Genomic DNA, 126,471 nt, shown 5'->3' on the forward strand with positions numbered 1-126,471 from the left:
ACAGTCTCCAGTTCTGTCAGTTAGCTGCGGGGGAGCTGCAGGGAAAGATAAGGACATCTATCTGTGTAGCCCCTAATGGCAGGCTGGGGCACGTGAAGGCTCCCTCCAACCATGATGATATCTGTACCTAGTAGGCCTGGATTTACTCCTACTATAACACCTGTCCCCAGCTGACCTTTGAACCTTTCCTGACCCCTACCTTTTATTCAGATCAATTTGTATTATGTTGAAAAAGTATGAAACAGCCTCACTTTTAGCCCATACTGATGTAAATCCCATCCATTTTTCTCACACCAGTTATTTCAAAAAACACAACTTATTTTTGCTCCCAGCTTAAGTCATAATGAAGATGTGTTTACCTGCATTGCACCATGTCCAGTCCTCTGTTGTCATTGTCAGCGTCATTTAAACAATTATATAAATGCTTGCATTTTCTTTAAGTTCTAAAATGTATTTCTATCTATGGAAATTCTAGACACATTTAAGGGAAACTACCTATTTTACACATGAAGTTAAGTTCAATTATCCTGAGGAATTTACACAGCCAGTGACAAGATGGCTTTGGTAATGTCATTTGTGTTATCTCATCTTGAACTTCAGACTTGTCTTCCTGATAAATTGGAGGTGCATAGTTTGATAGAAGTGACAGAGGGGAACGTGGGCCCCGGTGTCTTTTCGTGTTATTGCCTATCAGCCCATCTTTTAATTTTGCCGTTTCTATCATTTCATACAGGTAATCCAAAGTTTGTTTGGACATTTGAATTCCTTAATTATATTGATGTAAAATAATAAATTGTCAAAGTACCCCTTTTCATAGTAAGCTTATCTACTAAGAGAAGCCAGCAGCTCCTCTCAACCTTATAAAACTGCCTAGTCCAATAAAAATTACTTATTCTAATACTTTTACAGATGAGGAAATGAAATGACACTTGGCTATCATCATGCATGTTAGATTTGTTTGTTTTTTCTGAATACGGTTACCTTGGAGGTGGCACTTACAACTACAGCAGATGAATACATACTGTATATAGATATGTATTCAGACTGGAATGAACCTCATGTACAGTGAGACTTATCAAAGGCAGCTGTTCATTTCTGAGATACTGATCCTCTGACAAGGGAACAGAGTAAAATTGACAATAATAGTTTTAAATTAGCTGATCAGGCTTCATTATGTTTGGCTGAACGTGATGAAGCCTGGACCAGACTGCACAGTAATGTGTGTTAACAGATTTAAGGACCCTTTACTTTTATCTCTCTAAATCTCCTTATTTGGGTTTATACAAAAGCAAATGTAGAATCAGACATTGCAGGGGGTGGCAGAGGGAGGGGCAAGCCCACACCACTTAACCTTAAAGTACCTTGTTTTTAAATCTCTGAACATATGTAGTCTGGACCTCAGATCTGTGTCAGTTTGTTTCAGCGTGTTTAACTGAGTAGCCCCTTTGTAATGTTATTAGCGCTGCATTACCATGTGGACTGTTGCAGTAAATAAAGGCGCCCTGCCAAGTTTGGGTGCCACGCTATATGCTACGTGGACGCACACAGCCTGAACTGAGGTTAAAAGACTTAAGCAAAGCTTTAGAAGATGGATAGGCTTAGAGACAAACAGGACAAATGCTTAAACTGGAACACATTTTAATTACAGTATAGGTTTCACTGTGTATCTGTCACTACAATGTCAGGAAAGCCCTCTCTGAACTAATGGAGGTGGTGTGTGTGTGTGTGTGTGTGTTTGGGCATGTGCTGGCATGTTTGACTGTTGTTTGCTTCTTAAAAGGAAGGTCCTCTCAGGTCAACCAGCGTTCTTTGCTGAACTGACTTCCCTTCTTTCTGTTACTTGTATTACAGGTAAATAGAATAACTAGCCCACAACACAACAATGGGATTATGAGATATTGACGGGTTTATGAAGTAGAATTAAAACTTGTAAACATCATTCTTGTTTAATCCAAGACAAAAACAGCAAAAACCCAACTCATAAAGGACAGAAAACTACAAACATCAGCTCCAAACCCATAAATGACCTTGTCTGAAAGAAGAGAAGGAAAAATGCAAATAGCAGTGGGAAATGACAGAGTGGAACAACAGGACATTTAACGGAGAAACGAGTGGATGGAGGGGGGTTGGTTGGTGGTTAAGGGTAAGAAAGGCCTTGCTTATTATCTCAGTCATCGAGCGGAATAATAGGACAACAGAAAGCCTGAGTGTGCTCAAATCTACCAGTTTGCCATTTGGGCTTGACGTAGTTAAAAAGGGTTTTGGCTAATCGACTAAGCTCGCCTTGTCCCCACCCCAGTGACCCAGAACAGCCATCTTCCTCTCCCCGCAGACCCCTACAGAGCAAACACTGCAGGGACATTAAACACTCGTACACATTTTTAACTATTATCCTAAATGGCAAGGACTGTTCTTTTCTCCTTCCATAAGGTTTGAGCCATTGAATAAACTCAAATGATAATCCATCAATTTATTTCTACTTAGCTTGGTGAATAATGGTGCAATATCAGTCCTGGAAGGAGCGTTGGGGAGTACAGCTAAGTTCATGAAAAATTGACATCATTTGTTTCAGTCAGGATCCGGATTTTCTTTTTAGATCCAAAATACTGGACGGCCTACCAGCTACTGCGGCACCCTGCTTGTCCATTTTACCCCCCTACTGAACACTCACAGGGCTGTGTGGCAGTAACATGGGCAACATGCCAGAGCCATTGTTGCTGTAAATACTCAAGGGCTATTGTCTCCCCAGAGGAATATCGTTGGAATTGTAGCTTTATCTTAACCACCTGTACCATGTGAACTAAGTTTGCTCCTTCCAACATTTCCTGTCCCTAAAGAGACCGCAAGCCTCTGTGGTGAAAGGAGGGTAAAATCCCCTTGTGTGGACTTCCTTTAATTATAATAACATTTACAGTTAATTACGTGCAAAGTATTTTAACAGTGCAGGTTGCCTGGCCCACTGTCATCAATTATTTAAGGACAAGCAGAGACAAATAGAACGGGATTCAGTACAATATTACAAAAAAGTATTATTAAACACTGTTGCTACAATTAATTGTTTAAACACAATAACTTTAACTTCCTGTTTGAAGAATATTATTATTTCTCATGCTTTTCAAGTCAAAGAAAATATAGTTAAGACTATTGCACGAAGTGTATGAAGTAATTTGTAATATGTTGTAATTGTATTTAAATGAAATATTTGTTTTGTTATTTTAACTACTTCACATTTGCACATGGACAACATGACAGACATTGCTTTGGCAGTTTCATGTTGTCCTAAAAATTAAAAGGAGGTGATTGTAAGCTAGCAAACAATGAAAATCTTGTCTTTGGCATTGTTAGAACAAGGGTAAACTTTTGATATGTTTGGAAGCGCTGCAGGGCATCTTTATAAATGCCCAATCAGAATATTTTATCCATCACTGACTGGTTAATCAGGTAGCTTTTTCCAAGTGGCCCTAACTTAAGAGCTTTACCAGGCAGTTAAGAAAACAATAGCCCACTTTTCTCAGATACTCTTCCAATTCCCTATTGGCTTTCTGGAGGAGGGAGAAACTTGGTGTGTTGACTTCCCGTGTGTGTGTGTGTGTCTATGAACGAGTGTGTGAGAGTGGGGTGATTGTTAATTTACATCCGTTCATTGCCATCCCTTGGTTTTAATTCCGCCATCAGAGCATTAAAGGCACCGCTGGCAGAGGCCCCATTGCTCTGTTACTGGGGGATGTTGGAATGAAACAGTGTTATTATATAAATACCATTGCACTTTTGACTCCAGGAAGCTACTTCCTGAGGTGTAACCCTTAGTCATTCAGGGAACTGATTTACAGTAACTGGCCAGGGGTGGACGTGCTTCTCTAACACTTTATTTCACCCCTCTGCGCTCCTTCCCTCCTCTCTCCTTCTCCTACCCACCCTTCACAGACACCCAGGTTTCTCATCCAATTTTAGGACTGGAAATCTCACTCTTTTGACATGTCCTGGGGTTGATTTTCACCTCGACCACCGGCACAGCTGTCCATCCATGTGACGTCCAGAGGCGAGATGTTCTGCTTTATTAAAAAGTGCGAATGTAAAAAAAAAAAAAAAAAAGAGAGAGAGAGAGAAAAAGTGAGACACGCAAACGCAAAAAAAAAAAAAGAGGTACAATGGCAGATACTGTTAACGTACATCTGTCCAATTTGTAGAGGCAGAGATGCAGCCTTACACTAGATGGGTCCGAAGTGTTTGTTTGAATTATAACTGGCCAGCATGCATGTTCTGTAGCATACAAATCCATAGAAGAAAGGGTGCTGTTGTGGATCCTATTCATCTGACAAACTTCTCAGGCAATTTGAGGTAAAAGACAATAACAATTTACATGACAGAGCGAGAGGGGGGAAAAAAAAAGATGCAAACTCCACGCCAATCAAACTTGCTTTTGTGTACACCACGGCAGATAAAAAAGAACCTGACTTTGGAATCAAAAGATTAAAACAAAAGCTCCCTTGTCGAATGTCTGTAATAGCACCAACTCTCCGGCTACTGATTATATAGAGAACAACTGCAATTACGTTTCTGGGCTCACAACAGAGAGGCGAAGAGGCAAAACCAGGCCCAGGAGAGATGATTAATATTCTTATTTTTATTCAGATGCAGCCAGTGCACTGACAGCCACATCGTCTCATTGGTTCCCCTCATCAGCCAAATGCAAAACATGGCCACCAGGAGAAAAAAAAAAGAAACTGGCTTTATTTTTCTTGCAGAGAATCTCAAAAAAAAAAAAAAAAAACAAACCCATAAGTGTCTAAAACCCTTTTCCTCCTTTTCGTTTAGTCTCATGTTCAATGAGAGAGCAACAGTGCTGTTTTAATTTAAATGTGAAAATCCCAGTTCTCCGAAGGAGAATGATGCCCCCCCCCAGTGAGTCTTTGGAGAAATCCTCAGCTCCCCTGCGCCTTCGTAACTCCTAATTTATTTCAAAAGTGCGTGTGATTAGAAAAACCCTCCTAAATTACTGTATCGCACAAAACGGTATAATTAAATTAATATTGGATGTAATAATTACTTTGTGGATTCTCATTTTTCATACACACAGCTGCTTTGTTGCCTGAACCATTAGCATTTGTCTGCTGCAATTAACAAAGACTCTAATGAGATTTCTGTGTGTGTATGTGTGTATGTGTGTGTGTGTGTGTGTGTGTGTATGTGAGAGAGAGAGAGTGTGAGTGTGACTTTATGGGGCCTTGTTTGACTGTGTGCAATGTGTGAGTGTGTGTGTGTGCGTGCAGATTTCACTACAGAGTGTGGGTCGGCAGACGCACACCTCACACGTACAAATATATAACAGCTCTGCATTTCATGACACGTTAAAAGGATTTTGTCACTGCGGGTTTTTTACGAGTATCTTAGGACAGAGTAATTTAGCTTCAATGAGAACATGAACTTTAAGGAAAAGGTGGAAAAGTTTCCACTTTTTAATGAGTAAAGGTTGAAGAATCTCTGTAGTGCCAGGAAAGGTACATTACTCTCAATCTCAACTGTAATGTATTCCCCTACTTGTGAAAAATAGCTACATTTGTCTAATGCATGTCATGGAACTGACTTAATTCTGAATGATGGCTCTGTCCACTGATTTCATTCACATTCTCACGCTTACCAAGGACATGAGTCATTTTCTTACAACATTAATAGATGGGTTTTTATATTCATGCTTGCTTTTTAACAGAGCTCAACAATGATGTTCAGCAATATCCACTTTCAAGTTCCACGTCCCCAACAAATACATTCCATTACATTAGTAATGTGGCTAAATATATTAGCGAGTGAGTGTCACTTGCTGTTGGCAGGTTTGGGATCTGCTCAGCCTCCTCCCGTGGTCCTTGAGATAACCCTCTCAATTTGAAACGACTACAGTGTGTGTGTCAGTTGTCTGTGTGTATTCTGACTGGCAGGTGAGCCTCTCTTTTCTTCAAACAGGACAACAGTCTCCTTCTCTCTCTCACTCTCTGTCAGTCTCTCTCACTTCTTCTGTCTACAGCAGACACACTTCTGTGCCAGTACTGTCACTGCGGATGAAAATGTCCCCTAGTTATCTGCCTGTGTAATTGCTGTCTTGTTTGGTTAGGAGATTAGAGGGCTGAAACTCTTTGTGTGGTCTTGCAGATTGAACAAACAGGCACCAGTAGGAACCCCTGTCCAAAAACCACAAGACAGACTTGTCTGTGTGACGATAGCGAGCCAGATGGACTGGCGCAGGTGATAACTGTGGAGTCTGGCGTGTTGATGGGCCATGTTAGGATCTGACGACGTAGCCTCATTTGAAAGCCATTTGGCTCTGTACTATTACATTTCCAGATACGAGGGCAAAAGTTTTCTCTTCAATCTTCTAATGAATACATACTCATTACGCCTAACAGTTTGGATTCTTTTCTGTTTTTACAGTAATACGGAACAAATTGTGTCGCAAATGTGCAAAAAAACAAACTCAAAAAGCAACTCTCTTGCATTTTCTCAGGTCCGCAGTCTCTTTAGTGTACGGTATACAACTGCTGCACCTCTCCCAAGTGCTGAAGTCTGGTTTGGTCTTTTGTGTGCTGTCACTAGTCAGAAGTGACAGGCTATATTTCAGCAGCCTGCACTTTTCCTCCCTGTCTCTGAGGGTGGTATCCCATCAACAGTGTAGCCTCAACCCCGACCCTGTACAATACTGCACTCAGGTCCTCACTATTAAGGCAAATTTCCATCCCAAGCCCGCCAATCTCCTTTGGCCTCCATGCTTTTATTTCCCCCTTCTTGCTCCTTTTTGCTTTTTCTTTTCGCTGTCCTCCCAGTCGTGAGAAGCGAGGGGGAACGCCGGGCTCCTCTTGTCATGGTGGTTCCAATCAGTGGGGCAAAGCTCAGGGATCATGTTTGATACTGTCAGATGGCCTGGAAAATTAAAAACCCAATTAAAGTGGCAGTCCAGAGGTCAGCTCTTCTGCATATCAAAAGCTCTCCTCTGGCTATTCTGCACAAATTATATCCATTAACAGCTCACTTTGCTTAGGCTGCAACAGCACAGCACTTAGGGAGTAATAAGTGCTTTCCCCTGTCTCGGTTCCATTTCAAATGTAAACCTCGCAGCCAGAGGAAATAGAAAGGTACAAATCATGACCAAATAATTTTTTGGCATTTCTTTCTTTGAGCAAGACACAAAGGTCTTTCTTGGGTTGTGTGTATTATTAATGCAGTGGTAGAAAGAGAAGTAAAACCCGGAGTTTATTTTTAGATATGTTGCCACCTAACTCTTTTTCCCCTCGTTCTCCTTTGTCCACAGATGACATGCTACTTTTCTGCTCGTATTTATCTTTGGCTTTTGAGAAATGGCCACTAACCGCACCTCCCATTTCTCCTTCACTTTCTCTCTCTCCCTCCCTTCTTCTTTTGTGTTCACTGTTTTACCCACGATTCATTAATTCCTGTACAGTGGAAGGGAAAGGACAGAGAGAAATGGCCAACCAAGCTTAATGGCATGCGTCTCGGGCCAGGCCATTAATATTCAGCTTAATGTTTCTGATAACAGGGCTGGGGGCCACGAAGAGCCGCTGGCCCAGACAGCCTTATTAAGCAGCTGGAGTGGAATGATGCTCGCTCACGTTGGGGATCAAATGCAAGAGTAAACACATACGCACACACACACACATCTATGCATATACACACCCACTCATGGTCAAGACAGTTGTCTTTGGGACTTCAGACAGCATCAGGATCTTCCCACTAAATCGCTCCCTCCGTCCACCCTCTCTTTATCTGTGTGTCAGTGGAAGCCTCAACGCTTTGGGTAGTTACAGTAGCTGTATTTATGTAAATGTATGAAAAAAGTGTCAGTGTGGTGCTTCATCATCATAGGTTGGTCAGCTTATTAAATGTGTAATGTCCCCACATACGAACATGCCTTTTCATTTCTGTTTTTTAGTTTCAGATTTTCCCTGTTCCCTCTTCCCCTTTCTCTGTTTCCAACAAGCCACAAGTTCTCTGCATTTGGTCTTTTAGCTCCATCTCATTTACATTTAATGACATGATAATACACATTAGCAGACTATTTCAAATAATTACAGCCTTTCAATCGCCTCTTACTCTCACCTCTCTCCCCCAAATGTTCTTCTGCATCCTACCAGCTCTGTTCTTTTTTCTTTTCTTTCTTAGAAACTTTCATATTTTAATGGCAATAATAGAAAAAGGTTTTCCTCAGAAACAATGTATAATAATATGTCACGGGGACAGGGAAAAGAAAAAAGATTGAGCAATTTTCCAAGCAGTGCAGGGCGTGTGTGTGTGTGTGTGTGTGTGTGTGTGTGTGTGTGTGTGTGTGTGTGTGTGTGTGTGTGTGTGTGTGTGTGTGTGGTGGTGGTGGTGGGGGGGGGGGTAGGACATTGAGTTCTTTTCTCTGGTAGGGGTGGTGTTTTTGTGTGTGTGTGTGTTTTTTCTTTTTTGCCTGTCATGCTGATCAAGTGTAACGTTGAAGCTAACGTTAGGTGCACACAGGAAGGTGACAGCTCTGCTGCTAGGACAGCCATGGCCCGATGCTGAATAAGAACTGCAGCAATACACCGTCAAGTTAAGAGAATCCATTGAGTAAGCAGTGAGAGAATATACTACATTATGTTCTCTCATACCTGCCTTGTTTAACAGCTGCTCTTAATTCTGTTGCAAAGTACCAAGAAAGTCCGACGTGGTGAACAAGTGACAAGAAAGCGGACAGAGATGAGGGCCGCATCCATAAAGGACGTTGACTGACAAATACAAAATAAATATTGTTGGAATGATAAAATCTACTCAAAATTGAAAAAATAACGGTGCTATACTATACCTATGGTTTTATTTTTACAGTTTTGACCTTCCATCATTTCCATCTGTTATAATACCATAAAATTTGTTCATAGCAATTACTGAGGGCTGGTGCCATAGCAACATTACTTCAAGAAAGTCAGCTGGGCCAGTGAAGAAGTGGTCAGATGATCACACAAGCTGTAAAAATGGTGATGGGGTTGGCAGTTAGTCTAAATTACTCCATTTAGAAGTAAAACTGTGAAAGATGATTATATTATTTTAGGATAAAGCCTAAAATGCATTGAAGAAGGATTTTTTTTTCTCATTATTTAATTGATGATCTTCTAAGTCTATTCGGTAATATTTATAAGGGCCTTATCAGTTTAAGGAAACATAATCAGGGAACAGTGTTGGCACTCGGTGATCCCTCTATAGTAATTTAAAATGCCCTTCACTTCCTTTGCACTCGTGTTACCGTGCAGCGATCATTGGACCTAATGACTCTGCAAAGCAGACGGATCATCCTGTTGTAGTCCTACAACTTGTTTCACGGATGACAACAGACATATCAGGCTGAGCCTAAACCCATTTGAATGTAGGCAAAGGTGTAAATGATGGCTTTGTTGCAAAGTTGTACCACTTTCTTTTGCTCCAGGGTTTGTGCTTCCCGCATCAGGAACTGCCATTGTTTTAATGTACCTGCTAGTCGCTGTAGATACATTGTAGGTAGTTTCAGGCGATTCAGATTATTTGCTTTTGCTTGGCATATTTTTCCATAATTTCTGATTTGTCTATCCCACTGACAAGTGTTTGGAACTGATGATCAGGTACTATCTGTTTTCAAGTCACGGTTGTTTGAAAGTGTGGCCGTTGTCAGGCTTCTTTGAGACGTTAGGTTTGTGGTGGTAAACGTTCAGCATGGACGGTGTATATGTGATATATGGCACTCTTGTATAAATTTGCCTTGTAGTATGGATTTTGATCGTACTTAGTCTGTCAGTCACAAAGTGTCACTTTGGTTGATTGAAATTCAACAAGAAAATGATTTAACAAACAACTATGTGGTAGTGATGGCAGAGGCTAAACGACCCGACTGGGCTGCAGACAGCATGATGCGCCACCGGAGCTGAAATATGGCGTTTGGAAATACTTTGGATTTTGGTCAGTAGACAAATCTGTTGAATCACGAGACATAGTTGTGTGCAAGTCTCTAACCTTCAGCCAACTGTTCCAATGTCTCTCCTTGAACGCAAAGTAGCCGTGCGTTTGTGCCTGTGAGAGAGACTGTATACAATTGTAATAATGTTATATTTAAGAAGTAAAAAATTCTCTTTGATGAAGCTTAATATGAATATTGCATGATCAGCATAAGACTAACAGATGCTGTTATCTGTCTGTTAGCACATCCTTGTTTAGGAGTATATATCCATGTGTGGGTCTCTTTGCTCATGTGTGAGTGCATGTGTCTTTGTGTTAATGCACACTTGGATTGGGATGAAGGGGCTTGTAAATGAAATCAATGTTTCTATAGTCTCTATTTTTCCCCATAATATTGTGTGAAAGAATTAGCCATGTGGAAGAGTAAGCAGAGCTCCCTCGTGGTGCCTGTATGAATCTATTGCTTGCATTTGCACTGTACTGGTCAAACAAATTAAATTACTGCACCAGTATGTAAGTAATTTTATGTAAATTATGGTGTTAATGTTCTGCGTCGTGCTGTTGATGATGGGCTGGTGTGCTCCTTCTCTGGTGGCTCTCGTCTACGGTTCCAGCAATCACAGGCTGGAAATGAACATGTACATTTGCCAAGAACAGTCGACAGTCTGCCCTAATTTTCTTTTCTTCCCCTCCCTTTCTCTCTCTCTCTCTCTCTGTCTGTCTCTTCTGTCTGTACATTAAAAAGGATTTAACATATCTAAGATGGCTTCAGGCTATAACAGTAGTGGGACTTTATAAGACGAGAGGGGAGGGTGGTTAAGATGCACAGGCCTATTGCTGTCAGAGCAGATATATCTACATTTGGGAGTTGTTTTGGCTTTGTAGCTGCTAAAAGTAATACATCATCCATTATATTGTTGATGGTACTGGACAATGAATATTGCATATGATACATTATAATGTAAAGCAATACATCTAAATTTCACTTATTTTTTAGACATTGTTTATTAGAATTTTCAGGTCAGGAATGCAGCAGTGACAAGACTCAGGTGAATAAGCACAAATCAACCTCCATCTCCTTTCTCCTTCACCAAAAGTCTTTGCTGGGTTCCTCCCTCCCTCCCTCCTTCACATCGCCTCCACTGGCTGCTACAATTTATACGGCCAGGGAGGAGTGCAGGATTTACACTGGATTTTTGTTTCAGCCATCTATGGAATTAAGAAGTGTATCCTTGCATTTCATTAAATCCTGCCTAATGAGATGACTGTCTCTCCCCAAAGAGCAGATGATGAAGTACCCTATGCCATGGTGCATAAATTAGTATGGTGAGGTTAAATGCTGGAACTGACTCATGTTTCACAAGAGGACCCTATCCAGCAGTTAAATCAACTCGTATAACTGCTGCCAACTGCCGACTGGATTCGCCTGCCTTCTTACCGCTTGCATCCGAACTAATGGATCATTTGCTGGATTGTAAGGGAATCAGTATGTGAAAAAAAAGAAAAGAAAAGAAACAGCGAATTGCCTGCTTTGCAAACCTGCACGCAGATTCTGAAGTAGCTTTGTGCACCTATATTCTATCATCTATGAGGAAACTTCATTATCATCATAGTCAAAGTAGTCAAGTTAGTCATGCACAAATGCCACATTATGCAAATACTTTGTTGCAAACAAAGTCTTACATTTAAAATGTAATTAAGTGATTATTAACAAGAATTAATGAATATCTAATAATGCTGAATGGACCATTTGACTGTATTATACTAAACTAAATTCTTACTTATTCATATTCTTGTTGCTTGATAATGATGTGATCTTTGCACAAAAAAAAAACTCCCCGTCTTGGATAAGTATTTTATCAGTTATTGAATTTTAATTGGGGAAGCATGGCGGCATAGTGGTTAGCACTGTTGCGCCACAATAAGAAGGTCTGGAGCCATTCTGCTTGGAGTTTACATGTTCTCCCCGTGCCTGCGTGAGCTTCCTCTGAGTACTCCAGTTTCCTCCCACTGTCCAAAGACATCATGCTTAGGTTAATCTAAATTGTCCGTAGGTCTGAGTGTGAGTGGTTGTTGGTCTCTGTCTGTCTCTGTGTGTTGGCCCTGTGATGGACTGGTGACCTGCCCAAGGTGTACCCCGTCCTCACGCAATGCCAGCTGGGATTGGCTCCAGCACCCCCTGCCACCCCGGAAGCCAATAAGTGTTAGAAGATGAATGAATGAATGAATGAATTTTAGTTTGAATGTGAAAAAAGGCAGGAGAGGAATTACCCTTCTAGTATCATGGAAATGCGATGCGATTTTACAATCCATTCACAAAATCCAGTGAGTTTCCATCAGACATTTGCAGTATTTAAAGTCTTAACTCAAAAGTTATATTTTAAATGTATCATATTTCCATTTGAAATGTTCAGAAACAGAAAATGGGAACACATCTGAACTGTAGGCCGATCACTTTCTTAAAGTGTTTTACTTGAACCAGGTTGAAACAGCTTTCAGAATCTGATGCATTTCTGTTGCTGATATTTTTCGTTTTTCATTTCCTCTGCTGTTTCTGAGGCAATGGGCTCAGAAAATGCACAATGAGTGGTGTTAATCAGTTTGATACATATTTCAGAAATAATTATATTACTGTAATGAGGCGTCCCGCATGGCAGATGAACTTTGAGGAAGGCATTTCCGACATATTAGTATAATTAGCAGGGATGATAAAACTAACCAAATTTCTTTTCACACACACACCCACACACGCATCCACACACACAGAGAGGGAGAAGCAAAGAAGGAAAAATTGAGGGCGAGAGACATCGAAATCATGGAGAACTCAAGAGTGAGCTTTCGCTCTGATTTGATCATCACTTCTAATTGGAAGGTAATTTTCATAAAGCCTTTCAAATAACTGACAGTTTCTTTCCTACATTCCTGTCTGCCTCCACGTCTCTTCCACAATATTTTCCCTTGTTTTAAAAGATGCCCTCGGCAGAAGTAGGGCTATTGGAGGGGATGCTTGGAGATTTCTGATATTTCAGGTATTTTAAGCTTTTGGGTCCACATGGGTGTAATGGTCTTATTCTCAAGCAGTTCTTGTCTCTCTAATTAGTGGTCCCCCCTCGAGCCGTAACAAGGGCACTGACGAGAGAGGCTTTCTCCCAATGATAATGTGAATGGATACCTGCAGGGGGAGATTTCTGCACTGTTCCTCATCCTGTCAGCCACTCTGGGTAACACTGGGGCTTAATGAACCTGAAAACAAGACACTGTGTGTGGTGAGGGAACTGTGTGTGTGTGTGTGTGTCTGTCTACATAAATCCAGATGGGTACTGTACAGTACCTAGAAATATATAACGCATCTGTGGTGAGAAACAGGTAGCCTGTGTTATCACGAAGTCAATTATTTGTCGGTGTGTTTTGGATTTCACAGAGTATGTCAGCTATAAATGTGAAACACGCATCGGCGCCTTGCCACATTCACAGATGCACAGTTTACCTTGTGTGAAGGTGCAAGAATCCGAGTCAAACAGCATGTGTCTTTCCTGCTGGAACACAAGAGCTGCTGAACACATAATGTGATATGTATGCCCTGGCTGGGAGATGGTTTGACTGATAAGTTGACACCACAGAGATGCATATCTAGGATGCATGCAATGCCACAAATGTCATGTGTGATCGATCGAATGGTGCACAGTCTGAGTGAGAGGTCATTGCTCTCCATGTACAGCCAGGAGGGGGGGGGGTGGGACAGAACGCCTGGTCAGCACATGGCCGCATTTTGGATCCCCACACCCCCCGAGCGGGTAATGAGCTGTTGTTGGTGAAGCACACATCACTCCATGTGACATTAGACTCAGTCAATGCTGCCACAGCTTACTCTGTGCTTTATCTTGGACACTGGGCCCTTCCAATGTGAAGCTGCAACTACCTTCTCAAGCTTGCTGACATTGAATGATGTGCTTGTTTATTGTAGGGGATGGGTGTCATGTCAGACATGCATTAAGTCCTTGCAAAGTGAGCTGTGCATTTTTTTTTTTTCCTCTGGTAATAGTTCTGTGGACCAAAGCAAGAAAGCACTTGCTTGAGGACAAAGCGATGGAAGAATGTCTGACAGACTAAACAATGTGAAAAAATTGGATGGAGTAAAGAATGAAGGAGAAATAAGGACAGGTTTTGCGTGAGGGATATGGAAAGACAAAGAGACAGAAAGAGGGGAAGACTGAGACAGAGACATGGAGGAAGAGAGCCACAGATGTGTCGGGGCCTCGGGCAATACAAGTCATTATGGTGTAAACTGCTCCAGTGGTGATGTTGTAGGGAGAGCAGAGAGGTCACCGGCTCGGGGTGTGTCAAGCAATACATGCACGCATACACATAAGCAGACACACACACGCCATACACAGAGGAAATTGAGAGAACATCTGGATATGTGCCACCTGCCTGGAGGAAGTCATCTAGTTTACACGCAGTACAGGAGGGGGTTTGTCCCTTCCTGGATGTGCAACCTTCATGCTAGCCTGCACCACTGGGAGAGGATGGAGGATGAGGTGGAGAGTGAAAAGCGTGCAAACCAAATGACACACTTTACATGGATTAAGTGCTAAAGTAAACACGGATATCGTGATTTAGAACAGGAAATGGAGAGAAATACACACCGTTGTCTCCTCAGCGAAGACCTATCGTGTCACCACAGTTGCTTACTTTACTCAGCTGCAAGGCTCTGGTCCAAAGTGAGGGATGGACACTTACTGACAAGGGTTATATCCATTGCAAACCAATTCAGAAGCATTAAATTGCTAGCAGAAAAAAAAATAGATTTTAAAATTTAACAGAGGAGATCAGAGTGTAATTTTGCTTTGAAGATTTTGACGTCTCCATGCCTTCTTTTGCCAAAAAGAAAGAAACCGAGAAAGAGACGGAGGAAAGGAAGAAAGACATGAGCCACAAAATTCAGCGCTAAGTATTGACCATCTGGCTCTAGCCCAAGCTAGCGTGCCACAAAACAATTGCTTTCATTAGGTTAATTTATCATGGTGGTAAGCTCAATTTACTTTTGCTTGTGCAAGCGTGGCTCATTAAGATTCAGCCTGCCGTTTCCTCGGGCCGTCTTGTGATCATTCACACAGGGTTCACGCATTTTGGACCAGATAGGAAGCACTCCGGGGTTATCTGCCAGACCTAAACTGTTTAAATAAAGGCAGCAAAAGAAGAGGTGGAGAGAGGGATTACGGTGGCAAATGAGAGAATGAGGAAGGGATGGAAGGTGGGGTCGAGGTGGGGGGGTGGGTTGTCAGCGGAGGAGTTATCTGAAGAAGAATGCCGTTGAAGAGAAGTGGGGAGAAAGAAAGGCTCGGCTCTCTTGGTTGACAGAATGGATGTCGCGGGGCCATGGTGGAAAAGGAATGGAGAAAGAGCGAGGGAAGGGAGGCACGTGACTAAATGTATTCTGATAACTGAACAGCAGATGTCTCGCATGGAGCTCCTTTGTTGCCTGAACAGCAGGACCCTGCACTTCAGTGGGCTCACTTCACACCGCATTCATTTGCCTGCCAGCTGCCAATTTAGGGGAGAGAGTGAAAAAGAAGGAGAAAGAGAGAGGGAGAGGGAGGGAAGCTCACACCAGTCCGTCCCTCCCCACCCTTAGCATTTCTTGCAGAGAGGCTGCCATTCCGTTCTCTCTTCCCCCGGTGGCCTGTACAATTAGTGATCTGCATAACCACCCACACCTCCATGCACTGCTCTCACAGAGCAGAGGGGGAGCTGCCTTTGTCTTTTGGCTGCTGCACAATGAGTCGCTTCGGACTTGGCTGGAAGCCAAGAACTGTGGCACAAAACTGCATGTTCTTGATGGATGACGAATACTTCAGGAGTCTTGTTTCCTCGCGCAGCTGATTTGGCGGGTCAGAGATGAACTGCTTCAGCAGCAATCAACAGCCCTTTTGTTAAAACACCCCCTAAAGTGTGGAAAGGGAGAAGTTTTTGCATTGTGAACTCTTATTATCCTCCCAGGTAACTTTAGATCAATTCGAAACACACTCTCATTAAGCCCACAAAGCCCACAGTTCATTAACGCTTGGGCGAAAACAAATTCTCAACCCTCTGCTAAGTGATGCGGGCCGAGGTGCGATGGTATCAAGGCTTCGGAGAAGCTGGCTGTGTGAGGCAGGACTCAGGTGACTTCATCCACAGCTTCACAGCTCACCTGATGCTTGTGACCTTGCTGAGAACCAAATCACATCTCACGTTGTGCTACACATCACCCGCCTCACCAGTGAGTGGGGAAGCGAGTGTGAAATCTCTATTTACTTAATATGTCACATACTTCTTATGTAATGTAAGCAGTAAGTTGAAGGAAAAGGGTTTTATTTTCTTTCATTGCCTCTTCCGTCCTCGCACAGCAGCAGCATAAACTTCTGCTCTGTTTGACTTTCACTGTGTTATTATCTTAATTGTAAAGTCCATTCAGTGATGTGGGTGCTGTGGGAGCTTTGTAAGGATTGCTAACCCCATTATTAAGGCTTGCGTGGTGCATCGCGTGTTAGATAATACATGTATTGATCGACGACCACCAGCACATCTAAATTGTGCTCACTTGTTACAGTACAATAGGCAGCAAGTGCAGATCCTTCTCACCACCCTCCCCAATGTCAATTCACAGGACGAGCTGTGGAACAAGCATTATCCCCACTTCCTGAGTTGGAGGGGGCGGGGGCTGGGTGATAAAAACTTTTTGATTAAAGAGAGGTAATGTTCTATTTCATTCTGATTTGGGAAGCAGGAGAAAGAGTGGAGGATTAATCTTAAGGCCGTCGTTTTACTGCCTATCCCCACTCCTGTCTCAGAGCTGAAGAAGCACGGGTGAATAATGGGGTGTCCATCAGCCGTGGGCTCAAGCCCAGATTGGGATTTTCTCTGGGGATAATACAAAGCAGGGCGACAATTGATGATTCATAATGTACAGTTTTAGCCGGGCGATAGTGCCAGCTATTGTGTCGGAGTTGGCATTAGTATTACAGTATCTCCCAATGAGGTGTTCCCGTCTGACAGCAATCTGAGGAAGTATTCTTCTGCTGAGGACGGTAGAATCACGAGTTTATAAATATGGATACAGAGAATCATATATTTTGTGATTCAGAAATGTGACAAATAGCACTTTTAAATCGTCTCAAGAAATCCTCATTCAGTCGTACATGCACAGTGTAATCTTTAAGAATCCTCTGAAAGGAAGGGAGGATCTAGCTATGGCAGGAAGCAGAGAGGAATAATGGCGCCTTGTTATGTTCACTTACACGACTCCCTCGTTTTGTACACAGCAGCTTTACACTGAACCAAGAGCAATTCTGCTAACAAAGTTGTCTGGCTCTCCAGTCATGTGAGCAGCACCTGTCGTGTCAGAGAGCGGAGGCTGAGGCGGCGCTAGGGATCCATGGAGGGGATGCTATCCATCAGTGGTTCAATTTGATATTTAATTTAGACTTTTATGAGCCTTAAAGGATGGGCCATGTCATTTCTATCTCCCAGGCTCTCTCTATAGGGATGGAGGATAAATTCCTTCCATCCATGCAGAAGCCTCACCGTGGCTCCCTCAGATTTATAACTGTATATGGTACTGGTGATGCTGGTGCACGATGACTGGCCCACATACGAGACATAACACACAGATGTCTGTCCGGGTCAAACCTGCTCTAACTAAGACAAAAGTCTGCAAAAGAATTTGTATGATTCATTGCAGATTTGAGAAGCTGCCATTAGAGTTGACCGTGGAAAATTATTACTTTGGCATTATATTAGTAAGAAAGATCTGTTGGGATGATGTCATATCTGGCGTCTTTAGAAGAACAATTTTCTCATTTAAAAGCAGCAGAACAAAATCAATTAATTTAGCATTAATCAGCAGAGTTGGTGATATTGTGCATACATGTTTTTTATTTCCTTGAGTTATGGATGGAGTAAAATAGGTGATATTCAGAGAGGGTAATTTTAAGGAGCAGCTACGAGTTTTATAAACTAATCCTCTCCTAATGGTCTGTTTTAAGATAATTTATAGCTTCATTCATTACCCCTTTTGTATTAGTAATTATTTCTAAAATACCAAAGAGCCATCTTTTCTTTCCTGGTTCTTCTCAGGCTCTGATTTATTGCCCTGGCTCTGGCCTGATGCTGTCTTCCCAAGGTGTGACATTTCAAAATATTTATAGCTCTGGCACATTAAAGGCCTTCCTTTGAAGGTGACCGACCGCTCTTCCACACCACTGTAATTAATGGAATCTCGGCCTGTTCGCCTTGTGTTATTTATCCACTGCATTCTGTAGAAACACTATGGAAAAACAGCAAGGTGTTGGCGTGGCCACCTCAGCTCATAAACAGACATTTTACACCCATGGGTTCCAAGATACATTAGAGTGGGCACGACAGGGAGACCACTCCACGTCAAAGCCCCAAAAGTTTAATATTTTATTGATTAGATCTAAACCTTCTGTCCAGAGTGGCAATTAAAATTCAATTAAACTGACTGAAAGCATCATATTAAATTTCATCTCTTTATGAGCTCCGAGATAATGCTGGAGGACAAGACTTAACTATAATCACACCCTTTTTAGATTATATTATCCTGTTCATTCACTATAAAAGTGCCACTTTTAGGTATACTTTCAATATTTCTTAACTATAACCTTCTAATGAACACATTTTATTGCCATTAAATCAACTATTATTGGGTATTGTAATAAAGGGAGGTAGCTGATTTTTTTTTTTTTTTCTGCACTCCACATTAGAGAAGAACGAGTTGCGTTTAATTTTTTTTACACAGGTAAATGAAATGTTAACCAGCAAGTTAAGTATAAAAGATAGCTTTTAGCATATTTATGAAAACCTCCATAATGTTCACTAACATTACAAGTAATAGTGATGAAATATTTTAGCACCGCAGTGTTGTGTAGCTAGTTTGGTGGCCTTAAACCTTTTGTTTTATTATCACGCCTAGCATTGTGAATATGCTTTATTTCAAGCCTGTCTCGAGGGTGATCCTCCGTTCACCATGTAGGTCACTGCACAGCGAGTGTAAAAATATGTTTATCTGTGTCGATAGATAGTTTAACTTCTGCAGCAGGAAAACAACATGAAGCGCATGATACAGTGCTTAAATAAGCTAAATGCCGATGCTAACATGCTAACACACCCACAGCGACAATGATAATGTGTATATTTACTATTCCCATTATTTTAGTCGAGTACGTTATTAATCTTACATTTGCTAGACACAAAGTTTGTCAGGAAAATCATTACTTTTGCAAGAACCAAAATATGGGGGGGGGGGGGGGGACTCTAAAGTCGTTATAAGTCGTATCTAAAAATCTAAATGGAAATCTAGGAAATCTAAATGTGAGTTTCAAGTGTGATCCCCTGAGAAAAATAAGTCCGTAAAAAAAAAAAACAACAACAAAAAAAAAAAAAACTCTGCATCAATAGATGTCAACATATTTCACAGGGTAAGTGAAAACTTTGACCTGTGGGTGGTGCTTTTTGAGACACCTTACACGTGTCTTTGGAAATCCATAGTCAAAATATTTTACTGAAAACTCAAAAATCTGAACCTCCTAGTGGGGCTGAAGTTGATACGGTCGATGTAATCCACTGGAAACACGAGTCTATATAAATTTCATAGAGATCCGTTGGACAACTATTGTGATATTTCAGTCTGGACAGGTGAGCTTTCATGTTTCAATTCTAACAACAACATTTAGACATAGGTTCCTTCCACCCACTGTGGGCTTATCAAAGGTTAAAGGTCAGGGTTAAGCCACAGCAAGGCCATTGATCCCACAACATCCACCGCAGTAAGCGGGCTATTTAGATGTACACAGAGAGCAGTGTAGGCGACGGAGAGAGGCTGTTATTACTGAGTGCCTCTCCGTTTCCTTATGACTGTTTGCTCTGTGTGATTATTCTCTCCAGCTCCCCGAGCATCCCGGCCGCTGCCTCTGTGATAAAGATATTAATTTACCTGATATGAAAATCTTGTTCGTGCTGATCCCAAATGACTCCAGATAGAAGAGGAAGAAAGTGGGGAGGTGAGAGATACTGAAAGAGGTGGCAGAGGAGGTGGAGGAGGTGGGGAGATGTGAGTGGATGAGGGATCAGATAGTGGCTGAAAAGAATGGCATGAAATATTCATACCATCTGAGCCAATGTGACACCCTTAAGTTTGCATGACACCAAAACAAATGTGGGTCCAGGATTTTTATTGATTTGTGGAGAAACAATTGCCAAGAATGGGTTAGGTCTCTGAAAGTGGAAAGCGTACTTTTCCCATTGGTGTGAATTTGCTTGTTAGTCATTGTGGGATATCAATGAATGGGTTGGGGCAGACATATGCTGTGCAGAAGCTTGTGTTGTAGGTGTGACAGTGTGTTGCCCTTTCTTGTGCAATGTGTCCTTTACCCCCTTAAGAAGTATGCCACCGTAAACCCCCTCCCTCTCCCACTGATGATGAGAGTGGTATCATTTTAATGGCGTCTGTATGAAGAGGCTTTGCAGGAGGGGTGGGAATCTTTTATTATCTCACGATTCGATTCGATTCCGGGCTACGATTCAATTCAAAACGACTTGATTCATAACGATTTTCTGCTTCAATCTATCGGTGTGCAAAGGATCCTCATGATCTACTCACATCTGATTTGCAAGACAGAATGACAAATAGAGACATTAAAGTGTCTTTTTCATATTTATTAAATTTTAAACATTTATCCATGCTTAGATGGAATTGTTGCATAAAAGCAATATCACATATTGCTTAAGTAACAAAAATAAAAGTGTCTTTATAAAAAAATAAAATAAAAATAATGCAGTCAAACACGGGTTCCTCATTTTGCAAACCTTGCACACTGTGAAGCTCTCGTCAAGCTCGGTCTTCCCGGGCATTCGGTAAATAGGGCCCTATAAAATCTGTGGTCACAAAAAAACTGAATTCATAATAAACACGGAACTGTCTGACATTTTATATCAACCTTTTTTTGTTTTTTTCCAGAGTGAAAAGGAACATATCTGTTGGGAAAATGCTCCGAGGGGGGTCACTAATAATGCATGCCCCCCTACCCATGAATGAATGAATAAATATGGTGGCTTGAGCGTAGTGGGCGCCGTTCGATTCCCGGTGGAGGCACCTGAACATGTCTAGGTTAATTGGTGAGTAATTGGAGTAATGGACTGACTTACAGCAAGGAACGGCAGCTCCTAGACCGGACCAAAGACCGAACGCCCCTCCAGAGATTGCCCCCCCCCCCAAAAAAAAAGACTAGAATGGACCCCTCCAGAGACTAGAGACTAGATGAGACTAGAGACCGGACCCCAATCTTTTTTCTTTTCTTTTCTTTTTTTTTCGGAATAAAAAGGAGCGTATCTGTCAGCAAAATTCTCAGAGGGGGTCACTAATAATGCACGCCCCCCACTAGTGAAGTGACCGTCTGAGTGCTAGGTGCTCACTGAGCTCAACACAAAGAGGTTGACTATCAAGTACTTCAATGGTGATGTCAGTAATCGGTGGAAAACCAAAGAGCACGGAGATGGAAGAAATGAAAGTTTACAGTGGATTTGATATTTCCACCAAAGTTGTGGGCTATATGTTTCATTGTTTTATTTGTTTGTTTGTTATCTTATTATTTGTTTTTGCTTAAATGTGTGGAAGCATTAATGTTTTCAGTTATTACTGAAAAACTTGTCTATATTTTGTTACTTAAAACAATGTGTCAGGGATAAATTTGTGTAAAACGCAAAAAACGGAAATCTCAATATATATATATGGTAAAAATGTTAACGGAAATTATTATAAAATAAAACAGATTTTATAGGGCTCTAGATAAAAACCAAAATGAGTCAAAAATCTTCGCCTTCAACGAAGGCCGGTTGAATCTCTCTTTCCTCCATTATTGTAGTTTCCTCCTTGTTTTGGTGCTTACTGCGCACGCGTATGTTCCAGAACCGGCTCCGTGATGATGTCAGGACGTCTCGCATACAAAATGGAGGCAGACAGCCTGTGGATTAGTTTTATTTATTTTATTTTTTTTTTTATTGTATCTGCGACATTTTAAATTGATTCTGAATCATAGGAAATGGGAATCGCGATTCTTATATGAATCGATTGTTTTGGCACGCCCCTACTTTGCACACAGTGTTGGCATCCACCCGCTAACTCTTCTACGGTGATGAAGCAGTGAGAGAGGGGGATAGATATTATAGGTGGGGGGGGGGCAAACTTAATGTGTCTTCTCAAATGCATCCTCATGGTTAAAAGAGTAAAATGAGATGCAGGGGTACGATAGTCACTCCCTCTCATCATGCAGCCAGCCCATCCTCTCTTCCTTTATTTTGTTTGAGTATATGGCTCACTCATCTCAGGTTTTATTGTCTCTATCTCGGGAAGCACTGCTTTTCCCTATAACATGGTCACCATCCGCGGCACATCAGGCAAGTTCTTGATTCTGTACTCAGTAATTTAAAGCCTTTATGGAATTGCAATTTCAGGGCTCAGTGCTTGTTTTTCTAAAATGTACTCAAGGAATTAGCTACTCCAGCCACAAATCAGTTGAATTTATGCACAGTTGTAATACACTTTATGGGCTCATGGTACATTGCTTCAAAAACAGCAGATGTGAAATTATGATAAATATAATGAGGGTTTTTTCCCTTTCTGCTCCCTCTCTCTCCTTCTCTCTCTCTCTCTCATCTGTGTGAGAGAAGGATGTGAAGCGTGTTTACTTACCCCATACAATACATTTAATGTCTTAGTAAGGGCCGCCAACAAAACCTGATTAATGTCCTCATCTCTTTTATTAAAGATAAGAGTGGCACTGCAGTCAGGAGATAGAGAATGTGCCATAAATCACAGGCAAAATGAGCAGTCAAATAATCACTCATCAGAAATGAAATCTACATACATTAACACTTGCAGACATTCTGCTGTGAATATAAACACAGGGCTATGGGCGATGAAGCCTGCACCATTTATCCACATATCTCGGTTAGGGGGAGGTAAAGGTGTCTGCAGAGGGTGAGCTCGCAGTTGGTGATGATATTTAAGTGGGTCCTGTCCTGCTAAGCTACAGTCCACCAGACTAACCATGTGTCCAGGGAAGCAGATGCACAATCATTAAGGGCAATGGATGAGTTGGACGGCGGAGGCAATTAAGCATCACCCTGAATAGGACATAATGTTGATCCATCCCTGTGATTAATCAAGGCATGCATTAGACAGTGATGGGCGACTCTGTGCCTTTGTGACAAAATGATTCTTCATCCCGTGTTTGGGGATTGGGATCCTGAGGTCCCTAATGCGCCTTAGAGGCACCCCAATGAAACCCTGTCATTTATTCTGCTTCTGTCCCTGACAGCTATCAACCTGTCTTCTGCCAGCCCAGGAACATTATCTGAAGTCCCAAGGCAGTTAGCGACAGGGACTAAGCTTATGAGTGGTGGTAGCAGGCAGCCAGATATGTAAAGCAATGATAATGCCACCTCTGTAGTCTCCTCTGTAGTATCCACATCGACCCAGGTACATGTGCATATATGTTCCCATACATATATGCACACAAGCTAGCAGTTTCAGATAGTAAACATGTGCAAGCAGTTCTGTATGCGCCCATGCATGGAGCTTTATATAAACATACTCTAATGCATTCACCACAAATACAGCCACGTGCTTTTTTTCATCCTGCACACATCACAGTCCTTCCTGTGACAGATGTCACATGTTGTGATTAAAAACTTGTGGAAAATTAAAAACAAATGCACAAAGCACTACGACTGTTCTTTATTTTGGTGTCAATCATATCTAAATAATCAAAATAAGCTTTTTTCTTCCCGTCCTTCTTTCACTCCTTTGCCAAGGCTGTGGCATCTGGCAGGAACAGGCTGATGAGGTGTCCTTACGGCAGAAATTTAAGAAATGGATTTTCCATGCTTGATAACAGTCACACAATTAGTAGGAGTGTCAAGCCACTTCATATAGAGTTGTGCAAAGTACTGCTGCTCCACTCAAAATATTGACAGCGACGCGTAGCAGTGTCAGTGGTCTCACTGTGATAATGACTTGCTTGCAAGCTGATACTGTAAGTGTGCCTCATAGACGCAATGCTAAAGCACATTTATGGCTGTTTATCTTTCGGTATTAGTCACTCATGATCTAAATATTAAAGATGTCCACAAGTCTTGATTTTCATCATTTCTAACCGATGCGTCAGCTCTAGGTATGTGTATAAAACCAGAAAAATATGGCTTTTACTTCCCTGCTCGTTATGCAGAACTACTGAAAAAACTGTCCCACACCATACTCCTCTGAGTATGACTTAGGAAATCTTACCACTCCACCATGTGTCTCCTGCTGGGCTGCCGTCAGTGTTGTCAGCTGGACAGTGGAGCTGAGCAGCCAACAGAAATTAGTCTTACTGACCGGCCTTGCACTGTCTGGCATCATGCTTCCCTCCGCTCCATCGTGTTTTGTTTATGTTACTTTGAGTGAAATATACGGTCTGACACGCTGTTGTTCCTGCATTGCTCTGTGAGACAGTAAAGAATAACAAGCAAAAGAAAACAAAAAAACACTAGTACTACTAAATGTTACTTCTTGTGTGTTTTTTCATAAATCTATTCATTTTAAGCCTCTCTTTTTCTTTACATTTTCAGTATTATGCTTAAAAAAATGGGTAGGGATATGATAATTCACTGCAGATTAAGATTCATGTTCCATCCATTTTTTAAATTATAAGATATCCAATTGTTCTGCTTGGAAGTGTTCTTCCTCTCTGTCCATATGACTACACATTCACCTGCATTGCTGGATCATGAGGATGTCATTACTTCCATCATTGAGCCCAGGCATCTTAGAGCCTGTTAACCTGAAACAGGTCTGGCTGTGCAGCTCTGTGCTGATGGTACAATATGCTCCTTGTTATTCTAGGATCATTGACGCTAAAGCCCTGGCAATCAAGTCAGTTTTGTTGAAGCTCATTGGCTCAGTAGGGTCTCATCTCATCTGCGAGCTTGGAATGAGAAAAGAAGTGTTCGGGTTAGTTGGGTCGTTAGGTAGAAATTCTTTGATAATGGTGCATGTTACATTAGGGCCTTACAAACCAAGGATAAGTGTTTCAGAGTCTGTGTAATGTAATTTACAGAATGGTTATGGTAGATAAGAAATTCTCCTGAGGTGTGAAGTATGGAGATGGATGTTTCCTTATTAATCCAGTCTCATCACATGCTGTATAGCCAAGACACGTTAGTTACAGTCCAAATGGATTTTTACATATCCTAGACACTGTCATTGCAGATTTTGTACGGCTAAAAGTATTTCTTTTAAGTACAGATCTAAAGCAGTTAGTCAGCTGCTATGTGAATGCTGCCAGTTCACTTATTTTAGCCTTTGTTTGGATTATTGTTTTCATTTCATGTAGCATTAATAGGATATTTGTAAATGGCCATTAGTTGTGAGAAATCTCTCAGCATTAACAGGAGCTCGATGAAATGTACACCCATGATGAAACGGAAACAGCTGAACAGCTGAGGCAAGAGACGACCAGCAGCCATCAGCGTACCCTCATATGAAAGAATGTCTGGGAGGGAGGGGGGCGCTCCTATTAGCAACTTTCTGAAACCCAAGTGGCTTTGTATATAATGCTATGGACATGGATACAATCAACATGTAACATTAAATACATTTGTATAATTTTATTAATTGAGAAATTGTCAATTCATGAAATGAGGACAGGAATATTTTGGCCAATCCCAAAAACAAACCAGCCATCTACACCCAGAGGAGAAAAAACGAGACAATTTTCACGTTATTACCAGTGTAAAATATTTACACCGATAAATATATATCATGTTACAAAGCATGTCTTTATATTTCCAAACCTCAGTTTAAAAAGTTGCATACTTAGTAAACACGTTGGATTTATATTTATATATAGGGAGGGAGACTCCAAGCATTTAAACCTTTTGCGACGAATGTCTTGAAAAGTTTCTTTTCCTTTCAGATTAATATGAACAACTTCCATCAACAGCTCTTACTTATTATTATTTCAGTTATTAATAAGTTATGCATTTACATAAAAGGAAATGCTGTTATAATTTAAATGATTTCCACATAAGCTTCAATCCTGAATTTCCGATTTCAGTAATCACTGAAGAACTTTATTTGGGACAAAGTCAAACATGTTGTTTTAAGTTTAGCTTTCATTTAGTTTAAATGTTTAGTTATAGCAGTAAAACTACAAGAACTTCCTTTAATGTGCCAAATGAGTTGAGAAAATGTTCAGCTCAGCCTCTGAGTTTTAATTCCTGAAATCTGAGAGATATCAGGAATGTAAAACAGCTAATGCAGCCGATATAAAAGGAGCTGTTTGTAGTTCCTCAGACCAAATACGTAGCACAGCAAAAGCTGATCAAATAATCTCTGTAATCTACAAAGCCATCATCTTCTCCTAGTAACCATCTTACATGTGAATTCTTCCAGTCTGAAATAGCTGACTGTTCAGTTAATTTTGTGTGTGCAGCATATACAGTTAAACTTTCATGTGAGATCATCATTTTAGGTAAAGTAAGGATAATAGTTTGGTGTGTAGTATGATCAGGGCTCAGAGCTGGACAGTCCCAAACCCTGAGCCCTCAGTGTATTCTGCAGCCAGCCTCCAGAAGGATCTCCAGTTTATCTCTCTCCCCGTGGGATGTCAGCCTCTCAGAGGGAGAGGGGGCCATCTTTGAGGAGGTGGCGTCACACAGCTGCCATAGCCCAGCAAAGCTCCTCGAGGAAAGACATGTTGTCAGTACGCATTAATCATTGGGCCCACCATCGGAAACAAATTCCCCTCATAAGCAATTTTACTCATTAGAGTTACGGCGCTGATTTGCTGATTGGAGTTACGCTGAGTCCACTACACTGTGAGAGGAAAGAAGGAAGGGGGGAGAAGAGAAAAGAGGGAGAGAGTCTGACACATTTACACTGATGTGAAAGTCGAGATGTTGATTAATGTGCATTGTTCCTGTCACATAAACTGAATAAATAAATATGAAACAAAAGCGGAGGGAAAAACTCATTTACAAACCAGGAAATGAAAGTTCCATTTAGTTAGGGAATAAGACTGGCATGACAGTGTGTAGACGTGACTGTAAACAAGACATCAGCGCAGTGTAAGTCAAGGCTGCGCGCGCCCACATCGTGCACAAAGCACCTGGTGCGGCTGTTTGGAGCATTCCTCGAGGTGACGCAGCTCAATTCTTGTGGCATAGACAAAACATTACGCGGAGAGCCCCGCTGCCCTGCCAGCTCCTCTGAAGTCCACCACTGTGATAAGTGGCCTTCCTGGTTAGCATGACACGCTGCAATCAGCTCTTGAAAGCCCTCAGGCTGTGACCGGTTTCCAAACAACCTCACAGCTTAAGCACTGTATAAAATAAATACTTTTCACAGAATTGAAACCCCATCTTAGCGTTCTGCTGCAAAATGATGCATGGTGATGGCGCTGTGTTCCACTACGGCACATCCCTGCTTAGGTCATATTTAGGACAGGCTGTTTATATTGATCTTCATAACCCATTCACAAACAACCTTGTTTACATAAATAAGCAATATGTTGTTTGCTGCCATGGAAACAGAGTTTACACAGGCCACAAAATCACCATTTAATGGAGTAAGATGTTTACATGACTGAGAATGCTGGCTAATAACAGCCTATCTCAGCTGTCACACTCAGGTTTCTCATAACTGGGATGTGTGTTTATTGGGAGTGGAAGATGGTGTTTACAAGCAACAACTCTTGAACGTAAAACTGCGTATGCCGAGTAATTTCTTCATATTAATACAAGTAGTGCTGATGTGATGAACCTCTTTTTCAAAAAGCCATTCATCATTGTTTTATAATACATTTTGGCTAATTTTCGCTTGAATTCGACACAGTCGCGTTTCTGCACACAACTAGCTGAGCGCAAACTTTGAAAGCTGGTGTCCACCGCAACATAGTGAGCCCATTGTTTTAACCGTGCCAACTTTTGCACTATGTTTTGGTTTGATCCCATCCATTACATCCTCCCAGCCGGGTCCCTGTGTGACCCCCTTACCAGTCATTAGATCATTACTCTGTTTTAGGGAGCAGCAAACATCCAAGACTGTCTGATGTTTTCCCGTGGAGTGCAGCCAACAGCCTCATGAGTTAATAAATGGTGACAAACATAAGCCAGCACTCGCGTTACACGGAGAAACAGAACAGCCAGTTCAACCATATATATGGTCACTTCAGGAAGGCGTCTACTCGTGCGTATACACTCCTTCATCCACCAGCTTCACTTCTTCACATCCACCATTTTTATAATGATCTTTGCCACTTGATTGTTCTCACTGTGTAAAGATACACGCTGTGCGCCAATTAGCCGTTATTTTGTCAGGTGAATGATGGCTGTCCGTATGCCCCACTGTCATTTTCTTCACGAGAAAACGCTTGCGTGCAGGATTTCCTCTGCTTGCTTCCCTCAGCTCCTTTTTTCTCCCTGGTTTTGCAGATTCTTCCATCCGCCCCGGCAGCTGGAGAGAAGTCGTTTTACAGTTCAATCAGGAATTCTAATAAACTGACCTGTGCTTTAATGACTAATTCATTGTCTCCTTTACTACCTTCCTGGGTATAAAGCGGATTAATGACTTGAGCAAGGTTAAAAACAGTACCACTGTGCTTTTCTTCATCCATTATCAATCATCCTTTAGATTCTTACGAGAGCAACGGAAATTGAAGGAAAATTAGTAATCCCTTTGATGGATGATACCATAGGTAGTAGTGTAGGCGTAAGACAGAAGTGTGGCTATAGCGTTAAATGGAAATGGCGAGATAAGTAGCATCACATGAGGAGCTTACATTTAAAGACATATACAGAGCAGCACCATGATACTGTATGACGGAAGAATTATTATAGACTAACAAAGTCAAGAAGTAGTATTTCTCATTACCGGCTCAAGGGTGGACTTACGAATACCTGTTATCAAAACAGCCCAGAGAGATAATCGCACATATTGCACTTCACAGTTCTCTACAGCGTGGTTAGAACAAAGGGCTTTTAAGAAAAGCTCCAAAGAAAAAAGGGGGAGACTCCACGGCATTTTAGAGAAAAGAGGCTTAGAATTCCACGTGAGTTGTTAAAACTTCTTTGACAGTTTCTTTACTTTTCCTCACACTGTACTTCTTTCTTGTTGTTCAGAAATCCCAAGGAAGAAGAGGAGTGGAGAAAAAAAACAAAAAACAAAAAACAAAAACAAAGGGGAGGCAAAGGGGAACCGAGAGGAAAAGGGAAGAGCAAGGATGAGGCTGCGTCTCTTTGTTTACCATTCTATATTCCCATCACACACACGCACGCCTGTGCTGCATCTCTGGGCTCTTCCCAGTCTTGGCCCAGTCATTTCTGACAATGTTAATGATTTAGTGGAGAGCCCTCCACATCGGATGATTTGTGACATGTAGGAAGGCTGGAAACGGGGGAGGACTAGGCAGGTTTCTGTGGAGAGTGTTTGGGATCCAGGGATGCCTTGAAGATAGTGATTCATTATATTTAAGACAAGTGTGACATCCTACTTCAAGGAGGCAACACACATATGTATGGAGGGGGAGATTTTTCGGGTGGCCAAAGTGGGGAGGGGTGGGTAAGTACAAAGGAATGCCTCAGTGTTTTTGGAGATGACATAGGAATAGGAGGCAGGCATATGGAGACGGCAGACTGGAAAATAATGGGTAATGGAGGAATTTGGCCTCAGGCTATATGCCTGCTTTGCCTACTTCTGTATAACTAGTATATTTATAATTCAAATACATACCTTTAATAATTAACAACCAGTGAATATTAAAGGAGAATGCTGGATATCTTTTCTACGCGTGGAGTCAGGTGAAAAATAGTATTAAATTTCAAATTTGACAACAGAATAGAACAAAGGACTGAAGAGAAAAAGTTGGCTGCCATTTTGGGCCCTTTTTTTTTTATTTTATTTTTTTTACTGTTTTACAAACAATAATCTTTATGTTTATCGGACTTACATTTCTATTTAAAGGCATTCAATCACCGCGCTTATTGTTTGGTTGTTTCTGTTAGTGAATCACACTTTAAGCCGGTGGAGGGCAACTCCCTGGAAACTCAGGTGCAAAGTTACACAAGCACCGCTTTTGTTGTGTTCAATTGTCGACTGAACTTTTGCTCCGCTGCAGTCGTTGGCATCACGACACCAGTCAATTTGCTAATCCCAAATGTTACCTCACATTGCGCGAACACACTTGGAAATTCACGTGACTGTGTGACAATGGCAAACTCACATTAGACACACACCCTGCTCTGCATGAAATTATGTAATTTGAAATGTGTTTAGGCCGCTGCAATTTGGAAGAGCTGTGATTCAAAATTCAAATTCAAATTCTGTGTATTTATGCAGAGCTGCTAGTGTGCCTTTTAAAATGACTGTACACAAGTGGCACGGATAAGCTCTCATAGACTGTGTCAACCGATGTTATGCAAACACCAGAGTTCAACAAGAACCGGTATATTTGCATGTTTCTGGATCTGAAATGCGTTCCGCTTTTGTGCAGGCTTCATTTCTATCGCTCCTCTTTGATGTTGCTCATACATATTGAGGATCCTGCTGAAGAAACCGACCACATTAACTAAAGCATGAGCTCAATTTGTGCATCCCCTTTAAGGAAGGAGGGGGAAGAAAAAAAAAAAAAAAACAGGACGCATTAGTTCGTCCCATTTATATTTCCAAGCTTAATTAGCAAGTAAGAGATTGGACAATTAGTTCATCCATGCTAATTGATTATAATATTACAACTTGGTGATGATAGGATGAACACAGACTCCTTGTTCCATGTTCCTCTAAGGGATTTTGATAATATATACAATGCTTCTGTGTAATGAGGATTTTAAAAGACCAAATCAGCTGGGGAAATTGTTAATTCAATTCCACTCGTATGAAACTGAGTTTTTCAGGGCATAAATGAATTCAATTGTAGGGATGGAGGAATTTTCCAGAACGGCAGTGTCCCTTTTTGATTTTGACTCATGTCAACACAAATGATGTAGATCACTGCCTCATTTCTGTCAATGGCACAATAGGATGTGAACTCTCAAAGACCCGATCATATCTAGGTCATTTTTTCCTTCCCTCTGCTTTTTGTTTCATTTCTGCAGCTTTCAGAAATGCAGGCCGCTTTTTGACTCTGGAAGAACTCAAATATTGCTTTATACCTTCAAACATGTTTTTTTGTTGTTTTTTTTTCTCCCACACCCTGAGAGGCAAAGCGTCTTTAAACATGACACCAAAACTGTCAATGTCCCGATTAGGTACAGAATTACAATTTCTTTCGTTACTCACCCTCTCCTTATCTAACTTTACAGGCATATAGGACCACCTCTGTCCCCTGCCGTCAAACTTCTGCAGTGTGAAGCTCAGGTATGAACCTCTAACCGCCGCTTGCTGGTGGCCCCACTCGAGCTCCATCACAGTGTGACAGCCTGTCATCAACCACAGGCCACAAAGCCGTGCAGAGGCAAAGAGCTGCAGGAATGTGTGCCGACGCAGTTCACCTGGAAAGTTCTGCAGCAAGTGCTCGAGTTCCACAAAAGGCAAGTAACATATTTGAATTTTAGTGGTCACACTTCCATTTGTAATATGAGAGAAACATTTTGTTTTCTGCTGGGATCAGTTGAACCTCTTTTTGCCTTTTAGCTTCCGATGTTATTCATGTATGTTCCTGCACATTTGAGAATTATTTCTCGGTATTTCTTGAAAGTCACCATTATTTAGCACATCCCCAGTTTCTCAGCCTTTCAACCATTTTCTGAAAAATGTCCTGGTTTCAAATGTTCTTCCTCGGGTGAAGCAAATAAAAAATAAGATTCATGTGTTAAATGCTGAAGTATTACACTTCTTTACTGTGCTTAATAATTAATAGCCCATCCCATCATGCTATGAATATTTACATGCAAAGTGTCCCTGGGAGCCCTCTGTATGCCAGAGGGAGGGAAGTCTGTGTGTTTATAGCATTAAACACTCAGACATCGTCACCAACCCTATTTCGCCTCCAACCATGAAAAACACTTACCAAAGCAATGCGAGCATTTTATTTGTTGTTGCACAATGTAACCTATTCAACTTCCATTTAGACATGGCAAGTCAAATTACAGGTACTCTTTCTGTGCCAAACTGAAATCCCAGGACACCGCTTGTCTAGTTTGAACATGGAGGGAGCAAAAATTAGGATTCTTTGGTGTTGTTTCCAGAGCAATGAGATTGCTCACTGAGATCACCTTCCACTTACTGTGTCAAAGGTCTTTGTTGTCAGGGCTGCTCAAACCAAAGCGTCATTATGCAGCAGAAGAAATTACTCCGAAGCCTATATTAGATTATGTTGTAAAAGAAGAATCGGGCGGTGCAGTGCTGGCAGAGGAAGGGGGGTGCGGGAGGGGGTGCACGTTTGAAAAGTTTTTACAACTTTCAGAACGAGGAAAATAAAACAAACTATGCAAATTCTGAAAGATTCCTGTGGCAATCGGAGCTGATTAGGCTGATGACTTTGGACTTTTGCTCTGCCAGACATTAATGTGCTTTTCAGCTTTAATCATGGCAACCAGATTCCTCCATTTGTGTTGGATCCATAGATCAAGAATAAAGGCTGGAACAGAGTATCAGAAACGTTGCGTGGCTCCACTCCGACTGCAGAGGCTTCAGAGCGTAGTCACGATCGTGAATTTCCAACCTTTGACCTGAGAGAGAGACTCAGCGGGACGCACATGAAAAAAGGTCCAGGGATATAGCAAAGTTCTCCTTGTTAAAGCTGCACTGCGACTACCACGAGCTAATAATGGACAAGTATGATATGTAATACAAATATATACGCTGTTGTTAGTGAACCTGGGCATGTTTGGCTCTGTCGCTCCTATTGGAGATATTTATCTGGGAATGGAAGGCTGAATGTTGTTGTTGCTTCTCTGCAGGTCCCCGTGCTCTCAGATCTCCTCTCTGTCTCCTGTGTGGATAAGTAGTGGTTGCAAAGGCAACGCCGGTCTTTGATACTTCACTCCTCATTTGAATCAGTGGTTGCTTTATTTGACAATGCCAAGTAATTACCTGGGTACCTGGCTTGATCATGTGAACTCCTGCAGAACCAGACTGGAGGGAGGGAAGAAGGGGGGATGGGTATAGACGGGCTTTGGGTACAGGAGGGGAGAAGGAAATGGGAGCACATAAATGGGGGAGAGGGGAAAAAAAAAAAGCAGCAACAAAACACCCAAACACAAACAAACCGTCTGCATTTGTTTACCTACATTGTTTTCTTGTTTTCTTGTAAGCATTTCAAACGACACACTTTGTTTTTGTTACAGAAGTGGTGTGTGTTTCATAAATGATCGCCGATGGATGGTTTTTTTGTTTTTTTGTTTTTTCCCCCCCCTTGGGTCAGTACCATATTGTGATGGGAGACAGCATGAGGTCAGACAGTGAGGGTTACTGCAGAAAAGCATCACTGAAAGTCCAACATAATTATAACTCAAAAAATAGTTTTTGTCTGTGGAGTTGAGTCATTCAAGCATGACGTGTGTGTGTGTGTGTGTGTGTGTGTGTGTGTGTGAGGGAGTAACTAAATGAAACCTTTAAACTTACATATGCTAAAGCAGAAATGCACATTTGAAAACCCAAATAAGAGAAGGACAAACTGAAATACAGTTAAAATGATTTAATTCCATTATAGTAAAGCATTGACGGGGAAACCATCAACAGTACAAAATGACAATGTATAAAAAGGAAATAACACACATAAACAAACAAATGCATTACAATATGCAAGCATACAAGACTGAGGCTAAACAGCAGGATTCAGAAAAAAAGAGCTGATACTGGACAGGGTTAAGCTGAAAGCTGAGTGTTTGAAATGGCTGGATATGGAACCTTGTCAATGATGTTTATTGAATAGGAGAGCAGTGTTTACTCTGTTGTGTGACTAGAATATCAAAATCCGTCACTTCATGTGAACGCAGCTGCATTCAGGCTGACTGACTGAGCTCTCCTTGGAGGAATCAAGCAGACAACCTCGGCACGGCCCTGAAGTTTCACTGCAACACTGCCAGCGTTTCTTCCAAAATAAAATCAAATAAAATGTCACACGGCCCCAGTTAAATATACATTTCTTTTTCTTTCAAACAAAGGATTTTTGCACTCAATTTCCTCCCACAAAAAAAATCTACTTTTAGAGTAGACTCAGCAGCTGGTTTTATGCTCTCCCTGCAAAGGACATGTAATTCATTAAGGCTATAAATAAGAGCCTGGATGAAGTCGCACCATTCAGGCTAAATATACTCCAACTTCCCACAAGGACGTTTTTCCTCCTCTTTTTTTCTCACGTTTAATTAATCGTATGAATAAAGCACTTTCCATTTTGTGCAGATAGTTTTTTTTTTCAGATACATTCAGTGCACGTTTGGAGAAGATTTTCTTTTTTCCCTTTTTAAAATAAAAATCAAATTATTGCTTTAACATTTTTTTTTGCCCATTGTATCCACTTCTTAATCATTTTGGTTGGGGGGGAGGGGGGCATGAAAACGTCCGCACTCAGTTTCCGCAATGGACAAACAACACTAGAGTGGAAAATCTATTCATTTCAAAGTGGAGAGGGGGAATTAAGACAATTTAATAAAGGCTTACAGCGCCGGGCTTGTCTGTGCGGCGCCTAAAGCCATATTTCCTCTGATCAGCGGAGGAGGGCGACTTTATTGGACATGTTTCTATTTCCAAATCCGCATAACAGGCAACGATGCATGTATTTCCTATAATGTAGATAAGGGAGAGAGGGTTTGATATGTAATAAAAAAAAAAAAGAAAAAAGAAAGGGTGGATCTGTGCTGCCTGTTTAAGCCCCTTAAGCCTGATAAATGATGAGCGACAGAGGCGCAGTGAGAGGGTCACCGCTATTAACTCCTCGGTTTCCCGGCCTCCACTTAAACTTCTCTCATTTACGTGAGCTAAGACGGCTGAATGCGGGCCTTACAGGCTTCGACCTGTCTCATCGAAACGAAGGGGGGGAGGGGGATAAAACAAATAATAATAAAGAAAAAAGGCAGAAATCACACTACGACCTGCACAGCAGCCCTTCGCGGCTGCAGGTACAGGCTGCTCCCGAAAAGCCACGTGTTTGGGGGTGGTGGGGGGGGAAACACGGGGATTACAGTGCGCGGCGTTCCCAACACATGCACACCGGGTATTCCGGGACAAACACCCGCTGCAAGCTCATTAAATCAGCATTTGGTGTATCCGAGCGAGGCGTTAACGACGGGCTCTAATCTCGGCGGTGACCTGTTCAAACTGTGTCACAGCCGAGCAGAGCCGAGAGTCTGCAGACAGGAGGATGAAGGGGGGGGGGGGGGGGGGGGGCAGACAGTTCATGGTAACAGTGGAAGAGTTTGAAAAGAAAAGATGTATTTTGTGCACGACAGAAAAACACGCTCAGATCTGAAATTCGTTTGGAGGTAAAATTTTATATCAAAGAACTATTATTTTTTTTCTTCCCCATTTCAAGTCGTTTGCACACATCTAAATAGCGTCCATTATTTTTTTGACACGCGGTTTGTCATGATAAATAAATCAATTTACCACATGTACTTAATTTTATTAATAATAAAAAAACCCCACCTTACGAAAATGCTTATACAAATCGTTCAGATCAAACCAATAATCGATAGAACACGTGCATCAGTGTGATTTATTTTGTAAAACAAATAAATAAAAATAAATAAAATCTGTTATTTTTCAATTGAAATGAATAAATCTCACTTTAAAAATTAATTAAAAAGAAAAGCCACTATTTCTAAAGGAAACTTGTTCGTGTAAATTAAAAACAAACGACGGCTAATAAAGGCCACATTTTTCTAGTTTGTGTGACAGATTTGTGACAGCACCAACTGTGAAGGGTGTAAACAGTTAAACCCAATTTATGGCCGACGCTTTGAACGGCACATGAATTTAGACAAAGAAAAAAATGCGCACATTTTAATCAAATTTTTTTTAAAACGCGATTTATTAATTTGTGTAAATTTCTTGGGGGTGTAAATGTGGTTCGGTGTCGTTCTCTGGGCCTTCTCTCAGCTCGGCCCGCCAGGTGTCGCTATAGGGCCGCATATTCTCTGCTGAGCCTCTGAAGGGAGAAAGCCACAGTTACATTTAGCGTTGGCCTCCTACCTCTCTCTGTCTCCCTCTCTCTCTCCCTCCTCCCTTTCCTAACCCTCTGACACTAGACTCTGAGAATCGGTGGAGGGGAAAATGAGGCTTTGGAGCTGAAGAATTTACAGTTAGTCGCGAAACTTTTACAAGTATTTGAGTTGCTCACTCCTCTTTCTGAAACCCTATAGTCACATTTCACTCCGGGGGTCAGGGAGAGTTCAGACAGGCAGGGCTTGACTTAACGCTTTCTGTGAAACAGCCAAATGATTGGAAACAAATCAGTAATAATACAAAAAAAAAAAAAAATCATCAAAAGATGTGTGGACATAAGAGGAGAATGGCCGCTGATTAATGGGATTTAATTAGTTGTCTCGTGTCCAGTTCGAAACAAGAAGATTAGGGACAATCTCTTGAGTTAAAAAGTCAAATCCTTACTATTAAAATAAGAACCAGCAGCTGCATTTCTTGTTTTTGAAGCTGGGTTAAAAAAGAGAAAAGATGGGAAGGAACAGACTGCAAGGTTTTTTACTTTCCGAGCCTGCACCAGCGGCCAGTCTATGATCCAGTCTTATCTCAGCGCTTCTATACATTAGCTTTACTAATTTACATAATCTGAAAGACTGAAGAGGGCCAAAGAAGAACAAAGTTACAAACAAGATTAGGGAGATTTTATTTGTTCCTGCGGTCGAGCGCCGATTGTTTCTCCAGGAGTGTTTAAGGTCACTAAGAGGATTTGAAGCTCGTTTCATATCAGTGATCTTTTTGAGGGAATTAAATCAACAATGCATTTCTCTCCATATTTAGCAACAGGCTTGTGTGTGTGTGTGTGTGTGTGTGTGTCACAGAGAGAGAGAGAGAGAGAGGGAGAGAGAGCAGTCGAGCCCTGCAGGGCAGCGGAGGGGTTGTAAGTCCTGCAAAGAGTAAACAGAGGGAGTGGAAGTTCAGAGCCGGTGCTCGGGCGCATGCAGGCGGTCCTGGGAGCACCTTTAGGATGTGACATGCAGTGGATCTTTTAGCCTGGTGATTGTCCCAGTAGTGTTTTCCTTGAAATGGATCCCCCCCCCCCCCACACACACACACACACTCCTTCCCTCCTCTCCCCTCCACACACACTCCACACCACACAACACCACGCCACCCCAAAATGAATCCAAACGCAGCTGGCCGTGTCCCACACGGACACCGAGAGCTTTAACCCTCAACTGACCTCAATTTGACACCAGAAGATGAAATGTTACCGCCTGTTAATGCCATCCACTGATTTCTTTCATACGCGCAAAGGTTGTGTGTGCACCTGGAAAAAAAAGGTGCTGCTTGTAAAGAAACATAAAGCTAGTTAAAAAAAAATAGAAGAAGAAGAAAAAAGAACTGCGTCTGCTCTGGGTGTCCTCCTGGAGTCATCTGGCTTGTAAACGCGCTCAGGTTATGAGCGGGGGAGTTTAAGTTGGCACAGGTCTTGTTTATGGGGAAAATTAATTTTAATTAACCATTGAGTGAATGATGATGAAAGTGAAATTAGAAACTTAAACACGGGATTTGTGTGACGCCGCATCAAAAGCTGTTCAGGAGCGGAATTAACCCATTTAACAAACCTAAATATGGTTAATTATGATGTCTCCGCGTTTATGGCTTCTATTAATTACTCAAATAAACAGTTCACAAAGGAAAAACGGCGGAGATTTCACGTCGTTTGCTGGAAGTTTTATAGAGAAGGATGTGTTTCTGTGGAGCCGTGCATTGGACACGCGTAATTAGCCCCTGCTATTCTCACACGCTCTTCGGGTGTTTACATCACTCTCCTCGGGGGCAAATCGCATATTTCCACAATAAATGCACAAGAATGAAGAAAAGAAAATCGCAAAAGAACTCTAAAAGTCTAAAAAAAAATTCACTCGAGCGGCTGTGGGTTTTTTCTTTTTACTGTATCGCTCTACCGGGAGATTAAACATGCATATGATTTTTTTTTTCCTCCCCCAAAACTTTCCCCTTTTCGCGAGGTCACAACAAAGCTGCAGATACAGTAAAAGCTTTATCCTACTTACCATGGCTGTCCAGAGGAAGAGGAGAAGGAGGAGGAGGATGACAAAAAAAAAAGTCAAGCTTTAGTGCACAAATCAGTGTGAGCGATAGTATTTAGCTTATAAAAATATCAGTCTTCAACAGCAGAGTCTGCCGGGCTTGGTTGTGTTTACAGAGTGCAAGTAAAAGAGACTTGGAGACGGTGGATGTCTTGGCTCTCTGCGCACCGCTCTGCAGCTCCTTCCCGGGGTATTGCACGTTGAAATGTCCACACAGCCGTTTGTCAAACCCTGCAGAGCTACTCTTCCCACCCCCCCTTTATGCCAACAAACATAACTGTTGTCACGGTTTCATTTATTAACTCTTTTTTTCCTTTCTTATATAAAAAAAAGACCCCCCCCCCCCCCCCCCCCCAAGCTATTTCTCTAATCGACTCTGAGCAACTCTGCTTGCTATTTTGTTTGTTGGAGGAGTTTATTGACCCTCCAACGGTAGCCACAGCCCATCTCCCTGAGCGTGTGTCTGCTTTAATCCTAACCTGTGAATAATTAATTTCCACCATCAAAAATGTCACGGAGCCATAAATGGAGCCTTTATGTGAGAACCTATCAATACAGCCATGATGCCACATTAGCACTGATAGAGCTAAATATTAAAGGGGATAGATGGCCTACTTCTGTTTGGTGTGTGAAAGTGCTCAGGCTCCAAAAAGAGCTGCACTGCAAATCAATGGCCGGAGCGTTGCTCCTCCTCTAAACTTCAATCTCCTCACATGATTGATGATCTACTGGAGCTTTGATAATTGACTACTCTGAGGTAAAGCACGGATTTCTATCAAGAGAGGGGATTGGACGAAAGAAACATACAAAATTACTTTTTCCACTCCCCATCCCCCCTTTTCTCTCTCTCCCTCTCTCTCTCTCTCTCCCTCTCTCTCTGTGTCCCTCTCTTGGAAAAGTTCATTCAGGAGTTACAGGGGTGCTGCATGTCGTTTAATTTGCTAAAAAAGACCAGAGCAATAATTAGCTGTAAGATTAGGAGGCATTAATGAGATATTAACCCACGTAGGCACACAGGCTTATAACCACAGGACAGATAACAAGTAAGCTTCATGCGCATGTATTAAACTCAGCATTCATGAGACGTCCTGGTAATTCTAACCTAAGATGCCTTGTTTCATCTTCTATCACCTAATAGAAAGGATGAAAAAATATCCAAATAGTCATTCGTGTTTATTTGTTTATTTGTTGTTGTTAATGCTCCATATTACCGTGCGTAAAAGTTTGGTTGCGCCATGCGTAAATTCTGCTTTAAAACCAACCTTAAAAAAAGTAATCATACTTCATGCAGTTTAGTTCACTCAGTGTTATGTTAATTTCACTCAGCAGTCCGCGCTGGTTTAAAAAAAAAAAAAAAAAAAAAAAAAACGTCCTCACTCAGCCTTCTCTTGCTTTTCTTTATAGGACTGTCCTCGGCGAAAAGGAATTGGGTGGGAGTTTGGAGCTGTGTTGGTTTGGCTTTTTACCCCCAGTGTGGAGTTGAAGCCGTCTCTGTGCCTCGCATTTACTCTGCATATCACAAGATTTGGTCTCTCCTCTCTCTTTTCTGGAGCTGCTGTAGGACTGGCTATGGCCACCACTACTTCCGGGATCCGTCATTTCATTCGCCCACCGCTCGGCGCTGCGAACTGACTCTGTTTCTATAAGCAAGCTAGCAGCCAACCTGCCAACACTCGCTGACACTCACTCATCTCAGTCTCGCCAGATAGACGAAATACCTACGGGGGGAAAGAAAGGAAAGATCCCAGTCGCAATCTCTTAATTTCTCCTGCTTTTTTTCCTCTTTTTTTTTCTTTTTTTTTCAGTGATAATAAAACAAGATAGCGATCTGGAGGCATTAAAGGAGACGCGGACTTTCGGGATGAAAACGGACTAAAAAGATTCGTCCTTCTCTTGAACATCATCACCAACCGTCATTCATTCATTACCTTGACAACCTCTGGCTTTGATTGACAGCTGGAGTGGCAAAAAGCCATGAGACACGACAGTTTAGTTACATGCAGGTTGTTGATGGGCCGATTGTAACCTTCACTTTGGCGCATTTTTTCTTTTTTTTCCGAGGAAAAGAGGGAAAACAAGAAAAATTGCAAAACTCCCCGATGCTACGATTTCAACTGAACCACACTGGCGAATAGGAGAATTCGCAAAGTTGGTTGAAAGAGGAATCCTGCCACTAAATCACTTTCAAACCGGGACTGGGATATTAAATATACGACAGATTCAGGAGTTTATTGGAGCGCAGCCTGATGGCGCAAAGGGTAGGTTTTAAATCTCCAACACTTACCTGTTCAAATCCACTGTAGGGAGGCCCTCGTATCGCTAACCTCTTGTCGGCTGCTGGCAAATTTTGCAAAGTATTCATATCAAAGCCGCGATATTTGACATTTTTGCAGCGCCCTTACTCTTCAAGCAAAAGTGACAGCCTCCGCTTTTACCGACAGCCTCCACGACAGTCGTGGAGCAGTTTTCGCAGGAGACTCCAAACTAATTCGCTCTCTTCACTCATCCAACTCTCTTTCGGGGAGCATCTAAGTTATAATGTTTTTGGTAATGACAAACCGTTTCACTCAGATTATAATATATGACACTTTTCATGTCCTGGCTGCAGCGCATTTTCACCGCTACAGCTTCTTAGTTTCTCATTTGCCTGTGTTGAAAATGAGTCGGCATGCGTTTACTTTTCACATTTGTTTTTGTTTTTTTGTATACCCCCCCCCAAAAAAAAAAAAAAAACAAATATCAAAAAACTAACGGGACAGTCCGCGCTGACTTTTCTTTTCGTTCTTTTTTCTTTTCTTTTCTTTCTTTATTTTTCCTTTTTTTCTATTTTTTTTTTTTTTTGCTCTGATTTTATCCCCAGTACGATGAGCTGGCCCATTACGGTGGGATGGACGGAGTCCCGGCGTCGATGTACGGGGACCCGCATGCTCCCCGGCCGCTTCCCCAGGTCCACCACCTGAACCACGGGCCGCCGCTGCACGCCAGCCAGCACTACGGAGCCCACGCTCCCCATCCAAACGTTATGCCCACCAGCATGGGCTCTGCTGTCAACGACGTTTTAAAGAGGGATAAAGATCAAATTTATGGGTAAGGTTTGCATGAACCAAATACGCTTGCATTCTCTAGTCCCCCTCTCTCTCTCTGAATACACATATTATTTCTTTTCAGAAGTTTCCAGCTTCTTCATAAGTCACTTTTGATGCAGTTTCTCTCCCACCACTAAATTTAAATGGTGTGTAGTGAAGGACTGACCGCAATTTTGTAGCTCTATTGTTGGTCGGGGGGAGTTTTGTTGGTGTGTAATTTTATACTCAGTGTAGAAGGCAGCGTCGAGCCGGCAGTAAGTAAGAGTATAAGCCCCGAGCTTGAAATACAAGCTATAAAATAATGTGGAAGCGCTCGGTGCACAGCCTGGGAGTCACAGACTGCAGGGAAGTGGAGCAAAAATCTTTTTCAACACCACAGCGCATGTTCCACCTTATTAAAGCTTTAGTATCCCACACCAAGAGTGTTTGTCTAAACTTAAATAGTCTCATTTAAAACTTCTCGGGAGGTTCAGGCAGAAACTTGTCCTCGTTTTTCTTCCTAACACACGAACGCGGTGTGTTTAGGAGTCGACTGTTGTGAGGTTGTTCTTTAATCGTGGAGGAAAGTGTATTTCTGGGTGAAAACTGATGACTGCAAAATGTTTTCACGTCTTGCAGACCAACACACTCACACAGAAAGCGCTCTAATCCGGTGTACCATAACAATCTGGGACGTGACACAGTAAATCCACTTCAAACCTTTACCGCGTAAAATCATACGTGAAACAGAGTTTACGTTCATTTTAAATCTCACGCCACCCGAAGACATTTATGTCAGCTTGGTGGAGTTAACTTGTAGAAATAGTGTTTTTTTCCCCATTTAGGATTATAATTAAGATTTTGAAAATGATTCTGGTGACAGTTTGTCTCACGTTGCTAGAAGACTTGAAATTAGGCTTTACTCATTTTTTTATTAACCTCTGCTCCTCTGTTATACTTTTAGGCCCATTAGGGAAGAAACATTGAAGTCCTCGGTGCCTGAAGTGCGTGCGTAGTGTCACTCACGCTAAAATCTTTTATTTATTTTTTATTCATTTGCGACTTTTCTTGCGCACTGTGTAATTTGTCAAAAATCCCAGTACCCTCAGTTGTGTGTGTCAGTCCTGTTTTTATTATTATTTTTTTTTTTTTTTTTTGTAGTGTGAAGTTTTGTTGACTTCTCTGCCGTTTTTGGCCTTGCACTGCAAGAAATGTCAGTCGATTAATATCACTCCGAGTCTGAAAAGCCTTTTCGTTTTCACAAACCGGGACATTTGAAATATTGCAGACGTTATTTAGCCTCGTTTCCAACTCTAAACAGCTTCTACACATATTTCTCCTCAATCAAGAGGCACTGTCCCAGTTGTTTTCCACCTCACTTTCAAGATGCGTTCACTTCCTGTGGGGAAAAGTGTGCAGAAACAACCCAGCAGCGGGAAATTAGTCCCGTAATCTCATTTTAGATCTGCTTTAGGAAAAGTGAGATTTTTCTAATTTATTTCCCCCCCCACAGCAGCACCGATGCGACTGATGTGCAGGTTGGCATAGACATTTTTTGCAGTGGGCTTTGTGGAGCCGGTGTGCTGCTTGTGCTCAGGCTGTGTTTCCCCTCTTGCAGTCACCCTTTATTCCCACTCCTCGCACTGGTTTTTGAGAAGTGCGAGTTGGCGACGTGTACTCCGAGGGAGCCCGGCGTAGCAGGCGGCGATGTCTGCTCCTCAGACTCCTTCAATGAGGACATTGCTGTCTTTGCCAAACAGGTCAATTTTGAACTATTAAAAAAAAAATAAAAAAAATAAATATATATATATATATAAATTAAAAATATAAAGCCGATAATATATTTTGAATGCTGTGGCTGCGTCATGTCACTCATTTTTTATGCCTGCTATTTATTTATTTTATTTATTTATGTATTTATTTGCATTAAAAGGTTTTTATTTTAATAAGATGAATTAATTATAATACTATTTGGTTCTCTGCAAGCATTTTTTTTTAAGTTGCATTATCAGGTAACATGTCAGTGTGAAAAATACATAAACGAACAACGCAAGTCTCCCACATTTCATGCCAAACTAACTTTGACATTTGGTGTGTTATTTTAGGTCCGGGCAGAAAAACCTTTATTTTCATCAAATCCAGAGTTGGACAATTTGGTAAGCGCACATTTTGACCCTCTCTGTGTCCGTGTAGTCGCTGCCTCGGTTGCGGTTGTAGGTGCAGGATATGTGTGTAGTCTTTGGGGTTGTGTACTCTGTGGAGTGTCCGAAGCATCACACAGCCCAAATGAAGGGAACATATGAGTCAAAGTTCCTCACAGATGTCAGATCAGTTTTGAAGTGAAGCTCTGTGACCACATTTGTCGCTGTCATTGTTCCGTCTTCCCACCTAAACTGACCCAGCTGTGACCAGCGTGTGTGAAGTAACTTGGTCTTTATTAGACTGTAAGATTTCTTTTTACTGTAAAAGAAAAAATAAAATAAATAAATCTCTGGCTACAATGCACTCCATAGTGTCATAGCCATAGTGGCAGATTATCATCATAATGTTAAAAAATATATTTATCCTGCGATATGAATTTGTATTCATTTTCTTTACTTCCAGATGATACAAGCCATACAAGTATTACGGTTTCACCTCTTGGAATTAGAAAAGGTAAATATCTTTATGTTCTTGTGGCAAACGCATGTCCAAAGACTTGAATTTTAATGTCACCGATATTATAAGTACCCAGCACAGGTCTGAGTTTATTGGCAGATGTACTTTAAAAAATACCAAATTTGCAGAAAGTTTCAGGGTGTTTTTTCAACCCCTTTTGCATAAAATATGCTATTTTATTTCTTTTTGCAGCTGCATTGAATATTGATAAAAGGTGCTGCAGCCTCTTTGCTCAGGTTGTTATTGATCCGCAGATTTAGTTTCGGCTGGTCATTATTTCTCTATAGCTCACGACGTGCTCTTTATTATTATTATAATTGTTATTATTATTGTAGTTATGTATATATATATATATCTTTTTTCTTTTTTGGTCGTTCAACTTGTTGCTCCAGTCTCCTGAGAATAATAAGCACTGCAACAATTTCACTATTGTTTCCTTGCTGCCGATAATGCACCCTTAATTGGAGTTATTCTTGGACCGACTGAAGCGTTTCCCCATCCTGAAAAAAAGGTGTTTTCTTCCTCTTTTTTTTCCTCCTCTAGGTGCATGAGCTCTGCGACAATTTTTGCCACCGGTACATCAGTTGTTTGAAAGGAAAAATGCCAATAGATCTAGTAATCGACGAACGGGATGGCAGCTCGAAATCAGATCACGAAGAACTCTCGGGATCATCGACCAACCTTGCAGATCACGTAAGTAACACGAGATCTATTTATATTCCTCATGTGTGGTGTGCCGTTTTTTTTTTTTTGTATTAATGTTGTTGTCTGCATGTTGGCGATGAGAGGTTGACGAATTTCCGAAGACAGTGCATGTGGATGGTCTTCTGTGGAAAAAAAAAATCTGATTACTTTTAATGCAAACTAAAAAAAAAAAGTATTTATTTATTTATTAGCCTGACGGGGGGGGGGGGGGGGGGGGGGGGGGGGGGACTTACCCTCTGCTCGGTGTGTGACACTGCTGTGCCATCAGTAAATAGAGCACGCTCTGTTCTGCAAGGCAAAAAAAAAATCTGCCCATCGATGTTCTCAGGTCAAAAGCTAGATGTGATACAATGCACTGAGTTATTGTTTTAGCCCTTTGATTAGGGCCAGTCATGTGTGCATAATGCGTCCCTACTTGTGCTCGGGATTGGAGTTGGTGTGCGCGCGTGTGTTTGTGTGGATTTGAGGGCGCGCGTGTGCAGATCGCTGCCGTGCATAATGGAGAGTTGCAAGCTGAAAAGAGACAGAGAGAGAGAGGAATAAAAAAAAAAACGTGAGGCAATTATCTGTTACGCAGGTTTAACGTTAAAGCAGGGTATCAGCGGTAAGCTTTAGCTTAAGGCCAATATTTAAAAAGAAAGGGGGCTTTATTATTTGGGGCTGTGGGAGCTGGATATGGCCTGCGCGTATAAAGCTGTGGATTTTGCTGCAGAGGTGGAGAAAGTGGTAGCCCCATTGAAATAGATCTCAGAGCTAAAGGCTTACCATCAATGTCAAGTTCACAAGGCATATGATGGTTCGTCCGGAGGGCCCTCCATTGCTGTTGATGTTAATGTGTTTAATTGTTTCGTATTGATTGCCGTGTGGTTTTTTTTTTTTTTTTTTTTTTTTTTTGCTCTGCAGTGGCTTTCTCCTCTGCTTCCCCCGTTTTATGGCTGGAGGCTCCATAATGCTGAATTCAATTATATGCACCTGAAGTACAGAAGCTTTAAATTTGAAGATCGATGCCTTGGTTTAAATCGCGGATTTTCGGTGTAATAAACACAGGCTTCACCTCGTTGCACGGATTGAGCTGACAGAGTGTTATTGGGTTGATATCTCTGAATTATTGCATGTGATGAAGTTAATATTTTGGGTAGAGGTGGAGAGACAGAGAGACAGAGAGAGAGAGAGCGAAGTGAGCGGCTGTTTGAACAAAGTGACTAGTTAATATCAGTGCAACACAAGGGCCAAGCCTATTAGGAATTAAAGCAGATTTAAGTGTTATGCAGAGTCACTGCGCTGCATCTGTCGGGTCTGGCTATAGGCCTAATAGCGGTGGATTCCCCCCTTTTGAAAGCCCGTCGCGTTCACAGGACCGAGCTGCGCGCTGCACAAGGTGAATTAAAACCTAATTAGACCTTAGATGCCGATGTTGGTTCTGAGGAGCGATCCGAACGGCAATATTGTGGTCCTCCAACACAAGTGCAGAAATGAGGCATGCTGCTGTTTATATTGCAGAGATTAGATAAACTAGCCTGTTTAGTTTCATGGCAGATGGTTGATACTCAAGCCATTTTCCAATGGTGCCTTCAGTGCTCAGACAGCAGCGTTGTCATCAGTCCACTTGTGAGAAATATTTTGATAATTAGAAAAATTAGATATGCCAATAAGGCAAATCAGGAGCAGCAATAAACAAAGAGGCATGACAAACCATTTCTCTGGGAGTCATTTGGACCGACCACCGCATTAGTTGTGTAAGTTTTCAGGCATTTATGTCACTTTTCTGACACAATTATTATTATTATTTTTTTTTTTATCATAACCTACACAACTGCTGACCTGGATTTGACTAAAGCAGACGAGAACCCCCCCCACCCCTTGTTTGCTTTTAGAGCTGAGTCTGAGCTGAGAAATGAGTTTAGTAGTGGAGGAGCACAGCATAATTATAGAAACATACACACTCCAGCTTATAGTTATTTCTTTCCTAATAAATAAGAACACTGTGCCTTATTTTTGTACAGTGCGTGTGAGCGGTGCTTTGACAGAAATATCTGCAGAAAGTGAAACTGTGGAGGTTAAAATATGTACAGAGCAGATATGATCTAAAACCCTTGTAGTCAATAGTTAACTCCTTCAGTGTAATTTCCGGGTCTAATTAAAAAGAACCCAGTTTTGCATGCCTACAATGTGTTTTGAATATTGGGAAGTAATGCGCAAAACTGTACCGCTGGTTGGAAAGCAATTTCTCTCCTACTCCTCTTGATTTATTTATTTTATTTATTCATTTGTATTTGGCTGTGTTTTATTATTCATTTCTGTCCTTGCCTCTCAATGTGGAGAGGAAGGCGGTTTAATAGTTAGATATGCTAATTTATTTAGTTAGGATCTCTCCCGTCCATTTTTCTTTGCTTTGATATGCATTTTTAATATATAGCCCTGGGCTACATCTCATTTGGTGAAAGTTGGTTTTTCTGGAGATGATGAGGCTCTTCACTGTGGAGGAGGCGGCCCATTGAGCTTGTTTTTATGTGTGTATGAGAGTGTGTGTCCTCTCTCTACCTCTGTCTCCCGTTTCCCCTCCTCTCCTCTCCTCATACCTGACAGCGGAGCATAATAAGCACAGCATTATTTACACTTGAATGCAGCATTGTCTTAGAGATGATTGGATTATGGTATAGTGAAAGCGGGATGAGGTCTTGCTGACACTGTTGATTTCCCGTCCTCGCTTTCGGTGACTGTCTCAACCATTTAGCCCACCCAAGGCTTCCTAACTCGTCGCCCTTCCTCAGATCAACCCCGTCCCATTTAAAAGAAAGAAAGAAAGAACGATGTTGTATTACACATGAAAGGTGATGGAGGTAGTGGTGGGTGGGTGGGGGGGGGCACAGTGGTGTAGATCTGTAAACGCTTGGTACAGTGTCTGTGTGTGTGTGTGTGTGTGTGTGTGGTGTTGTCAGTGGTTTGCGCTCTTGTCTTTTAATTAATGAATAAAATTTCTGTCTTTTCTTTGCTACATCCAATTAGGAAGGCAAATAGAATTAACAGAGTCTGAATATTATCTGTTCTAATGAATTAGCCTTTGTGTCTTCTCGTCGTACTGTGCCGCTTCTTCAGTCCAGTTTACATATTAACAGAAGGAGGCTTTTCATTTCCTCCATGCATATGCATTATATGCTTTTGAAACCGTCTTTGAATTTCTGCATGGTTCTGGATTTGTTATACATAATTTCTGTAGCGTTTGCTAGACTCTTTGCTGTGTTTAGGAGAGCGTTCCTCAGGGAGTGATAGTTGTTCCCATAGAGGTTATGGTGTCGCTTATCTTGACTGTGCACTGCTGGAAAGGGAAAAAGAGTCGAGGGAAAAAGACCTTTCTGTTTACGTTTGATCCTCTGGTACAGGATCTGGGCGCAGTAGGCCATTGGTTAGATATGGTGATGTCACAGGTTCAGCCAAGTAACGCAATAGTTCTTTTGTGCCCACGCATTGATTTACTGTTTGTATCAGTATACATGGGTGCTCAGCACTGTCCTGTTTCTGTATGTCATCGTGCATGGTGCAGCACGCAAACAGCCCCCTGCTGCTGCTGCTCTGTGCCTGTGGACAGCGAGCCCTCGGGCCGAGCCGGCCTGCTGAACCGTGGAATTTCTCTGTTCTGGAGGTGTTCTAATTCAACTAGCTTTGTTCCCCTCCTCGGGGACCAACTATGTTTGGATCTCTTCCCTACTTCCCATGAAAACAGCGCATCGTCGACTTGGACCGCTCTGTCTGATCCACACAATTGTTTTGTGATGGTGGGATGTCTGGCCTTACATTTCCTTTTTGATTAGTGTTCAGAGGCAGGCCCCCGTTGGCAGGCATATCGAATCATCGCTGCCGTGGCTGGAGAGAAGCTCACTTGTTGCGTCTCTCACACTCCCCCTCATTTAATGGCACGCATGCTGTAAAGGACTGCAATGAAAAATAGCCACTCAGCATTAATTTTAAGATCATGACATACATGCATGTTGACTTACAGTGAAATAGAACATATATAGTAAATTATAGTACAGAAATATATTTACATACTCATTTGAAAGGCCATATTTTATAGCTATTTGTCATAGGGAATACATGAAAGTAAAATCACATGTAATGACTTCTCCGTTTTATATTTATGCCATTTCATATTTTGGATGTGTCATTTTGATGTGTGCCAAACCAATGAATCACAATTGTAGTCATATTTTTTATTCATTTTTTAAAAATGTAATTGGTTCTTTCAAAGACATATTTTCCAGTGTGATGTGCCTTTCACGACTATTAAAAATAATAATAAAAAAAAAAAAACAACAAAATGTTTTTGTATTTTTGCCTTAGAGAAAGTTTTAAAGCATCAATGCAATCTCATGTCTGTTAAAACATTTTTAAGTAAATTATTAGCTAATAAATTAAGGACTTGTTATGTTCTGGATAATTGTGGGTGTTGTAAATACTCAGCTGTTCAATAAAGGTGCCCCAACACTTTCTGAAAACCAACTGTGTATAATTAGACTCTTAACCCAACAAAAACATGAGGAGTTTTTCTCTGTTTATGCCATGTGGCAAGATGTGTCTTGAAATGTCAACTGGCATTATGATTTATAGCCTTGTGTGTTTCTGTTGTGTCAGCGATTCTGTACAGGCTCAGCACACAAACCCCGTAGCTGCTCTTTGCAGTGGCAGTACAACGTACAACGCGCACACATGCACGTGCAGACACAAGGCTAGTCACTCCCAGCCTACCTTACATTGCTACTACATCTTCCCTTCCCTCCAGGTTCCAGGGGAATTTGAGGGAAATTCAATGATGCCGCTAAATCAATTTTATTTCAAATTCCTAGGGATGTAGGCAGAGTGCAGCGAGGAAAGTGAGATTGTGCCAGGCAGGTGTTTGTAAATGAGAAACAAGGGACGGGAGCAGAGGAGACAGCAGCCTTCTCCTGCTCTCCTGTGGCCTGGCTGCACTACAAGCCTTACTTCCCATATTGTCTCCTGCTTTTATATTAATTACAACTTGTATTATAAGCTGCCAGTTGCTAACCCCAGCAAACAGAAAAGGCTGCCCCTAGAGACCACGCTTCTTTTGTATCTTATTCTCTATCTAGTCCTATTGTGTTTGTTTGCGTCTGTGTGTGCGTTCCTGCCTGCGCATGTATGTGTGTTTGCTCGCTGCCGTTCTCCTCCTCCTCCTCCTGGTAACACTGCTCTTTAACACAATTAGTGAAGAGCATGGAGTGAACCATGTTTGACTCCTAATTATGCCCAGCTTCGGGGAATAGTCACATGGGCTAGAGACCCCCCCCCACATTTTGCTTCTTCCTCTATGCTTTTCGAGGACTTCCTGTGTAGGTTGAAGAAGGCTGTTTGGGTGACATGATTTTTTTTTTTTACAACTTGTTTGAACTTTATCAGACCCACGGGGGTTGTGACAAAATGGTTGTGTGTGTTTGTGTTGTGCAGCGTGGTGTCTGATGATACACACTCCGTACCTCAGAGAGGCCCGCTAAATTATTCATGTGGAGGAAAGGCTGTTGCTTTTGTCACCTCGTTGAGCACAGAAAGTTTACGCTGTGGTTTTGATATTTGTTGTCTTGTTTTTGCAGACAGGATTATGAATGAGAGATGACTTACAGGTATTACAGGGGACGTGTACGCTTCATTAAAATATCCACTCTCTATTCAGTGGTCCCACTAGCCACTGCATTATTATTCGGTCATATAAAGTGCTGCGGTCTGCTTTTTGCCCTATAAGAACCGACCTAACAAAGCTTTATCTATATCCCTGCATACAGGCCCATTAAACCCACAGGGTAGCAAATCACAGCAAAATATCATTCCCTTTAACACCATTAGCTGAGGTGTCTTTGAATTTAATTTAGTGCTAGCACCATTAAAAATGACACATTACCCTGCAATGATAGCTAAATTAAGTCCTATCGATTCAGCTGTTGCATTAAAACCATGCTGTGGCCATAGCTGGCAAGTGTTAGAGAGAGAGAGAGAGAGAGAGAACAAGAGAGCAAGAGCGTGTGAGAGCTGCAAGCTTAGTTTTTCAGGTCTGTCTCGCGTCTTGCCAGCAGTGGGTGTCTCATTGTGGGGAAGTAGAACCCCGTCATTTTCTTCTCTTGGAACAACAACAGCTTGTTCGGAGTGCGCAGAGCCCAGCTCAGGGAGTCTGGGATTTTTACCTCTCTTTCTCCCTTCCCTCCATGTTCCTTATGACAAAGACACAATTAGAGTGTGTGAGAGGTTTGATGGGCTTTTCCCACATTATTGATTTTACTCAGACGAGGCTGTGCTGAGAATAACAGAAAACGACTATAGCATCAGACCTTGTTCGTGTGAAGTGTGCCATATGTTGATCAGTGGCCTAGAGAGTGAACACATCACATTCACCTGTCCCTCTCAGAACGGGGACACTTTTACTTCCGCTCACTATGGAGGGCTTAAACCCTTGCATAGGGTACTGTTTGCCCTGTCTTCTTAGCCCTTTTCTGAGGAATTCTCCAAGCTCTTTATCTGATTGCCATTCGGTGAACAGCTGACGCTGAGAGGGCCTTGAGTGGAGCGGAGGGTCTGAAGGGTCTTGTGTGTTTCTGTCTGCTGTTTTCAGCTCCAAGCTGTTTAAGAAAACAGCCCTCCTTCCCCAAAAAACTTAGCAGATAAAAGGCCCTCGCTCACAGGCATAGCAGCAGCCTCGCCTCCACAGCAGAACAAGCAGCAGCACATCAGGACTGCACACCCAGGGGAGCTTCAGCAGCCGCTTGTCTTATAGCCTCTGTATCCTTGCAAACCTCCAATAGTCTCCAGGCCCTATCCTGTCTGTCCTCCTCCAGTACAACTCACTCTGACTGGAGCAACAAAGCAGGCAGGCAGGCTCCTCTCTGGCGGGAGCTGAGGGAAAAGAAGTTCATCAGGAACACTACTGAAGTTAGACAAAATGGTAAAAACTGTCTTTTTCTTGGAATATTCTGTGGTGTCTACATTTTCCCTCTGCTTTCCTATGTATATATGTGTGTTTATGTGTGTTTGAGGAAGGCAAAAAAAAAAAAACCCTAGCGGGAACCGAGAAGTGGGTTGAGGTTTGTGGGAAGCCTTGGTGCAGGCCTGTGTTTGTTTGGCTTGGGCCCTGCACAAGGGGCTGCCTCTCTCTCGGGCCCCGCACAACGTTGTGCACACGTTTGCCAACATTTTGTCATCGTGCTCAGGTGACATGTTAAATTGGGAAAGACTAGCTAGGGGGTTGTGTGCGATATGAAGCCCTATCAACCCCGTGTGGGAGGCTGTGTTGATTTGATTAAGCCTGCGCATTTGCGGGTGTGAGTGTGGCAAATGATCAGGCTGTCCTTCTATTGCCTGAATGGCAGAGGAAATTCCACCTCCAGGCTGCCTTCATGTGGCACTGATAAAGCCTTTCCTGTACAGTAGAAAATCCTGTTTCCCTGTGTGCGCCGACAGGGCAGTGGGAATGACCAGGAAGGAGTGGAGGATGAGAGAAAATGAACTGTTAGAAGGAGGGAACGAGAAAAGAAGGTTGTCCTTAAAGCCACGGATTTGTTTATGGACATTTCTTTGAAGTTAGCCACCTGAGATTTAACACTCTTTTCAGCATGCGTTTGTATATATAAAGTGAGTGTGTGTGCATACGTGTTTATACTTTTTGCTCTATTATGTCATTAGCATGGGTGCGTAAGCGTATGTCTGCAAGCCTCTGTGGGCATGTGTGTATGACAGTGTGGGCGTGTACACATTTTTGGCAGATTAGCAGGAGAATCACTGTCATATCTTATTTTCATTTCTGACAGTGGTAATGATTAATGGCGGCTGTGGTCTGTTTGGACTTTTTACCTCTATATTTCTCACTTGACACGGAAGTCTCAATTGGTATCATATAAACGAACTTCACTGGGCTCTGCCATATGTGTTTAGAAAATCACTCACAAGTGCTCCACTTGCAACGTTCAAAATCAAATGCCACATTAACAGTGCTGCGTTTTGCTCTCATGCATTAATGAAACACTTTGATTACAGTGTTTTGACTTATTGCCAGCTGCTTTAGTGCATTCGTTTCTTTCTGTTCATCTATTATTGTAGTCTCATCGTTGATTGTCTGCTAGCCGGGGAAAATAGGCACTGGGGTCTTTTCCTTGCCAGGAGAATGTAAGCAGGCCAAGGTCCCTCACAGTGCCTGCAGACTCTTACAGATGTCACTCTCACAGTTCCAACATACTCATATATTCTCTCACCCTCTCTTTTCTTCTCTCTTTGTCTCTCCCATGCTACTTTCCCCCCTTTTCCCCCTTTTCTGCTCTCTCTGCTCCTGGTTTGCGGTTTGGACGGGGAATGTGGATGGATGCACGGATGGATGGATGGATCCCACGCTCGCTTTCTCTCTTTTCAAACCTCAGAACCCAGCTTCCTGGAGAGACCACGATGACGCCACCTCCACACACTCAGCCGGCACACCGGGGCCCTCCAGCGGGGGACACGCTTCACAGAGCGGTGACAACAGCAGTGAACAAGGTGAGCCAGCACAGACTCGGATGCACGCACACACACACACACACACACACATACATACATATATGTATATGTATACATGGAATTAGTTGTGCACTCAAGCGCTAACACATAAACACACATAAGTAAAGACACAGATCTGAGCAGAACATATTATTTTGCAAACACTTCCCCTTAACCCTTTCACATGCAATATCCACAGTAAATAGATGGCATATCTCTCCACACACAAACAACTCAGACCTGCCTCTTCCACATTGGATTATTGAATTTTTTTATTTATTTATTTTTTTGACTGGCTTCCATGTAAACACATAGTCACACCTAAAAATTGACACTCTTATCCACTGTTACACTCATGAGCAAATACAAGCAACAGCTACTGTCATGCACCAGCCTGGCAAAGGGCTTTCCAAAACATTGCTATTTAGAGAGATGAACAAAAGCTGATGATTAATAGCATAATTCTGCCAGTTCTAGCTTGCATTTAAACCATATTAACTTTGCTCTTGCACAACAGACCCTAATTATGTCTCAGGGAGCCTTGTGTTATCTAGTACACGACCTGCCAAGCACCAATAATGCATTTCAAAACTAATGTATGTGAATTTGTCACAGATAGTGTGTGTAAGTCACAGCTATCTGCCTCCTGTTTTCGTCATGGTCTGTTTCAATATTGACATGTAAATTTATAAAAAGCATATGCAGTTGCATAAATTTTGAGGTGAGGCCAGACTTCAACACGTTGTGAGGTTAAAATTGTTTATTAAATGTACCTTCTGCATGAAATAAGAGAACAGATGATGAGCTCTTGGCCTTTCCTGTCTTATTTTGAATGCAGCAAGATCTCCTTTCACTGGCGGCAGTGAGTGTGTGCTTGTGTTTTCATTGGTCTCTCTATCTCTTTCTCTGTTTGTGTGTGCCCTCTGGCAGTGTCCAGGGTTTTGCATGAAATTTCATCACACCCACTTCACACACAAACACGCTCAAATGCTGTGTTACATGCTTACGCAGACCCTCTCTGAGTGAAGCCGCTCGCTGTTGGCCCGTTCAAGGCTATCGCTTTGCCAATAATTGATCAAACATATCGATGGGATGTGTGCTTGTGGTGGGGCTGTTTAAATCATCTTGTCCTCTTCAGACAAAAAGCAGCATTTGCAGCTTCTGAAACATTACTGACCACAGAATGAACGCCTCAGCAGACCTCTGTGGTTGGCTCTGTCAGGACTAGTTGGAGATGATGATGGTAGTGAGGCCTTGGTTATGCAACACAATGTGTCTGTCTAAGCATTATAAAGCATGGATAATAAAATTTGACGCTTAATTCACCCTGATAGGGATAGAGTAAATCGTGACAGATACAATAGTATCTCTTGCTCAAGGACACTTAAACAGTTTATACGATTTTGGGCTTACTTCCACGCTGCTGGTTTAAAGGACAGTATTAACGTAAAAAACTAAAAATAGGAACAATTGCTGTAAAGTAGGTGATGGATTCCCAGGTAGAAGTTATGATGTTAGATAAAAATGCTGTATGATTGCAGGTCAGACGACAAAGCTGAGGTAGAGTTATTTCACCCCTCTTTGCAATTGGAAGCAGCATGGGAGATGAAGACTGCAGAAACAACTGAGAGAGTGGTGGGGTGGGGGGGGGGAAGAAATGCACTGCCTATTGATTATCTTACACACATAAGTACAAGTGACCTGTAATCCACAGAGCACTTATCGACTCCTCTCCCCACCGTATCCAGTAACAGCAGATCAATACGGGCCAAAGACAGTTACGGTACAGCACCGTGCACTGGGCCAATATAGACTCAGGACCAGATCAGGGCCAGAACCTGGCCTACACTGAAGAGTGTTAAATGTTCGACACACCAGTTCAGAGCAAAGACAAAGTAAACAGCTCGGCATAGAATCGAGATTTAAAAGAAGAGCCACTGAAGCACAGAGGTGCTGCAGTGGGAAAGGTGAAAGAGTAGGCAGAGTGAGAAAAAAGGAGAAAGAGAGAGAGAGGGCTGCTGATTTAATGGTCTAATGAGGCCGTCCTCCAGCCAGTTGTTTTGTGTGAGGCATGCTCTGACCTTTCGCTCTGCTCGGGAGCCCTGCCGCCTCATTTTTCACATTCTTGCAATTACGTTAACGCTTGAAGCGCTCGCTGACTCCCCGACTCTGGCCCTTCCATTCTGACAGAGCCTTCCCTCCCCAACCTCTCCACCTTCCCCTCTCCTCCACTCCACTCCACTCCACTCCACGCATGAACTCGCCTCCTATCTCAATACATTTCCACATAAAATTTGTAGTCCACACTCTCAAGTCCACAGAGAAAATGTGAAATGTGTGCTTCACTTCAGTAATGGGGTCTTTAACAGCTTGGCCCCTGTTAAAAGGGGTGACGATGTGGATCAGTTGAGGACGGCAGAGTAGATGGGAGAGATTGAGAGCGAAGAGGAGAGATGTGGAGGGAGACGAATGCGTGAGACCAACAGTGCTTTTTGGCTTCAGCTGCCAAGAAAAACATCAACTTTCTTCCCCCGTTTTTCCATCTTGAAAGGTGTGTTGTATGTGTGCGCCTGTGGCTTGAAAAACATTTACCTCGAAAATTGATCCAGAAGCATCTTTGTGTTGAATTTGTGACTCCAGTCCATTTCTCCCAGAAACGGTGAAGCATTTCTGACAGTGGCCAAGCCAAACTGTCTTGGAGAGTAGAAAGTTTTAACTTGTTTCTTCCCTTTTCTTTGCCTTTGGCTGATGTTCGGGAATGTACAATAGAATAAAGTTCAATAACTCACACTTTATAAAAGTACTGTATGTGCAGTCGTAGAGCACTCTCTGTGGACAGAATTCACTTCCACAATCTCCAGCATTTATCTCAGCAGCGAGCATCGTTCTGAACTCATGCCAAAAAACAATTTAACAAGTGCGCAAATACATATTGCCCCTCTTGTGGAATAATTTATTGTCAAGCAGTAAACCAAGGTGAAGCATGCTCATAGCTGTCAGTAAAAATTGCCAGTTAAGATTTAGACACATGAATAAAGGTTTCGGTACCATACTCAGAGCTTCAACCTCTCCCCTCCTGCCGTACTTAACTGACATTTTTTTCCCCCTTTTTTTCCTAAGAATTTCCCTCCAAAAAAGAAAATATGAATTATCACCCTCAGGGCAAATTCTACACTCTCACCTACTGACTCTGAGAGACTCACTCCCTATGTTCTGGCTAGATAAACAAATATCAGCGGTTAAAGGGAGCTGGTTCAGAAGGTAGCACAGAAAAACTCCATTGGCCCTACTTGTGCACTATTTTGATTAACAGTCCTTTGGAGCTCCCCCAAGCTTATCTCGAAATATCAAAAACATCGGTTGCAGGGAGTTAAACTTGATTAATGTGCATGCCTTGAAATAGCAATAGTTTCCAAGCAGGTGTCCGTAATATGTTATACACCAAAAGTGCGATGGAGCAGCATGATGAAATCCTCTGCACATTTGCCCAAACACAGGAGAGGGAATTGCATGCAGTCATGAACAGTAAGCCCCACACAGTGATTCGGCACAGTGGGTAACAATTTGCCCTTACTTGCTGTGCGTGCATATGTGTGCATCAGAGTGTGTGTGTACATGCATGCCTACTTCAGCTCCAGTCCACACTTGTAATTATTAGCTATGCATGAAGACCAAATCCACATTGACATCTTGAGTGGCTGAGCAAAGGGGCTTTCTGTACAATTCCCTGATTCTACTGTAGATGGAAAGGGCTCAACAGAAGAGAGGAGAAAGCATTTTGTACATTTTCTCAGCAATTGAACAATCCCCACGCTTTGTGGATAGACAGGCTCCCCAGGGAGGCTGAGAGAGGGAAAGATGGCGCGAAAGGGAGGAAGAGTGGGGAGAGCTTTAGTGTTCGGCTCCAAGGGAGCATACTGTGCTTGATGGAGTTGTGGTGCATTTGTGTGTGTGTGTGTGTGTGTGTGTGTGTGTGGTGAGATCCCTTGGCCCTGGCTGGAGGCCCCACTCAGCGAGGTCTTAGTGGTTGAGCTCACGGCAGTGGGGTCATTCCTGGTGAGGACACAACACCCTGTCAGCCCAGAAATTCCCCAGGCATGACCAGGGCCTGTTGAATCTGCCATTTCCCACACCTTTGCTTTTTGTTTGCTGCTGCTACAACTTAGAGATCAAGAAGATCCAAAAAAAATGAAGAACTAGATAAAAGAACACATGACACCAAAACAGAGAAAACTGGATGTTTTCTGTGAAACGGATATGGAGGTCTTGTTCCCTTTCACTAAATTATACTCCAGCTCTGAAGTGATCAGCGAGGTGTCTCTGTGTATATAAAATATGCTGTGTGTGTGTGTGTGTGGGCATGTATGTGCTGGCTGGTTCCCTCTAAGTGCCTGTTAGAGTTTAATTTAGTGTAGTAATTAAAGCTGAACACTGGCCTATAAACAACAGATAAACAATAAAGCAGACCCAAGCCCTGCTGTTTCATGGCTCTCACTCCCAGCTGTTGGAGCACTGATAATTTTTACACAGTGCCCCCACCTCACCACAACACCCACGTTGGTGAAGCAACATGGGTGTGCATGTGTTGTGAATGTGGGCATGGGTATATTTTTGTATGTGACGGCAAAGGCTGAACAAAAAAGGCCAAAGAAACACATAAACACACAGGATATGTCCACTTCCTCCTCTCAAAAGAAAAACACAAAGAACCACAGTGAAGCAATCAGAAAGTGTAAGCGGTGCAGTCACTACATGTCAGCCCCATGTTAGTCAGGTGCCTGTTGTGAAAACAGCGCAGTATGTCTGTCTGATGGTTTGTTGGGAAGGGGTAGGGCCATTGTTGAAAGATGAGAAGAGTTGCTGTGGAGGAGGAGAAAACACGGTACGGAGGGGATACTTTCATGATCCCATTAGCATAAGAGAGGTTAAATTATTCATGTGGAGTGCTTAATCTATAGGGAAAAGTATAGTTAATGCACATAGTTTTAAAATGGATCTCTCCCTGCCTCTGCTCTAACACCAGATTCTTGCTGGATTCAGCATTCGCGGGCATTTACGGGAATGGCTGTCACTCTCTCTTGCATACACACACGCATAGACATAGTATGTGTGGGCATATGTGCACCCTTTCTTAAGCGCTGCTGCACTTCAGGCTGTTTCAAGGGGCTCTGCTCTCAAGCTCATCCCCACTCTCTGTAAGTCCCTTTCTCATCCTCACTCTCTTTCTCTCCCTCTCTTTCCATTTATTCCTCCATCTCTCTTTCTCCCACCCCCTTCCTCTCTTGCTGTCTCCCTCACACTCCTCTCCTCACTCACCCCTCCCTGTCTCGCTCTCAGTACCGCAGACTACCTGGCCCTCATCCAAAATGTGATTAAAGAGAATGATCAGCTCCCTCAGCTCCCTCCTTCCTTCCTCCCTTCCGCTCTCTCTCTTCCTTTTTTCTCTCTGTCTTTCTTCTGACCCTGTGTTACGTTCTTACGAGTCTGTTGATCATGAGAGAGAGAGAGAAAAAAAAAAACACACACATGAAAACAGTGAGAGAAAAGAACCTGTAAAAGGATGAAGACTGCCAGTAAAGTCAGCTCCACTTCCAGTAAGAGTTCTATACCCGCAACATCACCACCACTCTGCGCTTCCATCCACAGTGCAGTTCTTAGGACTTTCCCACTCTTCCTCTTATCTCCCCCCTCCTCTTTTTCTCCATCTATCCTTTGCCTCAGTACTGACTGGGGCCTGGTCCCTCTGGTCCATAATCATGAACAGGCCCCTGGCGCGACCCGGCCCAATCCAGCCTGGCCCAACTTGGCCAGGAACTGGGTCCTACACAGCAGGAAAAGCACATTAACTGGGTCAGCCTAATGTGCAAACTAATGTTTGGAGAACATAGGGAAAAAATTACCCAGATTATTCTGACAGCAGCTGAGGAGAATTCTGTTTTGCGCCATTAAGGGAAAGCTTGAGGGAAATAGTTTTTTTTTTTATTCTTTTTCCTTTTTCTCTCTTTCTGTCTTTCTCTGAGAAGTACATGAAAACCATCTTATCTGGATGTGAGCTGAGCATAATTAAAAAGCAGAAAAGTAAAATCGTTGCAAGGAAGTAATCATGATTGAACTCCAGTAAAAGGAGGGGAGTGACTTTCTCTCTCTTCTACCCAAAGGCATGGGCAAAAAACAAAGAAAGGGTGCAGTGCTGTTATATCAGCTCATTATACTGTGGGTTTACACACCCATGTTCCATTGCTGATTACTCAAGTGTATGTAGTGATGATGAGGAGTGCACAGAGGTCTGATGTAATATGGCTAAAAGGGATTTGAGCATGTGCCCCAGAGGGCATTTCCACCTCCATTAATGCTACTGCCGCTGTATTTTCACAAGGACAGCAGTCCCTCGGTTCTTTAAAGGGAGAGTGTTTTCCCAGGAAATTTTCTGTCTTGTTTCAGCAAGCTAGCCTGAAGGGGGTCAGCCCAGAAGTCACCCTTAAGAGGTGATAATCCAATTGCTCTAGTCCTCACCAGATTTGTTCTCCCCTTGTCTGGCAGTATGTTTGTGTGTGTGTGTTTACAGAGTGTAAGCATGCGTGTGTGAATGTAATAGACATAGAATGGGGAGGCAGAGGCAGCAAGATGCCACCGGTTTCTTCTGTGTCCAACCCCGGGCCCCACTCTAGATCAGAGAGAGGTTATGGAGGCCAAGTCTGTCAAAGGCACACCTGCAGGGGAACTCCAAAAGCCCTGACTGCCAGCTTACACAGGCCCGTTTAAGGTGTGCTTATTTGGAGTTTAACCCTGACTTCAAATGTCCTTTCCCTCTCTCCCCCTTTGTGTTTGACCAATGGGCCTTGTGCTCTTTTACTTTCCTTCCTTTCTTCTGTGTGCCTTGGCTCTTTAATCTCTTCCACCACCCCCACCCTCCCAATTCTCCTCCCCCTAATGTCCGAACCCCACATCACATTGACAGTCCCTCCCAAAAGACAGCGCGCGGTTGAGCAGAGTAGCTTAGCAAGGCCAGCCTTGGCGTGTTCACTTGCTGTGTGGTTTTCATTTGTGTAAACCACGGCTTACACACTGAGGCATATTTGGAACTGAGCAGAGCCGCTATACCCTACAGGTAGTGCTTTAACCATGCTGCCACCGTCCAAGAGAGTGGGAGGATGATAAAGGGAAGTGTGTTACAATCCGAGTTCTTCCTCACTGCTGCTGATTTTCACGCACACATCTCTCACGTTTATGCAAAGCTTTTGAGGGTATTATGCAAGATAAGCTCATTTTCTAGTCTGATTCCCACTCTAGTACATGCTTTAATGACTCTTAAAGCTAAGGGCTGCTTTTTTAGGCATAATAGCAGTCCCATGGTCTCTGTTTCCATGTAGCCAGAGTGCTTTTTCCACACCTGATCACTTTTGTTCACCCATTTTATGGCTATTGGGGAGCAGGCAGAGGTGAGCGATTTGACAGTGGTTAGTGCCATGAGCCCTAATGTTTATTGGTAGAGAGCGTCTAATAATTTTTGATTACCCCAGAGGAGGTATTAGCCATGTTAGTCAGCAAGGATAATTTCTTATTTACATGCCCCAAGCAGTGAACACTCTGAAGGAACACTGGGGCTAAATGCGCAACAAAACGAATCAAACATGCCAAACGAGATGCTCCATTCTGGCTGGCTGCAGGGCTGAAGCTGAGAAAACCTTCATTATGCATTTACCATAATTCATTTAGAGGGTTATCAATTTGTAGAATACAGAGGGGATGTTTGGAGGGGGAAGCTGGAGCACCATATCAAACGAAGGAAGAGAAAAAGGAACAAGGGAAAGCGAGATGAAAAGGAGTGAGATATTCAAGCATAGATCAGTGCCTGGATTTTGAAAATGTTGTTCCAATTACACACTTTTCCATGTTCTGAGGCAGAACTTGCATGTTAAATGCTCCAATCTCTTCTCTTTTACCCGTGTTACCCTCCGCCCCCTAAAAAAGCAGAAGCTGATTTCCCTTTAATGAAAGCCGTTTGGCTCAGGAATTCTCCTCTCAAAAAATTTTGTTGAGATTGAGGCTACACAGAGATGTTCTAGTTCAAATATTGTCTTTCTGTTCATTTAGGGTCGGTCTTTGTTTGGCGTCTGCCCTGCTTACTCAAGGGCTTCTTGTATCTGTCTCTCAGTGTGTATTTCAGGACAGTGAACCTACTACATGTTTTCATTTTTTTCTCCTGGCAACACAAACTGAGCAAAGAACAAGACCTTTAAAAGCATCTTTCCCTCCGCCATCAGGCAGGGATGACTAAGGCCCCATTAGAACAATTGGAGGAAACTTAGGGAGACGGGGAGTGTTTAAAAGAATGAAAGCAGCCAGAAAGCAGTACTATCTTGTGATAACCAGGGCTTTCTTTCATTATGTAAACACAAAAACCTCCACCTTGGAAAAATTGCACTCACTCTATAGCTTCATTGAATAGCAAAACAATGAAAACAGAGCGGTAGAAAAAAGTGAGACACAAAAAGAAAAAAACATTTAACATTTTCCAAAGTGAAGGGGGAAAAGCTGCATTGTTTCGTACAAATGCTTACTCCCAGGGATGCAGTCCTTAGACAACTGAGTGTCTGCAGGAGACATCTGTGAAGGCTGACCTTGTGACCCCGGAAAGAATGCTCTTAAGGTGGGGGGAAAACTGACTTACCACTGCATCATGGCCTACAGGACAGCCCAGCAGCAGCACAACAAACACAACCTCCACCAAAAACAACAGCACAACACACAAACAGTCGATGAAGGAAAAAAATGAGAGTGATGTGGGGGAAACAAAAACATGGAGAGAACTCAAAGGAGAGAAAAGAGGGATAAGTAAAAGCAAGAGGCGCCGAGAAAAAGAGGGAGAGATGGAAATTGGAGGTAGATAATAACTACAGAAAACACAGATGGACTTGGTGTGAATTGTGCCTCACAGGCCTGGCCATCTCTTACTCTCTTGGCCCCCCATGAGATCATTTTCATCCTTTATGAGTCAAAAGGAAGCCTGGTTGAAAATGAGAGGTTACACAAGCCAGAGCTCGAGCCCTCGGAGTGGGAGAGGAGAAGATCCCTGCTGCAAGGGCCCTGCTGCTATTCAAAGCACCTGCCATTGTGTGGGCGCCCATCCAGGCCTATTGTTGTGCAGAAATTAGTCGTGCTCCCTTTGGCTCCCTTCGGCTTCCTTCGGCTCCAGAGGCATGTGGCGGACCCCCTTGTTGTTTTGGGTTCAGATACATGGTTGGATAGATGCATGGCCCCGGCTACCATCACCACTGGCAGTGGCCCTTTGGCTTCTCTCCCACAGCACAGTATCATTCTTTTTTGTTTCTCATCCACTCTCTGTTGTTCACTTCTTAAGAATACTTTCAGTAACATTCCTATAGTTTCCTCTCCCTTTCTTTTGTACTCACAGTCTGCTCTCCGCTTTGGTGTATATGCTTATTGTTCTTTGGAGCACCCTCATTATACCCATGGTTATATTTTAAGGGCCTCTCTCTTTGATTTTGGTCTCACAGGGAGTTGGTGGTGGGCTGGTGGGAGCTGTAGGGCTGGCCCGGCTTTCAGGGCTCCCCAGCCAGCGTCTCGGAGAGTGGGCTTGGGGGTATAGTTGGGCTGGGCACTGCCGCAAAAGCACTGGTGCTACTGCTGTTGCAGGGGGTGGGTGTGAGGGGAAAATTGAAAAGTCAATACTGAAGGACGCACAAAAAAGAAAAAAGAAAAGAAAGAGGGTGAAACAAAAGGAGATGGAGAGCTTCAAAAAGCTGAGAGCTATAGAGCACTGCTAATTAATAGCATCAGAGGAAGAGCTTTTTTCTTCCTTCTGGAACTTTAATGCTGCATATTAACTTGCAAGGCGATTAGGAGCTCGCATTGTGAGTCAGGTCCATCACACTGCTAAACCAAGAACCAGCAACTACTATTATGAAGGAAGATTGCAAATATCTCATTTAGAGAATTAAAACTAAAGAAGTGGGAACAGCAGAAACGAATGTCCATTGTAATACAATGGACACTTTGAAATTGTGGAATCAACAATCACTCTGTCATTATACTATACCCATTTATCCATTTATGAGATAGAAAAAATATCAGGAATGTATTAGTCACCAATTCAATACCCTGCAGTTGTCCCATGTACAGTCTCAACTGTTTAATAAGGGTGGAAGCTGCAAGGCCGTGTCATTGCAAAGACTTTTTTTTTTTCAGCTGTCAATGTACATCATTGTCAACAGGCATGCCTGTATTCGCATGCCTATTGACAATGATGCAATGATGCAATTGTACCTTTATTCCAAAATAGATTGCTGCATGTTTTTATACCTACTTTTCATGCAGCTAATTAAAGTTAAGGTCCAGAAGTGTGATGAAATAAGAGTTTTGGTGAGTCAGATAGGCGCAGTGGCAGTCATTTGAACCAAGGCTTTGCAATTTGGATTTTTCTCAGCAGTAATAGGCTCCTCTCTCACTGTTCTTGCCATCGCAATTTCCACTGCCAACAGCTGTCAAGTACCTAAAATCAAAATTAGCACCATGGCATTGGGCCTTAATGAAATGACCTGCTGGATTTACCTTAAGGAGAAGGGCGGACAGTCAATACTACCCTCATCAAAACCCCCTCTCTGCACGCTGCAGTCCCATTAACGAAAGGAAATAGTCTCGAGTAAATGTATTAAGCACTACTTCCACCTTCTAATTATATTTTTTCCCCTTCTTCCTTCATAATTCATTCACTCTTTCATTAGTTTTTAATATTGGAAAAGGCTTTTAGCTGGCTCTTCTGTCTTCATGGCGTCACCTATTATTTGTCACTATATATTACAGGGATGTCAGAGGACCTCATGTTGTGCTTTGGGGATAAATGTACTGATGTAGCGTCCCATCATAGTTAAGACTGTAGAAATATATTCCTGGAGCATTTTCATTGCAGAAAGTAAACATTATTTCTATTGTATTATATAGATAATGTAGCATTAAGTATTATACCATAGAATTCAGAGTTGTGGGCTCCTCCTGCCTCTACTTCCTATAGAAAGGGGTGAATGTGTGCCAAGGCCCAGTGGAGGACACTGGGCCCTGGTTATTGACTTGTAAAGGAGCTAGTAGGTGAGGGGTCTTGACAAGACATGAGCGGCTGACTCTCTTGTAAAGCTGTATCTGATTTCTGTGCTAGTTGGCTCCCCAGAGAGACCTGCTCTTCACTGTGTTGATCAGACTTTTCACTCACGGCCGTATGGAAGAAAAATGCAGTGATAAAAAGAATGAAAGTGTAGTTTTGTGAAAGGAGATGCTCTCGTTCTGTATGCTCTGATTCCCTGTTAGGGTGAGAAGGAAGCAAATGGATCAGCAGTTAGCTGTATCCATGAGTGCATGTATCATCTGGGTGAACCAGAAAAACAAAACCTTTCCAAATGAATGCTTTTGCAAGTTGAGCAACATAAATGTCTCAATCAGGCCACGTAGATTTGTATAGGTGAGCTAGTTTAGAAATTATTGGAATGTGTATCAGCAAGAGGACAGACAAAGCAAGTATTAACTGAGCAAGATCCTCACTCCACGCAGATCTGATTAATTTATGAGGTAAACTGCACTCAGAGAGAGAGAGAGTGTGAGAGAGAGAGATGCAGGTGGAGGGAGGAAGTTTTCATTGACTCTCAAGAGCAGGCAGAGGCAAAGCCCTGGAGGGATCTCTCAGTTTGAACTTTATCAGGGGCTACGCTTAATCAATACATTATTGGAAAAAGAATTAATTACTAAAGCAGAATAAAACAGCTGCATTTTAAACCAAGGATTCATCAATTCTGTAATCTCTTGGTTACAGCTCAGGTGTCAGGAGGCTCATTTCAACTCTATGTAATGAGGAACAGTGGGAGTTTACTCTTCTGCCCTCCCCCTCCACTCCTTCTGATGCCGCCCTTGCTATCCTACATCTCCTCTTCAATATATTTTCTTTCCATTTTTCTTCATCCCATTTCCAAACCTTGTCAGGTCGTCGTCTACCTATAATGTTCAGCTGTTTTTACACTTCACACCATCTTTAACTGTACTCCACTCTCTGACTGCCCCCACCCCCATGCTGCTGCATTCTCTTCCCACCAAATTCCTGTCTTTGCGGGGATGGGACGAAGGGGTATTAAACTTGAAATCTCTGGTGCGAAAGCTGACTGGAACGGGACATTCCCACTGCTGCAGCCATCAGGCCGGACATTCCTCCGCTCAGTCTGGGACACCACTGGTGTTGCAAAAGTGGGGGGAGGTGCATAAGTGGTGGAATAAGTTGATGAAGGCCGTTAAAAAAAAAAAAGAGAAAACAAATCACCATGCTCAAATAGTAAAAACAAATTAAATCATATTATTTGTGTGTTTAAACCCAACGTAGTGTAGCAATCAAAGGGAAAGATTAGTTTGAAGGAAATCAGTGGTGTATGGTGAATATATTTAGATGCTGTGGGACGGATGGGTCACATAGAAAGTATCACTTGTGCCAAAATAACCTTGGCCGTGCATTTGCCTCGACCCCTGTGAGCCACCCTTCACAGCCCTTGACCCTAGTGCAAAGCCTGTAAACGGACCATCCTTGACTCTCCATAATGGGGGATTTCAAGGCAGGTTGAGAAGGGGTTATGGGTGATGAATTGGGTTTTTAGTGAGCTCATTAGGAAGCCAAACAGAGTTTAGACTGGCGGAGCGGGGCAACAGTGCAGTAATCAGTTCTGCTCGCTTTGTTCCCTGCCTCCAGGACATTTGTGTGAAGAAAAAAAAAAAGAGCGAGGAGAAAAAAAAAAACTTCATGGCATTTGTCTGATGAGAGGGCTGCTGAGCAGAGGCTACAATCTGATGGTTGACTTGTTGATTTATAAACCTTTTAATCCATTTACGCTTCCAACCCCCACCCGGCTCCATGTAGTAACCGCCATCTCTGTTTAGTTACTTTCTTTGATGTCACTGTCCATCAGGTGCGGCAAAGAGATTTGTAATATATCCAAGGTTTCCTCGTCTTGAGGTTGTTTGTTTGATTTGAATTTGTAATTGAGGGTAGAGAGTGGCTGCTGATCCTGTTATGGTACATTGCCTCAAACAGTTGAAGCTGTTCTGAATCATGAGACCATGCTGTGCTATACCTGGCAACCTGCACGCAGCTGCTCTTTCTGGTTGTGGAGGAAGAACATTTTGATAAACAACAGTTCCTAGTGGGGACCATAAAGTCATGTCTTCATTAGCAGATGGATCCAAATGATGAATCTGTGCATTCTCCAACTTTATTTTTCTGTGTCTTGTCTTTTTGTTTTCCTGACATGATGGCGGTTTAAAAAAAAAAAAAGTGTTGCAGCAGCTTGTTTTAATAATGACCATGCTGTTTTTAATTCAGAATAGCCTCTCACTTTTGGGAAATACCTACTCTTTAATATTTAATGGAGCATCAAGCCTTGGTATTTAGATGTGCTTCTCTGTGGGCACCCAGCCCTGCATTCTATTGTAACAGTGATAAATTATAGAAGGACCTCTGTCAATATATACAGTTTTTAATAGTAAAGAGTAGCTCAATTGTACAGTTGTGTCTGGTAGAGAAGAAAGAAGGAGAACATCTTGGAAGACAAAAGATTGGTTTATATTGTTACGTTGGCAGGTTTGTAAATTTGTTTATTAAGAAACAAGGGGATAAAGCAAGATTACCTGTGTACCTGCCCCGTTCGATTTGAAATCCAGGGGAAAAGCAGCAGCGGTTACTGCAGCAGTGCTGAAGTGCAGGCAGAGTAGGGCGGAGTTATCAGGGAGGCAGAGAGTGTGAAATGTCTAGTGGAGACCCAAAGCCCTTCATTAGCCACCGATCTCTGTCTGCTGAGTGAGGGGCAGTCATGGGCATCACAACTCCCTTTTAGTTCCCCCAAAAAGAGCGGGGTGTGGGGGGTGGAGGGTAGCTCCCCCATCCCCTGCAATTTAGCCCTTTGCCATTCATGCAAATTGGGTCCTGACATCTGCAAGAGCCTGCCTCCTTTCTTTTATACATCTTTATTCCATCTCTGTTCGTTGGATCTTTTTTTCCTCCTCAAATAAAGCCCCTTTTAGGCCGCTGAGTCTTGTCTCAGCTGATATACATTCTTTTATGCATACATCTGTATAAAAAGTAGCACTTTTCTGTGTGCTGTGTTCAAAACTGGAGGAAACTACTAGAAAAATCAAAATCCCAGAAGGCTTTGATAAATCACAGTGTTAACATCAAAGTCCCAGTTTGTGATATAATGTGGTAGATGTTGTTACAGGTGGCAGGCTAATCATACCTCTCTTCAATTCAGTTTGGCTTGATAATGCACTATAAATGATAATGTTATGAAAAGACCAATAGAATTCTAGGCAGTGACTCTGGAGGAAAAGCAGTAACCAGGCAGTCTGCCCCCCCTTCCTCCCTCCTCTTTCTGGATGAACTACTCTTCTTTGGCTCCAGGGGAGAAGCTGAAAGGGGAGGGTGGCTTTGCTCCAGCCCATATTTTAGGTTAAAAGGTAAAATAGCCTAACTGGCTGTTAGAAACAAGTTTTACCTCCAACCCTACACCCTCACCCCTCCTCTCTCTTTGTTTCTGCTCCCTCCACTTCAACCTCGCCCTCTATGGTAGGATGTGCACAGTGGGGTCAGCACCGTGCCTGTGAGAGGAGAGAGGCCTTGTATCAGTGGAGAGGCGATAGTTATCTCCAGCATTCCAGGGATGACAGAGAGATATCTGCCTGATGGCAGGGTTAGGGGGCTTAGAGAAGGGGTGGAGAAGGGAGAGAGGAGAAGAGGTATAAGAGTTGTTGAGCAACTTCCCCCCCACCACCACCACCCCCCCCCACACACACACCTCCCTCCTTCCTTCCCTCCCTGCCTTTCTTACTGCCTGACTGCCTCGCTTCCCCCCACACAGAAAAAACACATCTAATTAGAAGCTCTTATTCCACTTCATTTAAGGGAACACTTAATGATGTGTTTTTGGGGGGAGACAACTACACATTACTTCTCATGCAAAAGGAACCACTCAGTCGTAGCACCCAGGATGCAGATACAGCTGTGTTTGAGATGGAGGTTTTTTCCTCATTTCTCTGTGGTGCCATGGCTGGTGGAAGAGAAGGAAAAATGGTAGCCTTTCCTCCTTCACCTTTAGCCGGTGTCCTGGTGGTAAGAGGGGGTGGTTAAGAGAAGGCGGGTACTGACATCTGAGTTTGGCAGGGAGACTTGCTGAAGGAGAGAGTTTGTTGTAATTGCTCTGACAGGTTTTAGGACTGTTAATGACTCCGGCCTGAGCTCTACCAATTTGTCAGCATGCTTGCTGTTTACTAAGCTGTTGTTTTATGGTCGAGTGCAAGGGGCTGCTGCTTGTTTAAGCACAGATCAGGAAATAATCAGCGTAAAACACTGGCTGCAGTGGTGCACACTAAAGCAGTTCCGTTTAGGGCCCTCATCTACTGTATGGATCTGAATGAGCGCAGTAAACCATATGGTGTGTGGCCACACAAAGACACACAAATGCACTGATGGGTAACTGACTAGTGGAGATTGGACACTCAAGGGTGTGTTTTATCATTAAAGGGATTATGTTCTACTCGTTAACACTCATCTGTGTTGCATGTTATGTGAGTACGCAGCATATTGCTAGCATGCGGCTATAGCCAGAAGACCTGTAATCCCCCAGTCGGCACAGAGCAACAGAGGGCCGGCCATTCCACTAGTGTGAATAGAGCCTCAACGTATTTGTGTATGTGTGTATGTGAGAGAGATTGTGTGTGCGTCAAGAGCATGTGCTCCCAGGGCCAGCAAAGACCCCTTCGTAAATCCAGAGTAAATAAAAGGGGTAACCAGACGGACAAAAGAGGAGCCCCCACTGCTTCTCTCATTCGCTGCCATTTGGGGAACTGAATGTGCTAAACGCCGCTTATGTTGGCTGAAAAGTTGAGGAGAAAAAGAGGGAAAAGGGAGGCTCTAAATCCCCCTCTTCTTTTCTCTTCATTCTCTGCGGCCAAGCCTGCAGGGCTAGAGGTGGCGTAATAGGAGGGTGTGGGAGGGAGGGTTGGAGGTCCTGGTCACTATGGTGTGCAAAGGTATAGGAGGCCAGAGGAGCTCCTGCCTCTTAGCGTCTGTTCTCCGTCTACTACTCCTGAGTTGTCCTTGAGTTTCTCCCTTCTACTCGTTCAGCCAAGCATGGGTGAACAATTTCACTAGTTTGGGTTGACAGGGGGCGTGGGGGGTCTGTTGTAATTAGTCACTTTAACCACGGCTTCCATAAGCCACTGCCTCTACACTCTTGCTTCATTACCCTGAAACAAACGCCTGGGCCTCCCAGTGCAAAATCACTGCACAGCCTTTAGAATAATACACACACAAGATCTAAAGCTTGTCTTGAGGCTCTTCAGTAGGTGTATTAATAGTATAGGGACCAATAAGTCTGGAGTGTTATTTGATAACTAACCAAGACTGGGTTTGAATGTGTATTCCAGCTATTGACAAGTCATTATTCATTCATGCATGGGATATATCAGAATGATAGAGCAGCAGAGGGAGCGCATTCTCGGTGTACTGATAAAGCTACAGTATGTTTTACTCACGGTTATATCCATAATGCTTCCAGGGCTGACTAGACCTTAGTGGCTCCCTCAGGGGCAGGGTGCCTCCTAGACATGAAGCATGATCTCTCGAGTCATTATGACTCCCCTGAAGTTCCCTCACTCTCAGGAGAGACCGTAGGACACTTCGTGCTAAAGCAATATTTTTGCACAAGAGAACCCGAAGCGACCCTGAATGTGCCAACATTCGATAAGCAGAATTGTAGTGTGTTTACAGTCCTTTCCCAACCCGTTAATGAGCTCAGCCCTGAGACCAATTTACTCACAGGGAGATATATCTGAATGCATTTTTAATAACCACCCACTGGTGATGAGAGACGGAGAATGTATGTGAGTGTAATGTGCTCTTGGACTTGTGCTTGTTTGTTTGCTAGTGTGCTCATTCACTCCCTCACCCTCATTGCATCCGGTCATTGTCTTCCATCTTGTCTGATTACACCTTTGCAGTCTCTGTGCATATGCACAAACTTTCATTGCAAGCCCTTAAAGTCAAGATGTTGATAGAATAGATGGGTTGTTGGCGGGGGAAGGGGTGGGTGGGGGTGGGGGTGCAGAAGACAGAAAGAGTGGGAGAGAGGGAAGCTGTCTTTTTTCTGTCTCCAAGGGCGCTGCTTTTCCAAAAGTGCCTGGGGCTACACTCCAGCACCTCGGCTCCCTTAGGCCTTTCGGCTGCTTCCTAATAGCCAACCCCCATCTGTGTCACATGGCCAGATGATGGGACGCTTCCCCCTGCTCTCCCTTGCACTTTTTTTTCCTTTCCCCATTTTTTTTTTCAGACTGCACATCCACACAGGTTAGAATGGCAGAGTTGCCAGGGAACAGTCAGAAGCCATTAGTGTTTGGGACAATTTGCCCTGCAGCGTTCCTTCTCTCGCTCATAAGAAAGGAGTGGGGGTGGATGCAAAGCACCAGCTCTCCCTTAGATGTAATGAGGTTGTGCAAGTTGGGTCTTCTTTATTCTTTTTCTACTCCTTCTTTTCTTCCTCCTGCTTGTTTTTGTTCCCTTTCTTCTTTTCTTTGTTTCTGTCTCTCTTTTCACCCTCCGTCTGCACTTGATTTTCCTTCATTCTCTGTTTAGATTACACATATTTCTTCATGTATATCGTACAAAAGTACAAAAACTATTGATTCTGCCCTGAAAGTACATGCTTGAATGCTGCACGTCTGATCTGTGTACACATGACAGTATCTGTGTACATGTGAGAGAAAGACGGAGGGAGAGACGAGCTGAAAGCCTTGGAGTCTGGTTTCACCCTTGTGGGCTAGGGCAGGAGGCAGCGGGCATGCTGGGTAATGAAGTGACAGGTCAGTCTGTAAATACGCACGGGTCGCTCTGGCCCTGGCCAGGGGGGAGGCTATCGCATTGCAGTGAAAATGGAAACGTCAATAAAATTAATCTGCCAGCCTTTTGGCCACTGTGTGGTTCCATTGGATGAGCCTGACTGCTCACAGCAGGAGAGGGATTTGGAGAGTAGCTCGAAAATCAACACAAAACCTAGCGGCACAAAAACAAACAAGCAAACTGTGTCTCAACATTATTCAATGAAGCTCAAAAGCAGCGAAACAAGGGAAGGGCGGTTAAGATTCACAGCTCACTAGCTGTGTTGTTGCTGAAGTTTGGAAGCAAACTGGGGGAGTTCGACTTGACTTCCGTCTGGGTCGCATTTCTCAGGAAGCCCCTCGCAGTCAGGGAAGGCTAGGGCCAGACCAAAGTTTATTGTTTTAGGCTTTCCTGAACAAGGATTCGTACTTAGCCTGGGATTTACAACATTTGCCACTAATGAATGCCCATTCTACAATTACAACACCCCTAGTTGGTGTCCCCATTCCCATATGTCCTTCAGGAGGGCTGTTGCTTTAACTTCACACAGGGAGCGCAAAGTCGGCACTTCTCTGTTTTCCTCTTTCGTGTGGCTCTGCACTAATGATGTGGAAGGAAAACACTGTGCACAGACAGAAAAGAAAGACAGAGAGAGGAGAGAAAAGAGAGGGACAAACAAGGGGGGAGGAAAAAGAAGAAAGTGGGCAAAGCAGTTCGAAGTGAGGGCCCCTGCTATCCTCGTATTCTTCATTTATTTTGCATTTGATTACGCCACCAGTCGGATCCTTTTTCTTTCCCCCTTTTTAATGCTATTAGTTCAAATATTTATGCAAGATTAAGGCTTGTATAGGTAGTTGTGATTGATGCCTCCCCAAAAACAGGAGGACATGCAAGTCTGAATTTTGAGAACGTCAGAGTCCTTCTCTGCCTTAGTGGAGGAGTTTTTCAGATACATAATTTAGATGCCCTCAAGGAAGGCTTTCAAGGCATTTGTGCCCGGGGGCAAGAAAAAATAACTATGACTGTTAAAAGTAAATCATTTTTGCTAATGCACAATTAATGCCAGGGAAGAAGAAAAAGCCAAGGGACAAAGATGGAAACTTCAATTTAAAGGAGAAATCGTGCCTGGGTGTACGCATGTTTTCCTCTTGAAATCAAACACTGACGGACATTAATGCAGGCGAAGCTGCCGCTGGCCTGTCATGCTAATCTTGTGGCGGAATGGGGAGGGGTGGCTTCAAGGGAAGGGAGTCGGAGAAGAGGACTAAGAGAGTCAGTATTTTGGATGAGGGGGGCGGGGGGCACAGACAAGTCCATTATGTGCATTGAAGTGCAACAATGAACCAACCTCAAAATCACATCCTTACTTTAATACTCATATGGCTCAACTGCATGCCGTGAATTACCGTCTCCTTTGAGTTTTGTTTGTATGTCAGCGTGCGTCTATGCACGCAACATGAATTCATGTGAATTACTGTACATGTCTGCCGACCTCCTTCCTGTCCCCTCTGGCTCGCTTCAGGAGATGAAAAAAAATGCTCCACATTATGTCAAGCATGCAAATTTAATTCAATTAATGACATGAGTCCAAGTCTCCACTGTACTTGAAGCCTCCTTGTCCTTTTTTTTTTCCCCCTCTTTCCTCCTCCTCCTGATCCTCCTCCTACTGTAAAACTGGAATGAGGAACTTAGTGTTTCAGTGTCCAACCATAACATTAGCGTCATTAACCCCTCTTCCCCTCTCCTGTGCTCTTGGGTATAGAACAACTCTGCTAGGCCTCCGAGTAAACCCCTCACTCTCTGTACAGGCCTTCATCTAAGGCCATTTAAATCCCCCTACCTCCATCTTCACCACATAACACTGGCTTTGCTGCGGCAATGCTCTCGGCCTCAGTGCAGCGCTTTTGAATTCCTTCATAGGTATCCGTGGTATATGTCTGTTTATCCAGCTTTCATAAGCCTTAAACTCAGCTTGTACTTCTGTTTCAGCTTTGAGAATTTTTAGATCTGGATATTTTTTTTCCATGGTATTCTGTGTCAGTGATGTGGTCGGGGATGTTATTTAACCCTGGGTTTGGTTTCCGTCCAGGAGATGGCTTAGACAACAGCGTTGCATCGCCTGGCACAGGGGATGATGATGATCCAGACAAGGATAAGAAGAGGCAGAAAAAGCGTGGCATTTTCCCCAAGGTGGCCACGAACATCATGAGGGCGTGGCTGTTCCAGCATCTTACGGTAAGCACAGCTGTTTCTTCTTTGGAGATACGCATGTATATTAAAAAAATCACTGGTAGAAACACAAAGAAAGACTCAAAAAAGCATGACTAGGTTCACACACACACACACACACACACACAGCTGTCACATAGTTGTTACTGAGGGAGTGAGTGACGACAGCATTGTGATGCTCACCTGTCAGCCACCTGTCAGAGGGACACAGTGACCAGGTCAATCTAATCGGTTTGGACTGTTTACTCTGCTCAGCACAGTAAGTTGGAGTTGGCCCAACAGTCCCTGACATCTACTCCAATATGAGATGTGCTGTGTGCTTGGCTCACAGTTATTGTGGGGCAGATTAGGACAGATTAAGAATGGTAGTTACTGGAGAATGGCTGTGTGTATGAAATCTGAGGTTGTCGTGTGTAGATATGTAGACGCTCACCGAAACACAGCTGTAGGCCTGCAGCTTCAGTGCGGTGCAGGTTTGACATCACTAAATCTGGTTGACTTGTTCTAGTATAGACTGAATGCTTCTATATTGGTGAGAGGAAATCTTTAGTTTATTTATTTTTTTTTTTTTACTAAATAAATCAGTCAGAAAATAGCAGCTTAGATTAAATACTCAAACATACTAGGCTAAAGAAAAAAAAATTCTCTTAGCTCAGCTTGTATGAGCAAGTATGAGGCGACGGACCACATGTCCCCCCACCATCCCCTAATGTCAGGACATTATCAGTACATCAGGCTGTATTGATTTTGCCAGTCAGGTCGGATTTCAGGAGGAGGTGGCTACACCAGGACACATAAGCTGCGCTCTGAGCATGTGGGGACAATGTAGGGAGGGGGGGTGGTAAAAGTAGTGGTGACTTAGTTTAGACCTTCAGCCTTATAGATCCTCCACACAAGAAGGTCAGGTGCCCCTTTTGCACCCTGTTTCCCGCCCCACCCCACACCCAACTGACAGTGCCCACTCCCTGCCCAAAGCCCCTGTACCCTGATTATCTAACCAAAAGCCCAAGTAATGAGTGGCCAGCAAATACGACCTAATTGAAAGGGCTGTAAATCCATTACATATTGGTCAGGGATAATCAGGAGTGCTTTAATCACTTTTATCTATTCAGGAGCAGTGAAGCTGCAACAGCAAAGCCCCGAGCCTCACAGGCCTTAGCGGCTCCACCACGCCAGTCTGCATGCTTATTATTCTCATCATTATCAAAATGACTTCACAGCTGTTCACAGCTCCATCACTCCCTGACGAGAGACCTCTCGCCAAAACATACACATCAAGCTTCATTCAGAGACAGAGAGAGGGAGGAAGGCGAAAACGTAAAAAAATAAATAAATAAATAAATCATTATTTTTATTTATTTATTTATTGTTATTATTTTGTAGCAACTCTTTTTTCAGTATTAGCTGTTTTTCCTCCCTTGAGCTTTGAGTAGAGTACCTTGTTTGTGTACAAAGGGAAGAAACGACAAAAGCGAAACAATTTATGTAAGTGGAATTTACTGTATGCTCATAGTTTGGACTAGAAATTTCCTTACAATTTTGGCATCTCTCCTGCTGAAAGCCACACAGGACCAAAGCACTCCCCCTCTGCAAAAGCTGCAGAGAGAAAGACAGAGTGACGCATACAGAGTCGCCAACAATTTTCTTTAGAATTGTTTTAAAATTGAATTGAAAGAGTGGAAAAGAAAGGAGGAGGGGATGCCCAATGATGGGCACAGGCGCATTTTTCAGAGAGCTGGTTAATTCAGAGAGAGAGGAGCTTTCAAGGCTCTTTTCTCCAACCCTCTCCTTTATCACATCCACTGCTTGTAGACGTTCTCTCCAATCTTTATTTGTTTCTTTTGTGTATAGCCCTGGCCAGTCTTGTACAAATAATAATCCCTCCCTTTTAACCTGCCTTCATTTCTCTACAGAGGAAGAGGACTAATTGAATTATCCCCCTTCTCTTCTCACCATCCAATTCTCCCACCCATAAACTCTCTCTCTCACACAGACAGACACACACACACACACACACACACACACACACACACACACACGCCCATTAGCCATTCTCCTCTCTTTTAATTTGTTAAGCAAATGTATTTGCCATTGCTGGATGCGTTTGTGCAAGGGTGAATTCTTGGGGACTTTGGCCCCTGAATGGCCTATAGCGGCATTCTGCCATTCACGCATTCATTAACTGAGAGGTGAGGAGTGAAAGGAGCGGTCTTGTATTTTCTCAAACTGCGGGGCCAGCATGGAGCTCCTCTTCCATGAGCCGCAGGGGTCCCTCTACATATGTTCTCAACATCCAGCCTTTGTCACATCCTCTGAAAAGCTCAAAAGGATAGGACCCCCCTTCAGACACAGAAAAACAACACAGGCCAATAGTAACAACTGTTGGCTTTTGGATTCAGTATAACAAAATTGCCCTCTCCCCTCCCACCCTCCTTCGCCTTACTCTGACCTCACACTCTCTTGAGAGAAATCGTAGGATGGTTTTCTTCAAGACAGTCACGTATAGAAAGTAATTTCAGCTCAAATCTCCCATAAACCCTACAATGGCAACATTACACCTGAGGGCAAAATTTGGTTTTTGGTGCCATAAACATCTTACAAAATATGCAAAGGTTCCTTAGTTACACTGCAGAGAAGCTGTGATAACTCTGACCTCTTTTATGTTGAGGCCACATGCACAAGAGAGCATGTGATCTGGCAGCTTCTAATGCCCCATATGTAACTGGCAAACGGCTGGCCAGATCAGCTGGTGTTAGCTGGCAGAAGAGGTTCAAACTGTCTTACCACTCCCTCCTTCTATCCTCCCACCCTCTCCTTCTCTTTCTCTTATACCCCCCCCCCCCTACATGAGTTTCTGGATGTCTTCCAGCCACATTAGTGGAAGGGAAATCCCAGAGTGTTGGTATAAGCTTTTCAATACAACAGGGAGATTATGTTATCAGAAAGGTAAACTTCACTGTTAGGGGTAAAATGTTCTGGTGCACTTCAAAAGCATGGGCTACAGAATTCAGGAAAGGGAGCTGGAGTTGGATGGATAGGTAGAGGCAATATCAGCTGAGGAAATGGAGAGCTAGCAATGGGAGTTGTCTTATTGTTGCAAAAGGTGATGCCCTTCTGTTTGGCAAAAGCAAACTCTAAAATCTACAATTAGCCCCTTGGCGCCCCTGGCCTTCCTTCCCTCTCAACCCCTGGTAGCCCCCTGCTAGCCCTTACTCACCCCTGTAAAGACAAGGGTCGGCCTTGCAATGAAAACAGGAAGCACTCAGATACAAAGATACAACTCTAGGTTTTGGCCTTGTCTTTTTACTAGTGTAAACCCTCAAACACCTATGAAAATAAATAGGGGACCTGAGGAGCAAACCAGACCAGTTGAGAGTTTGCACACGTGTGTATGTGTGAGCCAAAAGAAAGGGAGGGAGGGATCGAATGAGAGAGGGAGAGTGGTCAGTGAGATGAGTAAGTAGGTAGCCCTCTCAAGCATCAAGCGTCTCAAGTTTTGTGCAGGGCCACCCTTCAGCCCGGGTGTTTGGGGAAATGCTGTTAAGCTGCTAAGCCAGGTGTATTGGTCCCCTGGGCTCCTTGAAAGGGAAGTGATATACCCCTTGGTTGTTTGGAAAGTCCTTGGACTGTGAGCAGTAGAACTACGTTCAGATGAGAAATGTTTATATGTAATGGCTGGCATTCAAGCATAGTTATTAGTACAAGTTTTTCTTTTATCATTCCAAGTAAAATGAAAATGATTGTGCTCTTCATTTTTTTTACATGCACAGCGGAGCTCAAAAGATGCCAGACAAACCCTGTAAATACAGGCGTTAACCAAAAAGAAAGCACATCACACTTTGTGAAGAGATGAGTGCATTGTGCTGCAAACATCATTAGATACACTAGTGACAGCCCCCCCCCACCCCTCTGCAACCACCTCCACTCCCAATCCAAGCCTAACATAGCATTTGTCTCCATGACAACAGGGTGTCATCAGCAGGTCGAGCCCTCCTATGGGAGCTGCTCTGTCGACCGCCCTTTATAGATGCGCATAAAAGAGCCAGCAAGGGTCATTCACAAGACATGGGCGCAGGCAAGGCCGAACCCTGACAACGGATGTTTGTCCCGTACGATAAACAAGTGTCCAAGTCCATCCCTCAAAAAGAGAGGGCATGTTGTTTGTGTAGACTAAACAGTCAGTCCTGTAGTATCCCCAGTTTTGTTTAAGCTCCTCAAGTCCTTCTAATCCGTGTGTGTTGTTCCAGTACAAGCAGCATTTAACTGGTGGAGACACACATCTGCAAACACTTTGAACCCAGCCCTTCCTTCTTTTACATTAAAGTGCTGAGAGCTGTTTATTCCATATTCCAGTATACAATGCACAATGTTTAAAAAACGTACCTAATCCAATCACTTTGCTTCTTGTGTAATTATATTCTTGATTAATTTGGATTCTTCATGCATTTGTGTTTGGATATAGTGGCATAAATAACATATTATAAACTTTTTTTTAAATTCAAATATGGCAAAAGTTACTTTAGCCCAAATCTGTTTGCTTTTCACCTCCTTAGGTTGTTGTGAGTTTCGATGAAGAGGTGGTGGAGACAAAGGAGAAGCTGGGAGGGGGTTTGGGGGCAAGAGCAAGGGTGAGGAGGGGGTAAAGAGGGGGCTCCTAAGGGTCACAGAGGTGGAAGCCTGGAGGAGGCCCACACACTAATCTGTCATGTGCTTGTTTGCCTCGGAGCCCAAAAGTCAGCTCTCCAGTCACCCGTAGCAACCCAGGCGACAGTTTGGTTCACTGCCACTGCCCAAATGTGTGACTATCAGTGGGAGACGCAGGAAAGAGAGTCATCACATTACTTTTGTGACACTGCCCATTGCTTTGTGTGTGTGTGTGTGTGTTTGCAAAACAGACATTAGTGACAATATGACTGCGTAGTTTGGTTATGTTAAGAGCTCGAGTCATTGAAAGTCACTGATAATGACTGTGGAGGAGATCTTTGTTTAGGTAGGAGGGGGTAGCAAGCTATTGTCTAGTCACTGTCTTCTTAGGTTGGCTGCTCAGCCACCCTGGTAAACAGACACAAGCCACCTCAGTCTGCCATCTGTTCCTCCACGGAGGGGCTACCACAGAGGGGCTACCACAACATGGATAGACCTCACAGGGAAAGACACCCAGACATTACTGTGATATGATACTCAAGAAATTTCTTGTTTTACACAAGAAGTGCACCTTCCTCGTCAGTACCCATGAACTAATTGCCCCTATATGTCAACAACGTGCTTCTTTATGGAAGGAGGGCATAGAACAGAGTGAAAGTTTAGAGGGGGGATCCAGTGACTTCCCATTTTCACAGGCTGTATAATTATATGACGGGCTGCATCAACCTTGCCATCTCATTGCAGAGCGGTGCTGTGGTAATTTCTCAGTGTTGTCACAGCTCCATGACTGACCTTGTTTACATTGTGCTTTGGCATAGTTGGTAGCTATTCCAGAGGTTTAGTGCTGCATTAGATTGTAATAAGGCCTAATTTATTTCATGCTCCGACATCAGACCTTTACACTTTGCCCCCTAATCCAGATCTGTCATACTTCCACTTCAAAGCCAACTTCTCAGCCAACATATAAATCAGAGCACATTAACCTTGCATACAGTATGCAGTGCACATGTGCAAACATAGGTATGCCTATATCACCCCACTGCTTCTCCTCCCTCTATCTCATGCTTCTTTCCTTTTCCCTCCCTCCCTGTTAATTTTCTTTCCTGCTGTTTGCATCTTAATGCAGGTTGTTTAATGAAGTAGCAGAAATTAGTGCTTTCAAGGGACTGTTTACAACGTGTTCCCACTGCATGGAGGTGATTAAGCTGCGTGAAACTCAACAGTGTTTGCCAAAGAAAAAGGAAGTGCAGCCCGCAACGTATCCTCAAGCAAGACGACAACAAAGAAAAAAATAAACAAAAGAGAGCGCTCCCTGAAATGTGAGGCAATGGGCATTGCTTAAAATGAGGTTTGGCTACGGTGTCGTCTTCATGGAAGACCTGAAGCTCAGCATGAGTTTCAGTGGCCCCTGCAGAGGTGACTGCACATACTCTGACCGCAACGGCAGAAGACAATCAGCACTAGGCAGTGGGATTTATAAACTCAAATCTCTGAACAGCAAGAGACTCTTCCAAAAACACACATGCACAAAGCTGCGGAGAATTCTTTAAGGCCTTACGCTCTGCTGAGAATCGGCCCCAGCTCGGCATGATTTCCCTGCCTTCTGCACAGCAGCACAATCACAGCTGTAGTCATAACACTGATCTGTTGGCTCAGACCTAGCTGAGCTAACTCTATGGGAAATAGGACTGAGTGACGTCATATGTAATAAGGGACCCAGCAAGGTAGTCTGTGATAGCATATATGCCCCTGGTGAAAAACCAGGGTTATTAAGATGGTGGTGCCTGATTCTGTGCTGTTTTCCCTTTTTACACTTTTGGGGTTATCTTACTCATAACAAAATGTATAAGAGGATTTTGGTTTCACATCTTAGAGCTAGTTTCCTTAAATTACCCCTTACCCTTCCAGGGGTACCGCCCTGCAGGCTAGCCTCATCCCCCCACAGTTGATTGCGGGGTTGTGGCAAGAGCTGCTAGAATGGTGGCTGCCGCATGCTGGGGACCATGGAGGCCAATGAGATTCTGCTGCAGGCCTCCAAGCTGCCCCAACATTGCTTTGATATTCATATCACACCAAGAGAAGAAAATGCAAACAGGGGAAAGGAGCAGCACAAGCGTGGAAATGGCAAACCAAGGGAAGGGAGGGAGGCGAGGAAAGAGAAAAGGTTGAGGGATGGAGGCACTGAGTGGAAATCAAAAACAGACCTTGTGTTTCACTGTTTGGTTTGTCATGGGACTCTGGCTACACCAAATCCCACTCCTGCCATTTTGTGTGATTTTTCTCCCCTCCCTTCCTACTCTTCTCAAATGCATGCTTTTGTTTTGCCCAGCGCGCGGTCCAGGGGCAGGCGGTGGGATTCCTGCACAGTGGGGTCCTTATAACTGGGAGACATGTCTCTTGTTCTCACCTCTCCTCCTCCCCCCACCTTTTCATTTTTTTCCCCCATTGATACCCTCTCTTTCCCTCTCTGAACATATGGACTGGTTTTTAAGAGAGAGCCCAGTCCACATCAAAGACTGAGGCTGAGCGGGTCAATTTGTTACTGCTTTCCCCCGACTCTTCCCCCTCCACAAGCCTCAGTGGGCCCTCCCTGTACCACAGCCATTTACCCAGAATGCTTCATTGCTCAAGCACTTCTGCCCAGCATATATATTGAGCTTTGCGTTGTTAGGGGCTGTTCTCCACATAGAGCAGACCTAGTTCACTTAAGACTTCTGAATTTCTCTGCGGGCACATCCCCCAACGATCAGGGTTATACATATGAGCATGTGTGATGATAGCAACCACTGTATCAAAAAATAGCTGTAACACACACTGATAAGAAAAAGCAGATTGATAGAAGAAGGGAAGGAAAGAAGAAATTAAATAAAAATAAATATATAAATCCAAATCTAAGCAGAGCAGGTCTTGGCTCCAGATGTGAATCTCTCTGAATATTGATCGTGGGGAAAGCCAGTCCCTTATATCCCTGGGGCTGCAGTGGCTGACACACAAAGCACTTCTCTAAAGCCCATAAACCAGCTTGTACAATTATTGATATAAAGAGGGCAACAACAGCAATGTATGCCTCCCAACCCAGAACCTCCTCCTTGGCTCTCATCCTCCTCCTACTACTCCTGCTCCTCCTTTTTCCTCTTTTTCATCCAGCATGAAGATGAAGAAATGAAAAGGGGGGGCAAATGTGTAATTAGCCACACATTTCTGAATCCTCCTTAATGTTCATTACTGAAACCAGGGGCAATTACTAGTTCAAAGGGGTTTAGGGCACCCGCAGCCCGCATAATCAGTCGCAAATTAAGCACCGCTCATTTGTCACAGCACGCATACTTGTCTGTGCACACAGTAACACACATGTATGTATACTGTCAGAGTTGCGTCATAGACAGGCTGACAGGCATCGATTTCCATACAGGCACAAATCTCAGCTACCCCAAGGCACCAGGTTAATTTACCCAATCCTCTTACACTCTGATGCTTTGTTTTTACTAGACAACAGCAAACACCTTCACCTCAGCTTGCTTGACATTATACTGTATCCTACTTGCGATCATCCTCTTATAGGTGTTCTGTTTGCACTGACAATCCTCACCACCACCTGTCCGGCCCTGCCTCCATTTTGCAGCATTTTCTTTTTTTAAACCTCTATCTTCCTATGTGTCTGTCTCTCCCCACCTGGCTGTGTCTCTGCAATATGTGACAGTGTGTGTTTCAAGTCTGCCCCCGGAGGTGTATCTCGATTACCTCTGGGGCTGGGTCACAATGGCTAATCCTGTCTTCAGGTGGCTGTTTAGCACACTGAGAGGAGAGCTTGCAGAACCGGAGGTGAGCTCCTGTTACAGGACTCCCTGACCAGGGGTCACCTCAGACAGACAGACACACACACACACACACACACACACACACGCATACATGCACAACCACTTGTGCACATGTCCTACCAGGTAGGCCATAATACTTGCACATACGTGCACACATATACATACAATCCGGTTTACACCCCCCAAAGTTTTGTCACACACGCACACACGCAGTCGCTCAAACATTTAGCCTGCTTATCTATCCCAGGTGGCTCAGCCTTCATCTCTCTCCTCCCTTTTTCTTCTTTATCTGCCTACTGTAGCCTCTTCTAGTCTTTCTCTGCCCTCTCTCATTCCCAGATCAGTCAGACTCTTGTTCACATTAGGATTCCCTGATATGATCTCCATGAAGACTTGCTCTAGTGGCCATGCGTTGCCTGTCCTGCACGGCACCCTCATTGTTTAAGTTGCTCTCACACAGGGACACAGTCAGGTCCCCAGTGAATTGAGTGGAGCCCTATCATGTGTGGCTCTGCCTCAGCGTAGTGGGAGAGAGAACTCATTTTTCACTTGGGGAACGACATCCATCTCAGCAGCCAAACGCTGGCTGTTTCATTAAGTAGCCCATCCAGGCAGACAGATGTGTTCACCACACAGCCATGTTTGCCTATGCAAGAGCGTGTATTAACCCGCAATCCTTTGGGGGAGATTAATAGGCTACCAGCCCCTTTCCATTGATTATCTTCATGCCATTTTCTCCTCCTTTCCTTGGCTAGATATTAAAAACTAATGAAGCCTATTGAAAACTGGAACCGCAAGGCTTTTCACGGATCATTTTAGGTTATTTGGACTCAAACAGAGAAGGATCTCTTTAAGGCACAGTTTGAGTCGAATTAAGAAAATAAATGTTGAGAGCAGTGTTAAAGGAACGAGAGAAAAAAGAGAAAGCGTGTAACTGTAAAAAAGATGTGTGTTTAAGAAAAGACAACTCTAACCTGACACATGGAGCAGAAACACGGCAGATGTTAGCAATTCCACAGCATAGCAAAGCATTCCTCGTGTTGGAACCATGTCCTAATTGCCATAATGGAGGTGGTAAGCGCTGACAGTAATGGAGTCTTGGGGATCCATCCCCAGCAACCTGAATTAGGGGCCACTTGGCAGATTCACTTCAAGATGGCCTGTGTTGTTGTTGTTTTTTTGTTTTTTTTTTGCCAGATGCCATTCTGCAAACTTTTTAAATCAGTTAAAAAGTTTTTTGTTTTTTGTTTTTTACTTTTTTACTTCTGTAGTGTGCCTGACTTTCTTACTCTTGCCAGAGATGTTAAAGTAGAGGCCTCTGCAGTATGAAGAGGCAGGCTTGGAGATGAGGGTGTGGGAGAAAGATGGGTCGAAGAGACCTGGGCAGCCAGTGAGCAAAGAGTTAAAAGCGTCCATGTGATGGGCTCACCTCTACACCAGGCTTGGTGAAAGGCGGTGGGGTGCTGTCAGGGAAAATGACTTCCTGAGACATTACCATCAATCACCAGACAGGTCAGGCCCCCCAATCCCGCCATCAGGATAGAAGAGAGGAGAGGGGGATGGGGATGGAAGATTACACTAGAGGGGACAAAAACCAAGAGGAAGACTGGGGCCTGTTGGAGAGTAGACTCTTAACAATCTCTTTCTCTCGCTGTGTGACTGTTTTATTTCTTTCACTTCCTCTGCCTACCTGTCTCTCCATGTCTTTCTTTCTATTTTCCTGTCCTCAATAAAACGGCTACCCAGGCATTCGGGAACGGCCCCTGCTGGTCAGACTCCTCTCCCCGGCTCAATTGCATCATTAATTATTCCAAAGGCAGTGGGCTAATAGCAAATATAAAAAAGAGAGGAAGAGAAATAGAGAGGGAGCAAAAGCTAGATGGGGAGAAGGGGGGACAGCTGTTCAAAACCCCCCAGTTGGTCTTGCTCTGAACCGCTCTCTCTCTCTCTCTCTCTTCGTCTCTTTCTGTAAATGAAGGATGAGAGAAGGGAGGGGCTTGTGTTACCTCAGTGAGTGGTTGTGTTACATTCCTGGGAAGGGAAGGGGTGGGGGGGTGTTCAACGAGTTGTTGAAAAGAACACAGATGCTTGTCAACAGTCTCCGAGCTGGGGAGCCATCATGCCTTGCTTTCGGCCCGGAGGTCAATGACCTTGTGTTGCACCCAAATAGAGAGAGGTAGAGGAAAACAGCGAAGGGCAGACAGAGAGAGAGAGAGAGAGACAGAACCACCAAAAGCTACAACAAATCCACCATATGGTACGTGTCACTGCATGTCTGTGGCAGAGGTCAGTCAAAAGCCTAAAATTCTCCAAATCTGTGTTTTTCTCTCTTCACCCATAAAACGTTGAACGTGAGCAGAGGCCGGGTGAGGGTGGATTAGCCTTCTCCAAAGCACCGATGGATAGAAAGAAGGGGGAGAGCTAGACGGAGATACAACAGCAAGAGCTGGCAGTCACGGCAAAATGGCCCATTAGATTTAAGGAGTAAAAGTTCATCAGCTTTATTAATGGGAAGGTATATAAATGAAGTATGAATTACCTGACTTTTATGGAGTGGCGAGAGTGAAACTGGAGTGTCTTATGATATAATGTTTTAGTGAGCTGTTCTGAGCGCTCTGATGAGCAGGCTGCAGAGAGCAGGAGGAGAAAAAAAAGTGGAGCGAGAGAGAGACTGAAGTGTGCTAGGGTCCCCTGAGTCCAGCGGCTGGAAGCTTGCCTGATTGTTGCTAACATGCGTAGCTGATCGGGTTAGCTTGGAGACAGGGACGTTTGTAGCTTCCAGGCTTATTCTTTGCGTGTCATTAAGTAGCATAGTAAAAATTGTCAGCACGCACAAAAAAAGGTCAGCCATATTTCTGATTTTGTCACTCTTCTACACATGCAAACAACAAACACAATTATGCAGCTGTGGTTAAACGTGCCTGCAGTTGCATTTGCCCAAGAATGTTTATAAACAGGCATGCATTGACACATACAGTACATGTGAGCACAGAGACACACACGCGTGCGTGCACACACACACACACACACACAAGCCAGTGTGCAGACAGACACACACACAAACACATGCTCCCCACCATCCTGTAATAAGTGGTAAGCTGAGCTAGCTGATGGTCATCCTCCCATGGGGCTGCTGGGTGGCTGCCAACTTCCTGCCTGCTTTGTCAGTGGATAAAGCCCCTAACAAACGAGAGGGCTGTAGCTAGGCAGGCCAGCCAGGTCAAAGGTCACCTCGGCCCCCGGGCAGGATTGAGCCTAAGAGCAGTACAAGGAGAGAGAGGGAGAGGATGGAAGAATGCACTTAAAGATCGGCTGCTATTAACCAGGTTTAAAAGCTATCTCTTCTCTTCTTTTTTTTTTCTGTTCTCGTCTGTTCTCTTCTCTGGCACTTCATAAAGGCATTTTAACTCTCACATCACATGTCACCTCTCCTTTCAGAAACATTAAGAAAGTGAAAGATCCTGAGGGCATTTGTCAGTCCACACAGTCCTATGCAGCCAGCCGCCCCTGGGTGTTGAGCAGTGACAGGAGGTATCTCCTTGACTCATACACCCTTAGATGAAAGGAGAGCTCAGAAGATGTGCATTTTTGAAAGGCAAAAAATGGTATTCGGTAAAAGAGAACAGACACAACAGGTAGGGATGGGGTGGTGACTGATCAGGGCTTGGCTGGCTTTGTTCCATGGAAGTGCTTGTGATCTCAGATGAATGCACCTATGGTTACCATGAGCTATGCTCCTCTGTCTCACTGACGGGGACATGATCTGAAGTGTCTGTCTGTCTGTCAGTGGCCTATGAGTGTCTCTCCTGTAGCACAGGGTAGAGAAAGAAGGGAGACGGTGCAGGGAGGAGAGCAAATCTTTTTTTTTTTTTTTCCACCCCAGCTGTCCATTCGGATGGAGAGAAAATTTGACATGGTTGACTTAAACACATTTAGCATCATTAGCAAACAGGAAGTGTCCCCTGCAGCTGTTTTTTGGTGGGGGAGGAGGAGTGGTCTTCCTGCCCACACTGTAATGGACAAATGTTAGCCACCATGTTTGCCTTTGATTTTTGACCTGAAAAAAAAAAAATTGACATTACAAATGTCCTATGATATCTTCCAAATTGGCTTGACATTCCATCGCAGGCCTCAGGGGCTTCGTGTTTGTCCTCTGTAAGTGGTTGTGCTCTTGTTGTCGAGTCCTGAGGCTTGCTATTACAACATACTGGCCTTTCTCTTGAGAATGTGTAGTCTTAAAGAGACAGAGGGAGAGACGAGAAAGTGAGAAAGAGAGTGCTAAAAGAGGTCTTGCTTGTGTATTTGAATACTTATGCTCATTAAGTTAATGCACAATGAAAGGGAGAACCGTCAAGTGGAAACTCTCAGAAGCTTCTATTTGAAGAGGGAACAAACCCCCTTTTTCTCTCCCTCAGTCTGTCCATCTCTCCACAAATTAATCTGTTACTTTTTCAATTGAAGATCAGCCCCACTTTACTTTGACTTAGGAAGTTAAACAAAGTGTAAAGAACACAATAGAGAAAAGGGATAAACCTAAAGGAGACTCTGTATGTTAATATTAAGTCCTTCTCACAACAGACTTTATCAACAGGCTCAAGGCTGTAAGTGCTTTACTGTCCTTTCATTGGGCCAACAAGTGGTTTGTAAGCATCAGGATTCAGTGGTGTCTAATAACATGGACTTATTTGATGCTGAAAATATAATATCATAGAATGTGAAGCCACATTTTATAGGCCAGTTTTTTTTTTTTTTTTTATTAATCCTTGAATTACAGAGAAAATTTCTAGTTTTTTCTTCTATTGAAAACAAAGGAACTGAAAAATATATTGAAAATTGTCTGTAAAATCCTCTGGTGGCGCCCATCTAAAACCTTGTGAGAGGGTTTCTTATGACAGGTGACTCAGTTAGTCGGTTGAGAAAATAATTGTTTTTTTTACAGTGTGTACATACATCATTAAACCACTGCTGGTGTTTATTCAGACGCTCACTTCATTGACTACACTTTAGCTATAGCTCCTGCTCTCAATAACATTAGGACTGGCAACAGTGATAACTGATATGAGGTTGTCCTATGCAGGCAAATCGGATGGTTCTTGTTACTTTGACAAGCCCACCAGGCCTCTAATGATCTGCTTATAGACCCCAAAAGTCCCTTACAAAGGCAAGGCACCGATTACCTCACACTAACAGCAGGCAACACCATTAAAAATAAAGTGAATTTGATTCATTTTTTCAGAGAACTATATGTAAAAAAATCTACCAAAGATTTGAAAAATTGAGACTGTAGGGGAGTGATTCTTTGGCTCAGCTGTAGTCATTGCTACAAAATGTTTTAAAGATTTCTTGAGAGCAAGTAGTGAGCGTGGCTGTGTGTTGACATCAGGAGAGCTGGAGAGCAGAGCAGAACAGAGCTGGGTGCCCCTGAGCAGGCAGTTACCACAACAAAGCCAAAAGACTGGTCTGAAAAACCAGGCCAAATTCCTGCCCTCCAGGACCCGGCTTAAAGCTTTAGCGGAAACTTTGAAAGAGGGGGACGCGCTGAGATGAGAAGAGAGGAGACGAGAAGAGGTGGAGTGGTGAGGATATGAGACGAGGCCAAATGGGTTAGCGTCTAGTGAGGAAGGGATAGCTGCTGGGGCCTGTGGAGTATGGCGGGAGAAGGATAGATCGACAGAAACGTGAGAGAGAGAGAGAGGTGGGGAGACTGAGAGGAGACCAGGCCCCCGCTGCAAGGATGGAGGGATCGTATTCCTCCTCTTGAAAGCAGTGAGGTTGCCGTGTGGTGGAAAAAGAAGCCATGAACTTGATCTGACGATTAAATAAGCTCATCTCTATGGCTGCGGGCTGCAAATAGGACCAGGTCTTCAACACACACCTGACACACATGCTCACACCTCTTATGATTATAACTGTTGGCAAACAAAAATAAATCTATGGGTTGAGCTCAGTCGATCCTCATTTGGGAATTCTTTCACAGTGGATAATGAACACTGTTTTCATAGTTTTACGCTCTTCTTTGAATACAAGTGATATCTGTTCATCATCATTTCATTAGGCACAATATCATTTGGAAATATTCCCCTAAAACATCTCTCGCTTTACCTTGGTTGATTGTCTGGAGGTGCATTGGGATTATGTGGGAGTGATTGCTATTTAGCCTCATGGAGCTTGGTACAATCAGATGCCTATATCTTGCGTATCCTCCAGGGCTCCCTCCTCACCCTCCATTCACTCCTCACTTTGCCTGACTCCCCCTCAGCCACTTTACTGTTACTGTAGCTTGGCAGGCGAGCAGCGCAGTTATGCCGTAGAGCTTCTCTACAACCTTGCACCATCTCCAATGAACATAAATTAATGGTGTAGAGCAAACAGGCTGCTGGCTGGGGTCCAGAAGCTGGCTTCAGGAGCCCAGCCAACGATTGTTGTGGGGGGGCCGTGGCAGCAACAGCAGTAGTAGTACTGATGCACTGCCAACTGACCAGCCAGCCAGCCAGCCAGCCAGTCAGAGAGGCAGACAGACAGACTGGGGGCCCTTTTGCTCCATAATAGATGCCGCGGGCCTCGCCATTCTGCCTTGTATTTGCAATCAGCACTGTTTTACTGTCAGAGAGCAGTCCACTGAGAACCCTTATTGTAGCTCTGGAGTCTGCAGTGAGTGAGCAGTGGTATGTTCTGAATGCAAATCGTGTGAGGTGTAGATATGGAAGTACTTTCGTTTGCTGTTATCGGAGGTTGGCATGCACTGTGTGCAGTTTGTACGTTGGCATCATGTGATGTTTAAAGGTGTGTGTGCATGCATGGGTGTGCATTTGAGGGTGAGAGAAAGAGGCTGAGCAGCAGGGATGAGTCAGTCAGTCATGTGCCCTTCTTGCCTGTTTTCAGGAAGCAGTGTAGTTTCCAGTAAAACAAAACAAACATCCCAAAACTCTACACAAAGAGAGATAGAAAACATTGTCAAGAGATAAAGTTGAGCATAGAAATGTAGATTGATAAGATGGTGAGCGTTATATTTAACTTTGCTTTGTAATTATCATTATCATAACTTGACATCAAGAATGTTTTGTAGCTTATAGTGATGGATTGGAAAATTTGTTTCCCACAGAAATATTAAGCTCTTCTGTTTTTTTGTCAAATGCCAATCTATTTGATGTTTTCAGAAAGAACTAATTAATTGTATCCATTTAAATCACACAACACATTGTCAGAAAACTGGAAACCCAAAGCCTAAAATTGCTCTGTGCATAGTAAGCACTCATGATGGATCCAAAGACCCCATCAGGATTTATTTGTCATATCTGTTGGATCTCCCAGTTATGCCGATATGCATTCAATCTCATTGTCATTTGTCAAAGAAGCCAATTGTAACGTTGATAACAACGGCAACTTGATATTTAAAATGTGCCAATCTTAACCACAGCTCAATGCAGAATCCATATTAAAATGTCATTCCTATATTTGATTGCATTTATTTCTGACTGTGAATATTATTATCGCCTTCCAGTCACTTTGATTAAAAACAAATAAAGATTCCAATCAATGTGAGGAAGGCATATATGAGAGGAAAGACTGGGACACAATAGTGCTGTAAAACTAAACACAAGCAAGTATTACTATGAAAAATAATTATATAGAATGTGCTTAACTTTTGACACTTGCACTGAGGTCTAGTACATCTAGACCTCAGTGCAAGTGTATCTATTATATCTAAGTATATCTAAAAGTATATCTAAAATGCTTATCCAAGAAAAAAAAATTGCTGGGGATATATCACACCAATCATCATCAGCAAATCCTTTGTGTTGCCATGGCACTGGGGGTAAACAGCCAGTGGCCTCTGATTTCCTGGGAGTCATTCGCATGGAATGGGTTTGCAAGCCACTGCAACCTTGTGACCCGACTCCATAACTCATGTCACCCGCTGATGATGTCATTCATCAATGGGGTCCACCAGAAGCTCGGGAAAGGGGCTGCAGGTTCAGTGGTGGGTGGAGGGGCAGCGGAAGGGGCAGAGCGGGAGTGGAGGTGGGGGGTTGAACAGAACAATCAGGGATAATGATGACGACGGCGGCAAATAGGTGTCAGGAGAGTATGAAACTGATATATAGTGAGCTGGATGTGGAAGGAGTAGACTGGAGTCAGTGGGGGCAAAAGGTGTGGTGTGAAGTAAGAGGGAGGTCCAGCAGTAGATGTGGTTAATGTGTATGCAGAAATCTGGGCTGGGGGGCACATGAGGAAGCTACCCCTGCTTGTAATGCTCAGCTAGCACAGGGGCCATTACATCCAGCACCATCAGAGAGCACAGAGCACATCACACCCTGTAATTTAGCCAGCAGTCGGTTACACGCTCTCACACTCACACACACACACACACACACACACACACACACACACACAAACACGGCGCTCAGCTCTCAGTAGCTGGCAGAGTGGGATCCACCTGCACATTCGCCTGTGTTTGTGTTTATGTGTTTGTGTTGATGTTTGGCTGCCCCTCCTCAAGTTGGGGGTTAGGCAGCATGTGCGCGTCAGGATAGTGCACACTTGTGCCATTAAAAGGCTTTAGTATAATTACCAGAGCAATTCCAATTTGGGGACTGGTGCTATCTGGACAAAAACCTGAAGCTGCTCATTTCTGGTTCTAATTATTTATAGACCGGCTATTTTACGTTTTGCGGTCAATCCCCTTTTAATGATATTGGTCTTTGTGTTTGTAACTGAACATATTGAGCGGATCCAAAGCTGGTGGGGGAGATTATCAATAGCATCTTTGATCTTTTTCTGTGTTTGCGTTTCATCAATTGAATAACCATGTTGTACTGTCTCCTGAGGGCAGAGAAGGACATCTCCAGGAAAAACCCCATTAGAACTCGTTTTGAACTCTGATTTAATGTGTTTTGTTTAATATTAATTCACCAATTTATCTCTTAAGTCTTCATATCAGATTTTCTAATGGGTGATTTGCAAACTTGCAAAATTTTTTTACTGACACAATTAACATTAGAGGTTAGTCAGAGGTCTTAAGAGGTGTTCTCCAATTTCACGGCTCCTGCAGCCTTGTAACCACCAGGCCCACCTACTTCTCATGTCTGCGTGTGTGTGTGTGTGTGTGTGTGTGTGTCACCATTGCCACCAAACACCATTTTTTGTAGCTGAGATTTCAGAGCACCATGCTTTAAGGAAAGCTGCCGCAACATAAAGTGTGGGTGGCCTTTAGTTGCAGCCATAAAGGGTACATGTGTGCTAGGCAGGGGGATCAGTGAGATCGGCAGGAGAAAGAATTGAGGACAGATGAAGAGAGGATGGGGAAAGGTCATATACCATCATATAGAATGCGTATATTTGGAAATTTTCTTCTCTGTGTGCATGCTTGATTGGGCTTATGTGCAAATGCATGCTAGTAAAGCGTAAAGGGTTGCAGGGCGGATGAGTGAGGGCTGAGAAGGGTATGAGCTGAACTAAATAGGATTTTTTTTTTTTTTTTTTTGTATCGTGTCTATGTGGTCGGAGTAAATCTCCTTACTCAGGGGTTTTGTGTGCGAGAGGGGCTTTAACGTCCCCACTCTCCTTGATGAGACATCTTTCTTGTTTGTTCAAACCATTCATTACGTGGTGGCTGCTGGACAAGCTATGCCGCTGGCCGCTGTATTTATCACCGGGCTAGAGCACGCGCTCTGCCTGACAGCAGGCGATTGATGATCGGGCCTCGGCCTGAGACGCTGAGGAAGCCTTAATACAATGTAAATGACCCACTCCCATTTCCAATCTAGACTGCTCCTCTCCCCACACCTCCATACCACATCATATTCAGCTACATCTCTTTTGTGTATGTGCCTGCACATGTGTGTATATGTTTGTGCAGTGTGTGTCCATAAAGAAAAGAGTGGGAGGGAGTTTGTGTACGGTTAGATTTGTGAGCATGTTTTGATCATGACTGAGGTCACAGCAGATGTGAAAATCCCAAGGAAGCACAGGAGTGTAAGAGGGAGGGAAGAGTCATTAATTGTTGATGTCCAGTGTAGACATACACAAGCACACATGCGCGTATGGATGGACCCACTGAATGTATGTGTGTCCTTTGGACATTCTGCACATTGCGCATTTCTTGTGCATGTTTATGCACATTTGCACACACTGACACATACACAGTAACTCATAGAAATTGCTCACTCTCTGTTAGCCAAGGAAATGTCAGCACCTGGCAATCAAAAAATGTATTTCTATGCAAGCATTATCATCTTTCCTTTGTTAATGATTTTAGCATATTAAAAGGAATGCGTACACAAGTACAAATCAGATTAATCCCTCTCTGCAGCCGGGATTCATTATTTGTCCATTCTCAGCCTTGTTTGTTATTAATTGAGCACATTCCTCGAACCATTTTTTCATCTCTCCTTTAATTAAAATAGACCACATTGAGACAGCAGTACTACCTGAAAGAAGAAATCCTCCTTGCCGTTGATATGAAACCTCACCTAAATCAATTATTTCAGCAGTAAATGAGAAACTAGTTCTTGAGCAAGTGTTATCATTTCAAGTAATTATTGAATTCAATTAACACGAGCCAGGCAGACATTACCGGCTCCATGAAATTTGCTTTCTCGTTTAATATGGAGGGGGGAAAGAAGGCTGAAAAAAAGGGAAAGAAGTCTTTCGGCCAAAGGTATTTTCCTTAAAGGGGAAGAACCTGTGTTAATGGGGCTTGAAAGCACCTGTAAATAGGAAGATTCAAGTGTCATCTTTCAAAAAGAATTTGTGTGTGGTTATTTGCAGGTGTCAGATTTCTGAATATTTGCACGTCTATGTGCATTTTGTTAGCACACATTGGCGTGTAACTTGTAACTCTGTGTGAATGTGTTTTCTCTGTGTATTGCGACTGAAACGCACACACTGTCTCATTTGTTTTGTTTGCGTGCGCCCCGACTCCTAATCTGGCCCTTAAAGACATCTGTCACCAGCGATCACTGTTGTTTTGTCATGCTTCATAGCAGGCCCAGGGGGAGCAAGGCAGCCCAAGGTCTGCCATTTATATCAGCCAGCGTTGTCTAGATTGGACTTGACGCAAATAGTATCATTGCAGCCCTGGTCACAGAATTACATTTTCAGGTAAAAATCTTGGTGAGGCTGTGGAGGAAATTTCACAGCATTCTGTTCCTGTAGCATTAGTCTGCATTCAGCTGCTCTCTATGAAAGAGCCGCAACCAGGATACGTGCCAGACATTAAGGAAAGATAAATGTATTCACCGCAAATCTGCACCCACTCATTCTGTTGCTTGGTAGTATAAAAGGATTCTCAGACACAACACTATCTGTGTTCGTTGTGCTGCAGTCTTGTTTGTCAGTGTGCATTCTCAAGTGTTTTTCTTTCCCCTCTTCCGTGTGAGCTTCATATGTGCGGTGTGTACACTATATGTTGTTTGTGTGTGGGCGCGGTGGGGATAGGAAAAGGGTTATCACGGCTGACAGTTTTGACAAACTTGTTTGGCCAGCTCTGACAGGTTTTTTCACTGATGCACTGTATATGTGTGTTTGGGTGTGTGTGGGTGTACACATGTATGCTGTGAATGTCTATACTGTGCGAAGGAGAGGCAGGGTTGGGTGGAGGTCACAAGAAGGTGCAGTCTTGAGTTACACAATACAACAAACGCCAGAACATATTGAATACATACGGTTAATAGGCTGCAGCTAGGAACTTGACTCGGGGCATGTGTTCCCTTTCCTGTGCTTTCCTTTAGGAGTCCTTACTACATGCGTGAATATTTACAGTAATCTCCATGTCAGACAGAGGCTCATGTGTGTGTTTCTCTTTCTCTTTGCTCCTGCAGCACCCATACCCTTCTGAAGAGCAGAAGAAGCAGCTAGCCCAAGACACAGGCCTCACCATCTTACAAGTAAACAACTGGTGAGTCAAGATTTCCGCTCGTCCTATCTCCACCACCAGCATCGCTCTGCCTTTTATTTTCAAAAGCCTTCGCCTCCCTCTCCCCACCAGCCAAGACGGCTAATACTCCTGAAGTGTGAAAACCGTTTATGTACAGCCCTCCCCATCGTACATAGACACAGGCATAGGTGCGCACGTAGACATACACATGGACAACCTTTGTGACATTATTATGTTTAAGCTACCGGGATGTTCCGGTGTTATCAGGAAAGTGTTCTGCGGCTAAGTCAGTGGTCTTTGTGGTTTGATGCACATGTATTCAGTGGGATATATTTAAGGGAGAAAGGCAGAGATCATAAGCTATCCCTACAGCCCCCACACCCACTCCACCCCACCCCTTCATCCAAAACCTTACCTAGATCCACCACTGGTGCCCCCACAAAAGGCAAAACTGCCTAACACCCCCCCTTTTACACCAGCTATATGGTGGATTAAGGTTTTGGTGGCCTGGCCAGCAGGGCCTTTGTAGATGGCTTAGCACATAACTGGGGGTGGTGGATTAAATAAAATGATCACAGAAGCAAAGAAATGATACAGGAATTACTTATCAAAATACTAGCCCAGGTTTTATCTGCAGCTTAATTTTGTTCTGTACATTCTCAGGGTGATGTTCAGATTAATTGAACTGACAGCTTCCTTTCAAAATTCTGGGAAGGTATTTGCACGGATTTCAGGTCTTACACAAACTTAATTATATGGAACCCCATTTTATCATTCTAATTCCATGTAGCGGGGGTTCTATTTACAAATGACAAGTCTGTGCCTTTTATTCACAGCTTTCCTTAATATATTTATCAAAGCGGGTTCATTTACAAAGTGCTCTATCTGTTGGGTACAGGCAGGCCGACATTAACGAAGCTTTTAGGTTTATCAGACTCACAGCCTGACAAGCCACCCGAGGGTCAATTGATTTTTTGGTTCCGTGATTCATTTTTTTTTTCTCATTTTTTCTGGATCACAATGAGAAACATGCCTGGAGAATTAGCCTGGTTTGTCGGCCTTATCTATCAGGCCCCCCACCCCTCGTCTCCCTCCCCTTACCCTGACGTTTTCTCTCTCTCCCTCTCTCTCTCTCGCTCGCTCTCTCACTCACAATCTCCCCCTCTGCTTTCTTCCCTTCTAGTCAAGGGAAGTCAAGCTACTTAAATTGGCCACAGGAACCGCTGTTATCAGACTTTAATGCACATTACAGTGTGGATAGCATTTCAATTACACCAGTAACCAAAGATTAGCCCCCGCTTGCCTGTTTCATGCCTCGTGCTACCGTTTCGGGACGCCACGCACCTTACCTACAGGAGCAGAAAATTGAGTTGCCTTGCCTGTGTCATGGTGATTAATGCAGAAATAGTCTGCTAACCTGAGAGGAGAGAGAGTGAGAGAAATAGACAGAGACATAGACAGAGATAGACATAGGAAGAGTCAATGCCTTCCCAAAGGCCGTGAAATCCAAGCCCGGCACTGAAATGTCCTCGGATCCATTTATAAAGAGGTCTCACACTAGGTGACATCATCATGAACCCTGTTTCCACATACGCATGCACATACACATAGGTGGACACAGAGCGGCATATTAATGTTACATCAGCTGTGTTAACAAAAACAACCTGGGAATCAGTTTTCACAAATAAAGTCGTTAAAGGGGCTTAGGCTCTGCTGAGCTATCTCTGATACATTCTGGGTGTTGTCACCACATGCCTGATGGATGCTGCCATGTTTATTGGCTATTTTATGGTTGAGGCAAAGACGACAAATGAAGCAGGATACTGAAGTTTTCTTTTCCTTTGTAGTTCTTCCCAGGCAGAGCAATGAGTTGCTCCTAAATGTCTCTTTGTCCTGCTCTTTGGTTTCTCGTCTGTCTCCTGAGATGGTCCATCCAGGATATGACAGAACTCTGCCATATGAAATTCCTGATTAAGAAAAAAAAAAAAAAAAGGCTCTTCAAATTCCTGGCTGGCCCCTTGCATTGTTCTGTAGTTCTCTTTGATGCATGGCTGCTGCCACGTTACTGGCCAAAAAGAGGGAGAGAGAGATAGAGACAGAGGGAGGGAGAGACAGAAGCAGAGGATGAGTGGGGGGAAAGGGAGGGGATGGCCGCCGTCTTCGGTTTCCAGAGCTCTCCCTCGGGGAAAGGATGTGCTGAATCAGGGCTTTGTCCGCCGGCACAATCGCAGCCCAGCGAGGGCACAAGGGTGCTCTGTGTGATAGTCAATAGACAGTACATCTCGCTCTCTCCCCTCTTGCCCCATCACAACTCCCCAAACCATATCCTCCGACTGACACCTCCCTTTACGTTTACCTGCAGCTCAGCTGTACACAGAAAACAAAACCTACAGCAGACCACTTCCAGCTGGTTTGAAATTTGCCTCTGTATAATAGGAAACACTCCATCTCGCTGTCTATCTAGTCTATATCATTAGCTTGCGGCCTCACCTGTTTGTAGCCCACACCCCATTAACTGCTGATGTTAATAAGGAACAAAGGAAAAGGTTAAAGTCCACAATCTCACTGTGCTGGAGTTGAGCAGATGAGGAGAAGGACTTGATTATCCTGTTAATAGTATGCTCTGTGCACACAAGTGTGTGTTTATGTGCACGCTACACACGCTGATACTAATGGGACCCAATGCTCTCTCTTTATGTACGGAGATGTTATGTGTGTACAGTTTGTCAGGACACCATTAGTTGACCATTAGGTAGTGTTTGCTCTGCTTACTTTTGAGACAACTGGCGTCATGTTAACAGAATAGGGGAGTGGTCTGGCATGTAATTGCATTTGTTTAAGATTGTGAGAAAAGGTGAGGGCCATGTCACATGGCTTTGGGGGATAGTGAAGTAGGTGAAATGGCAGATTCAGGTGTCTATACGCTGGAGAAAGCGTTTACAGTTTACAGTATCTAGCGGTGTATTTGCCTGCCTCAGCAGCTCCTGGTGTCCTGCTATCAGTCTGGGCTAAATGAGGCCTGACCGAATCATTTCATATCTCAGCGTCAGACCCAGCACGATGTGCCCTCACTCACTGCCATAAACACACACGCCAACTACCCTGCCGTTATTTACCACTGCAGTAATGCACGCGTACAGGCATATAACCATATGCACACAGGGTTTTTACATGGGCCTGGGAGATGACGCAGATGACAGATGACTGAGAGAAGCAGCTTCTAAAAAAAGGAAGGAAATCGTCCCCTCATTATTCCCTCGTCTCACAGGCAGCCAGTTGGTCATTTCCATGGCCAGCATAGAGAGAGGAGAGAGGCAGACCAAGTAGGAGAGCGAATATGTCAGTTCTTGGCATCATTGATGACTGACTGCTGTGCCACTGGAGCACTAATAACAATAAAGAGGGCACTAAGCCACACTCTATTTTTATTTCTCTGCCTCCTCTCTACAGCCCAGGGGGGAATACATACAAAGATACATACACACATAGGCGCACACACACACACACACACACAGGAGAGAGACGCTCTAATTAGCGGCAGAAAGGAATACAATGAGTGAGTTATTAAGACACAGGGGCGGATCGCAGCCAACCTTTGCCCCCTGTCGGATCACAGGTCACGTGATAAGGCAAGGATATCCGCCAGACAACGGCGCCAAGCAGCCTGTGCCCACAGAGGAGATGAAATAGGCTCAATCTCTCTAGCCATGCAGGGCAGGGCATGGTGCACTGATTGTGTTTATCGCTCTTTTTGAGAATCCCTCTCATCAGAAGGACAAACTCCAACAGTCACACCACATAGATTTATATTTACTTTTATATATTTAATCCCAATCATTTTAGTTACTTGACTACACTAGAAGCTCATAAGACTATACAGAAAAGAATGTGTTGGCGCTAAAATGTCCCAAAAAGTTTGTCTCAAGCACATTGTTGAATAAGAAAGGTGTGGGAGAAAGATAAAGCCTGAGCTCAAAAGACAGGTTTGAGAGATACTACAGTTAAAAAGAGGCACTTTTCATCAGTCATTACACTCACATGCCCTAACTTTTGGCTATGTGTCTGTTTAGAATCTTTAATCTAATCCCAGATTGCATCTTGCTGTAGCACTGCATACAGATAAACTGAGTTTAGCCAGCATATACTCTGAACTGACTGATCTGTGGTGCTCTCACAGCATGTTCCCCATTTCCATTCATATCCTCTATTTTTCTCACTTGCACTCCCTCCATAGATCCCTCTAGACGTCTCAGTTTAAACCATCCAGCAGAGGTGCAGAGAGGCTGTACAACAGGTTCACATGCAAAATGTTATTAACAGTAAGGCTCATTTGTTTGCAGTGTCTGAGGACGAAAAAAGGAAAGATGAGGCCAAATTTGTTCCTCCACTTAGCAAAGCGTTTTCCACCCCTCTCACTCAGTCCAATGAGACATTTAGAAACACTGGCTTTTATGATTTTTTATGATCCTTTGGTTTGGCGGGCGAACCCATTATGAAATGCAAAATAATAACTAATATTTTCCAAATGTAACATAAAGCTAAGAAACTGGCCCAGCTGCCCCTGTTTTTTCCACACTCTTTATAAGAATTCAAGTCCTATGAATCTCTTTACAGGGGCTTTTGAGGTCCCGTTTCCTTCTCCATGCTCTCCTCACTGCTTGGCACTTGCTTTCCAGTCTGTCCCTTCCTGACTGCCACATCGGTGGCTAGTTGACTGAAGTTGCCGGTTATCTGTCTAACTTTGACCCAGATGGAAATGTCAGACCTTTTTTTGGATCCAACCAGGGACTCTCGGCAGTGGCCATCTTATGCCCCTGGCTTTCTAAATATACAGCTAGAGTGTGGAGAGGTTGTGGCTATGTGTTTGTGTGAGTGTGTGTGTGTGTACGTGCGTCTCTGGTGTTTCTGTGTATGCGAGCATGAGTGTATATGTGCATTTCAATGAGAGAGTGAGACTATCACGGCGCTGCCAACATAGGCATCATGATCCCTCTCATTTAGGGACTGCTAATTGGCAGTTAATTAGCAGAATTGACTCTGTTGTCAGATCCCAAGTGCCAGCCCCCCTACCAACACCCCCTGCCTGCTAAGTTCATTTGATCTGGCTGCTTTCTTGATGCTGTAATAATAATCCCATTTTATCAGTTTTGGAGAGAGAAACACATTTGGAAAAGCATATTTTCATTATTGGCAGAGTAAAAGACTCCCTGTTGTAGCAGGTTTCATTTTGTTTTTCATTTTGTTCAGCAGTTGTTACAGATCCAGATCTCCATTCGCAGTGCACACATGCCGTACTCACCGGATAAGCCATGGGAGTCTTAAACAGCTGATGCTAATGTGCGCTACTGTGTTTATGTGTGCACTCACATTATATGTCTTCTGTGTGAGTACATGAGAAACACTCAGGGTGATTAACAAGGCCCAGTCCCATTTTACCAGACACTGGGGGCACATTGGGTCATAGCATGGCACGGACACCCACCATGGCCGCTGAGCAGCCCAGTGCCCACCTCTGTGCGAGTGGAGAGTTATGAAAAACAGGTGGTGCTTTAATAAAACTGGCTCTGCCAGGCGATCATGCACCAAAATGAATGCTTTTTTACTTGTTTTCCTATTACAAGCTCAAGACTCTCCAAGGCTGTGGAATTCTCCCAGCAAAGACGGCATGTGAGGAGAGCGAAGCCAGACGAGGCAAGATAGAGAGGCAAAGAGCTGAAAGAGGCATTACAGAGAAAGCATTAGAGAAAGATGGGAGGAGGGGGGTCTTTGTACTTCTCTGCTCCTTTTGGCTCTTTTATTCCTCAACGGCTTGGTTTTATTGGTGGGTCGTTTAATAACAAGGGCTCTGCGTTTGAAATGAAGTCGAGCTGCATTTGCGTGGGCGAGCCTCCTTTTTTTTTTATTTTAAGATGGTAATTTCTGTACTAGGGGTGAGAACTGGAGAGAGAGAGAAAATGGGAAAGAGAATACACTAGAGAGAGAGTGAGACTCGGAGAGAGCAAAAGGGTGAGAATGTGGGATAGGGAGAACTGAAGGAGAATAGAACGGAGCGAAGTAGGTTAATTTATTTCATTTGCAGGAAGAGAAAGAACTTAAAAAGAGTTTAAAAAAAAAAAAAAGGTTGGTGATAGCAGGAAAGATAGTAGCAGGATGCTGTTTTCATGAACAAGCAGCTTAATGCATACAGGCAGCCACACTAAGTCTGCCAGAATCTCCCTGTGCCTGAGGCCATCTGTGAGCAGAATAGCAATTTTATTACTTTGTCATTAAACCAATTTCACAGCAGTATTGTTTGTTAATGAGCAGCCGCAAACGAGCGAAGATGTCACGTTCTAGAATAGCAGCAAGATTTGTGACCCCAGTTCTCCTCTGTCTCATTCTCCCAACCTGTACCTCATTCTTATTCCTTTGCTCTTTTCTGCCATCGTCTTCCTTCTTAACATCCTTACTGTCATCCTTGCTCTCTTCCCTACCATCCTCCTATCTTGCTCATCCCTCCCTTCCTCCCTTGTTATAGGGGTCCTTGGCTCATAAAAAGGGAAACTGCTGAAAGATAAAATGCAAAGTCTATACAGTCAAGTCTCTGTTTATGAGCTTCCATTTGCCTTTAGAGCTCATTGGGACGAATGGTTTCTCCATGGGCTTTCAGGGCGTGCAGCTGGAAAGCCTGGGATATTGGCCTGCTATTTAGCTCTAAAGCCTAACATGGGTGCCAACGGCAAGTGCCAACAGAGGGACTAGGCCTCTGAATAGGTGCATAAGTCCTTTGGACTGTATGCCTGATGATGTAATGCATTTTTTGTGATTTTTCAAAGTTGTTCAGAGCACCAGGTTTGATCACTGCTTTTCTCACTGTACTTTATCAGTGCTGGAGTTATACATTTATGGAGAACTCTAACTTGAGGTCTGGTAGTTGTTTGGAACGGTCTGTTTTCACAAAGAAAGCCATGTGCTCCAGCTGCTATGGTGCTATATGCGTTTTTATGGCTAGGTCCTCTGTTGATGTTTTTACTCTGGAGGTCAGTTGGCACAAATTCTTTTCATGGCTTAGAGAGAGAGAGAGAGAGAGAGAGAGAGAGAGAGAGAGAGAGATTTAAACTGAGGCCCCAGAGGATCAGACAACCTGAAAGAGTAGATTTGGAATAATTACCTTTATCTGCTGAGAAAGATAGCCAAAGGAGTAATGTGTTAGCCACAGTCTGGTGCTACGTGTGTTTAGTGTTGACGGACAGTGGACGGCCAAATGTCGTGTGCATGTTAGTGTACATGGGTTGGTACAGGTTTTGGAGGGAGGGGTGAGAGTGTGGGGGACCAAAAGAGATGAAGGTGACCAGGTGTAACAGAATGGCCTGGAGGGTGTGTGTATGTGTGTGTGTCAGTGCATGTGCATGTGCATGTGTACGTGTATATGTATGTGTGTGTGTGTGTGTGTGTGTGTGTGTGTGTGAGTGTGAGTGTGTGTGTGTGTTTGTGTTTGTGTGAGTTAGAACAAGAGAGGACAGGAGCTCCTTCTCTGGCTGAGCTCTTTAAACTCTGTGAACCTCTACAAGGTATTTTCTCTCTGTCCAGGCATGCTCCTTCTTTCACTCTTTCTCCTGCTTTCTGTTTTCTTTACCTCCCCCCTTTTTCACACTTTGTGCTCCCTCGATCCCGTCTCTCAGTATACAGTAACAGCATGTAAATAAACATGCTATTATGTCTTTGCTTTGTTGGTGGGGTGTTATATTCCACCCCCCCACCTTCCTTTATGACACAGTGAAAGCGAAGGTTCCTGGATATGAATGGGGGGGTGTGTTGTAATCACATCCGTAGCAGTGCTTCTTGATGGTTACCTGTTGTGTGTGTGTGTTTGTGTGTATTTGCTGAAGCTGTGATTGATGGCCTGGTGCCCTCTGTGGCTTTGAGGTGCAGGCCAATAAGCCCATCATGGAAGACCCTATAAATCAATATAGCCCTTTGTTTGTTTAAGCCATGCTCTGCCCCAGTTCAGGCCTGTTATGGATGAGATATCAGTAGAGTCGTTGCCAAGCAGAAAAGGGGAGGGACAGTAGGAGCGAGGGAGGGAGGGAGGGAGTCACAGGACCTCTCCACAAAAACAATCCCATCTTAACAACATGGAACAGTGCCCAAAATCTTGCTGATATCAAACCCAGTAATTTGCAATTTGGGAGAGGTGAGAAATAAACAGTGTAGCATGCTGCCACGCGCTCACTGTGCAGACAGAAACACACATATCCAGACACTTTGATGAAGTTATCAGAGGAATTAGCCAATATTAGCCGACACTATTACATGCATAACAAGCTGCAGAGATACAGATGCAGAGCTTGAGAAAGGAAGGGGGAGAACAGTGAGGAGTATATTACTCTAATCTAGGGTTCTCGCTTCCCAGCCTTATGAATATTTATTCCTCCCATTACCGATGATGATGTTTCAATTGGGATTCTGTGTGAGCATGTGCGGTAGGGAGCAAGGGCGGTGGGAATGCCTTTTCCCTGGTGGGGGGAGAGGGTGCCTGCCTGTGGCCTCCTGAAGACATAGCTGCTGTATCATTTCCTTGTTATAATCTATGGGAAACTGGGTTAAGCTCTCTGTAAACATACAGTATGTATGTGGCATTTGATAAAAAGTTGCTTTGAAATAATCCAAGATGTTAATGTAAAACCATCTCTGGTTAGTTTTTCACAAAACGGTTTAGAGGATGCATCTATATTTTGGGGCAAATGCTAAACCCGTCGCTCATGACAGTTCACATACTCGATTTCAAGGAGAACGCTGTACCATGCTGGCAGAATTGAATTTGGCTTTTGTGTGACGCAGAGATTGTTTTTGCTTGTTTTGTGCTGTGACATTAGAAGGAGGCCAGTCAGTGGTGGAGCTGATCTGAGAGTCTGAGGGCTCGCTTTGGGCCACCAAGCGTTTCAGAGTCCCTGTGGTCTGCTCCTCAGTGTCGCTGCTGCCTCTGCCAGCAGTGCCCTCCACAAACAACAGCTATTTATATCACCAGCCTGCTGCTGGGATTTTTAGCCTTAAACTCTGACCGTGCCCGGACACAGTTGTTTGTTAGTGTGTGTGTGTCTGCACTTATGTATGTCAAAGCAATTATGTGCAATTGAAACTCAGATTAATTATTCAATAGGGAAGGCAGGCTCGTAGCATTTGACTGATGAGTCTGGTGGTCAGTAATACGTATTATATGTGAACACACTCAACACCAACACATTGTGGAAACACTCACTTGCGTGCCAGAGACATAATAATGAGAAGATGATGACATCCCAGCGGGAGGGAGAATCTCCTTCAAAATGCAGACACACACACACACACACACACACACACACCCTCCTGAACTCCTCACTAATCTGACTCCAAATACAACAACTCCTAAAATAAGGCATCAAAGAATCTCGTCAGTTTAGCAGCCAGGTTTAGGTGTCACTGTTTAATTGCTCAGCCCTCCATGCCTTTTCAGTGCCCTAAATTCACGGGTAGAGGTACAGCAGTGTCAGGAGGAGGAGAAAAAGTAACACACTTGCTCTTGCAGGGGGATCATGTGTGTATATGTTTGGAGGCAGGGTGATAAAATGGGGGCACCTTCGCTGCACAACCTCCCGTTGGCTCGGCTTTTTGACTCCTGAAAATGCATTTGAGATTAAGGAGCATAAGTTCCTGTCTGCAAGTGTGTATGTACATGTACTGCACCTGCATGCTCGGAGTGTACCCAAGCATGTATGTGTGTTGAGTAAGAATGTAACTGTTGAAGCCCCTCTTGACAGGCTCCCTCTTCTTCTCTTTGAGTTGAACCCATTATAGTCTTATAAAGGAGGGAGAAGAGAGACGTTTGATATAAAGCAAAGGAAATAGATTGGCCTTATTTCCTGCCTGGCTGCTGCAACGCAGACACTTGTGTTGCCTAGACGATGCAGGCAATTGACACTCAATTTTGTTTGAAATATCACGCCTCTATCATGTCATTATCAGCTTCCCCTGGTAATCCACAAAGCCGCCCTGTTTGATATCTGACAATAAGGGGGAGTCACAGAGTCGCGGAATCTCTCACTCGATTACCAGGCAGTGAAGGAAAAAAGGGTTGAGAATGAAAGGGAGCAGAAGACGATAGAGCAAAACACAAAAAAAGAGAGGGTGGAAGATCTAGAGATGGAAAGATAGAGCAGGAAAGAGACGGAGAGGCTGAAAAAGTCACACATTTGGGATGACTGGAGTGAGAGGGCTAGGGAAATTGAGATTATACCTTCCTGCCCACCTCCCCAGCAGACCTGGCACTGAAGGGAAAAAAGAGAAATCTGGGCAACAGGGGTGGCACTCGTCACTGATTAAATGGGGTGATTTTGTGAGCACAACCATTCTTCTCAGGAGGGGATGATGGGTAGGACGAGATAATGATATTGCTGAATTCATTTTTCCTTATATTCTATTCCAACCTCCCACTTTGCGCTGTGTGTTGTTTGAGTATTTGAGTATGTGTGTGTGCCAGATTGCCAGAAGGATTCTTGCTGGCCCTGCAAGGAGGAAGCACTCACTCACCCAAAAGGTGGCTTATGAGGAGTGTGTGTTACCTGTCATGCACTATGTCTTGGAACTTTTGATGGATAATATTGACATGCTGGATGTTTACAGACACTCCTCAAACAGCTGTTGGTCCCTCAGCTCCTGGGCAGGTGGATACGACCTTTTTGAGCACCTATGCACATTAATAAGGTTTTATCCTTTTGGGGGGTGTAGGAGTAAGAAGAAAGGGTCTTGTTATAAAGGGAAATATAGTTCAACTCTTTCTTGATTTAAAAAATAACAAGTGTTAGTAAAAACTCTCCAGGCCATAGGTGGCAGTCTCCAGGGAGAGGAAGGTTAATGAAGGGAGACATTAGAGGACTGTTTTGGAGAATGAGAGAGAAGAGATAATCCCCCCCCCCCCCCCCCCCCCCCCCCCTTTACATCAGCAAACTGGTATAGCTAGGACAGGTTAGCCACGCTGGGTTGCAACAATAAGGTCTCTTTCATACAGGTGTGTTGATGCCTGGGGCAGGCTTGGCCTCGGTCCATTCCATTCACCCTGGCTGATTTGAACAATAACTATCATATCTCTTAAAAGGGAAGGGAGGGTGAAGCGTTAAGGAGGAGATGCCTGAAAGCTGTGTCAGGGCCAAGAAAAACCCCCACTGCCGTTGTCAGAGCTTGTTGATGTTGTAGGGAGGAGAAAATGGGTGAGTTTTTTTAACACCCCCCCCTCCCCAACCACCTCCCTCCACATTTTTCCCCTTCTCCTTTCTTTCCCTCCACTTTCTGCACTGGATTCAGTGTTTTTGTGCCGTAGGACAGAGGGTGTTGAGGAGACAGGAACAAAGTGCTGCTGTGTGGAGCAGCAGCTGCTGCTTGCCGGATCAAAGGGGCAACAAGCGTGGTCTTCCTGGCCCAACGCAGCTCTGGAGGTGTTTGACGGACAGTCAGCAGCTGGGGCCGCACGGCCCGCCATGTAGGGGTCAGGCTGCTGGACTGCAAGGCCCAGGGGTGACATGCCCTGACTGGACAGGGGGAAGAGGGTGTTAGATAGGAGGGTAAATAAGGGGAGAGATGTCTATGTTTATTTATCAATATTTTTTCCTGTTTGTGTTCCTGTAGTAGTTCAGTTACTCTCTATCTGAGATACTTCTTTACCCTAACTCTACCCACATAGTCATCATAATGCAATGCCAGCAGTTCAAGCCTGATTTTAAGGGTGAAAACATCACTAGAATAGCATTGCACTCTACACTGCAGTATTCCACCTCTTTGGTGCTGACAGAAAATCAGATGGCGTAAAGAGACAGACAGAGAGCGAGCATGCCGCAGTGCTATTGATTTATTTTAATTAGCTGCTCGTTAAATCGTGTCAGTTTGCAACACAAATATATATTTCTTTGTCTGATTTTCCACTTGAGTCTTAATGACTCTTACACCCCGAGTTTCAGAGAGGAATGACTTCTGCTGCTAGACTGACAGAGCAATGCAAATGTTACTCATATAGGGCTAAGAGGGGGCGGAAGGGGGGATGCCACAAAAGGGCAATGAGTGGAGTAATAAAAAGGGAAAGAAAAACAGGTCAGTGAAAGTCCATGGAGGAGAGGTGAAACAGTCCCCCTTTGAGAGGCAGACAAAAGAGTGCGGAGGGGGGCATGGAGGCACTGTGGATGAGAGAAAGAGGGAGTAAGGGGGAGAGAGAGAGAGAGACAGAGGTAAAACTATGTAAACACAGTGGCTGCCCTATACATGGGCCCTTTCTGACGTTCCTAAAAAACGATCCGGCCTCGCTCTGCTTCACATCTGCACTAAATCAAACATGGGACTGAGGTAATGTTCGCCCGGCTTATGTCTCTTGACTCCTGTTTTAACTTAAAGAAGGGAAAGAGGGATAGAAAAAGGGAAACTCTGTCTCTGATAGGATGAGCTTGAGGAAGTTTCCTCGTTCTTATTGTATCTCTTTGTCCTTTATCGTCATCCTGGAAGAGTGCAGCCTGTGAAAAGCTCCTTTGTGATAGTTTATGATAAATCCGCAGATACTGTAGGTTCAGTCTGGTGGCAAGCTATGTATAAACTGTTACAGGGGGCCAGTTAGGACCCTGTGAGCTGATACAGTCTGTGTTGTTGACACTACAGTAGATCAGTGTTAGAGGTTCAGTCGTCCCAGACATCCCCGCTGTCTGACCGGACTATAATTAGAGTTTGCTTACACTAAATACACGCTCTCCATGGGGTTAATTTGCATGTACTTCCCGGTCAAAGGACATCCCGTGTTTTTACTCTCCTCTGCCTCTCTTTCCTATTTGGGGGGAGAGGATCAAACTAAAGCCTTCCTCCTTTGATACCAGTGAGTTGTGACTCAATCGCTGGGGGTTTGGAATCTTTATTTCTCTCTGAAGCGGAAGTATGGAAGCAATGAGCTTTAATAGGAACCAGAGGACAGTCGTGTTTGCAAGCAGTGATCAGGGGTTGAGTTCAGCACGTTCTTGTTCAGATTGTGTTGCATCTAATCTTCCTGTAAAGACAGACAGGGGCCCAGGAATTTGACTGACAAATGGAAACTCACCTCCCTGTCCATGGCATATGAGCTATTGAAACAGGGACATGCAGGTCAGACACGGAGGCAATAAACTTACAATGACAAGGACGGCGCCATATTGAAGATGCCTCCTCTGTGTGTACGTTCAATCATGGCTACGTTTTGAGCAGTCTGGCGCTCGTTGTCTGTCTGGAAGATATGTTTAATATTTCTCAGTTTCTCTTGTCTCACTCTAACTCAGACTTGGTTTCTTTCTTTCATCACAAACTCGTCTAACGAGTGATCCCACTCCTCATTGGCTGGGTTCCCTGCGATCTCCACAGCAATTGGCTGGCCAAGCAGAGAGGCTCTCTCTGTCTCTCTTGCTCTCTCTTGGCTGTGCTCCAGGGTAGGGTGGTTTGGCATGACGATTTCTCAGGGAAGGAATGCTGACAACAGGAGCGAGTTACCAGGTGTGGCTGAGAGTCAGTTAACCAGAAACAAGTCCTTTATGACAGATCGAGATGAGGAAACAGGAAAGAAAAGAAAAAAAGAAAATCCCTGTGTCAGACACGGTGATTTCAACTTCAAATTTCCAATCAATGAGGACGTTGTCAACCTCTGACATCATTTATCTTTTGGTGATAACAATCCAACTAAAGGCATACTCATACAGTTGCCCTACATAAAATTAAAACATATTTTATGTAGGTTAACTATTAAAATGAGATCTTCTTCTGTCCCTAACTTCCCCCCTCACACTCTCACCGGGTATAACATAACATTGTATGCTCGCCAGAGTATTTAACACCTAAGCAGGAACTCTCTGAAGCCCCCTGATGTGTGAGCAGATATTAGTAACCAGGGATGCCGTGTTGATCCAGCCTGGCTGAGACCTTGTGTCAAGTGGACTCCTGCTGCTCTGGCTCCATAATTCATATCTGTCTGTTATTTTCCTCTGTGACATACACAGCCACAACACTCAAACGTAACACTTTATCGTATACAATCACGGAACTTGTTTCGTGGTTCTCTATCCGCGCGCAACACGTGTTTGTGTGCACGTGTCGCTCACGCCAGTTCCAAGCTTGTCAGCAGGAAGGGCTACTGTAGACCAATTGGCAGTAGCATGTGAAGAATGCGCCAACATGTACATACACACATATTGACTGACACGTGCATAAATGTTCACATGCACACTCCAAAGCATGCCTAGCACTGCAAGTGCAGTTTTTTTTTTTTTTTTTTTTTTGCAGTGTTATTGGTTGGAAGAAACAGTGAGTGGATCAGTGCCCCCACCAGCCTGCTTTCTGTCATGGTAATACTCACACATTCTGAGCTGTATCCCAAAGACTGACCTCCACACGACCCCCTAACCTCGCCTTTAATTATTTGTTTGAAGACAGCATGGAGTTCCCATGCTGAGAGGTACTCTGTGTGTGTGTGTGTGTGTGTGTGTGTGTGTGTGTGTGTGTGTGTGTGTGTGTGTGTGCGTGAGTTGGTGTTTCTGTGCTCTAACATTCAGCAGAGGCAGGCCATAATAAGCAAGACCACCAGATGTAGATAATAAAACATGGGCCTTGGGTTGGAGGTTTTTGAGCTGGTGTCCCCTGTGAGCCTCCTGTGTTCTGGTTAGCCTATGGACACACTGGCTGTGGTTGTGGTCATGTCCACGGTGTCGATGTGAAGATTTACAGCGCGCATGTATGTTTTAGTGAGTGCTTGGGAATTCAGAGTCCCTGTGGTCAACCTCTGTCTCTCTCTCTCAGGACCTTGGGTCCTCAGATCTGTCCATCTAGCTGTCCATCCAAGTTGACTGGCCTTCATCTCCGGAGGATTCCTGGTTGTGTTGTTCTAAGCACACACCATTAGCAGCTCACGGGTCAAGGGAAAACAGTGTTATCAGGCCTGGCTCTGATAATCTCAATTGGCTTTACTCAGACTGATAAAAGGTGCTTTAAGGCCACCACGAGCGGGTCACCCCTCACTCCCCCCCAACGCACAGCATCACCTCCTGGTTATTCTGACAACTTGTTTTGTGTACAAATTCTGCTATTGAGTGTGTGTATATCAAATGTGGTGCTTTTTAGCCATCAGGGAATGTTCACTGAAAGCATGTGCGTCTCAGAAGCGGCTCATTGGGAAAATATTTAAATATCCAGATGTTTGTGTAACAAAATATTACTATTCAGTGAGCTAAACATGTTTTTGTATACTTAATGTTATGTGTTTCCTTCAAGAAGCAGGAAAAACAAAAGAGGAAGAGCACTTTCAAAAAAAAAAAACAAACTACAAAGCTACACTTTGATTCAGTATACTCTCCAGTACATGAAGTATTTCCTCTGCCGTCACTGGAAACCATAAGGGCAAATTTGGCACCTGGGAAGAACATTCCTAGCATTATGTGTTTATGGTTATGTCCCAGAATAGGTAAGAATGCACATGGTTGTGATTTTGAGCCCCTTGGTGTGTCTAGGAAGGGGGAAAGCAGAACATATATTTTGAAGGGCCTTGCAAGGAGGGAGTGTAATACCTGGAATGTCTTACTGTTTACTTGCTCAGCTGGTTTTGATGCTGGAAGCGTCTTTCTGTCTTTAAGTACTGCAGACATTTATGACAGCGCAGATATTAAAGAATACTTTGTCCTTTGTTCTATTAAAAAATACTTTCACACTTAGTAAAACTTAATCTTCATTCCTTCCTTCAATCACAAATCATGCTTTACAATCACATCATTTCCCACCCAACTCTCTCACCCGCACACCTCCCTCCTTTCCTTGTCGTTCGTTCTCTCTCATATGGATACGTTTCATCTTTTTCTCTCAGGGGCCCGCGGCACCCCTGCGTAGCTGCACTCTGGATGCCCCCTGGCAAATGAGCACCACGTCTCTCTTTTCCCAACCGTGCATTTTGTACATTTAACCATGTCACTTTGAGCCGGGCAGATTACAGCCGTTTAAGTTCATTGGAGAAAGTAAGGGCAGGTATCAGGGCTTCATGGGGGATTAGGAGTCCAAATTGGTTCCAGCTCTCCCTTCCTTCTAATGACCAGTTCTTTAGCCGTACCGATGGTGCCGTGGCTTTTGCGTCAGAAAGGGCAGGGGGGTTTCTCTCTCTTTCTTTCTCTCTCTTCTGCTTTTTTGGAACCAGCAAAGGACTCCATCCTGGACAGCTCCAACGTGATTTGAAACCCCTCTTTAATATCAACCACATGGTGGTACCTGTAGCGCTAAGTCCATTCAATGATTTTTAGCACGTGAACACAAATGAGAGAAAGACAAAAGAGAGGAAGAAAGAGAGAAAGGTGCAGAGGTTGCTCGACCTGAGTGGCCAGCTTGCGTTTGACACGGCCCATGGCATCCCATTCCAAGTTAAAAAGGTTGCCCCTGGCTGGCAGTCACCTTCAAATGACCTCTGGCTCCACACTGGAAAAGCCACAGGAGCAAGGCCGGCTGGGGAGGCTTTGTGGAGCTGCACTTATTCGCTGCTGTGGTGGTGATAAAACTTCAGACAGCCTAATTGATGGGCTCGCTGACATAACAATACCTTGTGAAAGCATGGAGTGGCCCATGCCTGGTCCTCATTTCTAGACAGCTGGAAGGGGAGCAGAACCCCCTACAATGCAGCCAGAGTGGGGGTCCCACAGAGGGGAATGGTGGAGGAGGGGGTGGAGTGATGGGGAGTAATGAAAGGAACCATTTGTATCCTGGACTTTGCTAACTCAAAGCTTACTTTGAAATTCCAATGGGTGATAACCCTGCAGAAATAACATTGTTTTGGAGAAGGAGCGACAGACGGGATGCTGTACACTCTGTATGAAGTTGGTGCGCGATGTCTGCTACTGGCTGCAGGATTGACTGAAAGACAGAGTGAGAACGGGATGTGCCACGATGAGGGTTCTTCTGTGCCTGAGCTACACTTAATACTTGAAGAATGTCTCCCTGGTGCCCATAGCAACCAAACGTAATCAAAAGCTTTATTAAAAGAGGGGGAATAGATCATAAGGAACATTAAAAGTATCCCTCTCTGGGTTCCCAAGTCAGCACACAATTGCCCTTTTGTTTGTTGCTGTTTTGGTCTGAGCCTCTCTCAAGAACTCGGTGGCTAATGTTGCCATTAAGTCATGCAAAACTGTTTTGTCTTTGTGGTGGCTTGTGATGAATCTTCCTCAGTGTGAATGCAGGGTGATTTAACGTTTGTTTTTCTCCTCTCTCTGTTTCTCTCTCTCTCTCTCTCTGCCAGGTTCATTAACGCCAGGAGAAGAATAGTACAGCCTATGATTGACCAGTCAAATCGAGCAGGTAAAAGAAAAGAAATTTAAAAAAACAACCCTTCCAATCTACAGTAGAGTACTTCTTCTTCTCTCCCATTTCTTCCTCCACATGGAGAGACCCCCCCCCCTTCAAAATCCTTTACTGGCATGCACATTATGCCTGAAGCCCAGATTTTTTTGAAGGAGTACCCTACACCTCCCCTCAAAAAAAAAAAAAAAAAAAGAATCACCCTGTTTTCCTACTCTCCGTCTCTTCATCCCCCTTTTCCATTTTCTCAATGAGATATGTTCAGCGGTGGTGTGGGCCGTTTACTGATTGACTCTAATTGGAAATTTCCCAGTCTAAGTGGAGAGAGAGGTGTATTAGCACTCTCTCTGTGAATTGCTAATTGGACACAAGAGGAGTGCCAGGAACGCTGGCAGCAATTTATGAGTTATCTCCCTTTTTAAGCAGTTTTGTTTTTAATTTTTTCCACTCTGGGGTTAAGAGTGGAAAGGGGGGGGAGTTAGGTCTTCAAATTTCTTAGCTCTACATGACCACTCAAGTGAAACTTTCAGTTGGTGTAATCAATTAGCATATTTTCATTCATGAAAACTGCTTAGCAGGGAGAGTGAGTTTAATATGAAGCCTTGATAAAATAGCACCAATGCAGGGATATCTGCATAGGTGCTACTTATAAGCATCGTATTGTTAGATTATTTATTTCCCATATCTATTGTGGTCAGATTACAAAGAGCACATGTGAGTAGTAAAGACTCCAAGCTGAGATTCAGTCACTCTAAGCTTCATTAATTGTGGCATTACCAAAAAGAAGCCAAGTAATTTGTCTCAGGGAGGGAAAAGCTGTTTTTGTTGATTAGCAAGCTCTGCATCTTGGAAAGGTCCCTACACACCAGGGTGGAGATTGTTCAAATGAACACAAGCCATGATTAAAATGAGATGCACTTACAAATGTGGGCGACTCTTTCTGCACTCGCTGCGCTTTTGTGTGTGGAATATTTGACAGCATGCAACCAATATGTGCCAATCAACAATCTCTGCAAAAATAGCATGACTAACAGCTCCCCATAATCTTTACGAATCACAGATTATCCACGATAATACTGGAAAAGCCCCAGAATACACTGTTTACAGTCTCCAAAGAGCATTAGTTCATTAGGGCTGATAATACACAAAACATGAAAAATACTTTAGCTTCTAAATGACAGTTAACAAAGTAAATCGGTCATTATATTGAATTATTTCACAAATGTAGCCTTATCACCGTCTTTAAAATGTATATTATTTCTTGTAGAATAGTATTTTATCTTGTCTTGTCTCGTGCACGACGCATTCGTACTGATTTAAGAACTGACTGGGTGAATTGGCTGCCGTGACAGAAATTCTTCTCATCCTGTCAAACTGCATGCTTTCTTCTGTCGTTTAGAGAACAATGCATCTCCTGTGAGTTTGGTTTTGAATGACACTGGCTGCGTGCACATGAATGTGTGTGTGTGTGTGTTGTGCTTGCATGCATGCATGTCTGCATGAGGACCTACTATATGCGTGTTTGCATGCCACGCATCAGTCAATGTGGTCCACAAACATGAGCACAATGTCTTACAGTATGTTTGGGCTGGAGCTGGGACAATTGCTGATTGTCTGGTGTGTTTTCTCTTCTTCTCCCCTCCCCCCCCCCCTCCCTTTTTCATGTCCACGTTTTGACTACAATCAGGTTTTCTTCTTGATCCTTCAGTGAGCCAAGGAGCAGCATACAGTCCAGAGGGCCAGCCAATGGGCAGCTTCGTGCTGGATGGTCAGCAACACATGGGGATCCGACCAGCTGGTAAGTCTGTCCACCTCCATTTGCCTGTCCCGCTTCCCTCTGTCATGCCTTTGTCACCAGACACCAGTCTCACCTTCCATTATCGTCGGGCTGATCAACACTGATCCTGCTGTCTTAAGCATGAGATTTAGTCACCTCAGCACTGAGCAGGTCCCCAAGTCATTAACACAAACCTAATGCTAACAAGTGCTACACAACCACAGTAACACTTTTCTTTAGAGGTGCCCCCCACCTGCTGTTCCCCCGACTGCCTGCTATCTGTCTTGCTTGTTTTCGTCTCTAATCTAACACATCTGGGAGCATCCCTCACAAGGGATCATAAAACAAAGGGCTTTGTTGGATGAAATGCAAAATAAAAACATGAATGCGACTTCTTCACATCTTCATCTTCCTCCAGCCTTTTCTTTTCCCAACCAACGCTAACCAATCTCATCCTGTCTGTGAGCGGGTCTCCTCTGACCTCTGTGATTCAAACTCCTGCTGACTTTTTCTGGCATTTATCTCTTCTTTCTAGGGCCTATGAGTGGAATGGGGATGAATATGGGCATGGATGGGCAATGGCACTACATGTAACCTCCATCTTGTAAAGCAAAACGCAAAGAAAAAGGGGGAAGTAAGTACTGGGCTCTTTTCCTTGTATTTTATACTTTTGGGCTGAAGGGTTTGGTTTTTGTTTTTTTGTTTTTTTTTCCACCCACAAATTCCCTTTCACTTCACCACCACTACCCCTTCTTACCCCAGGCATAATTTTCAACCAAGTCCCACAGCATCAACAGCTATGAGCTAACATGCAGGGCAAGGTTTTTAGCAAGATGCTTTTAAGGGATTGCGGGGTGGTGTTTGGGGGGGGGGGGGGGGTGAATTGAGGACTTGGGAAAAAAGGGGGAGCCGTCTGGGGACAGAGAGGACTGCACTTGTGGCGCCAGACAACAGGAACAACAACAGAAGAAGAGGGGGTGGAAAAAACAACCTGGCATGGCATGCACAAATTTATTTATCACAACAGCTCCATCGCTCTCTCCATCCTGGACAGCCAATGCAAATGTTGGACATTTAGGGAAAAAATAACATCTCCTGGGGAAGGGGCTGACGGGGAGAAATTAAGCAGGCTCCAGTGAAGCGATAAAGAAGGAGAAGTGAAACTGTCCTCTGAGTGACATAAATCTGTCTGGGGAAAGATTGATGCCCAAATTATCTTATATGCAAAGACGGGAACACCGCAGTACATTACAGTCCTGAGCGAGATATACGGGCCATGGGTGACATGGCCGATCCTTCACCGGGGGTTTGGTTTGAGCTGTGTAAAGGGAGGAATGAGTTTGTGTGTGTATGTGTCTGTGTTTGAGAGGTGGAGAAGGGTGGTGGTGGTGGTGGGGGGGTCTTTTGATTATTTTTTACTGGAGGGAGACGATTTAAGGGGGGGGTGGGCGGGGGCCATTGACTAGCCTGACCTGACACTCACAGACAAGAGCATGGAGACATTGAGATAAATTTATAAGGTTGTAGACACAGGCATGGCTGCATCTAAAAGGCAGAGAACTGTTTCACACATACAGATACAGTCCCTCTGTGTCACTCTCCCTCAAACACACACACACACACACACACACACACACACACACAGAATCCCCATACAGCTAAATGGCGGCAGTCTGATTAAGCCGGCCATTCTGCCTCCCGCTTGTGCTACAGTGCTGACATTTGAGAAATCAAGACATATCACATCCCAAAGGCAGCAGGGCAGAAGAGATTTTATTTAACACCTAAACTCCCTTGCCCAATGAGGCACAATATAATAACACTTACCTTGATTAAAAGAACCCTTTATATGTAAATGGAGCCTGGATTTTCCAAAGGGTCACAGCAGCAATTCTGCCGACAGAGATCATTTCACCCCTCCAGTCCTCGCTTCCCCTCTCCCTCTCTCTTCCTGTCGCTCCCTGTGTCTCACTCGTTTTCTCTCATCCCCTCCTGTCTTTGCTAATGGCAGCAAAAAAAAAAAAAAAAGGGAAAATCAGGAAGCAATGTTCCCTAAAACAGCCACACAGAGACAACATTTGCTCAGGTTGGCTAATTCTTAATATAGGGCTATATAATTTTGAGACTATTTAATTACGTAACATACTTTATGCTTCATGACCAATTACATTAATAGCTTAATACAGAGGAATATTATCCTCTCTTGATTTGATTACACAGCCACACAATATGGTATATTTGGTACTTAATTATGGCCAGCCATTGAGCAGGACTGCTGTGCCATAACAGACGTGCACAGCTAGCCGGGGAGGCAGGCATGCAGAGAAGGAGCGAGAGAGGCCCGGTCTGTCCTCACTTATTGTCTTCAGATGGTTTTACCACTCTTGTTAATAAAGGAGGGGGGGGGGTCTCAGATCTACTTAACGGAATGACTGCAGCTTACAAGACTGCAGATTAGCAGCTTACAGTGTCAAAAACATCTGCTGGGCCTTTTAACAGGAGCTGCTCCAGGTTATATGGAGGTGAGGGCACCCATCATACCCCAACACCCTGAATGATTTATTTATTTATGAGCCCAGTAGTGAGGTTTTAAGAGACCTGCTCTGACAAACACGTGCATTTCAAATGAACTGACATGGAAAGGGAGTATTAGAAAATGGCACAGCTTTCAACCAATGAGACCAGTCATTAATCTTGGCCTTTGCTGTCTCCCTTTTCCTCTCTCCTTTATGCCCTCCTCCTCTTCCTTTTCCCCTCACTGGGGCCCTCCGGTGTAATTTCTTAATTGCAGTGTACTAAGGTGGAGGAATGCAGAGAGTGAGCATGCCTAGTGACCTTGCAGCGACCTCTCCCCTCCTATTACAGCTTCTAATCCCCCAGGGGTTCACATTACAAAGCAGGCCAGCCCAGACCCAATCCCAGAACCCAGGCCCCCTGGCTCCAGCGGGACCCCCTGCTCTCACTTGTCTCTCCCCAAGGTCCAGGCCTCTAGACAAGCCTTGTTCCCATACTCCAGTCCCAGGCTCCAGGAAGAACCCCCCCACATCTTATTTTTCTCTTTCTGATTACAACAAACAGTCGTGTGAAAAGTCAAACAGTGGCACTGCTGAGCCAGCTCTGTGTCCTGGGTCCTGTCACAGTATGAGAGATGCCAGCATGCTGAGGCCTCAGCACATATGAAGTGGAATCAATCTTACGGGACATCAACATATACCCCACCTCCTTTTCCTTTCCTTTCTCTTTCTGCTTCTTTAATCTTTGTTACTCTGTCTTGCTGCTGTTTCCTGCTCTTTACTCTTCTTTAGCTCTTAAAGCCACACGCCATGCATCAAGAGCAGCACTTCATTTTGGTTAAAATGCTATCATTCAGGGGTGGAACCAAGCTCTTAATGTTCACGGTCGGGGTGACGCAGCTTACCGACTCCTAAATTATGTTTAAGGAATTTCTAATCAAATATGTTCACGGGGGCACATCCCCCAAGAGGAAGTGTCTTTTCAGTTTGTCACTAAATTCAGCTGTTGAATTAACCGTTCCACTTGTAAAAGGGTTAGTGCTTCTGCACGTCGATACGACCAGTAAGGTTTTCTCACATCCTCCAAGTCTGTAGTGTCTCTGGATGACTGAGGATCATTTTCCAACCTGAGACCTGACCACAACGCTGTTGGGCATTGTAAACCACTCACCATAGCTTAAAATAGCCCGCTGCAATAATGTCTCTCTTTACTTGTAGAAGCTAAAAGCACTGTAGTCACAGGCGTCATAAAATCAGCTCGGCTCTTTGTTGTCGAAGTTAAATTGAATTAAAGGCTGCTAATGGAGAAGGAGGATGTATCAGCTGCTCTAAGAAAATAATTTTATCGACTACATAAATACATTCCTGTCCTTCTGTCTTTCCCTCAGGTCTGCCAGGCATGCCAGGGGAGTACGTACCTCAGAGCGGTCCTATGGGCATGAGCATGGCCCCGCCTACTTACACCAACCATCATCAGATGACCTCTCACCCCTCCCAGCTCCGACATGGACCCCCTCTCCACGCGTACCTGCCCGATCACCCCCACGCCCACCACCCTCATCACCAGCCTCACCACGCCATACTGATGCACGGAGGACCCTTGTCGCACCCAGGAATGACCATGTCTGCACAGAGACCCCCTTTGCTCACTCCCATTGACCCCAGTACTGGAGGACAAGGCCTGGACATCCATGCTCAATAGTATAAGGGAACTTTGCTACCAAGACAACAGCAGCTACTACAAGAAACCCGTTAAAAAAAAAAAAAAAAAGAAAGCAGCAGCTCACGATAAATCCTATTTTGAGACTATTTTTAAGAATAAAAAGTGAACCCTTTTGACCAGAATTTGACACTAAAGAAACAGAATTCCAGATGAGCTGTGATAATTCTTTTTTTTTCTTTCTCTCTCTCTCTCTCTCTCTCTCTTTTTTTTTTTTTTTTTTTTTTTTTTTTTTTTTTACTTGTCAATTTTGTTACTTTCATCCAAACGGAGGACCAAGCTGACAAGAACACTTTGTAAAGTCTTGGGCTTTTGGTTAAGATCAACAGAGGATGTTCTGACGTGCACGTGCGCAACGAACGGACAGAAGCACGCACTCGAAAAACACACACTTTTCGCACACTCACTTACACACATCATAAACATGTTCAGTACACTTTCATGTGACACGCTCAAACGCTTCTAAAATAAAATCACTCTGGAAGATTTAAAAAAGAAACAGCCGAAAGACTCCAAGAGTTATAACTACTGTAGTATAAAAAGTATAGATAAATAAGTTAAAACTTGTGCATTTTTTGTTGATCACATGGTTTATGTTTCCTGAACTAGCTTTAGAATTAAAGGTTAACCTTTTCTCTCTCACACTGTGTGTGCTCCTTCCTGGAGGAGAAACTGTCTAGCAGCACAGCACTATAAAAGAAAAAAAAAAAAAACCAAGAAGATGGAACATCTCAAAAAGGCTCCAAACCACAGAGGGCAATCAGGTCCTGTCCCCCATAAGAACAGGACTTGATGGGAAAAGGCTGCTAAATGACACCGGATCGCTCCAGAAGATTCAGTTTGAACATTTGTCATGCCCCTCAATTTTTTTTTATTTTTTATTTTTTATTTTTTTGGTTCATGAATGAATGTTGCCCTGTAGGTTTTAAAGGAGAAAAAAAAGTTCTTTGTTTGAATTGCCCAAGCACTGGATTGTGTTGGTTTTATACATTTTTATTTTAATATTATTTTATTTTTTGTACCCTGGACTCTTGTTGGTAAGAGCCTATTGAAGGAAGCTTAATAGTGGAAAAGCAACATCCTACAGCGCTTCTTTATCTGCGGATCAACATTCTTGCCATATGGACAATACTGACACACACGTTGATCCTGTGGCACTGGAGAAGCATTTGATGGTTGATGCACCAAAAAACCTAAAACTTAAAAAAAAAAAAAAAAAAACCCAACAAAAAAACAAACAAAAAAAAAAAACAAACAAAAAAAATCTTAAATTATGAACTCAATGCTTTTGGGGGAAAAAGCTGAGAGAATATTGTAACAAACTTCGTACAGAGTTCAGTCTATTAATTGTTTCATGTTAGATATTCTATGTGTTTACCTCAATTGAAAAAGAATGTTTTTGCTAGTTTCAGATCTGCTGTGGCATTGATATTGTATGTCCATGAATTCCTTCCTTTTTCAGCACGTGTTCCTCACTAGATGATAAGATGCCGTCTCCCTTAAGCTTTGTCAAAAATACATTAAATACTTGTATGAGGACTGTGACGTAATGTTTAAAAGGTGTTCAGTCACAAATGCTGTAATAAATATTTCATTTTTGATTTTTGTTAGATTTTTGTGTGATTAACTGTGTTACAAACAGTCTTATCCGGTTCACATTTTAATACTAATTAGTTCATTATTAATATTATAAAATTAGGATGAAATGTGCTGTTAATAAGTTGTTGCCTGTCAACAATGCAATTTTATTTTATTTTTGCAAATGGTCACCAAATATTATCAATCAAGTTTCCGGCTTTCTCAGAACTCTGTTAGCAATTGGTTATTTTAACCAGGCTGCCCATTCGGTCGCTGAATAATCTCTTAAAATGACAAAGACAAATTATGGTTGAAATATTTCTTGCCATGGCAATTTATTTAGACACACAAACATGTCCTCCAAACTATAAACAACCGTCAAACCTAAATTAAAGGTGCGAATTACACAGCAAATTTACCACCAACCAAGTTTTAGACCAACAGATAAACTAAAGTGGAGGTGAATAAAAGGAGGCTGACAGTGGCCTTTAGGTCTGACACACCGGGACAAAAAGGGCAGAAGAAAAATTGAAAAAATAAATTCCTTTATCCTGAAGAACATTAATTTTATAATTAAATTAGTCTTTTTTAATAACCCAGTTTGCTGTCCTCAGAAAAAAAAAAGGAATAACGTGCAACCTAAATATTATTTCTGACTTCTTCCTCTTATAACACGGTGTGATAACTTTTCATTTGGAGATGAAATAATTGAACTCGGTTTAGATGAATCCAGCCCTCACTCTCTCACTGTCATCCAGACAATAGAGTCAGGACTTGTCCCCAGTCTAATTGCTCCCATAATGAGAACCGGAGCTGCCTGTCGCTTGTGCCGTTTTGCAGCGCCGCCTGTCGGCCTCCTGCGGCACTGCGGCCCGGGACACACGGAGGGGCTTTGATGGGCCATCTCCTTCCTCTCTGCTCCAGCTGCTCCTTCTCTGCCTGTGTTTGCCCGCGGCCATCCAAGTCGTGGCCTGAAAGCAAAAATGACAACATCACTTTGGCTGGAATATTTTCTGTCCTTCTCAAAGACGTTTAAACTTCTGCTTTGCTGGATTCTTGGCCTTGAATTGATATTACTTCACTTTTGCTGGCTTTACATTTTTTTTTTTTTTTGGGGAACATCGCTTACCACTGACTTGATCCACTGTTTAAATTAATAACTGGAGTCACAGACTGCTAGAAAGATGAGAATTATATTATTATTATTATTATTGGTGTCAATAATAATAATAATAGTAATAATAATAATAACAACAACAATAAACTATGTACATTTAGTCGTTTTATTTTCTGGAATTACACATAATGGCCTGTTTGGGATTTTGAAATGTGAATCTTTAAAATTTTGTGGGCTTTGAATTAATATTGTTTTAGGGCTGGCCTAAATATGGAGTGATTCTCTATAAATTTTCATTTCATACAATTGAAAAAATGTTGGTTTTAAATAGCATTTTTTATTTAGTATCCATGGCCTGTTGATTCAGCTGGATTTTATTCGTATCTTTTTTTAAGGGAGGAGGTAAAAAATGATGGAGATCCCAATGAATGATCACGTCTGATTTAAATGACTTTTAGTAACAAAATACAATTTCCCCGCATATACAGCCCCCCCAAATGTAAAGCTAATACAACCATTTTATATTTAATTTTGATTCAAAATAAGCCATTTTATCTTTCTGACGGTCATTTTGCAGCCTCATTTTTTTCGGTTATTTACTTTTCATGGAGGATGTTTTATTGAAATTCCGCACAAATATCCGCACAGATCATCTTTGTGTAACATTTTATTACGTATTCACGGGAGGGGGGGGTGTAATTTAGTCCTTAACAGGTAGGAGGTGGAAAAAGTCTTTTTATTTTTTTTTTATTTCACTCTAGAGTCTAGTTAATGATGCATTGTCTTCTTTTAACCATTTAAAACCTAAAAGTCCTTTTTTTTGTTGTTCTTCTTCTGGTGCTCCATTATTCTGTGGATAAAACGGAAGGAAGAAGCCCTCCGTTTTGTGCGGAGATTATCAGATGAAAAAGAGAGAAAACGTGAGGATTACTGTGGATGGAGAGGATTTTAATATTAATAGTTTTTTTTTCTTTTCTCTCCCCCCCCTCCCTCCCCTCTCCTCCCTCCTTCCCCCCCTCCTCCTCTTCCTCCTCTTCCCCGATGAGACAGAAGGTAGATTGCCTCTGCTGCTTTCCTTTTGCCGATTTGGTGTGACAGGGATGATGGATGATCCAGCCGAGCTAAACAACTCCTCCCCTTCATCTCCTCCCTGTCAAAGCCAGTCCGGCTGCTGCTGCACGAATAAAATCAGGAATATATTCCCGCTGCACTGCTGCACAAAGCAGACAGACACTCCACTCCGCCCGAGCAACAATATTAAAAGTCCAACACACACAGACACACAAATCCCGCTAGAAACGTTGAAATGTGTGTGTGTGTGTGTGCGCCATAAAGCCAACATGTTAATAATGCTTATTCAGTTGGCTGGGATAGAGAGAGAAAGGACTGTCTGGAAATATGTATTTTTAGATAGAAGCGTGCATCTGCAGGCAGCGGGGGGTGAAAAAAGGAAAAGTTTAGTTTGCTCTTTGTTTTTTGCTGATTTGGATAGTGGTCATAAAAATGGACGCACACGCAGGAGCGGAGTGTCCTTCGCTCTGCAGCTGGCTCTCTCCAAAATGGTTTTTCTCTGGGGGACAGTTTTTGGTTTTTGGTTTTTTTTTTTGTGTGTGTGTGTGTGTGTTTAGTCCTCCGAGCGAGTTGTGTATCTGCGTGTATGTGTGTCCGTGTCCGTGTGTGTGTGTGTGTGTGTGTGTGTGTGTTCTGGCCTCCTTTTTTTTTTTTGGAAAAACATTTCAGCAGTTTTCTCTCCTCTGCCATAAGGTGTTTCTATGACTACGTTATGTGGGCCTGTGTGAGCGGGTCTGGGGGGGTTGGAGGGGGTGAAGGGGGGCAGGGGGGGGGGTCCCTGGGAGAAAAGGGCCGCATTTGGCTGATCATTTATCAATGTCAACCGCATAATGATTCTCCCTGCAGTCCCCCTATTGATGAGGATAATTACATTAGCTCAGAGTGACTGATCAATAAAGCCCAGGGAAAATGGTTTATTATAGCACCGCCGAAAAGCCTTTCTGCCTGCTTTTTTCTTCTTTAAATAAAAGCCAGCACTGATCTGCACAACCCCAAACTCCGCACACACAAACTGGACCGAGAGGCAAAACTTTATCTGGTCGCAAATTTCATGTTGTCATTTTTCTTCTTGAATGGTTTTTGTTTGCTTGGAGTTTTTCTGTTTTGTTTTTTATTTTTTTTATTTTCCGGAATTGTGGCTTATTTTTTTTCTCGGCCTGTCTTCTCTGAAGTTTCTCTCCACAATAGTTCACCATTTCTTTTTTTTTTCTCCCCACCCAGCTATTAAGTCAGCAACTTAAAGAACATGAAGTCACGCAGACTCTTCGTCCTGCTTGATGCTTTTTTTATAATCATCAACAGTGAAGCAGGAAGTCACACAAACCAGTCAGGAATGTTGGTTCAGATGAGATTTCAGAAACAATATTAATGTGTGTGATTTAAGAGAGAGAGAACGAAAGAAAGGGTTTTGCTCACATGTTTGTGGTACAAACTGATCTAATGCAACAGCCCGGGCCTGAAGAGGAAGCATCAAATTAAGAACACAAAAAGAAGCTCTTCTTTTGTTGGTCAAGCAGGAAAATAAAGACCCCGAAATAAACAAAATAGTCCACAAAGACAACCAGTTAATGAATTTCCGACCTCCCTCTCTCTTCCTCTCCGCCCCTCTCTCTCTCTCTCTCTCTCTCCGTGTGTGTGTGTGTGTCTGTGTGTGTTCTTTAATTGTCAACAACTTATCCCCTGCAGGAATGTTGCAAACTCTTTCGCCTTAATTCTCCGTGGTGCTGCGCGCCAGCTCCCATTTACGGCTGATGAACGTGTCTGCAGGAGACAGCTCCATTATCTATTTATCATTTCTGATAGGATTTCCTCAGACAATGGAGCGAGATGCGCGTCCACCGACGGACGGCTGCTCGCTGCCCTTTCACACGCGCGCAGTCGCTCGTTTATTCCATATCATCTAGGATTAAAAAAAAAGAGAGGGGGGGGGGATCAGGATTTAATCAAACAAATAAATCCACAACGTGTTGGATTATTATCTTAATATGCACCATTAGACTTTAATTTAAAGGAAAATCTATTTTATTGGTACTTAAAAAAATAACAGAAAGAAGAAGCTTTAAAAAATGTAGCGTGTTGTTGAAGGAGGTGAGATTGTGGTTTCAGGGGGAAAATATTAAAAACAAATCCGGGTGGATGTTCAGGACTTTCTGTGATTATACTTGATTTTTTTTCACACTTCAGCGGTGCTTGTCTTCTTAAAAATGAGTGACAGTCCTCCCTCCGCCTCCTCCTCATCCACACACACACACACACACACCACCACCACCAAAATAAATCTTAATGATGTAAAAATTATAATTAGTGAAATAACATAGCTACGGGGGTTTGGGAATTAGCAGAAAGCGAAAATTGCAATGTCCAGTGGTGAAGCAGCCGGAGAGGCAGAAAACGGGGGCATGAGAGTGCAGAATAAATAAAGCGCAATAAAAAGGGAAATAGCCGGAGCTTAGTGAAGCCTTGAGGTACTGAAGCCTTTATTTCAATCAGTTAAGATTTAATTAGGGAAGCCCGAGGCCTCTCTGCAGCGCTGTGTTTCAGTGGCCCCAAGGTTGTCAACATTTGACCGGTTTTCCAGTGAAATAATCACGGTTTATGGCTCGAGAAGCCATAAGATTCACAAATAAATAAATCTGGCATTCTTCCATTATGAGGCGGAAATGCTCACAGTGAGTGGGCAAAACATCGATTATCTTAATTTATGGCTCGCTGCTGTCCGAAGTTGATTTTTTTATTTATTTTTTGTTAATTCTCAATTTCTATCGGTTGTTTTTAGAGCGTTTAAAAAAGGTTAGAAATATCTTGCGGGTAGCCGAGGGCAGCAAAGTGAGACATTTCACAAGACCTGTAAATAACAGAGGACTGAGAGAGAGAGAGAGGGAGGAACACACACACACACACACACACACACACACGCTGCGAGAGAGAGATTTCCAAAATATACTATTTCTTCTAGATTGATTAATGTGCGTGTTTCAAAGCCAATGAATTAAAACTTTATCAATAGTATAGATGTTTAGTAGCTCTGAGGGGAGACAGAGAGAGAGAGAGGTCGAGCTGCAGCCCCCTCCCCACCACACCCTTGGGCTCACTGTTATTACAGAATGGCGACCCCTTCTGGAGGCCAAAGTAAATGTGTTTGTAGACAGAAGAAAAAGCAGAGTGTGTGTCTGTGATGCGCCACCAGCTCCGCACACAGCGACAGAAAACCGATCAGCTGAGCACCAACATCATTCACTCACTCCACAAAAAAATCACGCAAAAGGCACCCCACCCAGCCCCCACCAAAGCCATTCCAGCCTGAAGATGATAAGACTCTGACCTGCTGCAGTAAATGCGACCTCCAAACACTCTCATCTCATATTTACTCACAGGTAGAAAGCTCCTTATGCATGTATTAGGCGGCTCCGTTGATGGGAAAATCAATAAAGATGGATTGTAGGGTCAATATTATGCTTTGCACCTGGGGACTTGTTGCCCAGCTCCCCTTCCTAAGTGTGTGCTCTGTGTGTGACAGGGAGAGAGAAATGAACAATTCATAATATGCAACCACAACATCTCTGCAAGAGCTGTGTGTTTAGAGAGAGAGAGAGAGAGAGAGAGAGAGAGAGAGAGAGAGCATGAGGAGCGGGCCAGCCAGGGGCCTGAAGGGCCCGGGCAGCTAACATCATTAATCACGGCCCACTTGAAGACTATGACTGAAAGTATAGAATCGGTAACCATTATCGTCTCGGATGGCAGTTAAAACCTCTCCTTATTTTTCAAAACAGTTCTAACAGCACAGAGGTGTACACAGAAAAAATGCGGAGGAGGAGAGGGAGCCCGGTGTCACCGCGATGGAGTTACAGAGGAGCGATTCCTCCGGTGGTCCGCCAATAAACCTTAATAAACATCAGAATGAGGCCGATGGACTCAACGAAACCAACAAACACCAGCAACAATAATAACACGGTCATCAATATCTGTTGTGTTATGCATCGCTATTATTTTTGCCAACATTATTAAAATTATACAATAAAAACGAACAATCCATTTCTTAGATTGAAAAAAGAAGATTCAACCCGTTTTTATTGCTTTTCAAAAAAAAAAAAAAAAAGCCGTTAATAGTGGTCTTTCTATTATCATTATTATTGTTATTGATAATAATTACAAAAAAAAAAGTCCTGTATTTGTCTAAAAGTGGAAACGGCTTGGTGGATATTCTGGACAGTCTCAGATCCGGGTGATAAAATGTGATCATCTCTATTACGCAAAGCACCTGGGGATGATTATCAGTTTAAACATATTGACCGGAAAGCAGAAAGCAGTCGTTTATTTTGGTAAAATAAATAATTAAGATCCTAATTTATTTATTTAGGTATTTTTTTGCAGGCTGTGACGTCAGACGGTTGAAAATGCGTGTTCGTGAAACAAATGAAACCTGGAAGAGACTAAACAAACTGAATCACAGGAAATAGACGCATCCAGGCTGTTATCTTAAAAAAAAAAAAAAAAAAAATGTTCTCTTTGTGTTCAGTTTAGATTTGCATTGTTGTGTATTTTATGCCCAACAACTCCATGGATGATGGTGTCACGACTCACATGAAGCTGATGTGAAGGAATTGACAGTGTTTCACACAGTCTGAGGGAGTCAGGAGAAGCTTGCATGCTCCCTGTTAGCAGGAAGCTGCAGTGATGAAAAGCAATAGCTGGTGTCAAGAAGTTTTTAAGCACATCACCGCAGCTGCTGGGAATAAATAGTAGCCAACTGTAGGCGGAGCAAGCTGTGACATAGAGTCTGACCACAGAGATCCTGGGTTTTCATATCTGCCCCCAGACAATAAGCCCTGTGTGTGTCTGTCTCACAAGTCCAACTTTGTTTCTCAACAAGGAGTGTAAACTGTTGTCAATATTCAGATAGCCTTCATCTGCCAATAATGACAGGCAGCTGGCTTCCTATCTTATCTGTGGGCCAGGTAGTGCCGTACCTGGGGGGAATTACTGCTGTGATAAAGAGTGTCTGGGCCAATAGAAAGGCTCATGTCTGTCTGTGAGGAGTTAATGGAGAACGCCACTGGAGACAGGAAGTCCTCAGAAAGTGAAAAGCACTTTATTGCGCACCTGAATGGCGCGGCGTAGGGTTTCTCTCAACCCCAATGGGAAAACCACATTACAGGACCTTACACAGGGTCATTACAACAGGGCAATGGAGTTCAAGTGATCCATTGCATTTGAATGACAACATCACATCGCCCCATTCATTCTTCCCTCTTGTGTGACCTGCTGATGATCCCTTCGGGACCAGAGATGTTGTCAGTAGAGCGATATGCTGAACTGCAGTAGAGTTACACGCAGGATACGGTTCATTCAAGTTTTTTCCGCAAAGTGGATGTAAAAGTTCGCATGAGCTCATGTGCTGCCTCTTCAACTCATCACTGAGACAGTTGTAGTCACTGTTGCTTTCTTGCAGCAACAGGTTCATGTACCCATAACCCACGATACACAGCGAAATGACATCATCGGGCCTTTAAAAATGAACTGCACGTCGATCCCTTACAGGCTGACCTCCCATAAGTTAAATACAGATGATGTGGGACATGTGTTTGGATGAAAGTGTATATTTACCTGTCACCAGGAACCCAAGGACACGGCAGTAGGGAGGTTGCATCCAGCCTGAGTGGAGTGTTTTGGGGTGAAAATGAGTTGTAAAAAT

General features: G+C 43.4%; 1 protein-coding gene across 8 annotated transcripts; it reads left to right on the plus strand.

Moving 5' to 3' along the window:
- The first annotated feature begins 39,766 nt into the window (after positions 1 to 39,766).
- On the plus strand, positions 39,767 to 118,614 carry meis2a (Meis homeobox 2a). 8 transcript variants are annotated; one of them, XM_029493246.1, is made up of 14 exons: positions 39,767 to 40,493; positions 41,096 to 41,182; positions 41,225 to 41,322; positions 42,919 to 43,060; positions 43,406 to 43,456; positions 43,905 to 43,955; position 44,097; positions 44,554 to 44,651; positions 53,072 to 53,186; positions 73,190 to 73,335; positions 93,614 to 93,690; positions 110,945 to 111,003; positions 112,712 to 112,805; positions 113,326 to 113,374. In XM_029493246.1, the coding sequence occupies exons 1-14, from the start codon at positions 40,482 to 40,484 to the stop codon at positions 113,372 to 113,374; spliced, it is 1,080 nt and encodes a 359-aa protein (XP_029349106.1). In that variant the 5' UTR covers positions 39,767 to 40,481. The 8 variants fall into 8 exon arrangements, with proteins under 8 accessions (XP_029349106.1, XP_029349105.1, XP_029349103.1 ...); XM_029493245.1 differs by lacking the exon at position 44,097 and having other exon boundaries at positions 44,502 to 44,651; XM_029493243.1 differs by lacking the exon at position 44,097 and adding an exon at positions 116,682 to 116,820 and having other exon boundaries at positions 39,771 to 40,493; positions 41,096 to 41,322; positions 44,502 to 44,651; ... (1 more) ...; positions 112,691 to 112,801; positions 113,316 to 113,414.
- The last annotated feature ends 7,857 nt before the right edge of the window (positions 118,615 to 126,471 follow it).

This window comes from Echeneis naucrates, chromosome 22 (genome assembly GCF_900963305.1).
Source record: "Echeneis naucrates chromosome 22, fEcheNa1.1, whole genome shotgun sequence".
NCBI lineage: Eukaryota > Metazoa > Chordata > Actinopteri > Carangiformes > Echeneidae > Echeneis > Echeneis naucrates.

Bases quoted from the DNA above. Each gene is read 5' to 3' on its own strand.
- meis2a (XM_029493239.1), top strand. The intron at 53,187-73,189 runs GTGAGCCAGCAC...GTTTCCGTCCAG, and splicing joins TGACAACAGCAGTGAACAAG to GAGATGGCTTAGACAACAGC. The intron at 93,691-110,944 runs GTGAGTCAAGAT...TCTCTCTGCCAG, and splicing joins ATCTTACAAGTAAACAACTG to GTTCATTAACGCCAGGAGAA.